At 35.1% G+C, this 144,179-nt stretch overlaps 6 protein-coding genes across 10 annotated transcripts; 4 read left to right on the forward strand and 2 right to left on the reverse strand.

Moving 5' to 3' along the window:
* Window positions 1–14,724: 14,724 nt before the first annotated feature.
* LOC150092185 (PI-PLC X domain-containing protein 3-like) lies at window positions 14,725–61,083 on the reverse strand. Of its 4 annotated transcripts, none has more exons than XM_090415236.1 (3): window positions 61,061–61,083; window positions 21,981–22,078; window positions 14,725–16,215 (listed from the first exon to the last, which is right to left on the reverse strand). In XM_090415236.1, exons 2-3 carry the CDS (start codon window positions 22,072–22,074, stop codon window positions 15,017–15,019), a joined length of 1,293 nt encoding a protein of 430 aa, XP_090271362.1. In that variant the 5' UTR covers window positions 22,075–22,078; window positions 61,061–61,083; the 3' UTR covers window positions 14,725–15,016. The 4 variants fall into 4 exon arrangements, with proteins under 4 accessions (XP_090271362.1, XP_090271363.1, XP_090271361.1 ...); XM_090415237.1 differs by lacking the exon at window positions 61,061–61,083 and adding an exon at window positions 52,323–52,433; XM_090415235.1 differs by lacking the exon at window positions 61,061–61,083 and adding an exon at window positions 39,275–39,527.
* LOC150092186 (invertebrate-type lysozyme-like) lies at window positions 40,575–57,091 on the forward strand. Of its 2 annotated transcripts, none has more exons than XM_090415238.1 (5): window positions 40,575–40,669; window positions 43,469–43,536; window positions 49,538–49,670; window positions 51,396–51,659; window positions 56,945–57,091. In XM_090415238.1, the coding sequence occupies exons 1-4, from the start codon at window positions 40,600–40,602 to the stop codon at window positions 51,614–51,616; spliced, it is 492 nt and encodes a 163-aa protein (XP_090271364.1). In that variant the 5' UTR covers window positions 40,575–40,599; the 3' UTR covers window positions 51,617–51,659; window positions 56,945–57,091. The 2 variants fall into 2 exon arrangements, with proteins under 2 accessions (XP_090271364.1, XP_090271365.1); XM_090415239.1 differs by having other exon boundaries at window positions 51,396–51,641.
* A 6,525-nt stretch (window positions 61,084–67,608) lies between the features above and the next one.
* On the forward strand, window positions 67,609–71,462 carry LOC150092187 (PI-PLC X domain-containing protein 2-like). The gene is made up of 2 exons (XM_090415253.1): window positions 67,609–67,728; window positions 70,255–71,462. Exons 1-2 carry the CDS (start codon window positions 67,620–67,622, stop codon window positions 71,451–71,453), a joined length of 1,308 nt encoding a protein of 435 aa, XP_090271379.1. The 5' UTR covers window positions 67,609–67,619; the 3' UTR covers window positions 71,454–71,462.
* Window positions 71,463–71,626: 164 nt separating this feature from the next.
* LOC150092188 (invertebrate-type lysozyme-like) lies at window positions 71,627–80,261 on the reverse strand. Its single transcript, XM_090415229.1, has 4 exons — window positions 79,891–80,261; window positions 74,350–74,414; window positions 72,754–72,892; window positions 71,627–72,159 (listed from the first exon to the last, which is right to left on the reverse strand). Exons 1-4 carry the CDS (start codon window positions 79,955–79,957, stop codon window positions 71,936–71,938), a joined length of 495 nt encoding a protein of 164 aa, XP_090271355.1. The 5' UTR covers window positions 79,958–80,261; the 3' UTR covers window positions 71,627–71,935.
* A 6,337-nt stretch (window positions 80,262–86,598) lies between these two features.
* LOC150092189 (lysozyme-like) lies at window positions 86,599–92,544 on the forward strand. The gene is made up of 4 exons (XM_090415222.1): window positions 86,599–86,662; window positions 86,861–86,928; window positions 88,519–88,633; window positions 92,310–92,544. The coding sequence occupies exons 1-4, from the start codon at window positions 86,599–86,601 to the stop codon at window positions 92,531–92,533; spliced, it is 471 nt and encodes a 156-aa protein (XP_090271348.1). The 3' UTR covers window positions 92,534–92,544.
* Window positions 92,545–93,413: 869 nt separating this feature from the next.
* Window positions 93,414–99,336, forward strand: LOC150092190 (invertebrate-type lysozyme-like). The gene is made up of 4 exons (XM_090415256.1): window positions 93,414–93,927; window positions 95,089–95,156; window positions 96,570–96,705; window positions 98,991–99,336. Exons 1-4 carry the CDS (start codon window positions 93,861–93,863, stop codon window positions 99,215–99,217), a joined length of 498 nt encoding a protein of 165 aa, XP_090271382.1. The 5' UTR covers window positions 93,414–93,860; the 3' UTR covers window positions 99,218–99,336.
* Window positions 99,337–144,179: the final 44,843 nt, after the last annotated feature.

The raw sequence follows: 144,179 nt of genomic DNA on the forward strand, positions 1-144,179 counted from the left end.
GCGATGAGGGGAATAGCGAAGATGTCAGAATTTGCCGTAAAGCATTTATTTCTTTGCATGGTATATCTGAAGAACGAGTGAAAAGGATTAAAAACTGTTTGGTAAATATTGGTCAGTCACCTAAAGATGGGCGTGGTAAACACCTAAACAGGCCTCACAAAATTTCAGAAGAGACTAAGAACAAAGTTAGCAGTTTTATTAAAAGTCTGAGGGGACGAAAATCCCATTATTCGCTAAAAGAAACCCAAAAATTATATCTTTCAGAGGATTTCAATATTTCAAAAGTTCATTTAATGTACATACAAAATAACTCAGAAAATAAAGTATCTTATGAAACATTCCGAGGAATTTTTGAAAATAACTTTAATATCTCTTTTGACTACCCTAGAAAGGATACATGTAGCAGGTGTGACCTCTTAAAGGGGGGGAATTTCCGTTTTGGAAGAAAAAATTAAATCTTGCGCTGATTTAGATGCTTTGAAAGAAATCACAAATCAGAAAAAGCAAAAAGACACCCAGTATAAGGTACATTTGACAAAAGCAGAACGTTTTTATTCCTTAAAGAGAAACGTTCCCTTAAAAATTCAGCTCTCGAAGCTGTCGCGATGGATTTCCAAAAAAATTTGCCTTGTCCAAATATTACAACTAGCGATGTATACTACAAACATCGACTTAACTTCATAAGCTTTAACATCCATATTCTTTCAAATTCAAGATCTGTATTTTATACTTACGATGAGTCAGTCGCAAAGAAAGGAGCGGATGACGTTTGTTCAATGTTATTCCATTTCGTGTACAACATTTTGCCCTTAGATGTTGAAGAACTTGTAATCTTTTGTGACTCATGTGCTGGTCAAAATAAAAATTTTACTGTTTTCCGAATGCTTCACTTCTTATTATAGAAAGATTTGATGTTGTACAGATGATATTTCCTATTAGAGGGCATTCTTACTTAGAATGTGATAAAAATATGGGGTTGTTAAACCAAAAATCTTACACTGAAACTCCGGACGACTGGAGAGAAGTTTCACGTATCAGTCGAGATAAACCTATACCTTTTGAAGTGATTGAAAGGATTTTGATTTCCAAAATTGGACAGATCATTTATCGCCTTTGTATAAAGCGAAATGCCCTTTTCCCACGAGACTAATTCGTATGCTGCAAATTTTAAAGGACAAAAAATTACAGCGATATTTTACAAGTCAGCTTATTCCGGAGAAACTGCGCTACAGAGCTTATACATTGCCAAGGTACCCATAAAGTTAGCGAAGTATGACGACCTACTCCACCTGCCTCAATTTTTAGAGCGGCCAAATTCAAAAAAAATTTTACGAAGACTTGCTGTATAATGATGCTCCTCAAGGTGGCGATGACGACAATGTTGATGACCATCCAATAGATGATTGAAATAAATGATTATTTTAAAACTACAATATTTTAACTACTTAATTTTTTATTACTTTTTACCATATTTCATTTTTTGTGTATTATTGCTTACTTAATAAAGAAGCACTTACCAACCTTTGTTAGTATAATAATTCCCTTAGTACCTATTATCTTTAAAACAAGGGATGCGATCTGATCATTATTTTTAAATTAAATAATTAATTAAAAAATCAGATATTACCAATCCGATTAATAAAAAATTGTGCATAACAACCATTTTTTTTATAGAGGCACCAACTTAACCGGGGGAAAAACACTTCAGTCCGGCCATTTCGACAAAAAGGCCATTATTTGCCATTTGTTTTTTTTTTAATTTTTAAGTACTATTTAAATTGATTATGCTTAATATACATGAATGTACCCTATCTATTATTTTTTTATTTTGTTATGCTATGTTTACTTGCATTTTGACAACAAGGAAAATTTAATTGCGTTTTCTTCGGAAGTCAATATCGTGGACTGAAGTTGTTTTTCCCCTGCACCCTTCATATATCTGCGATCTGTTTTCAAGAAATATAGATAAAATATTAATTAAAATGACTCTTAATAAAAAAAAAAGTTGGTTTAGTTTAAAATTCGTAGGAATTCCATGAAAATCTTCGATAGCGTATGTTTCGAGATAACATCGACAAGATATCAATTATAATGCAAGTAAGTCAGAAATCGGCTATTTCTGCCTGCTTGTTCATTACTTTTTTTTTAAATATGTAAGCCTACAGAAATTAAAAAAGTGAATGAAATGAAATAATCCAGAAATCCTCCTTACATTCCAACCAGGTTTATTGCAACTGCAATAAGTTGAAAAGAACGTTAGGATAACTGATTATTTTCAAAATTGATGGTGGCTCCATCTTACGTTAGATATTCCAATGCAAGCCTTGAAAACTATTTCTTTCTCGATTTTGCATGCGGATTTCCGATACACTTTATTACACACTGTGCACGTGAAATAAAATACATCCTTTTGAGAAAGATGGCAATAATACATTCTGTTTATGTGACAGTGGACTCAGGGGCACGCCAGTAGTGTCCGGCGCCTGAGTGCAAGACTTTAATTGCGCCCCCCCCAATAAAAAAAAATCACTTTAAAAAAAAAAAACAGTTTTTTTTAAGTATTTCCTAATCTTTGGCGCCTTTACTATCCTGGCGCCTGTGTGCGACGCACATAGGCGATACGATGAGTCCACACATCGTATGTTTCGTCGACATGAACAAAATCCTTCAGGCTAATGTTGCAATCAGTTTAGAGCAAAGGCAAGGTTTGGAGAAAAAATGGCAATGAATTCCCGTTTGGATTATTATACTTCAAAATAAAAAAGCAATATGACTTAGTATAACCCTTAAGATACTTAAGTTTACTCTGACAGTCACCTAAGGAGTTCAAAGAGGTAGTTGAAATGACTCACACATTCCCATTCTGTTTCCAATGTCTAAACACTTCACTATTTGGTTTGTTTATCAGGCTGCCGCGTGAAGAGAGCCTCTAATCAACAGGTTGAGGGTTCGAATCCCATCGTAGCATGAATGCTTCGATGTCTATAATGTGAAAGAAGAATTTCGTCGCCTGGTCTATCACTAACTTGCTTAATGGAGTCTGAAGCGGGTTGAATTTTTTTTTTTTTTTTTTTTTTTGAAGAGTAGGATTAATCCAACCTTTCGCTCACCCACTCACTATAATCAATGCTCTGCCGACTCGAATCCGTGCAACTTGGGGGGGAAATGATGACAAGAAGTGCAGAGCGGGTTTGCATTATGTTGCTCAATGTTGTTATCGCACATATGAAGTGCTTTTTCGAATACAATGCAAACAGTGAAGGTTATAGAAAGAAACGTTAAAGAAGAAGATTGGGTAAACAGCAGTAGAACCCCATTATCGGATCAACATCGGACTGAGCTTTTAGCAAAGAAAATGGATGAATTAATCGCATATCAGCGTACAGGTTGTGGGCGTTGGACGACCACTTTCTACCTTCCATCATGAGAAAGAACATCACGGTGTTAGTTATATGGATTAACTAAGCTGTGGAGCCTCTCTGGCTGATTTCGAAATACTTTCTTTGTGTACCTTGCAGGAGACACTGGAAGTGTTGCGAACTCAGAAAATGACCTGGATTCCTCGGGTCATTTGAATACAGAATATTGATTCAACTTGTGCCCCTTCTAGTCCTACATGTGAGGCCTACTATGAGGCACTGATTTCAGTGCGAAGGTAGAAAAAGTAAACAAAAATAAACAGAAAGTGACCACCTTTGGTGGAGAAGATTGCCTTAAAAGTTGTTTAACGTACAAGATAGAACAATACGTCAACCCTTACCAATATACCAAGTCACACTATTTGCCTGAATTGTCAGAACCCTAAGGAAATAGCGATAATTAAAATATTAACTTCTTAATTGGGCCCACATTTGGCTCGTATGGTAGCATTTATTTTACCAGGCAAACTTTTCACACATTTCTGAGCTGTATCATGGGAAACTACTGTTCCCATCAGGACATACGATTCCTCATAAGTTGTTCAATCGGGTTTAAATTCGAAACTAAATTTACCGTTTTCATTAGAGGCACAGCACCTCCTTTTATATTTCCAGTGTTGTGTATCTTTTGCCAATGTCCACCATCTCATGTGAAATCTTTTAACACATCCCTTCATCTTTACTCTCAAACCAAAGCAGAGCAGTGTACGTTGTGTGATAGATGGCACTGTTTTGCTATTTCAGAATTGCAGCGGTCTCTTCGTTTCAGAGCAATATCAATAAAAAAAACCGGTGTGGGCCTAAATCTGTACCATCCCCATCTTGTTACACTTCCGCCACCATGCTTTATCATTGGGACAAGTGCTTCCTGTGAGCAGGTTTTCCCATTCGATATTATCGGTTCCTATCGTCCAGGATACAGTTTTTGCAGCAAACGCACGCGCATTAAACATAGAGAAAAACTGACAATGTTGATTATTATGCTTCAATTGCACCAGCACAATGACAGCTGGTGTGAACTCATATATTCGAAGTCGTAAAGCGTCTGTTCTACACACTTTTAAGTTCAAAGACGTCTCTTTTGTATAAATATTTTCCTAGAACGCTTCGGTTTTCACGTGTTCTTCCACAACCGTATCCCGATACACTTTTGTACGTAATGAACTTGATAACAGTTTTTGGGCAAGGACTGAAAATATTTCTGACAACGATTTCAATTATTGTTATTGTGTGTGATCAACGCAGAGTCGGAGAAACTAACGTGGTCTAAAAAATGAACTGTTAAAAGGAAAATCTGACACTTGGATTAGAATTCTGTTTCATATAGTTGTCATGACATCGTTACGGTTACTTACGTTTCACTTATTTACTTCAAGTTTTCCACGACCAGCAACAGTGCAGAAAATTATCGAAATATTCACCGAGAAGCTGGTGACCTAAATAAGACGGCAGGAGGGGGGGAGGAAATCGAGCTCTTGCTTCCTAATCCTGAATCTCGAATATTACGACATAACAGGAACTGTAGAGGTGGACAGGAGACGGATTCCCTTGGCGTGGTCTATCTTCGTGAGTCTTTCACCTGCGTGCTCCCATTTTGCCCTTAACTTTCCTCACTACCAGTGATGCAGAACGGCATATTCAAATTGTTTTATTGGGATAAAAAACGTCTAAAAATAAACAATAAAAGCGGGCAGAAAATGCTCATTAACATTAATAATACTTGTAAAAAGTTTTCAGATCCACTTCATCATTGTTGGCCTTACCATACATCATCAGTTATAATCATCTAACAGAACGTCAGTTGATAAACTGTTGAAAAATCCCTCTCCTTCTTAATACGCTGTAGATATCACTTCTCAACTTGGTAACCCAGACAATACGAGGCCCTTGAGTTAGAAAAAAAACTGGGTTCGCAACCAATTAAGCTGTCTGATTGTGTTTTTAATGACAATATTACAACAGTTGACTACTACCAATGCAAATATAAGAGATTCGCATGCGATGGCACCTTTCTACTACTCCCCACTCGCTAAATCTAGAACTATTGTAACTTATGCACTTTTATAAGGAAGTCTTTCTTTTTATCCAAAACCCTGGATCCTACACCTCGACATTCTGGGATCACCAGCGAAACGATTGCCTCCTGTCCAACTGAGTAGCCAAGAGGGTCCGAAATTACAGAAGATAATGAAACGAATAACACTTGCTTAAAAAAAAAAGTGTCATTTGCATGATAGTCCATATTTGTATTACTTCGAAAATAATATTAAAACAAATTTTGTTTGGCCGTGAAACTAACAAAGATCGGCTTACATCAAAAGGGGCTACGTGTTTACCCACACTGGTTAGTAGCACCATATTTACAATTCCGCACTTCCACCCCTGCACGCACACATTGAGTGAGTCCTTGGTTAACTTTCGCCAGCAGAACTCGTAATTCCAAACCGGATGTTTGATACAGCGTGTTTATAAAGAAAAACTACAATAAGAAATATAGAAAATATTCAGTACACTGAATAATGTAAAAAATAAATAGAAAACTAAAGACGTGAGACACTTAATTCATACGAATTCCACACAAAATTTATTGTGATTATGTTTCTTTCCTATTGGTTTGTTTGCCTGTTCATTTGCACAAAAATATTAAATATTAATCTCTTTGTGCAAAATATTAATATATTAAGCGTTTAAATGGATGCGAAGAAAGTCCTACTTACCTCGAAATGCATTGTTCCCAATAGAGGAAAGATATGCTCCTTCAAAGGATTTATAATCGCCTACAATCCTGTCAACTAATAACACTGCTGATAAAATTAAGTATTACATTGCTGATAAAATGCATAAAATTCTTAAAAGAATAAAAATCATTGGGTTGATTCAACTCCACGGTCCATGCTCACCCAGCAACCTCAGAACCAAATGCTACATCTTTCTTGTTACGCTACCCCTACTACTTCTCTTTGAACTTGCATATAAAAATAAAAAAAGTCCTTATAAGGACTGGCTTAAAGGGGCGAAGCAAGAATGCTTTTCATATTCCCCGTTATCTGTAGCGGACAGTGTAGGGATAAGGTGTTATTGAGCTATTATTAAAGCTCTGATCATGGCAGAAGGGTAACAGCAATAGCCGAGCCTCAGTTAGAGCTTCATTAGCTACAGCATTGCTATCCATTACCCTCCAAGGGTATTGGATTGATTTTTCATAAAATGAACTTGCATATCCTTATAAGGACTGGCTTAAAGGGGTGAAGCAAGAATGCTTTTCATCTTCCCCGTTATCTGTGGAGGACAGTGTACGGATAAGGTGTTATTGAGCTATTAAAGCTCTGATCATGGCAGGAGGGTAACAGCAATAGCCGAGCCTCAGTTAGAACTTCATTAGCTACAGCATTGCCATCCATTACCCTCCAAGTATATTGGATTGAATGAATCAATCACCGCATCTCACGGTCGATTGATTCACCCAGCCTCCCCTTGCATATGCATATTTCATTATATATATATATAATAGCAATCAGAAAAAATAATGGGTGTAGCTAATCAACTCACCTTTATTTTTGAATTATCCAAAAAACTGCTATAAAGATTTTGTATTTTATTTTTAATTTAAGATTCTTTAGTGTTTTAAAGAGATCTTACCCCTAACAAGCTCGTCCCTCAGGTGGGGAATGAGGGAAGCCCAAGCTGGCAGCTCTGAATAATGAATAAGGAGTCGTGAACCAAAGGCGCATTTCAGAACCATGGTCAACAGAAGTGCTGTAGACCACTGTAAAGATGCCAGCAAGTAGAAGAAGAAAAAGGCCCCCAGTCCTGCACGGCTCTTTGCAATCTCACCAGGTTGGCGGTGAGAAATCTACAAGAGCAGTGCGTGCTAAGAATCCAGCAGAAGAAGGTAGACCATCACTAGAAATTCGACCCTATTTATTGGTTCTTTCAGCACTCGAACTCTGTCTTCCGACTCCCATATTGATTTCCTGTTTCGAGAACTGCAAAACGTAAAGTTTGATGTCCTTGCTATTTCTGAAACCCGAAGAAGATTTGAATTAACAGCAAAATGGAACAATGCAACCAAATTTTTCCGAGAGCTGCAGATAGCGCTACAAGGGCTGGAGGAGTTGGCTTCATCATAAACGAAAAGTAACTAAAAATATTATTTCTAAAATTAAAAATAGGAAATTCAGTAACAATAAAAATAATAGTAGTCTTGCACCTACTTCAACAGCTGACAAAGAAGAAATAGAAAACTTCTATGAACACCTACGAGATACATTACAGGAAAAAAAAAACTATAGTGTGTGGGGATTTCAATGCAAAGATTGGTACAGGATCTATTGAAGAAAAATACATTGGACCGTGGGAAAAAGGGGAAAGAAATGAACGAGGTGAACTCATGTCAGAATTTGTAGAAGCAGAAAGGCTTTACATTATGAATAGTTTCTTTTAGAAGAGAACTGGAAAAAGATGGACTTGGCAATCCCCAAATGGAGAAAAACAAGAAATGAAATTGATTTCATGCTAACAAATTGAAAAAGAATAATAAAAATGTTGAAGTCGTTGGAAAAACCTACTGCGATATTCATTCAGACCACCGTCCAATAAGAGCCACCCTCAAAATCAAAGAAAAAACGAAGAACGCATTCGAGCACAGTCCAACCATAAAAAACACTCAAAACAGATAAATCCAGAAAAATTTAGAAAATATGTGGAAGAAATTGACTGGAAATTAAAAAATGACATCGACAAAGATTTAACAAACTTCAATGATCATTTATTGAACTGCAAAGAAAGGGCCTCCTATGAACTTCCTCCTAATACCAGGGAACGCCTATCAGCAAGAACGATAGAGCTATTGTAGAAAAGAAGAGACTGAAAGATACAGGAAAAGACCGTTTGGAATATAAAATTATCTGTAAACAACTGAGGCAGAACATCAAAGACGACTACAATATATACAGAATGTCAAAATTGGCAGAAGCAGCTAGGCTCCATAGTAGCCTAAAAAAAGTAGAAAAAGAATTATGTCAAAAAAGGGACCACTACCATCAGCCTTCATAGACGATCAAGGAAACAGACACGCAAACAGAGATGAAATGAAAAAAAAAATAATAATAAAATCGTTTTATGAGACCCTTTACTCATCTAAACAGGTGGTCACAGCGCCAGTACCTGATGAATATTTGGAAATACCATCTATCCTACCTGAAGAAGTAAAAATGGCTATCCACCATATGAAAAATGACCGATCACCGGGAATTGACATATAAAATCCGATGAATTAAAAATGGGTGGCCAAGTACTGTTTAAAGCTCTATCAGAAAGATTTACTCGATATACAGGGTGTTCGGGATAAATTTGACATATTTATAATTAATTATAGTTTTCCGTAAGTTACATGTATTAACACACACTTCTCTTCATTTAAAAGTTTGGACCCTTCTTCATTCATATACAAGATGTCAGAAAGGATGGACAGCTGGAACCCACCTGAATCATGGAAGAGAATAACTTGTATCATGATGATTCGTGCCCGCCATCAAAATAAGGATATTACGACTGCTGCCCAATGCTCCCTGAATACAGTAAAAACAATCAGGCATGAACTAGAGACTTGCAATGGTGACTACGAGGATGTAGCAAGAAGAAAGATCCCTAGCAGACGATCTGATTGCGTTCGTACAGCAGAATTCCTCGCAAATCTGCAGGAACAGGTGTTGAAGAACCCTGGCATTGGAATTCGGGCTTTGTTCGTGGAGTTGCTAACTGTAGTCAAGCCCTGGATAACAAGGGTAGCCAATGGTAGGCCGTATGTATGGCAGCAGGATTCGGCCCCTTGCCACACCTCTGGGAAAAGTCAAAAATGGTTGTCTGAAAATTTCTACGACTTCACCAGTCCAAATGTTTGGCCTCCAAACTCCCCAGACCTTAACCCCATGGATTATTTTGTATGGGGCGCAGTTGAAAAAGACACCAATCGCACTTCCAGTAATACAAAAGCCCAGTTAATGGATAAAATTAAAACAGTTTTTGCGGCCCTTCCCAGGGAGACTGTAGCATCAGCTTGTTCGAGGTTCCGAAGCAGAATTGAAGCTGTGATCGATGCTAATGGTGGTTATTTTGAGTAAATCGTGTTGATAGTATTGTAATTAACTCTGCCTGTAATGTTTTTTTGTCAATTCATTAAATTTAATAGATACAAAGAAGATTTTCTTTTTCCTTACGAAACTGTCAAATTTATCCCGAACACCCTGTATATATATATATACAATTAAGGAAAGCACCTACTGAATGGAAAACATCAAAGATAATAATTCTGCATAAAAAAGGTAATAAGGAAGACATAAGTAATTACAGACCCATCTGTTTGTTATCACACATATAAAATATTCGCCAGAGTCATCCTAAACAGAATACAAACCTCCATCAATGAAAATAACTGCAAAGAACAGGTCGGTTTCAAAAAAGGCTTTACGAGAATAGACCACATTCAAACTGTTATTCAGCTAACAGAAAGAAGCAGAGAATACTAGATTCCACTTTGTCTTCTTTTTATAGATTTTAAAAAGGCATTTGACACTGTTGAACATAATGCAGTATTCCAAGCTTTAATAGAACAAGGAGCAGAAATAGCATACATCCAGCTCATAAAAGACATCTACAAAGAAGGCACAACAGATATCTTTTTTCAATCACCCGATTAAAATTAACTTAAGTAGAGGAATACGTCAGGGCGATGTTTTAGCACCTAATCTCTTCACATCTACTCTGGACAGCATCATTCGAAAAACTGACATGAAAGGTGGAATAAACATTGATGGTGAAATTTTAAATATCCTATTATTCGCCGACGATGTGGTATTAATATCTCACTCCCCGGAACTATTAGAATCAATGCTGAATGACATAAGCCGAAATTGCCAAAAAAAAAAAAAAAATGGATTTGAAATACATCCAGACAAAACAAGATGGATGAAAACGAATATTGTAAAGATTACGCAATCACTCTAGAATCCCACACCAACGAAAAAGTTGAAGATTGCATCTACCTCGGACTGTCCATAAAAATGAATAACGACATATCAAATGAAATAGCAAGGAGAAAAAGAGCGTACAGCTTTCAGTCACCAACCAAAGCATAGATATAGAAATAAGGGCCCACCTTTTCAATAGTCACATCCTACCAGCATTAACTTATGGCAGTGAAACATGGAACACAACTTTAAAAGAAGAACAAAGCTTAATAACAACTCAACGTGCAATAGAAAGAAGAATATACATTATAAATAAAATAGACCAATTAAGACACTGAAATCAGGAAGAAGTTTGGACTCAAAGATGTAATAAAAGCAATCTACAACAGCAAAAGTAGTCGGGAAGGACATTTCGCCAGAATGAGAGACAACAGATGGACAGTCAGAGTAACAAACACAAATCAGAGTAACAAAAGGAAACCTGAAAGACCAGCCTTAAGGTGGGAAGACCCAATGATTAAGAAAGTTGGAAAAAAATGGAGAAGAAAGGCCCAAGACAGGAATAGCTGGACTCTTTACGACCTGCAGTCATGGAGAAATCCTGACTGAAATCACAGGTCCATCAAGGTAGGTAGTATTTTAAAAAAATTCTTTCCTTAATTACTTTAATTACTTGAAAATACTCTCAGTTATTCCTTTCGTTTAGTGTTACAAGGTGATCAGCATTTCTTTTAGAAATTATGGATTCTACAACCTTGTTAGAATAACTCTTTTTATTATCCCGACGTTTCGACCTTCATATCAAGATCATCATCTGGGGCATACATAAATATACAATACAAGCTGCATTACATTTCAAACCGTAAGCTAGAGAAACAATGATTTGATCACATGTTACTCACTGGCATGACCTCTAGTGAAAAAAAAAATAAAAATACAATACAATTAGAATAACAACTAACCAAACAACAGGAGCCACCAATCACCGACAGGTAACAATAATATAGTTAACCTATCCGACTACGCTTTAAACAAAGACGAAATCTCGATACTTAACAAAGGTTTAAATTACGCCATAGCACTCAAATCGATAAACAGACTTGAATTTATTTGTAATATTGAAAGAGGCCTAAGATTCATCCCAAATAACATAGCAGAAAAAATACGTTTAGAAACCTCCAGCATTTTATATCATAACAAAACAATAACAATCAACCTAACTCAACACGAATTAACAGCGATAAAATCACTAAAGTCAAATTCGAACATCTTAATTACCAGAGCAGATAAAGGAAGTGCCACCGTTGTCTTAAACCGAACCACTTATGTGGAAAAATGAATCTGCTGGTCTCGGACAACAACAAATTAGTTAACTATAAGCCAACTAATAGAATCAAAAAGAAAACAGAGAATCTACTTAAGTCAATTACCACATGGCCCGAAGATACGGTCAAAAAAACTATTTCCACACTACGCTCGTTCCCCGAGAATTTACGGGCTACCGAAAATTCACAAAGAAAACACACGGTTAAGGCCTATAGTCGAAGGTATTGATAGCCCGACTTATCACTTAGCCAAAAAATTAGCGGCAACACTCAAGGAGTTGGTAGGTCATTCCCCTCCTATATCAAAAACACACAACACTTCATAAACATCACCAAAGACATTACATTAGAAAAAGATGATTTATTAGTCAGTTTTGACGTCTCTGCCCTCTTTACGAATGTCCCAATCAATGACACAATACAAATGATACAGAACAAATTCCCTCCTGATATCACGGCGCTCTTTCCGCATGTATTACATTCTGATTATTTTGTATGGCAAAACGCTTTCTACTTACAAAAAGAAGGGACAGCAATGGGCTCGCCATTATCCCTCCCCCCCCCTCCGATTGCTAACTTTTATATGGAACATTTTGAACAACTTGCTCTAGGTTCCTCCCCTTTAAAACCCTAAGTTTGGCTCAGATACGTTGACGATGTTTTCGCGATTTGGTCTCATGGCCGCCAGACAGACACTAGACACTTTCCTTAGTCACCTAAACAAGCAACACAAACGTATACAGTTCATAACTGAGATTGAAAAACATAACACACTGCCGTTTCTAGATACACATGTCACACGTCTTCGCTCGGGCAATGTTTCCTTCACTGTTTACCGGAAACCGAGACATACTTGCCAATATATACACACATAAACTCCTACCACCATCCAACACAAAAACTAGGTATCATCAATAACCTAAAAAACAGGGCTCTGAAGATCTGCTCCAGTGAACAGGCACTGAAAAACGAATTTAAAGTGATCAGTAATACTTTTCAAAAAAAAAAAAAAATGGATACAGCCAAAACACTATTAACAAAATTCTCTACAAGACCTCAATAAAAAACAAAGACAAACCAGACTACTGTAAAACTATAACCATTCCCTACATTAAAGGGACATCAGACAAAATAAACAGAGTACTACGAAAATTAAAAAGCTTACTCAACTCATCTAAAGACCCTCTCCCTCCGCTGGCCCACCCTGGAGTATACCGTATTTAGTGCACCTGCAACATACCATACATAGGAGAAACAGGACGCACAATTCCGATCAGACAAAAAGAACATAAACGACACATCAAATATAATAATTATGGTGAAGCTGGCCTTTCTGATCATGCTCTGAACACCTTACATAGAATTGACTGGAAAAGCACTAGTTGTCTACATCACATCAAAACATCGTATGAACGTAAATTTAAGGAAGCTATTGAGATCATTTTCAACCACCCCAATCTAATCAATAATGATGGTCTAAAAATCCCATACATATGGAAGGCATATATTCGTCCCGCGAATCCTTCCTCTCTAAGAACAACTATAAACAGGACTCTAGAAAATCCAGGATCCTAAATCTATAATGACAACTTTAATACTGAAAAATAGGACATGTTGTAATTTTTAAATATTTTTTTTTAATCAAAAATAACAATTGTAATAATAGAAATAGGACATCACTGTTATTGGAAGGAAAACCATCTGTAAGCAAGAATGTTTATTCATGTAATCAAAAATTAAATCAGCTTGATGTAATTCTTTTTTTTTTTTTTTTCACGAGAGGTCATGCCAGTGAGTAACATGTGATCAAATTATTGTTTCTCTAGCTTACGGTTTGAAATGTAACGCAGATTGTATTGTATATTTATGTATGCTCCAGATGATGATCTTGATATGAAGGTCGAAACGTCGGGATAATAAAAAGAGTTATTTTAACACGGTTGTTGAATCCATAATTTCAAAAATGAATACCCTCAGTTATACTGGCGACCAAAATATGTGATAAATATAATCAAGTTAAGAAATAAACCGAGTAATCATTTGTAATCAAATGGGAAAACTTTTTTAAAAATTAAAATGCACAATGAAAATACATAAAATTGTTCTATGGAGATAATTTAAATTTTTTTAAATAGTTTAAATTTTGCACAAAGCAACTCACGCGATATTATGAGGCCATTGATTTATGCCTACTAATGTGTGTAGGCTTGTTTGTCTATTTTGTCAAGGTAAAAAACTAGAATTTTCAGAAGAGAAAACCTTTTTTTGACAATGCTGTATTAGACAGGATGACTCATCTATAGTTGAAAAGCCTTTAATAGGATTCTCCTTATTGAGAAAATATAACGATCGAAGCAAAATAATAATCAGGAAATTTTTATTAGTCAATAACATGATAAAAAATCATTATGCAAAAATAAAGATTAAGTGTTTTATCCTTATAAGGACTGGCTTAAAGGGGCGAAGCAAGAATGCTTTTCATCTTCCCCGTTATTTATAGAGGACAGTGTAAGGATAAGGTGTTATTGAGCTATTAAAGCTCTGATCATGGCAGGAGAGTAACAGCTACAGCATTGCCATCCATTAGCCTCCCAGAGTAATTTCTTCTTCACCCTACCTGCAAGTGTTTTATGAACCTTACATAGGGATTCCATTGTCATAGATCCTTGCTAAATTTTAAAGTATTTAATTTTTTATTTTCTATATTTGATTATAAAATATAGATGGAACTATGATATTCTTAAGTTTTTCTCATTTATATAAAATTAAAATATTTTAATTTTATATTTTGGCATTTTTAAACTCCTACACCAGATTGAAAATTGTCGTTAGTGAATCTTATATATCAGGCAGAGTAAAAAATAATTGTAATTGATTACCATCGGCTAATTGCAAATAGATGTTTAGTTTAATGTTCAAAATCTTCACTAAACGTAACTTATCTGTTTTGTTTAGATAGAAATCTACAGGTATTTATGAAAAAATAATAAATGAGAAGTTCATAAAATATCATGAATTTAAAAATCGCTTTGCTATTTATTCGTAAAAATGTTCCAAACTTTTATTTAGGTATTCATAAAAAACTTGTAAAAAATTAATAATACTATTTTCATGTAAAATATTATTACTATAAAATTTCGCATACTGTCACATTTATGTTAGCTTTCGATGTTACATCAAAAAAGAAATTTCTGACTTTTTTTTTTATCCTGCAAGAGTTATTTGATGTTTACAACAGAGTGATATTTCTAATCAAGTTGTTTACAACAATAACAGTTTATTTACATTACATAAGGTTTAATGTTTAGTTTGATCTTCTGGTGCTAGTTTTTATAGCAATATTAATGATATCGTTTCCAAGGAAATAATCAGTTGCAACAATGTTGACACACTGGGACCATCTGTCTCTAAACCACTGCGTTACATTTAAATTGACATTTTGTGCCATCGTTCGGAGTCCACCATACTTGTTAAATATAACACCAGAAACCTTTGGCGTTAATTGGGCCATAACAGACCACAAATATTTCGCTCTCCGTTGACAAACTCTAGTGGAGAAAAATTCTTCGAGTTCATTCACTTTATCCACATTGGCCCACAGATGTCTTACCCCCCGATTGAGAAGTGAACTCCGACTTCGTTCATCAGAATCATAACCAACATACAGTCGTTTTCCACTTGCCCAAAGTTCATTAAGGGATGCTCTGTCTCCCTGGGACGAAGGTACCATCAAGTCACTTAGTTCTTCTTCTATGATGCTAATTAACTGGCTGTGTCGCTCTCCTGATTTTGATCCACTGAATCCAGTTTCGAAACGATGAAAGTCCAAAATGACAATCTCGTTGGTGGCGTTCAGGAATCGTCTTAGTTGATCAAGAACAACTTTTACTGGCAACTCGGTTCTTAAGTAGCCATGAGTGATCCAGAATCTGTCGTCGTTATTCTGAACCCTTTGATATGCCACTCGGATGTCTAAGAATCTAATTCCGTAGACAAGTTGGTTCCAAACGTCTTCATCCTGAGTCATTTGGTATCGGGTAAATACGTGGTCCTTTACTGGGTCGAAATGTTCGTAACTTCCAGAATTGTGTGTTCCAGGAAGCATCAGATCTGTCAAACTTAATGTTCCTATGGTGTCTCGTAACTCGTGCATCCAGTGAGGTCTTGCTTTTATACAAGAGCTTGAAAGAAGTTGGTTGTCATGGATATAAGCAATCCAGTATCCCAAACAGACATCGGTTAGATTTCCAGTCAAAAACAATGGTCGTGGATATTGAACTGATGTTCTGAAGTATCCATTTGGATGTTCATTCGTTTTAACGAGCACTCGTGGATTGGAGATATCCAAATTTGGATCGTGTGTGAATAATCCCACCCGAGACTTTGGATCTTCATTCATTCCAGCAGGCGCATCAAACCAGTTCAGCTCCAACTGCCTCTCAACCACAGTATTACCCGATCTGGATGCAAGAGAAGATACAGTAAGGAACACATTTGGTCGTCCTAAAATTAAAAGTATTAAATAAATAAATGCATTACTTTCACAGGAAATAATAACAAATAATAATACTAAATTAAGGGGATAAAAATCCCTTATTATTTTATAGCTTGTATGCGAAACTCAGAGATCGAAAACTACGATCTAAGAGTTTCATGCCGAAGAACTATCGGCGAATCCAAGTGTAAGTGAACACCTGGTAGTACAACACCAAGGCAACTCGAAGCAAAGATGGAGCAAGCTCCCTCACTATCCTTGATATTTTCTCATAATGCAAAACACAGCTCCCAGGAGATGTAATACGGCCTTACATTATGAGGAGAGGTCACTACCCAGACGGTTTCACCCTTTTGGACACACCTTTCTGGCATTCGTATAGTGAAGATATGCGCGTTCTTTTCACTTAAACCTTGTTATCTTCCAGGTCTACCTACTCACTGATGGGACCTCAAAAAAGGTTGAAACCGTCTGGGTAGTAGTAACCTCTCCTCATAATGTAAGGCAGTATTACATCTCCTAGGAGCTGTGTTTTGCATTATAAGAAAATATCAAGGATAGTGAGGGAGCTTGCTCCACCTTTGCTTCGAGTTGTCTTGGTGTTGTACGCTTGGATTCGCCGATAGTTCTTCGGCATGAAACTCTTAGAACGTAGTTTTCGATCTCGGTTTCGCATACTGGCTGTAAAATAATAAGGGATTTTTATCTCCTTAATTTAATTAACTTCGCCAGAAAATATAGCCGTTTGGCTTTTTATCTTAAATAATAATACTGTTCACATGAATTTTCATTTCAGGATGAAAAATCATGTCCCAGAATAAAAAAAAAAAAAAGTCTGATTACGAAGACGATTTTGCACCGTTGTAATACTGAAGCACACGAGAATGAGAGAAGGTGGGAGTAAGGTTTTCTCAAAGAGGAAAATTACACCATTATGGTGAACTACGAGTATTTCTCTGCTACAAAATTAATATGTGCTAAAGTGTACGCTAATAATAATTTGTGAGTTCAACAAATCTTCATCATCGGCCTGTAGAGTAAGGTAGGCTGAGAGTCAGCAGATAGTAGGAGAGGAAATAAAGATAGAGTGCATAGTGGTAGGGTAGGTTAAAGAGGCCTCAGTTGACCTGTTTTAGCTGTTTGCCCCCCAGGGGCGTTTCTAAAACGGTCGTTGATTTTTCACTTTACAAAAAAGGAAAAATCCTAAAAAGGAAACATGTAACAAAACAAAAACAAAAAAGTACACAGAAAAGCAAAAACTGAAAGTTAAACTTAGAGGTGGAGGAAGGATCTGGCCCGAGTGATGCAGCTCACAAGGAACTGCACCGCCTCGCTGTAAGCCTTCACCGCTCGGGTTCTCAGGTCCTCCCCCACCTGTGATAGCTGAAACCGGTGAAGCTGTGTACAGAAACCCCACAAGGTGGTTACTGTGTCTTTCTTTTGTTGTGGGCAGTTATTATTCTTTTGGCCACCTCACTTCCCTTGGCCATGTCTAGTTTGCAGAGAGCTATGAAGAACGCCGAAGCTGCCTCCTCGTCTAAATCCTGGGCTACCTCTACTTGCTCAGGGGTGATTTTGCTGATATCATCAACGAAAATGTCACCCCATTTTGCACTGACGATGTCAGATCCATGTTCTCCTGTGAGGAGGAGTTCAGGTTCTCCTATTTTTTTTATCGCTTCTTTGAATTTTTCCGCCATCCCTGGGATACCTCTGATGAGATGGCTGAGAGTCTCCCCTGCTTTCGCGTGAGGGACTTCTGGGTGGGCGGTCTCAGATACTTTTGCTGTTTTGGGCGTTACCAACTCTTCTTCCTGTGGGCTTAATGGCCGTTTGGAGGTGTTGGTGTTCACCTCCATCTTTCCTTCTTCCCTATCTATATCATCTGTATTAGTATCTATATTGGTATTGATGGTTACAATAGCGACTGTTTCTTCTTGTTGGATTTTACTGCTTGTGGAAGTTTTTTTCCCCTTTCGGTTTTTCTTAGAAGTGGAGGTATGGATTTCTGTTATATCAGAAGCAGCCTCGAAAGGAGGAGAAGCTTCCTGTGGTGTGTCATTTCCATTGCTTGGTGGAGTTGCTGGCGTGATTGCACCACCCATCCTCTCAGCAAGGGTTCTGGATGGGCATGTGTCCACTTTGTGGTCAATTACCCCACATTTCAGGCAAGCTGACTCACAGTTTTCTTGGTTGTGGCCTGCTTTGAGGCATTTTTTACATTTCACTCTAGGACAGTCCGCCCCAAGGTGAGTGAAAGCACCACATCTAAAACGTTGTTTTTTTACACCAGGGTAATTTATCATTACTCTGGCGGATCCAATAATAATGAAGTTGGGAACGGGCGTTTTCATCTCGAGGGAGATGTGGACTTCACCCGACTTCCATTTGGGGTTTTTTGCGTCATTTAGGACTTCCACCTTGTGTATAACGCCCCATTCCCCGAATATTTCGTGGATGATCTTTACATCCGTTTCAATATATTCTAAAGGGAATCTGGGGATTCTAAGTAGTTTGGTAATGCTCCCTACCAAAAATGGAACTATTGTTTTTCCATTACATTCGAATCCTGCAAGTAGTTTGTCTCTTGTTTGCTCACTCCTTACTACTACTTGGAAGCGGCCACCACCAAAGGGAGTAAACCCAAAAATCTGCTCAGCGCCGACGCTTTCGATGAGGGCTTTGGCCAAACATCGAGGTCGTAGATCAGCTTCCACTTCGATTCCAAAGGTCCGCGTACGCGGCAAAGCCATGCTGGTGATGCGGGGGCCTAAGCTATTCCCACCACCGAGTGTGTTGTTCTTGCCCCAGTCTGGGGTTTATTCTATCTGCTGCTGTAGTTTATTATCAAGTGCCTCTATGAGACGCTTTGCCGATAATAACTGAGCTAACATATACTATACTATAATTTGCGCTTAGCTAAACAATTTGCTAATCACTTATGGGGAAAGTTCACAAAAAATGAACTACACACTTGATCTAAGCCAAAAGAACTAATAAGACTGGTATAACTCCAACGTTTTGTTGATGATAACTACAGTGTCTCCTTTGTCAGCTTTTGTAATCATGATATCTGGGTTCTTCCTTAAAGATAATAGGGCTCTGTGTAAGTTGGGGGTAATGTTGGGTTGTACTACTATTTTGCTATTTATAATGTTGTTTATTTTTTGGAATATTGTGTCTCTGTTTGGGTCATTTTCAAGTTTCGCTTGGAGTTCAATGATGATGTCTTTTTCGTTAAGTATTTAGGGGATATCGCGAAGTTAAGTCCTTTGTTTAGGATGGTGATTTCGTCAGGTGTGAGGGTGTGATGTGACAGATTTTTGATGGAGAGAAAGAAAGAAACGCTTCCATGCACGGCTCCCCCACCCCATAGTATAACCCATCATCCCTCTCTCCTCTAGAAAATGTGCGCTCAGCCAAGTGGAAATTTGCGAGCTCATGATTTGCGGATATCTTTTAGTGATCGCACATTGAACTGATAATGATAACTTTGGAGGGAAAAAAGGGGGGGGTTAAGTGTAATGCAACTCCCCTTTATTGATATAATAAAAAAAATAACTTGGTAATAAGTAAATTTATGAAAAATGGATATTGCAGTTCGACTATTGTAATGTTAAAAGTGAGAAAATCAAAGTTACCTCCGATCAATAAATGGCATATTATAGATGTTATATATTAAGAGATATTACATATATATATCTTTTATATATATAGAATTCTATTGATGCAATCTGCATATTTTTATGATGCTTTTGAATCATCAGTTTATAATTACGAATAATTTATTTTTAGAGTTAATTGAGAGGTTAATCTTGAGAAAAATGGATAAGAAGCCACACTATACAAAGGAAGAACCATGCTGTTATAGAATAATTAGTAGAAAAGATTTGAGGAAAAAAATAGATAAAATAATCCAAACGAAAAACAGAAAATGTGTTTCATTATAAATAATAAGTATGAATAAATATGAATGGTATTTCTTTTATTTATTTAAGAATAAAACATATATTGTGAATTTTTCAAAAGAATTTGTACTAATTTGATTTTGTTTTTAAGTTTATTTTTGTTTTCTTGTGAAAATTAAAAATATTATTATTTCTACATACTAATATGAAGAAAACTTCTTAGTTGTTAGTTAATCGATATCCGTGTATTCACATCCTATAGTTCCAATCTAGACTCAAGTGACCATCCTTTTTGAATAATGTTTTAGTTCCTTTATATAAACATTTAATTCTTTTAAGAAAACTTTAAATTTCTCTACTGAGAATCTTCTTATCCCAGAACCATGACCTTTGCCCGCAGTTCAGCTATCCGAACAATCTTCTTAGATGCAGTCACAGTCGACGATGCCCCTTGATTGGAAAGCCCTTCGTTCGAATTTAGTCTAGGATGCAAGGAATTTTTTATAGTAAATTTAGAAGTGAAGATGTTAGCCTGTCTTATAGAGGGGGTGACAAGGTTCTTGCTTCTGGAGAATTGGGTTTCTCATAATATCACCTCTCTCTCTCTCTCTCTCTCTCTCTCTCTCTCTCTCTCTCTCTCTCTCTCTCTCTCTCTCTCTGGTAGAACTGTGTGTGTCCGAAGGAAGGACATCTTTCTCTCTTCGGACTTCTCGTTAATGGAGCAAAGCCAAAAGCTTCGGTCTCCTGCCTACCTTTTTTCTTCTGTACATATATAAATTATTCAAATTATATATTGTCAACTGTGTTCCTAAATATATAAATATCAACTAAGTTCCACATTACTGGTTTATGCGCTCTTTGAAACTAATAAATCATTAGCAATAATACTGCGATAGTCACTTTTTTTGTTTGTTGTTAACAATGGAACAAGCGCTGTCATTGGTTGTCACATCGAAATGTAAACTGCATTACTTCTAGAGTCAAAGTTAAGAATATTGATAAATGAAATGTTTTTTTTTATTATATTGAATTCAAATATAATTAAGTATTCAAATATAACTATATAACTATATTTAATTTGATATTATTATTTCCAATTAAATGTTTTCTTTGTCCCAATTGGTTTTATTGGAATATATTTAATACTAAAAATACATTGCAGTTTCTTACACCATAACTTAAATTCTAAACATAGTTTACAAATTAACGCCTTAAAAAATTAAAAAACGCCTTCAAATTAAAAATTGAAGCCTTTGGCTCTTCACATATCTTCACATATCTAATAATTTATTAGAGCACCTCTCGGCAATACTCGTAGAAGGGGTACAAGTTCTGTTCGCTACAAACTTGATATTAACTAAGTCTGGCTACTCACTGATGAGACCTCAATAAAGATCGAAACCGGTCTGGATAGTGACCTTCTCTCATAATGTGAACAAAAATACAGTTCCTAGGAGCTAAGTTCACATTATGGGCAAATATCAAGAATAGTGATCGGAGCTTGCTCCACTTCTACCACGAGTTGCCCCAGCTTGCACTACCCTTTGGGATCAGTGCTGCAGTATCCAGGTATTTGCTTACGCTTGGAATCGCCGAACTTTATATAGTTTCTACTATATATTCGGCATGAAACTCTTTGAGTTTCTTATTCGGCTAAGAAACTATATGGGATGTAATATCCCTTACCTTAAACAAGTTATATGTCGCCGAATTGAAGCCTTTGGCTCTTCACATATCTAATAGTTTACGAATAATTATGAAGATGATATGATCACAACTCAAAATTCATCCGCTGAATTTTTAGTTGTGTTTCCTGTGTATAATATAATGTATAATAACAAAATGGCACCCACGGATAGATTTACCTGTATTTCTTCTCTCTCGTGGAAAAGAGACGGCATATTCACTCGTTAAAAGAAGTAAAGTAGATAACAGTAAACGAGGCGACATGATTGTCATCACGCTGCAAAATGAACAAATGAATAAAAATTAATTACTATCACAAAGAAGTAGCCAGGAATTAAATGATATTTCCTCAGCTACTGTATAACTGACTCATTTCTTTAATGAAAAAACCCAACCAGATTACCTGAATAGCTGAAAATCATCATATTAGTCAACTGATTCAGGAACTTTAAAAATGAAAGTCGCATTCCGGGAGTATCCAATTGTGCACATACTTCAAAAACATTATTTCAGATGTTTATTTACTATTAAAATTTTTTTTTTTTAAATGTATTATAAAAATATCATTTTTACTATCACAATAAATATTCTTGTTTTATAAGAGAATTTAATCGTAAAATTCGTTATTTTCTTTCTATAATAACAATATTAAGTCACAAAAATAATAACATCATATAGAAATATTATATTATGTATTCACTCTCTGCATAATTGAATGACATTATTAACAACTTTCATCCAAATTGAATATTGACTGTAGTATCATATGCCAAAATTAACTTATCATAATATAAAGCCACTAATTTGTTTTAGTTCTAACCAATATTCCCTGCAATTTTTGTCTGCTCATGTTCGCAAGTTTACATTCTCAGACTCGATTCGTGCCCCAGCCTGTGTTCACATTATTGAAAATCACAAACAACACAACTCTTAATCTGACACGCCTAAAACTGGTGACATCTTTGTTAAAAATTTTGTACGATGGGTTCTAAATATTTCTATAAGACAACCTAAATGTTTTCTCCTCCAGCTACTTAAATACTGCATATCCACTGCTTGGAAAGAAGGAATGGACACCATGGTATGAGGAACAAACACCTTCGCCCACCTTAATAAGATGTAGGACCTCCTTTCGCTGGGATTATTGCAGCAATCCTACGGGGCACACTTTCCACAAGCGTACGAGAGCGATCAATGAGAATTGTGGACTATTCTTGTTTGCTTGTAATGAGGTCCTGGACAGTCTTGGGGTAGACATCTCTTGACTCGACGCTCTAGTTTATCCCACAGATGTTCAGTAAGGTTGAGATCAAAGCTCTGTGAAGGCAATCATGTTGGTGGTGACGTTCATGTCATTCATTACAGCAGCAGTCTTATGACACAGTGCATTGTCTTGCTGATAAAGACGATGGGCAGTTCCGTAGAATCGCCACAAAAGGGGAAGTATGGATACCTACCATGGATACCCATGCTGTGTGCCTCGGTTCTGAATGTTTTTGTGCAGATTCGTGTTCCAGTCGATTACCAGAACTCCGCATTCAATGTGTCGACTGAAGAATGGCAGTTTTTACATATTATCCTTCGTAGCTCCAAGTTCACTATACGGTGAGTGTGGATCGTCAATTGCGGGTAGCACTTGCAGTTAACTCCCTGCACTTCCATCTCAGAGTACCAATGATTGTTAATCTTGGATGACCCAATTTGTCAACAATTTACCGAACAGATGGCCTGCAACGTAGCATCGTATCACAACGCCTCTTTCAAACTCTGTTCGGTTCCCTTCTTGCAGCCATTTTCACCCTGGCACTGACTTGGTGAGCGTCGTATTTCTCCAATTTATACGGATTAAAACAAGTTACTCGTCACATTGCACGATGCACCTTGCTAATGGAGGTGTCCGTCTTCTTTCCAAGAAGTGTCCATGTAGTTTATAAACAAGTTATGTCAAGTTCTAGAATAATAAATTCTCTGCCATTTATGCTTCTTTTTTTATGGCTGGTGTGCGCGCGCATCGTCCATAAAGAAAGAGGGCTTTTACGGTAAATACTCGAGTTAGTCAATGGTGCAGGTAAGTAACATTTTATTATTATTACTTTGGAAGACAAAAAAAACTTTAATCCTGCAACTTGGCAAAGTAGCAGATACAAATCCACAACTAATTCGTGGTTTAGAATCCGACAAAAGAAATCGGCCTGCTGCACTGAAAAAATTGAAGAGAAACAGGCTACCCAATATTCTCCATTCCACATTCCTTCGATCAATCCTCACAATCTCATACTTTCTTCTACATCTTGTTTTAATAGTGACCGTGGATAGCTGATTTTTAATGGAATCAAATGCTTTTTCTAAATCAAAACGGAATGATTTATTATATTCAAATTGTCTTTCCTATAATTTGCCTATCAATGGCTGTAACTACATCAAATATTGCCTGTTCCAGTGATTACAAAAATCATGCTGTTGCATATGGTTTTATTATATTTACGAATGTTTTCAAACATATTTCGCCTCTAATCGAACTAATTTTTTCAACCTTTTCAGAGATAAACAGCATTCATCTGATAAATTGATTCCGACTATAACAGACATGCTCGACACTGGAAAAAAAAATGCTAAGCATCCAAGTAAGTGTAAATATACAATAGGTAAGAATTGTGAACTTCTTTAGGTGATGGACTCCTTGACTCTTCATCCCTTTATCTGAGTTCTTGATTGTGATGAGAGGTTTAGTGTGGGTATTTTACCCACTCTTTGTGAGCATTTTGCGTAGTTTCAGCTTTCTTTTGCAATTGCAATGAAGGATTTCGGTCTTATATGTTTGAAGATGGCCTGTTGAATTAGCTAATTTGGATGATTGTCTATGACTGTGAAGAATTTTTCTGCAATACCTCTCATGTGGGTCTTGATATCTGGCAGGTTGGCTTCTCGGTGTGATTGAAGATTTCTGATGAACCAGGGAGCATTTAGTGCCATTCTTAGGCATTTTTCTGGATTCTTTATAGTCTCATGATGTTTCTTTTAGTCGTGTGTCTCCAGACTGGTGAGGTATAGGTTAGTTGAAGTATTATCACTGATTTGTAGAGAAAACTTTTGTTGGTACTCATTTAGCAGGCTATATCCACTACTGAATAGGAACAGCCTCCTAAACATAGCAACAGGGATAGGCAGTCAGTCCATCTTAAAAGATCTCCTGGCCAATTTCATGATATCTACTGAATAGTGGATATAGCTGTGCTATGGTTTGGTTGGCTTTAGTGGAGACACTATCTATGTGTGTTTGAAAGTTTAGTCTTTTATCAAACTGAACTCCTAGATATTTGGCTGATTTGTGCCAATGAATGATTTTTCTGAACATTTGTGTGGTTGTATTCGGTTCTGCTTTTCGTCTGGTACTGCGGAGCTTTTTTTCTGGGTTGATTGAGATGCGCCATTTGCTGCACCAATTCTCTAGTTCGTTGGTTGCTATCTACAGTTTGTTTATGGCCACTTGTAATCGGAGGGACCTGGCTATGATGACTGCCATCGGTATAAAGGGCGGTGATGGATGGGGACAACTTGGGGAGATCTGCCACGTATATGGAGAAGAGTATGGAAGACAGAAGAGAGCCTTGGGAAACTCCAGCCGTGATTTTGCTTTCAGTAGATCTAATTCCATTGATTTTTATCCTAAATTGTCTGTTGTTAGATCATGTATGGTACGTAGTTGACATATGATGGTGTTGTGGTCCGAACCCATGTCGATGATGGCCTGTATTTGATAGCCGTGTGCTATGTTTTTTAGTATTGCTATATCAAGTACGTCTGGACAGCTGGCGGCTCCATAGTATGTGGGCTCTGCGTGTCCTATTACTGTAATGTTTCTTGTAGTAGCATATCAGTTGAGTGTTCTGCCATTGATATATGAATTTCTACTGTTCCAAGTTGGGTGTTTGGCATTAAGATCTCCGGCAGTGATCACTGCTCTACCTGCATTCAGTTTTTCCGGGTCTGATTCTAGGAGTTTTTGTTTTATTATTATTTGGGGAATTGTAGGCTGCAAATATCTTGAAACTGCTTGTGTTTTCCATGAGGATTTCGATTCCCGTTGTTTCAATGTGTGTTCAGTATGGGGCTTATCGAATTCTTTGTGTTTTATTCCTCTTTTGATGAAGATGGCTGTGCTTCCTCCTCTTGCGTAGGATCTGTCCGTGTGCGGTAGGTGATATAGTTGTTGATTTTTGGTTTGTCGCTTGGGCGCAGATGTGGTTTCGTTGGTGAAGATAGTATCAGTTTGGGACTCTGCAGCGAATTCCTGTAGTTCTAAAAATTTGCTTCTATGTTTAACTTTCATAAATATTTTTATAGAATTCTATATTAAAAGTCAACAATAAATAAACAATGCGTGTCTTTAAAACATATCAGTAACTTTGGACAGACCCTGTAATGCTACTGAAGCGATCTTCAGACACTTCAGTTATCGAAATATCTGAAATAATTTAATATAAAATTTAATTTCAAATGTTTATATAAAATAGCATTCCATAATAAGTTTTTTTATTTGTGTATATTTTCCTCGTCGAATTTTTACAGTTGATCAGCATATATTAATTCCCTGCTTCAACGTTTCGTTTCGTACTTGTAAAGTGATAAATTGTGAAAAATAAACATTCTTCGAGATAGCACATATATCAAAGGCTGGGACTTTTAAGATTGAATTCGATTAACAATAAACAACAATAAACAACAAGATATAGACTCGATTAAAAATCAATAGGAGCCGTTCACATATTAAATTTGTGACGAAAGACAAAAGTATTAGAAATATTAATATCATTCTTTTAAATTTTCTTAAATCACAAACTGCGGTTTCTATTTCTATTTAATGTGAATGGGATTATCGAAAGAAATACTTGAGAATAGATTTTAACCTTAGAAGATAATATATTTTACAGATTTTCATTTTTCAAAGTTTTTTACATCAAATCTAATTTAAGTTTATTATAAAACTTAGATTTTATTTATTAAATACAAAAGTGTCGAATATGCAATTCTGCTACAACACCGCATGTGACAAAGTTGCTGTATAAGCAGGGCCGGCGGAAGCGGGCATTCAGACCATACAGTTCATGTGGGTTCCGCCGCCGGGGCACCGTTCATAAGTTCATTTTTAAGAAACAAATTTTTATCATAAAAACAAAAAATTCTTAGAATGATCAATATTAAAATAAACAAGGCTGGATACACCGAATAAAAATTTAAAAAATTGTATATAATCCTTTTTAAAGTTCGTAAAAAATTTAACATTGAGACAGCCATCAGAAACGCGATGGGAAAGTAAAATTAATGCAATCCATCCTCTACGATATCAGTTAGGAGAAATTTACGATGCACTTTTTGAAATTTTAAATAATGAAAATTTTAATAAAGAAACTCAGCATGAAGCATAAACATTATGTGCTAAAATAAAGGACTACAAATTTATTTGCTCTCTTATAACTTGGCATGATTTACTTAACAGAATAAACCCTGTGAGTAAAATGCTTCAAGACAAAAATATGAACATTACACTTGCTTTAGAATCTATCGAAAACTTAAAAATATTCTTACAAGAGTATCGATCAGATACAAATTTTAAAGAAGTTCGAAAAACGGCAAAAGAACTGAGTGAAGAGGTGGATGGAGAGCAAGAATTTAAAACTGGTACGGAAGTTCGACGACGAAAGACACGAGAATTTGCCTACGAGCATCATGACAAAACGCGACAATCGCCAGAAGATAAATTTAGAGTGAATGTGTTTTATACACTTCTTGACGTTGCAATGTGTTCGTTAATAGAACGTTTTGAACAACTAAAAACACATTATGATAATTTCAATTTCTTGTATAGATTACTACAAATTAATAAAGAAGATTTACGAAAAAATTGTGACGATTTAGAGATTATCTTGAAGGACGGCGACAATAAAGACGTAAATGCAATAGAACTATATGACGAGTTATGTGCTTTCGGATATTTTTCGGAAGGATAATTTAAATATTCAAAACCCTTTCGATATTCTTGATTTTATGTCCAATAATTTATCTTTCCCTAACTTTTCAATTGCTTTAAGAATACTATTAACCTTACCTGTTAGTGTAGTGAACGTTCCTTTTCCAAGTTGAAATTGATTAAAGCCTACTCAAAAACAAGTATGTCACAAAAAAAAGCTTGTTAGTTTGGCGTTAATAGCTATTGAAAATGATATATGTGCGGAATTAGACGTTACGACCATTATTTCTAATTTTATGAATATGAAATCAAAAACCATAAAATATGAATAAAAAAATTGCAAGTATATTTATGTAATTTAATTTATTGTCTGTAAAGATGTTATTTTTTGAATACTTATATTAAATGTTCTAATTATTTTTGAATTCTTTTATTATTTTCTCATCTATCTTGAGTTTCGTTTAATTTCCTAAAAGACAGTTCCACTTATAAAAATTATTACAAGTTACTAAGAATTTAGTAACTTGTAAAATGCAAGAATTTTTTAAACTTTAGTTCAAATACATTTTAACTTTTTTTTGTTAGCGATTCGGGTCGGTGAGACGGCTATAATCCCTGTATCATTATATTCAACGATTAAAGTGAAGTGGTTTTATCAAAATTTACTTCAACTTTTGAGAATTTTTTGAATATTCGGGTTTTTAACGATTATCCGGCCTAGTCAACACTCCCGGTTCGTTACATTTAGCGAACCAACGTGTGGCTGTTCTGTCAAAATTTATTTAAGAAATTTCAAATAAGTTAAATTTTTATTATCGTAAAAGAACCACACACGTCCGGATCGTTACGGGGAGCTTAAATAGAAATTGCATGCGGGCAGCAAAGACCCTAGCGCCGGCACTGTGTATAAGCTAGAAAAGAACCACGGAAAAGCAAAGGCAGGTGTATTCTGGCTTTTGAATTAATACCGAGATTTAAATATGCGTTCGCTGCAAGATCTTATCGTACTATCAGAGAAAAGAGAAAATATTGGTTTGGATAGAATTATCTCCAATCTCTCGCGGCACTAAAACTAAAACTGTGCTATACGTGCTGTAGCTTTTTGCCATCATTTTGTGTAGTTATAGACAGAGTAAAGATAATAGGGCTTGTGTAGTATATCTGTTAATTTTTGTCAGTATAATAAATTTTATATTAATTTATTTATATAAAATACAGAAATAATAAAAAGCTTATATATATTTTCCTAAAAATAATGTAAAATAAATAGAAAATAAATAAGAAAAAAAAAGCATACATTTGTAAGGAAAAATAAAACCACTTAAGAATATTATATAAATTACTTTTACGAATGAAAAAATCCATACATGCAACAGCTACATTTACCTGCTTTTGAATCGCCGCAAAAAACCGTGAATAATACCTTAGTCATTATCAATATCCATACATGGTGACAAGCACACCATTGCTTATTCAACATAATGATTCAAGTACACGAGCAACCGAACCTTACATCCGTTAATATAATTTTCGCAATAGAGTAACCTTGCAAAAACACGTTTCTGTATTCGTTTAAATTCAGTGATTGCAAAAAAAAAAAAAAAAAAAAAGCTGCTATTAGTCTTGGGCTACTGCTTCGAAATTGAATTCGTTCTGTTCAAATCTTGTTTTCCACGAATCAATTATTATCACTAAATAGCAACTTGATACGTAAAATGAGATTACGATTGTAATCCGTACACTAGTACAGAATAAAAATATCTTTTATAAATCTCATCTTAGCGGTTTCTATTTCTATTTAATGCAAATAGGATTATCGAAATAAATACTTGAGAATAGATTTTAACCTTAGAAGATAATATATTTTACAGATTTTCATTTCTCGAAGTTTTTTATATCGAATCTAAGTTTATTATAAAACTTAGATTTCAAATAACTATATAATATTAAGATTTAATATTATATATTTATATAAAATAATGTAAAGTATTTTGTTATTTTAAAAAATATATATATTTAGCCTAAAATATTTTAGATAATAAATTAAAAATTATTAATAGATTTAATAAACCTTATAATTTTTTTAATATTTAAAAATAAATAGAATAAAAATGAAGGGTCAATAACCGGAAAAATTCCAATTTAATCGACCGTGAGATGCGGTGATTAATTAATAATATAATAATATAATAATTAATAATATAATATATACCCTTGGAGGGTAATGGATGGCAATGCTGTAGCCAATGAAGTTCTGAGGATCGGCTATTGCTGTTACCCTCCTGCCATGATCAGAGCTTTAATAGCTCAGTAACACCTTATCCCTACATTGTCCTCTACAGATAATGGGGAAGATGAAAAGCATTCTTGCTTCGCCCCTTTAAGCCAGTCCTTATAAGGACTATATAAGGTCAACAACCTTTGAAACAGATTTCAATACTAAACATGCTCTGCTCTGCTTTTCTAGGTTAAAAGAAACAAATATTTTTCAGCTCTTAAAGCTATTGTTTTTTAGTCGAAAAACAAGCCAATGATTAGCAATTACCTGTTAATTCCTTAGCATGGAATCGTCTAAAATTAGCCTTTGCTTCCAGATTTCTTTAAAAACACCTTTAATGTCGATACATTGAAGACTTTAAGTAACACTCACAAAGTAGTCGTACCCGCTTGCCGCAGAAGCCATAAAAGAAAATCGATGCTGTTTTGTCGTTGCCGACTCCCAATGTACTGTACTAACTTCACGCTCCAGCACACAGAAATCCGTGTTTTACAGTTACTAGGAAGAACTCAGTTTCATTTCTAGAAATGGAAAGGTATTTACCATGAAAGGAAGACAAAACACTAAGTGTTTTCCTACATCCTGTAGATGGTCAACTGAGGCCTCACACATCCACAGCTAGCCTGTGATGAATATCGATTTTCCGTTATTTAAGATACCTTCAAGCATTCTCCGACGAGTATATGCGGCAGCCACGTTTCTAGTGAAATATAAAATGAGGGGATTTCGCCCTATAAATGCTCGCATTAAACAGGTTTTTTATTCACGTTTATTCTCTGAAAATCAGTTTATAGATAAGGGGGCGTAGTGTTTCTCGATTAGAATATCGCTACAGAATCCCGGAAGACCTCGAATAACAATATCAAATTTCATCCATGTTCTTTACTTCTTATCGTTTCTTAGCATTTATTGTACGTTCTCTTTTTATTTCTAACGATTATGCACTTACATTATACTTGCTTCATAATAAACAGTACTTTGGATCACATGTAAACAAATCACAAATACAGAGATAGCAGGGTTTTTCCTCCAAATAAGAATGCACCCAATTTAAGCACCAAAATATATAACAAAATCTTTTAGCATGAAAGCATGTATTTATTCTTTTGAAATAAAAAAAATAAGATTCTAATAAAAATTATATAAAATATCTTGTTAAATATTTGGATATTTTTAATAGTATGTCTATTTTGAAAAAATTTTGAAAAAATTTAGTTAAATTTCTCAGTTAATTTCTAAAACCTTGTCATTTTTAGCATATAATAAATAATAAAGGAAAGTGATAAATAAAAGAAAGTGATATAAATAGGAAGTTTATTAACAAAAGGACTGTTACGAAAGCAAGGAAACCAATCAACAGTTGTTTAATTCTGCGTATTGTAATATTATATTATATTATTATTATATACTTATATTTATATTCATTTATTTTTGTTATGTTATTTTTAAATATTTATATTTATTTATTTTTGTTATGTTATTTTTTATTTTTTATATACAGGGTGATTAAAATTAAAGTATCCCTGTTTAAGGGATACTTTAATTTTAATCACCCTGTATATAAAATTTTAATTTTATATACTTTTCGAATTTTAATCACCCTGTATATATACTTTTCGAATGCCACCAGCGATCCAAATGCTGCACGAATACATTGTACGTGACGGTCACCACCAGAGAGCGCTACCACCGAATGTAAATATAGTAATTTTTCTGTGTGTAAGAAGGAGAAAAGCGACACAAGGCTGTACTGTTCAATGTGCTGCTCTTCCCTGTAAGGCCCAAACTGCATCCTTTGCACATCGTGTTCAACGCAGCTGGTAGGAACTGATGTTGCGCACAGGCTGCGTTGTGCTGTCTTTCAGGGCTAGCAAGTTATCTGGATGATCCCGATAAACCGCGTCTTTGAGAAAACACAAGAGCCAGAAGACACAGGGGGTTAGATCAGGCCGATTACTGTGACCCGTAAAATGTTCCCGAAGAATTTCCTGTGCGGATTGACTAATATGTAGAGGGAACCCCATCCTCCATGAAAATGACTGAATCCAAGTGCAGGCGCTGCTGTGGCACAACAAAATTGTTTATCATATCGCGATACCTCTCAGCAGTAACTGAGCACGTCTTCACAGTTCGGTGCAGGTTAAAGTGAGCCTCATCTCTCTAATCTACTGCCACGCAGCGTCCAACTCCTCTTGAGCAGGGAATGTTAAAGCGAATGTCAGCCGACTTTCGAAGTCCTGCGGGCTCAACTCCTGTGTCAGAGTTATCTTGAATGGGTAGAAATGCAGAATCTTCAGTAGAATTTACCAGACAGATGTGTAAGGTACATCCATGTGTCAGGACAAATCTTGTCTCCATTTTGTGCGTGTGTGTGTGTGTGTGTGTGTGTGTGTGTGTGTGTGTGTGTGTGTGTGTGTGTGAGATATGAAAATTCCATGCAATGGCGTTTTCAAGTCCCCTGGTGGCAAATTTTGGAACTAGTTATTTTTCTCAGATATCGCTTTCGCATGACGCATAATTACGCATAGCAATATCTACCAGTAACTTTATCAACTTCAGTGACTTACGAGATCCATAGCATACAATAAATTTGTTTGCCTTTCTCTATGAACAATCCTTATTGTACAGGATTGTATCCCACGGCATTTTATGCTGAACTGGCTGTGTTCTCCACATTTTTAACATCTAATGTGCCGATATGATGTTTATTTTATTTTATTTTTTATTTTAGATTTTGCAATGAAAGCAATGCCATTGTTGTTGCTAGGAACCAAACGACGCTTACCGGGTTCAACAATTATGATGAATCAGCGTATATTTAGCAGAATTTTCCAGTAAATGTCAAAGCAGAACGAGAAGAAAAGTTGGTGTAACAGGCAACGTAATAATTATAATAAAATATTAATAAAATAATTACTAGCTAATCATTCTGTATTCTTTATTCAGACAACCGTTCCTTACTTTTTAAAACAATCAGCTTTTTTTTTTACCATAAACAGAAACTAACTTTACATGCTTTTAATAGCGCATGTACAGTATGACGTAGACATTTATTGCAGCGATACGAATCATAATTTTTTTTCCCCTTTCTTGAATAACCTTGGAACCATTCCTGTTTTAGAAAGATCTTAAAACTACTTCGGGGATTTCCAGTTACACCGCTCATTTAACACACGTTGCATAAAAGAATTTTCAGATAAAAACAGTATTTGCATTCAACGAAGTTGTGTAATATTGAATTTCAGTAATTTAGACACCTTTTAATTTCCAATATATTGAAATTACGTAATACCAAAAAAAAGTATTTATACTAGCCATCCCAGCCAGGGTGACCAGTGTTTTTTCATGGAATCTAATGATTAAAAATGAATCTAATGATTAAAAATACTTCATAGGATTTTTCCTACCCTACTTTGGGACCACTGGCCACGCCGGACCATGTGCGGAGACAATGCCAGAGTGGTTACTACACAATATGCAAACTTTTAAAAAAAATGGAAACGGATGGAGTTCGAGTACTTCAGCTCAGCCCAAACAAGCTGTACTGGAAAATTTTTGACAACTTTGACTGGGAAAAGCCCGATCTGGGCACAAACGAAGAGGTGCTGTTCACCAACATAATAAACAGCTGAGGACAACCATTTCACCGGGACTTAGCCTGGAGAATCGCCTATGGCAGACTCCCGTAGGCGATTCTCCCGTGAAACTGGTAAAATCAGCCTACAGCTCGCGACCGTGCAATCCCGTCTGCGGCGCGGTAGAAACCGTAGGGCACTTCTTCTTTCACTGCCCACCAGTACAGCGTGTTTGGCATAGACTGGCTGAGGTGCTTGCGATCCCAGCGCTCACATTCGCCGAAGTAGCCTTGATACAGTTTCCTCCCCCAGTAACCAAAAACAAGAAACACCTGATTTTCCTAATAAATATGATTAAACATCACATTTGGAAAATCAGGAAAAAAACACCTTCTTAACGAGGAGGATCGCATCTATCTCCGTGTAAGCAACTGTCTCTCAGCCTACCTCCGCCGCTTCCTGGAGCAGGAAACGTACTTACGGGGTGAAGAGCGGTTCCTGAGGAGATGGTGCGACCCACCAACCATCTGCCAGATCATACAGGGGGGAATCCGGTTGTGTCTGCACCTATAACACCTTCAAGTTGTAGGTGTTGACGCTATCTCGATCTTCCTTCCTGATCAGCGTTTAACCCACAAGTATGTCTAGTCCTTTCGCAGTTGAAAGTTTTTCTGTCCCCAGGTTGGGGTTGACCTGAACAAACCCGGACTGGGAAGGCCAACATCGAGGTGGAAGCCCTTTTCAGGGCGGAGTCTTCCGGGCCAGGTCATCTCCCTTCTTTTCCTGGTTATACTGTTCTGGGTTTGCTCGGCAAACTCATTCCTCTATAGAATTGTCTTCCACATAGTCTTTAGATATATTTACACTTGTTAAATTTGCTTAGTCTCTCCTTTTTTTTCCTTTTCAGGATTTTTCCTTTTCAAAAGTGAAAAATCAACGACCGTTTTAGAAGCACCCCTGGGGGCGTCAACAGCTAAAACAGGTCAGCTGTAACCTATTTCATCTACTCTACTACTATGCACTCTATCTTTATTTCCTCTCCTACTATCTGCTGAATCTCAGCTTATCTTACTCCACAGGCCAATGATGAGATACGTTGAACTCACAAAAAAAAAAAAAAAAAAAAAAAAAAAAAAATATATATATATATATACAGGGTGTTCGGGATAAATTTGACAGTTTCGTAAGGAAAAAGAAAATCTTCTTTGTATCTATTAAATTTAATGAATTGACAAAAAAACATTACAGGCAGAGTTAATGACAATACTATCAACAAGATTTACTCAAAATAACCACCATTAGCATCGATCACAGCTTCAATTCTGCTTCGGAACCTCGAACAAGCTGATGCTACAGTCTCCCTGGGAAGGGCCGCAAAAACTGTTTTAATTTTATCCATTAACTGGGCTTTTGTATTACTGGAAGTGCGATTGGTGTCTTTTTCAACTGCGCCCCGTACAAAATAATCCATGGGGTTAAGGTCTGGGGAGTTTGGAGGCCAAACATTTGGACTGGTGAAGTCGTAGAAATTTTCAGACAACCATTTTTGACTTTTCCCAGAGGTGTGGCAAGGGGCCGAATCCTGCTGCCATACATACGGCCTACCATTGGCTACCCTTGTTATCCAGGGCTTGACTACAGTTAGCAACTCCACGAACAAAGCCCGAATTCCAATGCCAGGGTTCTTCAACACCTGTTCCTGCAGATTTGCGAGGAATTCTGCTGTACGAACGCAATCAGATCGTCTGCTAGGGATCTTTCTTCTTGCTACATCCTCGTAGTCACCATTGCAAGTCTCTAGTTCATGCCTGATTGTTTTTACTGTATTCAGGGAGCATTGGGCAGCAGTCGTAATATCCTTATTTTGATGGCGGGCACGAATCATCATGATACAAGTTATTCTCTTCCATGATTCAGGTGGGTTCCAGCTATCCATCCTTTCTGACATCTTGTATATGAATGAAGAAGGGTCCAAACTTTTAAATGAAGAGAAGTGTGTGTTAATACATGTAACTTACGGAAAAATATAATTAATTATAAATATGTCAAATTTATCCCGAACACCCTGTATATATATATATATATAAATAATAAGTATATATATATATATGTTTTATTTATACAGATATATTTTATTTATATATATACTTTATATATATATCTATATATTTTTTTTTTATTTATTTATAAATTTTTATTTAGTGTTCCAGTACGTTCTTCCGAATAACATAACAACATGAGAGTTAGACATATGAGTTTAATATTTTTCTCTTCTCCTCATGTCACATGCAGTGACACAAGCATGATTTCTCTTTATTTCCTCCGCTCTCTCACTGTTCGCTAACCTCTTCGCTCCCGATCCCATACTCACGCAATCCGACTGGCATTAGCCAATGAAAATATATTCTTCACTATTCAAACACTTCTCGCGCGTTATAAGATTACCAGAATGAAAAAAAGTGGAAAAATTAAATATTTTAATATTCGTAATCACTTTTTATTGATGTACAGCGTAATCTGGACCCCATTGAAAAGATAAATCCAGCCGCCAATGGTCAGTTTTTTGACATTGAGAAAATGTATATCTACGGGCGTGATGAAGAGCTTGATAGTGAATGGCAACTAATGAAGACTGTAGAAGCATTGAAAAAAAAAAGTTTTTTTAACAAACAAACAAACGTTTACTAACTCCAATTAAACAAGTCGGTTATTTAAAAAATTGAAAAAATCAAATATTAGCGCTTATATTGTTGTCGTGCAAAATCTCTTCACCTCACAGTTATCTAGAATTTTCTTAGGACACACAAATACGGTATACTTACTCCTCCCGCCTTCCTAAACTGTCTTCTTGGGAAGGAGGGGGAGTTGGGTTTATTTTATTCAGACGTTGAATCTGTCCTACTTTGTCATGACTTTGCCCAATCCATAATTATGTTTCTATTACGACTAAAGCCTTATTATCTCGTATGTTTCATTCAAAGTCTTTGCGCTTTAAGTAACATAGCCTGGATATATTCAAAGGACATCTTAAGATCTTAAAAGAAATCTGTAATTCCTTATTTAAATAGCAGTGGCGTTCTAGGTATCCTAAATATAAACTAGAGATTGTCTCAAGAATGAGTAATATTTCATTACAATATATAAAATGAAATAAAATTTAGTGCCTTTTAATTTGGTTTGAAGTCTTGGTTGCTTCGGACTTAAATCCAAAACAACCAACTAAGCCTTTTAAATCCCTAAGAAGAAGAGGCTCGTAGTACAGTATGTGAGTAAGAGTAAGTCTGCTATTAAGAAAATCAGGCATCGTCGTGTTTCCCTCGCGATTTCAGAGGCTAAGTCTCGATGCTGAAATTTCACAACGTAGAATAATTCGCGAAAAAAAAAAAAAATGAACGCCTTTCATTTATCTGATTTGACTTCGCAGGATTTTAACCTACGGAGTGACGCGATTCATATCTTCGTATACAGGGCTCGACAAATTATGAAAAACTTACTCTCCACGCATAAAATGTACTCGTCCAAGATTTCGCATATTTTAAAATGATATGTTCCAGTAAGTCAACAGAATTTCCATAAAGTGTTTAGGGATGCTGCATCTCTGTTTTCTTAAAATAAAAACAATTTTGTCCGGAAAGTTATTTTTTATTAAATAAAAAATTATATTTATATATATTCATCATCATCATCATCATGCGTTTCAAAGATTTAGGCCTAGCATGGCCTGTTCCGGCCTTAGAAGTCATCGTTGAATCGTTTAAGAGGACGTCCTGGTTTTCTTTTTCCTAATGGCTTGTACTTTAAGGCTTGTTTTGGTAATCTTTCTGTTTTCCTTCTTTGAACGTGTTCCATCCATTTATGTTTATATTTTTTAATTTTTTCTATTACTGGTTCTTGGTTTAATTCTTTCATAATTTCTTCGTTTCTTTTGTGATCAAATATGGTATACTTTGCACTTTTTCTCATAAACTTCATTATCTGCTGTTGTTAATCTTCGTTTATCTTTTTGTTTTATTGTACAGATTTCACTTCCATACATTAGCACTGGTATTTTATACTTTTAGTCTGGTTTGTTTTTGAACTAGGTTTGGTTTAAATATAGAGTTAATTACACCTGTTATTTTTAAATATTTTTTGTAATTTTTACGTTTATATCTTTTTCCTTTTCATATGTGATCATACATCCTAGGTAGTTGAATGAATTCACCTGTTCTAAGATCTTGTTATCTATTACTATCTTAGTTCTTGCTGGATCTTGTCCTTTAAAGGCCATAGTTTTTGATTTTCCTGTTGATATTATCATCCCATAATCTTTGGATATCTCATTTAGATCTAAAATAGCTTTCTGTAAGTTATCTTCAGAATTTGTAATTATTATTTGATCGTCGGCAAAGAGGAGAGTTATCGAGTTCACTGTAAGAGAAAGTTTAATTCCTTGATGTAAATTTTTATTCCATTTTATTATTATTTCATTTAAGTAGATATTAAAAAGAGTTGCTGGGAGGGGACATCCCTGTCAGACCCTTTGGTTTATCGCTCTCGTATATGATAGCTCGTGATTTAATCTTATTTTTATTTGATTATTTTCATGTATACTTGTGATAGCTTTTAGGATATTATTTGGTATTTGTCTTTCTTTTAATATGTTAAATAATATGTTTCTTGTAACTTTGTCAAATGCTTTTTCAAAGTTAATAAATGCAATATGTGTTTCTAAATTGCATTCTCTTCTTTTCTCTTTTATTAATTTTAGGCAGAAGGCTGGGTCTATACACGATCGTCCTTTTCTAAATCCATTCTGTACTTCTAAAATAAAGTTTTCGAAATATTTCATTAGTTTGCTATTTAAGATTCTGCTCTATATTTTGTAACAGGAATTTAGTATACTGATACCTCTATAGTTTTTAGGGTCATCTCTATTACCTTTCTTAAAGATAGGAATCACAATTGCTTTTTTCCATTCTATTGGGGGGATACCAGTTGAGTAAATTTTGTTTAAAAATAATGAGTCTTTTTTTGAATCTTGTTCCTGCGTATTTATATAGTTCTGAACCTAATTTATATATATTATATTATGTATATAATATAATGTATTAACAAACGCCAGCCTGTTTGTTAGTTGCAGAATAAATATTTTATCCGTTGCCAAAACAGGATATCTATTGAGTAAATATGTTTTATTATTATTGCTATTGTAAAATTATTTATTCATTGTTTATATATTATAAATTATTTAATTATTATAAAATTGTAATCTAAATTTATATTATTTCAATAATGAGAATAATTCTATTTACTCTTCTATTAAGATAAAATTGATCATAATAATAAAACACCACTATTTACCGAGAACCAACAAATATTTAAAATAATTTGGAAAGAATTAAAGCAGATTTCGAAATATTTTGTGGTCGGTATCGGTATAGCCTTCCGGCCTCAGTAAATCTACTTCACTGAACATTTTTGAGAAACATATTGCGAGGACAACTGATTACCTCAAAATCCAAAATCAGTCCAGATTAACCTAACCGTGACTATTTATTTGATAATAATGAAACGTAAGAGGCTGTTCAACTCATTAATGATCTCCATTCTCTCACTCCCTCCCAAAATACAATGCATTTTGATTAATCTCAAGGCAAAATATTTACTTACTGAAACAAGCTTCAAGTCCTTGGACGAATTTTCCACTTCTTTAATAACCGATAGTGAAGATCTACTCACTCCCCATATTTTATCTCATTATCAAGGATTTTATTATCAGCAGCTTGTTAATCAGAGGGATAGAAGCTCTGATAACATAAAAAAATAGAAAATAAGCCAAAATAATACGTTCAGAACAAAAAATAATTTTAATTTTTCGTTTATACTACCAATAATGCACCAGTGGAAGGAAGCCTTAAGCACGAATTGCTCGCTTTAGATTACTGAGAGTCACAGGGATATTACTTCCCAAGAACTGATCAGAGAGAGATTACTCCCCCCCCCCCCCCGAATCATAACGTGAACACAGATTCAGCAACCTTGACAGTATCTTTCATCTGAAGTTTCAAGTTCAAATGTTTATAATAACGTCAAAAAATTATCTGATAACAAATCCATCTGTTAGTGATAATGTAAAATTATCATTAGTGAAGGAAGGAAATAGGGCAGAAAAACCAAACAGAGAACAACAAAAAAAAAAAAATAATAAATAGTAAGATGTAATCAGAAAGGAATAAACAGAATTTTTTTATATATATATTTTACTACACATGATAATTGCGTTTAATTTATTCACTTTTAGGCGAAACATTATCTTTGATTTTTTTGTAAAAAAAAAAAAAAGGTCTTTTTCGAAAATGATGATTTGTTATACTACAATCTCAAGGAATTTAATTTTTTTTTTTTTTTTGTATTTAAAATATTCTGTTTCAGTGCTGCCATCTATCGCCAATACTCATTTATATTGCAGTTTATTATTATTATTCATTTATTTTGTTGGATATTTTGTGGTTTGGTAAATTTTAGCAAATTTAGCAGTGTTATTTCTTTTTTTTTATAGTTTTTAATTTCGATAACAAAAATATGATATTCTACTTAAACTGGGGAATATTTATAAGAACTTTCAACTGCATCCGTTAGCCATTTTCACCACATCTGTAGAAAATTCTGATTACAAACAGCAATGTCAATTGCATACTGCGAAAATAAATGAATTTCATTAGATATTTTAAAAATGTTGTTGTACATTTTAAACCATTTACAGTTATAAGTGAACGACAGATTTACAAACGCTTATGGTAGTTGAAGGAAGAGCTCTTTTTGAGAGTGCTTCTTGCCAGTAAATATGGTAAGTAAATGATGCTTCAGTGTCATATACACCGGAAAACCAATTCCTGTTAATATTGCACATAGGAAGTCCTGCTTCCGAATGAAAAAAGGAGGAACAGGTGGAATTCATTGATCACAGGCTGCCATAATAAGTGAAATAGTTAAAAATGAAGTATTTGTCCCAATTTCTACTTTGGTTTGCTTATTTGCGTTATCTTTCTGGAGTTTTTAGCGCAGGTAAGTACCTAGAACTACTGTATGCCCACTTTCCCTATTATTTTTTAATATTATTAACCTCACAAAGGAGAAGTAACAAAACCTATAAAACAACCTTGTTTTATCCGCGCGTGATATCAGTAAAATACTGCATTACTCAGAATCAACTATAGAGGCATGCCCCGGTCATACGACACGTTAGGACCACCGTCGTATAGCGAATCACCGGCTTTTTTCTTTTCTCTTTTACTTATAGACGCATGTAATGGTTTATAACGTTTCTAAGCAGCTATAGTGATCAATATACTATTCTTTTACATTCTTCTTTTTATCGGAAGCAACAGTTGATTCACTGCAGCGTGAAGTCGCTAAAAGCGCAGTAGAAGCGAATGCAGCGTCGTATGAGCGGATCGTCATAAAACGAAGCGTCGTAATGAGGGGGTATTACTGTAGATAAACATCAACCATGCCAATTAATAACGTAGGTGTCTTCTTCATGTTACTATTACTGTGGATACAATGAATTTATATCTTTTACAATTTTTAAGTCCTTCTTCACCATGTCTTAATGTAGCATTTTAATTCATCCTGTATATTATTCAGCTATTTTGATGTTTAGTACTGATTTATATTTTATTTTTCCTCGTAAAAAAAAAAAAAAAAAAAAAAAAAAAAAAAAAAAAAAAAAAAAAAAGCTAACGTCTTTTATTCCCGTATAACAGTGGCGAATTCTCCATGCTTGCGATGCTACTTAAGATTGTTATGCATGCATTTATAAAAATGCATGCATTTATTAACAAATAAATATTACAGAAAGCATCTTAAGCTTGCGGCGGCAATAATTGAGCTTTGCGTTGTGTATCGAAGGCCGATGCTTGCTCGTCTAGTCAAAGCTACCTTGGCTTGCGCGATTGTAGGAGCTTTCAGGTCCTCGCAGCAGCAGCAGCACAGTGATTTCATGCGCGCGCATAGCCATTTCACGTTGTCTCGCTCTGTTGCTTAAACACAGGCCATATGCAGTCAAAATGCTGGCTGAAGCTCTAGCCAGTGAACTTCAGCCAGCCTTTACAAGTGTGCGTGCTGCTTGGGAAAATTAAGTTACAACCAACTTTTTATGACGATGTTATTGACCAGTTCGTAAAGAAGAACCGCAGGGTAGAATTTGTACTCAAGTAGCTAAAGTGAAAAAGATAGAATATCATTTGTAAAATAAATGTTGTATTTGTATGATTAAAATGTACATAAATTTCTAAATATATAGTTTTAAATGGTCGGTAATTCCGCTAATCAGACTTCAGTCACACCTCTCACTCCCTGAATGATCACAAGATCAAGCGTGAATTTCAAGACCAGCATTCTCCCCTGCCGTACAGGGAATAGGCGAAGCCGTTTTAGCTCTATCTAACATTTGGAGACTGAGTGGGCAGTTCAATCTCCACTGGTAGCCAATCAGAGATAGCTGGCCCAAGGCTATCTATCGCTAATTAATCGGTACGCAGTGAAGAAGGCGGCTAACAAGTGCCGCCATCTCGTGATCCCTAACCCTAACACAATATTTTTAATGTCTGAAAACAGTATGGGTTCTTGAGTTTACGAGATGAAAAAACCGAGTTTCTGAGAGAAAAAAATCCGCTTGTCTGCGCCATAGATCGATTAATTCAGGAAGCGGTCGAAAAAATCTTAGCAAATGTTCCTCTAGTCGGTGACTAGATTTGAACCACAAGTCTTTCTTCGTGCGATCAAGCGACGTAAAGTGCAAACGCCACTTCTACTGAGCAATATTTATTAATCGAAAGCATCTATATATATTCAGAATAAATATATATACAATATGTACATAGCATGCAAAGGAAACGTTTTACATTGATATTTCATTTTCATGTACAACACTATAACATGCTCAGAGGATATTTCCACCTAAAATCCTTTACAATACTTTAAGCAGCCATTTGTCTTTATACAGCATAAGTTACATATTGATTTGATACAATACTATTATCTTATCTTATCTTAAGAAATAAGTTGCTACCTATACATACGATGTTTGCTTCCCTATACAATTTTTACATTGGTCTTTAATTTTCCGCCATTGGTGTTTTGTTATTTTGTTTCTGTTTATGGTATCGGTGATTGTTTCTTTTAATATGTTGTTTATTTTCCTGAGTATGTTTGGTCCTGTTTCCCTTCCGTAGATTTTGTCGCATCTGTATGTTCAAATCGAGTACATTGTTGTTATGATGATGATTGCTTTAGTTGTGTTAATGTTACCTTCGTTTAACACCAGTATAATGTGTGTTCTGTTAAGGATTCTTTGTATTTTATGAATGTTTGAACCGTGTTCCATATTTGGGAGGTGTGAGGGCAGTACATCATTAAGTGGTAAAGTGTTTCTGGTTGGGGGCAAAAATGACATCTGGCGGTGCCTTGAAGTGGGATCCCTTTCGCTGTGCATCACATTTTGGTGGGCAAACAAGCGTGGTACACAGGCTTATGGTAAAAACTATTGTTTTCATTTTTTAAAATTATTTTTAATGGTAATTTATTTATTTTTAGTTATTATATTCGCTAACCTAATGATTCTAGAGAACTTTCTCTCAATATTGTATCGACTGCATAGATAAGCAGTTGACATTCATGCATACAATAGTAGGTCGTAATAGACCATATTTTATTATATTAGTATATAATAATATTTATTCGAATTATTTACGTATAAAGTTTCACTTATAATGTGGAACTTACTGTATATTGAAAGGGGGAAAAATTGCCAGCAGGGATCTGTAACATTTCAGTTTGCTGCATAATCCACTTCTTTTATAGATCCGACAATTAGTCCAAGATTACAAATGCCAGAAGTGACTAGAGAATGTTTACACTGCATCTGTCTGGTAAGTCTCTTTGACTATTTGTATTTTGTAATATAAAACAATTAGCGTCATATTTACTTGTAGACAACATAAGAGGGTGAGCCTAGCGAAAATACTTTTTTCAAAAGGCACACGATTTGAAAATTTTTTATATTTATAATAATTAGAAATAATTATTAAATATATATTAAGTGGTGAGAGTAATTTTTTTTGAAAGAACTTATATAAATAACATATAGTCTAAACGAAATAAAGAACATCATAGTTTGTATAGTCTAAAATTTATATTCGATTTATGTAATACGATTTGCCCATCCCGTGTGGTGGCCGGGATAAGAATAGCTCCACTGCAGCCGATGCATGTCGTACGAGGCGACTAAAATGGGTACCCAGGGAGGATAATGGATGGCAATGCTGTAGCCAATGAAGTTCTAACTGAGGCTCGGCTATTGCTCTTACTCTCCTGTCATGATCATAGCTCAATAACACCCTGTCCTTACATTGTACTCTACAGATAATGGGGAATATGAAAAGCATTCTTGCTCCACCCATCTAGCAAAATTAAATAAATAAATAAATAACGATTGGCCCACAGGGATTAGCTGCGGGAAGATAAGTTGGCTTCCTTCTCACCTGCTGATCACTCTATTTGGGGACTCTTGAGGAACCTCAGAAACAAAGATAAATCTCTTACACCTCTACAATCGGACCTGGGTCTTGTGCACACGGATGCAGAGAAGGCAGAAACCATTGCAAAAAAATTTAGAAGGGCAGTGTCGATTATGAAAGTCCTGCTTATCAAAACTTAAATTTTAACCACTTGTATAAAATTCATCTTCATGTCAGACACGTACTAAAACTTCCTGATGCCTGTACTAATCAGATCGTTCCTACTTCACCAGCAGAAATCTACGAGATCATTAAGAACGTTAACAACAAAAAAGTTACTGGTCCAGATGGCATCACTAATAAAGTTATTAAACTGCTACCTCGCAGAGCCATTGTGCACCTTATCAACATAATCAACGCGATCATTAGATTCCAATATTTCCCTTCCTCGTGGAAAACTGCTTATATAACCTCCATTCATAAACCAGGCAAAGACCCACATCTATCACAAAATTATCATCCCATTAGCCTGATTTCAAACCTGGGAAAGATTGCTGAAAAGGTCATCCTCACCAGGCCCCGATCCACAGTAAATAAGTTGAATATCCTCCCAAATGACCAATTTGGATTCCGTCAACATCACAGCACCACTCAACAGATCCAGAGACTAACTGAATACATTACCACAGGCTACAATTGGCATCAACTTACTGAAGCTGTCTTTCTGGACATAGCAAAGGCCTTCGATAAGGTGTGGCATTATGGTCGGCTCCACAAGCTCATCGCCTTTCACATCCCGCTACAGATGTACAGTTGATCCAATCATACCTCAGCAACAGATTTATGCAGGTCAAGATAAATGGAACTATATCTACCAAGCGCTGCATTCTGGCTGGAGTTCCGCAAGGATCTTTACTGGCCCCAATTCTGTTCTCGATATTTATGGTAGATATTCCATACAACCCAATGTCATCTATCTTGGCCCTCTACGCTGATGACACAGCGATACTAACCAGATCTCTTCGCCCACACTTAGTCACCATAAAATTCAAATAAAACCTATAAATATTAAAAAAATGGTTCTCCAATTGGAGATTACAAGTAAACCCCTTGATGAGGATAGTCGTGCTCTTCTCTAGAACAGTACAGGGGACATCTTCCTGTTTAACACCAAAATTCCTTGGAAAACAGAAGTCGGATACCTTGGTGTACTGCTGGACAAAAGACTTGCCCAGCTCTATCCCCTAATTAACAGAAACAGTAAATTACACTAACTTTCAACCACCACATCAAGGACTCGTGTGCAAAGGCATCAAAAGCCATCGCCCAGCTCCATCCCCTAATTAACAGAAACAGTAAATTACACACCAGAATCAAACTGCTCCTCCACAAACTGATGATTTTCCCTATAATCACATATGCTTCCCCAGCATGGAGCCATACCGCCGATACTAATATCCTCAAACTGCAGCGAGTGCAAGACAAGTGCCTACGTATGATTCTGAACTCCCAATGGTTTGTCAGAGATGTTCAACTTCATCGGGACATCGACATCCCTTATATCTACTCTTTCATTCAGTCTCTTGCAGCAAAGTATTTCCAAAAAAGTCTATACATCCCAATCTACTGGTGCAACAAGCTGCTGACTATGATGAAACGAATCTGTACAAACACAAAAGACCTAAAGCCATCATAATCTCAAGAAATGATCAATAATCCCCTTGCCCTCTCAGTGCGAGCATACTTCTCATAAGCGTTTTCCTTCACTGTATCCATTTCAGACAGCGGGAAATATGAAAAGCATCTTGCTTCACCCTTGGAGTCATTAAAGTTGAAATTGAACAATTATCATGGGAGATTTTTAGTAATATTCCAGAGGGTAACAGATGGCAATGCTGTAGCCAATGAAGTTTTAACTGAAGCTCGGTTATTGCCCCGCCATGACCAGAACTTATAGCTCAATAACATCCTATCGATACATTTTCTTCTACAGATAACGGGAACATAAAAAGTATCCTTGCTTCACCCATCAAGCCAAAAAAAAAAAAGTATCATAAATAGTGACTGCACTATTAGTAATTGCAATTCTAAAAATAATTGATTACTAATCTGAGTGACGAATATAATTTATATTAGAATAGTGAACTCTGCCAGTCGCATTGATTTTCCCAAATTTTCTCTTTATTGAAAGAAATTTGGGAAAATTTTTGATCGGGTTGGTAAATCAGTGAATTTATGTACTTTAAGGCAGAATAAGATTATTTTATTATCTATTTATTTTTTTTATAGTTGGAGGAGAGGCTTATCTAATTTGGCTTTGTTGAATATGTTGTGTTTGTGTAAACATGTGTATAAAGAAATTAAAAAGTAAGAGAAAAGGTGAGCTTTTGAGCTCAGACCGACTGCATCTGATTAAGATGATGATGCCACCTCTTTTGGCATCATTACAATAAAGGGCATAAATTTTAAATTTTGCTTTTATCAGCAGGACGTGTTTCAAGAATGAGGATGACTTCAACATGGTAATGTGCTGCAAATTTTTGCAATTCTAATAATTTGCTTCCCAAACTTCACATTCCGAACGATCTGCAATGAATTGGGTTTTTTCTTGGAGCTAGCCATCGAAGAGTATAGATATGATCGTTTGAGTACATCTACAGTTGGGAGATTAGTCATGTTAAATTCAATTAGCATTTCTCTCAATGTGGTTGCCATTAAAGCGGCACTGTCGGGATTACGTTCTTGAGAATCGGGTCGTACCATTTTTGTCGATGCTATACTGTCGCATATGACATGATTCCCTCGTTGAATCTCAGAATTTCTGAGGTTTTGGGCTTGAGTGTCATTGCATCTCGGATGATAGGTCTTTTGTGGAGTATGTCGCGTAATCTTCGTTTTAATAGAATTGGGTACATCCTCTGTGGTTAAGCGGAATGTAGACTGCAGCAGTTTGCGCACTTGACTTGTTCTGTGCATATTCAATTGACCTCTTGGAATCCTTCATAGCCTATTTCCTGCTTGCGATGTCTCGGAAATGGATTGGGATGTGAATGAGGGGGTTTAGATATCTTGATCCAAAGTCAGGGGCCTGAAATGGTTACACGAAACGTAACCGATCTGGCCATTTCGCCTCAAGCACTTAACCCAGCTTTCGAATCAGGACGAGAGCTTTATCAAAGGTTTAGTTTTCCTCAACAATTAAAGTCACCCATTAGGAAAGAATGAAAGTACTGTCTGCCGCACGAATAAAATTGCATACCATCAACTGAAATATATTCAGATAGACAAATCCAAAACTAGATCAGAATTAATCCCTTCCCCGACAAAAAAAACTGTCGATAACGATGAATTAACCATCACTAATTGAAACAGACAATCCAATCTACTCAAATCCTTATAAGGACTGGTTTAAAGGAGAGAAGCAAGAATGCTTTTCATCTTCCCCGTTATCTGTATCTGTAGAGGACAGTGTAGGGATAAGGTGTTATTGAGCTATTAAAGCTCTGATCACGACAGGAGGGTAACAGCAATAGTGATCCTCAGTTAGAACTTCATTGGCTACAGCATTGCCATCCATTACCCTCCAAGGGCATTAATCATTAATCACCACATCTCACGGTCGATTTTCAGTTCACAATCAATTGATATCTATATATTTTTTAAGAAATGGAAAGGTGTGTAAGCAGTATACAATTATACTAGAAATATGTTACACTATATTATTATTTTAAATAATTATACTATGTTAAATTATTTATTAAATAATTATAGTATATTATTTTTATAAATGTCTTAATATAATTTATTTTTCTCAGATTCAAACTACTGAACTCGTTACTAGCTTAATATAGAGCAATCTCATCTTGCTACTACAGTTGGTAAGAGGAACTTCGGTAGGTCGGTATCCGGAGAGTTCATCGAAAATGCAATTCATCGAATGAACAGTTCATCGAACGACAATTCGTCGCAAATGCAATTCATAGAAAAAAAACAATTCACCGAAAAGTTTACATTTTTTCGAAAATGTTATGAGAAAATTGATCCATTTAAAACAAACCCTGAACCGTGAATAAGGAGATTACAATGCTACTTTCATAGGGAAAAATTATAGAACAATATGGTTCTTATAGTCTTTCTTGTCCGATAACTGTTTCATGTCTGTTCATGGGACTGATTTGCCTGTTTCCGGAAGAAAAGCCCAGCCGTATATATATATTATATTATGCCTGCTAACTTACCTTTAGCAGAATAGGAATGATAAAAATTATGCGCGTCGTAAATGGGATCCAACTACCCAGGTCTTTCTAACTAAACGGCTTCGTTTTTACCGACTGAACTACGCGGGCTTCATTATTATTACTGTTGCTAGTAGTAATATGCGATTTCAATACAGCAATTATTATGGGATGAATTATACTCAGATTCGCTATTTGAAACTTTTACAAGAAAATGTCGAACCGTTCCAGTTTTCAGTTCAGCTATATTCGGGGCGACAAAGAAATAATGTGTCCAAATTCTGTACTGTATCACAAAACACTCTGACTTTGTAGAAGTTGTTGGTACAAGAAGCTGTCTGCATGGTTCAGTTTTTGTTCTAAATGGATTACTTTTACCATAACATTATTATCGAAAATTTAAAATTTTCGGTGAATTGTTTTTCAATGAAATTGCCTTTTCAACGAATTGTCTTTCGATGAATTTTCCTGTAACCAGCCGAACCTCAGTTAAAACTTCATTGGCTACAGCATTGCCATTTGTTATCCTGGAAGTTCTCACCTCCACACACCAGACATCAGTTTATACATAAGAGATGGTTTAATCTGATATTAAATATTTAATGGTGTTCTATTAAAAAAAGTTTTTAGCTAATTTTTTTCAAAATATTTCATTAATATTAAAATATTTTAGCAATTGATTTATTAAAATTCATCGTTTTTTATATTTTAATATTTATTTTTAAATACAGTTTTAATGATTTTGAATTATTTATAATTTTTTACCTATTTGAAATCAACATGATATTAAAACAGAAAAAATCATATAAAATATAAAACTCAAATATTTCAAAGAATTTATTCTATGGTAGAAATGAAAATCGGTAATGCTATTAAAACAAATTCATATAAACAGTGTTTCCAGCTAGTGTTGGTCTGTAGTTTAGCAAATATCAGATTCTTTAATTCAAACCCTCAACAAATTCGGTAAGAACGACGCTTTCTTTCAAAGTTCATGATTATGAAGTGGGGTTAGATTTGTTCATATTAGTTATCGAAAAAGTGTTAAATTAAATGTTAAAATATTAAATGCTATTAAGGCATTTTTTTATTTTTAAAGAAATGTTAATTAAAACTATGAAAATTCTGATAATAGCAGTTCATAAAATTATTTTCTTAATTTAAACCCACTTTTTTAGGGTTTTTTTTCTTCGTGCGTTGAAAGTCATATCTGTAGTCTAATCGATGGGACTAAATACTGCGGTCCGTTTTATATATCAGAAGCTTACTGGAAGGAAGCAGGAAGTCCTGGAGAGGAGCTCGGCCTAAAAGGTACAGCATAGCTTGTTGTATAATTGTTTCTGTTCCATTATTAGTAGTGAAAAAAGGTTGGGTCATCTATCGGCTTTGTCTTTATGTTAATCATCTTTAGCGGATAATGGGGATATATATCCATATCTTCAAACCATAAGGATTTAACAAGATAAACACCAAATTATAATGGACATTGCTTGAAAGATAAAAATTTATTATTAGAAATAAGCTGTCGGTTTCATTTTCTCTTTGGCGATGTAGTAGAGATAAATTGGCAGTTAAAACGTGGTATTCATTCAGTTGTTGGTTACTCGTACAACAACCTTTTGTCATGGTTCTGAATGAGAATGTTGTTCCATCTACGCGCTCTCGTATCTCAGCTCGGTGTTTCTCACTATGGTAATAGCACATCTGCAGGGGGAGTTAGGCCTAACAAGTGCTCACTTGAACATCAAACGTCTTAGTAAACTAAAGATTACAGACCTTATTTTATCTCATTTCTTAAATGTTTGTGTTGTTTTGGATTCAATGACCTATCACGGCCAAGTAACTTGGCTAGACGGTTAATGCTTCCTACACTGTTTGTTATTTATGTCAATTACTTGTGTCATCTAGTCGCCTTTAAGGGTTGCACAAGATCCCGTACAAGAAATATAACGAAGACTCTGAATAAATATTAACTTTTTTTGTTGTTATTGTTTTGTGATTTTCGTTAATCATTCTGAGAGAAATTCGTGGCGCAGTGGACAAAAACGTAGCCCTCAAGCTACATATCCTGGTTGCTTCAAGATACGCGCGTCGAAAAAAAAAAAAAAATAAGAAGATAATAGCTGTTTTTATTATAAAATTTAAATAATTCAATTACTTTTTTAAAAATATGTTTTTAAAATATTAATACTACTTTTATAAAATTTTCTAAATGTTATAAAAATCATGAACTGTATGTAAAAAAAGGCTGCTTAATCTACGTCGAGGTTACTTTGTTGCAGGGGCGAATTCTCCATGCTTGCTGCGCAAGCTCATTAATTGAGAAAGAAGTAATATTTATTTGTTAATAAATGCATGCATTTATAAGCATTCCATTTAGGCTTTTATTTTTGTAGACAGAAGACGTCTTAAGCTTACGCTGCAATAATTGAGCTTTGCGTTGTGTATCGAAGGCCGATGCTTGCTCGTCTAGTCAAAGTCACCATGGCTTGCTCGGTTGTAGGAGCTTCCAGGTCCTCGCAGCAGCGCTGTGATTTCATGCGGCGCATAGCCATTTCACGTCGTCTCACTCTGTTGCTTAAACACAGGCCATACGCAGTCAACGTAGCTCTAGCCAGCCTTTACAAGTGCGCGTGTTGCTTGGGAAAATTAAGTTACAACCAACTTTTTATGACGATGTTATTGACCAGTTCATAAAGAAGAACCGTAGGGTAGAATTTGTATGTATTCAAGTAGCTAAATTGAAAAAGATAGAATATCATTTGTAAAATAAATGTTGTATTTGTATGATTAAATGTACAAAAATTTCCAAATATATAGTTTTAAATGGTCAGTAATTCATTATTCCCCTAATCAGACTTCAATCACACTTCTCACTCCCTGAATGATAACAAGAGCTAGCGTGAATTTCAAGACCAGCATTCGCCCCTGCTTTGTTGTCTAAAAACCAGTACAATTCGTCCATTCTGATCTAACTGTTCAAATCAATCCAATGTCGCATTCCTAATATTATTCATTTGTTATTCTCGGTAATAGGTTACGAGGAATGTGCTGTCCGAAGAGACTGTTCCGAACTAAGCTTAAAAGGATACATGAAGAGATTTGCTATCGATTGTGATAGAGATGGTGTTATCACGTGCGACGATTTCATCCTCACTCATATGATGGGACGTGGAACCGCTTGTCTGAACTTGGAAGCTATACACTCACCACAAGTGTGGGAGAGGTACAAAAGCTGTTTTCCAATATGGGAATAAGTCACAAAACGGAAGAACCACGATGGTAAATGATCTTAAATAGGTAGTTATTTAATTTATTGTAACAGACAAATTAAAAATGTGAAAACCCGACCTTTCTCTGAATAAAACTGGATTTCCAGAATCCTCGTTAACACCATAATGTTAAAAATATTTTAACAGAAATCCTTAATACAAAATCCGCTAACTTACGTCCTTTTAGCAGGTGTGAAATGGTTGCTATCACTTCAGTCATTCTGCCAAAAAAATAAAATAAAATAATAATCAGTCACTACACTATAAGCATTAAACCCCCCATCCACACACTGTTTTCGGTCTTAGGTGCTTATTTAGGATAACCGGTTAATATTACGATCGCTTAAGGGGTAAAAATAAAGGGAAAGAAAACTAAAATAAATAAATGAAGATTTCAAATTCATTGAAGAAATGTAAAACGCAATTGTTCACACGGGCATTTTGTACAGACTTCGGCTATTAACCATCCCAATATATTCGTTTATAAAAATTGTTCAGATCGCAGTAATTTTAAGTTCACATTTTGCAAGATAAAATGTAGAAAATAGAGTTACACGTAAAAGCGAAACATCTAACCATCCTGAACCCAGATTAACAAGTCGACGAGACTGTTAACTGCGTTAAGATTCGAAGATTACTTAATTCTGTTACGGAGAAACATTTGACTGAAAATAATAAAAGAATGACTTACCTTCATCTTTATAGTTTGACGATAACAAGTAGTAATAATATTATCCTAATAGATTCCATAAGAAGCTTACCCCTTCCTCGAAGACGTGTTTAAAAAGAATTACTGATTAAAAAGTATCTATTATATAAATTTCACAAGTAAGGATGTGTTTTACCAACTTTAAACTCTCCATAAACGAGAAATAAGTTTTCCACACACATTCTATACCATTTTGTATACAATAACGTATTACAGCTATCATATGCGTGCATCGCGTGAACGGATTAGTAGAAACAAAGTCATGCACTTTCTTTAGCCAAGAAATATAATAGAAGCACATGCGAGAGGATAGCTCCGTATTCGTTACATGTTGATGTAAGATATAAGCTAAGGAAGGCAGGCATGAAAAGGAAATCGTGCGTTGTTATAACAGCTAGAAATTTGGGAGGCAGCAAAACTTCAGAGGGAATCGAAATCAAAAACTACCATATTGCGAAAACCCACAATATGGTAATTTTGCTTTTGACCCTTCCCCACCCGCTTCGGGACACGCACGCAGTACAACAAAAATAATAACATGATATAATAATTATATGTATTTATTTATTAAACCTACATAATGTATTATTATTATTGTTGTTAATTATATTCACAAGATTACTTATTCTGCATTTTATTCATATTTCATTACTTATTCTACATAACTTAAATTCATTAATTAAAATTATATCAATATGTTACATACAGTAGATGTGGCGTGTAATTTTCACCATTGACAATTAGCGGAGAAATTGCATCTTCGCAGAACGCAGAACGATATTGGCTTGATGGGTGAAGCATAAATGCTTTTTATATTCCCCTTTGTCTGAAAAGGAAAGTTCTTTGAGTGGAGAAATTATTGAGCTTTAAGCTCGCCCTGAAAGGGCAGTGAGATTAGCTGTGTTCAGCTGAGCATAGAATTGACTTGGGTCTTTTGTATTTGCAGAAGTCTGCTTCATTATAGTCTGAAGCTTGCTTGATCAGTGGGTTCGGATGATTAATTGTCTTGATGAAGAACTTTTCAGCTAGGTCGTGAAGGAGGGATACGATGTAGGGAATGTTGACTTCTCTGTGAATCTAGGAGTTTCTGATAAACCATGGAGGCATACAAACTCATTCTCAGACATTTGTTCTGTATGTATTCTCTGCAGCTTTTAAATATTTGTGTTCAAGGGATGACTCCATGCAGGAGATGCGTAAGTGATGACTTGGCGTGTTACCATCCTGTATATGAGTAGTTTGTTCTGAGTGTCCCAGTTTACTTTTTCTGTTGATCATGGGGTAGAGCTGTGCAATTACTTGGGTTGTCTTTGAACTTATGTGTTTTATATGACTGGTGAATTGTAGTTTTTTATCGAGCATTACGACGAGATATTTGACTGTATTCTGCCATGGGATCTTGACTCCTAGTAAATGTATAACTTCCTTGATCTGGGGGCTTCTTTCTAGTATGGCTAAACTCTTCTGTGGGTTTGCTTGGATCCTCCAGTCCATCAACTATTTCTCTAGTGTGTGAATACTGCTTTAGAGTCTTTTGATGGCTAGTTTGGGGCTGAGAGATCTTGCTAATAATGCAGTATCATCTGCATATAACGCAGTGATTGTTGAGCTGGAGTTTTGAGGGATATCAGCTATATAGATAGAAAACAGCATGGGGGCCAGGAGTGAGCCCTGCGGCACTCACACCAGGACCTTGCGTCTGGTTGATACAGTTTCATTTATTCTGACTTGCATAAATCTGTCTTTGAGGTATGAGTGAATTATTTTAACTAAAATAGTAGGCGTATTGAACGTGATGAGCTTGTAGAGAAGACCCTGATTTCACACCTTATCAAAAGCCTTCGCAGCATCTATAAAGACCGCAGCTGTGTGGAGGTTCCGGTTGAAGCTTTCGGAGATGAATTCGATCAGCCTGGATCTGTTGAACGGTGGTGTGGTCACTCATTAGTCGAGTACATCTGAGCTGTGATGGGTGGGCTCTGTGGGTCCGGCTACAACAACAGAATTTTGTATTGAGCAATGGCTTAGAGTTCGACCTTTGTCGTTGATTGTGGAGCTATTCCAGTCTATATGTTTGGCATTAAAGTCACCAGCCATGATGATGGAGTCTGTAAAGCCGAGAATGATGTCCAAGTCAGATACCAGTAATGGAATGCTGGGTGGATTATATACAGCATAGATTTTGATACTGCCAGCATTGTTGGTATGAACTTCAATGCCTGTTATCTCTAGGTTCTTGGTTTATGGATTGGTCAGAACATTGTGGCTTAGATAGTTTTTAATGTATATGGCTGTTCTTCCTCCACTGATGGTGAGTCTATCTGTTTTGTACATATTATAGTTCCGTAACTTGGGGTTATTAGCTGGCCTGAGATGTGTTTCATTTACTAATATTATGCCAGGATTGTGTCTCTGAGTGAACTCTTGCAGTTCTATACTTTTGTTAGTCAGTCCATTGGCGTTTCATGCAGTGATCATGAGAGAGTTGGGATAGAATTTTCTTTTATTCATTATTGAGGGCTGTCTGAATTGAGTGGATACCTTGTAGGAATCTTTTCGTGGAGGATGGTGAAGGATTTGCCATGCTGAATTCTTGTAACATGGTAGCTAGTGAGGCAATTAATACTGATGTTAGATTTGAGCTTATTTGATTATGGGATGGAGCTGCCTTTGTTCCTGCTGCCTCTGCATAAGTTTTGGGTATTTGTATCCTTTCCTGAGTTGCAAGCTAGAGATAATTTGGACCAGTGTGCGATCTGCACGGCTGTCTTGAGCATCTCTGAAATGTGTTGGAAGGGTAGTTTTTGCTGACCCTCGGTTCTTTGGGTGTGTAATGCATCCTTTGTAGTTGGCAGGGTGAGGTTCTCCACAGTTGGCACATTTAGCCGGTGTGGATCTTGGCTTGGTACACATGACGGTCTGGATTTTAAACACCTTTTTTTTTGGGGGGGGGGGGGTTTGGATTTCGAACGCCGCTTTTTTGGATTTCAAACACCTGTAATTTGCCTTGCAAAGTTTTTCGGCATGGCAAAACCTTTGCCACCTATGGCACTGCCCAACTGATGACTTTTTCCTTAATAGCTCAGTAGAAATTCTGAGGCCACAGATCGCAGTCAGTTCATTGTCAATTTCTACGAACACCAGTGGCATTGGCCGTTTGTCTGACCTGAGCATCCTGCTCACTTTTACTGGTGTTAGGCCCCGACTCATAAGGTCAGTAGTGATTTCTTCATAGGTGACACCTTCGGTTACCCCGCGAAGTACTACTTTGAGATTCTTTTCACTGGGTAAAGCAAAAGTGTGATAAGGATTTGTTATCCATTAGTCTTGTCAACTGTCTGTAGTCAGTGACTGAGGCTGGCTGGATTTTGACTCCTTCATCTTGATTTTTAGCCCAGGAATATGAGATTTTATGTTCCCTAAGGGCTGATGTGACAGTGGTCCATTTGTCCTTGTCCCTTAGTATAACAGGTGGAATCTTTTCGGTGTTCCTCGGGACATCTGGTGTTAGTGAATCTTCATCCATCTGATCCTCTGTAGTTCTTTTGTTAGAATGTTCTCCCTGTGAGTTGTTTTGACAGGGGGATTTTGGTGACAGAGCAGCAATGAGTTCTTCTTGTGATATCTCATTCCCCTCCTCCTCTCCATCCTGATCATTAGAGTGAATATATTGTTTTATGAAACCCGGCCAGTCAGATTCAAGCTTGCCTATTATGAGTTTCAGTACATCTAGGGACTGCTCCTTATTAAGGATCTGGATCTGCTCTTTGATGTTTTCCATATCAAAGTGGCGATTTCCTGCCAGCAGAAATTGGTTGACAGCAGTGTAAATAATCCCACCGGGCTTGAAGCCTGCCAGCAAATGTCTTGTAGGCTGAGTTGGTCTACTAGCAAAATTAGTCTTGTTACGACTTACTAATTGGGGAAAAGGAGTATCAGTATCTCACTTGGTCACAGTTTAGAAACCTACCTCGCTATAAAACCACCACCGGTCCTCATTGCGGGTGGGGCCTGCCGGCCATTTGACCTCTTGCATATTTCGTGAAGAGGAGGAGACAGTAGGAATCAAACTGTGTCAGCGCCAGTGCAATGTGAGATTACTAAGAAACCTTGTATGCAATATGCAATGTAATCAGGCTCAGTCTAAAATAATACGTCCGTTCACATCAAATGCCAAAAGCCTCTTCAATTGCATCTCCTTTAATCCTTAAAAGGACTGGCTTAAAGGGGCGAAACAAGAATGTTTTTCATATTCCCCGTTATCTGTAGAGGACAGTGTAAGGATAAGGTGTTATTGAGCTATAAAAAGCTCTGATCATGGCAGGAGGGTAACAGCAATAGCCGAGCCTCAGTTAGAACTTCGTTGGCTACAGCATTGCCATCCATTACCCTCCAAGAGTATTAATCACTGCATCTCACGGTCGATTGTTCTTAGTTGGGATCTCATACCTCTTCAATTTACTAATACATAACATATTAGAGGCATTTTGGGGGGAACTTTTGGTTGGAGTTTAGCATTAAATGTTTGATTTAATTATTGTAATGAAAGTTTGATTATTATTTAAAATTGATTTCTAATTAATAAAATCGTTTTTATCTTATAGATCATGCAGAAAAGGGATGGGGAGGCAGCCAGGTAGAAGAAGTCTTCTGGGACTTGTTTTTTGTATGATTTTTAAATAATAATAATAATACAAGGAAATAATGTTTAAGGCAGCTGTATGAGAAGCAACCAACTTTAAATAAACTTATAATAGAAATAAGCCCTTTATTTTAAAAATCTGTATAAATTAATTATTAATTCATAAATCGCAACATAATTTCTATAATTTTTGGAAGTAAACATAGAAAACATAGAAGTGTTTAAAAATAATTCTGATCCAGCTATAAATAGAACATATATATTTTCTATAAAAGAAGTTTTCAATGTAACTTTTTATTATTGGGTAATTAATACTCTAGAAGGGTAATGGATGGCAATGCTGTAGCCAATGAAGTTCTAACTGAGGTTCGGCTATTGCTGTTACCCTCCTGCCATGATCAGAGCTTTAATAGCTCAATAACACCTTATCCCTACACTGTCCTCTACAGATAACGGGGAATATGAAAAGCATTCTTGCTTCGCCCCTTTAAGCCAGTCCTTATAAGGACTATAAGGACTTTTCATTATTGGGTAATTAATACTCTAGAAGGGTAATGGATGGCAATGCTGTAGCCAATGAAGTTCTAACTGAGGCAATTGTTGTTACCTTCTTTTCATGATCAGAGCTTTAATAGCTCAATAACACCTTATCCCTACACTGTCCTCTACAGATAACGGGAAGATGAAAAGCATTCTCGCTTTTCCCCTTTAAGCCAGTCCTTATAAGGACAGGACTTTTCATTATTAATGTAATAAAATTCCACTATTATATTATGTAATATAATATTATATAATAAAATTGAATCGGAATTCTATAACTTCTGAGAGTAATCTAATTTCTCAATAAATTAAGCAATTTAATTTGTCTATTTACTCTTTTTTATTATTTATTTAGCTTCCCTTGTACATATCTATTATTCGCAATTGATAATTGTATAATTTTAGTCAGTTACTGCAAAGAAAGAATATCTGACTGGCTAACTGACACAAGAATATAAATAAGAAAGAAATGATCTTGTGTTAGCGTTCATATTCAACTCTTCTACGAATCTTAAATGAATATTTTTTCGAGGTTAATAAAGAGCAGATCCATGTTATAAGTGTCGCACAGTTTAGTTCGCATAACACTTCTGATAACGTATGAGTACGGTATGCACCAGCAACGAATAATCGGATTCCAGTTATAAAAATATCTAATAAAGAAAGCAATACTTAGGTATATTATTAATGACAAGAACTTTGACGCGGACAAGTGTTTTTTTCTTCATCCCCATCCCTAGAAACCTAGGCTTTTAACTTTGCAGTTTTAGTTCAAGCATCAATTAGCGTTAAGGTTTAAGATCGCGAAACAGTGTGGTAATTATCTGCAGTACTACTCTCGTCCCAATGCCTTGAAAATCAAATAAATCAACAAATAATGATATTATTTATTGAATTGTAAACTGTAATTGTAAAGTTGTAAATAGTGCTATTACGTTTTGCAATTTGCATTTTATTTATTGGTTAATTTGAAAAGAAAAAAAAAAGAATTCTGATTGTTTTTATTTTAATATTCATTAATGTAATATAATAATCATGATAATACAGGGCAGGTTTATTTCATTCCTTTAATTGTAATTCGTATCTAAAGACATAATGCAGTGTATGCCATAGGCTACAATAAAGCGTGTGAGATGAAAATAAAATGGAGGGGGGGGGGAAACAAACGAAAGGATAGGCGAAACTGTGCATAAAGCAAATGCATAAATGAAATAAAGCCACGAAGGATGTAATTAATTTTATGTTTCCCAAATAAATACTAGGAGATATAAAATGAACTAATAAAAAAATATAATTATAATATTCTCTTCTCCTGAAATTTTCTAGAAAAAAAAAATGATCCGCATGCAGATGCATTTAAAAACAGTAAATAGGAGGAGTATCTTCAAGTGCTTCAGATTAATAACTCTGCTATTAGAATAAGCTATTTTAGAATTCGCACCTCTAGTTATGAAATAATCCAAGAGCCGTCTTCTGCACTATTATCACTACGATTGTCACATACTAAGGTGGAATGGGTTCAGTGGCGGCCCGCACTGCGACACTGCAGCACCCACAAGGAAAAAATGAAAAAATTAAATTTTGTTTGTGTTTATAAATAATAACAATGCTTACAACATTATATAAATGCAATACAACATGTTAAAGTTAAGCTTATGTTTTGACAGTGATTGAATCGTTAATAATTGGAATTGTTCCATTAACGCTTTAGATTACGACACAAATGCACTGCGATCTAACGCTGATATTCGTTTGCATTTGTCATTGCACGTTATGTCATTCCCAACTGTAATAACTGCTCACGCGGCAGTGTATTTTTAGTATGCTTACGCGCCTTATTTCTGTGAGATATGAAACGTTTATTATTGGTGCGTGTGCGTGGTGAACTATTTTTTGTATATCTTATTTTATTTTGTTAAAATAACATATAATTATTTATTTATTATAGTTACAAGGCCGAATTATGACGAGTGTCACTGTTGAAAATATGAAAATAATAATATTTTTTCAATTATCGTTACACGAAACAAATGCACTGCGATCTTCGTTTGCTGCCGTTGAACGTTACGTCATTAGATACACTGCCGCTTGGGCAGTGCCTGCGCTCGTTATTTCTGAGAGATATGAAACGTTTATTATTGGTGGTGAACTTTTTTTTTGTACATCTTATTTTATTTTGTTAAAATAACATATAATTATTTATTTATTATAGATACAAGGCTGAATTATGACGAGTGTCACTGTTGAAAATATCAAAAGAATTATATTTTTTCAAGTATCGTTACACGAAACAAATGCACTGTGATCTAACGCCGATATTCGTTTGCAGTTGCCATTGCTATTGATACGAAACTTTTATTATTGGTGTTTGTTCCTGGTGAGGATAAAATATTTTTAATATGTAAATTTATTTATTAATAAATTCGTTACTGATTAAGGGAAAAAACTTTTTTTTTTCTTTTTTTTTTTTTGTATGTGCAGCACCCCCACTTAAAATTTTCACCGGCTGCCACTGAATGGGTTGTATTTCATAAATGGATATAACGAGCAAAAGTATGTGAGTGAATGACTGACTGTGTTAGATGAACTAGCGAAATACTTGATGTAAATGTATGACAATAGAGTAGCAGGTCATTCTAAATGGTGGTCAGCGAGATGATCATTTTAAGGTAGTACAGTCCAACTTTTTTCTTTTTTTTTAAACAGACAAACAAACTTTCTTTTTGTAATAGCAATCGGTTAATAACAATTCAACATAAACATGAATTATCCAAAATGACTGTGATAAATTGCTACTTTAGCATATATTAATTTTGTAGCAGAGAAATATGACATTCCTAGACAGTGGGCCATTTATTTTTGTTGAATCGCTTCACCTCTATATGCAGTTGCTGTCGGCAAACTAAACTATCTTAATAGGACTTTGACTTAACAGGGCATGAGGACTTTTTTTTTATGTATGGTTGTCATTTCATACGTTTTAATGTGTACATAGTTAAATACAATGACATTGTTGGAAAAATAATTTAAAATAAGATGATTTTTAAATTATGTGTATTAAATTTTTATCTGACTAAAAAAGAATGCCATGACCATTTTTTCGTGACGTCACACTGACAAAACAAAATGAATAAAAAAGAAAAAAATCTTCATTAAAGAATCGAAATCACAGAAGCACGGCATTTATTGATAGTGTGTATGTGTGTGTGTGTGTGTGTTTATTTCAAATTAGAGGCATCAATATGGTCTGCCAAGTTTCGCCTCAACTTAGAAGCTAAGCATCTTTTTTTTAAAAAGAAAACTCTAGATGGCATAAATCCTACCAAGCAATTTTTCAACTCAAGTTTCTTTGTTTCTCAATCCTCATCTGCTCTCCATTCATCTTGAATTTAATGTTTAATAATTCATTTAATAGTTTAGATAAAACCACGAGAAAGGAAGTCAATTCACAATTTTTAATATCATTCTTGCATCTCTTTGAACTGACTGGATTAGTTTTATGAATAGTGAGAATTCATTCATCAATGTACAGAATTACCTTTATATCCAGGACCATGCCAGTCAGATGCAGGACACTTGTTAACTATCCCTCGATCTTCCGGTTTCGCTATGTCATCAATGAAAAGTGGACGACAACATATAGATAAAAACTATGAAATTACGTTTGAAGATAAGTGATCGTCAAAGTGGGTTATCTCATTTTTCAAGTACTCGTAGGTGTCAATTTCGTTCAAAGCAGGTTAAAAATAAATAAATAAATAAATAAAGGCATAGTTCATACTATCACACCAAACGCCACAAGTCATCACCTAATAATGAAGTCACCAAAAGTGACTACTGATAGCAATATAGGTGTTTCATAGCAACCTTGATAGTGAAAATATTGGTCCATTTTAACAGATTAAATGAAGATTCAAACAAAAGTGACAAATTCTTTTGACATTTCCAAGCCTAAACCATATTTATAAAAGAATATATTCAAAATTAATATCATCAAGATGTTACTGTGTCAATAATATACAGAAGGGAGGTGGAGAGAAACATTTTCTCTGAGGAACGATTTTTTATAATTTTTTTCTGAATATTTTAACCAATATTCATTACTTCTTTCCCCCCCCCTAAAGCCAAAAGACAAATCGGTTTGCTCTAGAACAGCGATTTTCAACCGGTGTGCCACGAGAGGTCTTCATATGTACCGCGAGATTTATGAAAACAAATTAATTGAAAGAAATAATGTTAATTTGCGCATTTATTTATTAGTGTCTGGGCTTCCCTCTTCTTGTGTTTGTAATCAATCAAAATTATGCCTGTTTTTTGCCAGATCATCAAAAAAATTAAATATATTTTTAGTCTACCGCAGAATTTTAATAATTAGTCTAGGTGTGCCGTATTATGGAAAAGGCTGAAAATCACTACTCTAAAAATAGAAATATTATGGAAAAGGTTGAAAATTACTGCTCTAGAAATATAGAAATATTCTTTCAAGGACAAAACCTCAGTGAAAATAACAGGTGACAATACCATTATCTTTTCTCCAGAGAAAATACGATTACACTTTTCATCCTGTTAATACTGCTATTACCTGCAAACACACGAAACATCCTTTTTATACAGTTACTATATAGATAAAGTGGTCTGGTAGGTGAGTAGTATCTGTATTTCGTAGTAACAAGGTTTAAATATATTGTAGAAACATCGCAAACTGAGGATATTATAGATACATTCGTATTTTATAGGAAAGTTTAAAAATAAACTTAAAGTTTCGAAATTTATCAGGGAGCTTATGAGAACATAAGCTCAGTGGTAAATAAGCTGTTCGCATAAATTTCATGATATTCAAAACTTTTTAAGTTTCTTTTTATAGTTAGCTATAAAATGTAAATGTACCCATAACATCCTCCTTATAACATCGTGGTGACGTCAAATTTATCCTTTCTCTCTCTACATAATTAAAGCAAAATATATTTCTCTTCCATACACATCGTAATGAAGTTACGATAGTGACTACTGCTATTTATTTCAAGTTTCATGGTAATTTAGCATCCATAAACTCATAAATGTTGTAATAGTCATCCGAAACTTTTTCGTAGACCTTATTTTTGAATTATACTTTGACATTATTAATAACCATTATGTAATCTCAGCTATACTGTAAAACACAAATATTACTTGTAGCATTACGTCTACGCGTTTTTTTTTCTTTTTTAAATCTTCCCCACTGTTTTCTCCAATGCACTTACCTGTTGACATTTATAACAGCTGTATCTTTCGAGAAAAATGAGAAGCATTTGCTACTTCCTCTTTTCAAAATCCACTACTGCCTTTGTAGGAAAATTCAATGCGTTCTGATCTGTGCTTCAGCCTTGGGAACGCAGAATGTACGTTTATTTCACCACTTATATAAGTATAAGGCAGCAAAATCCTAAAGATGTTACAGTCTTTACTACTGATTCGCATATCAAAAGTGGTGAGTCATTTAATCGACTGCATGTTAATGTATTGAGGGCTCCCAATCGACATTATTATTAATACAATTAAACATACTTTTAAATATTTCTACTTTATATATTTTAAAATTACGTTTATATTTATATTTTCAAAATTTCCATTTTTAAATATTAATATTAATAGTTTAACATTTTAAAAATATTTTAAAATGTTAAACAAGTAAATGTTACTTGTTTGACATTTACAAGTAAATGATACTTTATTATGTATGTTTAATAAAGTTTCGTTTGGTTAAGCGAGATATCGAAATGTCCACCAGAGGCGCTGTTTTCAATCATTTTAAGATATCTTTCATAATTGTTTACAATTAAAAAAAATGGACTGGTAAGCATTTCATAAAAGTTCGATGATACGATTGCATCTAATTCCCTTCTTAATTTAAGAAGAGATAAAGATAATTAACAATATTAGGGAGAAGCGATAGAGATGTATTAGCAATGACAAAAGACAAATACTTTTTACTTTAACTTCTGTTTTATTAATTAATATAATCCGATTTGTGTTGATAACATTTATTTAGAAATTTTAATTTATATATTATTAAGAAAATGACTAGGCTTTTTTTAAAAAAATAATGAAATAGCGCCTTCTTTAGAATCGAAAATTAACACAATATTCAGAATTACTTCATTGACACTGTTCATGAAAAATCCATTGTAAATACGGACCTCGTTCTAGCGTGGAGGAAAAGCGAACGGCTATCGCCTCTCATCAGAACAAAATCATATTGGGAATTTTCACTTAAATAATGTAAAATACCAGATAACAATAACATGTTTAGTCGAAAGTGCTCTTCTAATTGAGCAGCTTTTCGATGGCCACTATGATAACCAGTGACCATCTTCAAGTTCCACTGTGGACATGGATGACTGTGACATTCATTAGCTCGGAGATGCAGACGTGAGACTAGTGTGGTGCTTATTGGAAGCCTAGCGCGGCTTTGAAAACTTCCATATTTGGTCCCTAGAGAAGGGATTTCTGGAGTACAGTATTTATCATAGTACACTTATGTTCATGTATGATAAGTTCTCTCATATGTGAGATTCATATTTAAAAAAAAATCAGATGTGTGTCTTTGGTTAGAGTTATTGCCAAAGCAATCGTGTGTGTCCTCTGGCCAGTTTGCCTCTTTCAAAGGAAGAAAAACTCGTTTCCAGGATGAAAAATTCTTCAATTTCCATATAAGATAGGCTAATCCAGCCTTCACTTTAAAGCTCATAAGGTATTTTTTGTGTTCTATACGGAATTCGAACCCACGTCTTTCGTACTATAGGGTAAATATCGCGACAGAGTTTAGGCTCACGCTAATTCAAGAATGCATGAGTAGAATTAATTGCAGACGATATGGTCACTTAAACAAAATTGGAGATGAAGGGATTTCAGGATGGAGGGGGCGTGGATATATTTGCAGCTAGTAATGCCTTGTGGAAGATCGAAATTAAGATCTGAACATATGAAGACTTCAAAATAACAGATTAATTTTGATGAACGCAATTTATAGGAAGCTAATAATGTAAATTTAATTATGCAGTACTATCGTAGCCAACTTATACGGTCCCGCAAAAGGCAAATCGGACAGAACACACTCAGTTTACAGACTCGATGCACTTTCTTCATAATCTTAGTTGTTTTGAATATTAATATTAAATAATGATAAACAAATTAAATAATAATAATATAAATAAAAATAAACAAACTAAACATTTTTAAAGTTATAGCAGGAATTTATGATTATATATATATATATATATATATATATATATATATATATATATATATATATATATATATATATATAAAACATGCTAAAGTGGAACCTTTAATCACACTCGCGACCCAATCAAATTCGAGAAATTAAAGTGTTTATTTTCGCGGGTCACTCGGTTTTAATATTTACATTTGCTCATCCTGAACTTCCAGATTAATATTTGCTAGCCTTTTTTCATAATGGATGGATTGATTTTTCATTCATCTGTTATCCAAAAATGAAAACTTCCTTAGGAATATTCCTGATGAAGATATTTATTCCCACTTTATAGGGTATCGTCACAATGGATCTGCGGGATTTAAGTATACTTGAGATGCGGAAATAAAAATTATGCCCTTCTAAAAACATGTTAAAAAAAAACCTTGCAGTTGGTTTATTTACAATGTACATGTAACTTCGCCCAAAAATTCTTATTTTTCATTGAATATTTAAACAGTTCACTTATACTACCTCTTTATATAATTGAAAAATCGCTTAATGCAAAAGCATTCTCAAATGCATGAAAATTACTGTAAGAGAAATTGAGTTAAACTTGAATAAGAGACGCAATCACTTTTATTTCCTCTCAAGTTATACAACAATTTTTATAGTTTTGGATGCAGGACAACCAAAGTCACCGATATTTACGAAACTGCTTGATCAACAATTGGAATTAAATGAATTTCAGTGTACAATTGATAGATTACGATAAAATTGTAAGAGCGAAACATTAAAATTTTAAAATAGCTAAATAAATTAACAAAAAGTTAAATATTTTTCATGAATTCAATATTAAATACATATATATTTTTTTAATTAGAGAGAAATCCCATTTTAATTTTGAACATCTTCAATTTACTTATATCTAAATATAAGATATATATCGAACAACTCTCATGTGTATGTTAGAGGATGGTTGAACAATTCACCGTGAGATGCGATGATTGATTCATTCAATCCAATACCCTTGGAGGGTAATGGATGGCAATGCTGTAGCCAATGAAGTTCTAACTGAGGCTCGGCTATTGCTGTTACCCTCCTGCCATGATCAGAGCTTTAATAGCTCAATAACACCTTATCCCTACACTGTCCTCTACAGATAACGGGGAATATGAAAAGCATTCTTGATTCGCCCCTTTAAGCCAGTCCTTATAAGGACTAAAATGTGTATGTTAGAGTACCTAACATGATTATATGAGAGATACTTTGGGTATTCATCATAGAGGTAATTATATTCTCAGAATAATTTCTGAGAATATTATCTTAGTAATTATTAAAAATTATCGCATGCAACAAGCAAGAGAGATTTCAGCCTATGAATTAAATTAACATAAGCTTTGCATTTTCGAAAAATCGTGAAAGACATGAAAAAATAAGTTCCTGAGCCTTGATTATGATTCTTAAGATGTGACAGCCTGTTCGAGCATAAAGCTAGCAATCAATGTAAATACAGTTGACCCTTCAAGAACGCGGGTTTGAACAGCGCGGGCCACTTATATATTGGAAACATTTTTGGAGATTTGCGAAAATTTGAAAAAACTCGCGGACGAACCGCGTAGCTTAGAAATATCGAAAAATTTAAGAAAAAGTTAGGTATGTTATGACTGCATAAAATATATGTAGATACTAGTCTATTTTATTATTTACTACCATGGAATAAGCACAAATCTATTATAAAAAATGTTAAAAGTTTATCAAAACTTAAGCACACAACCACTTACAAACCGTACAAGACCATTTGCAGTCGAGAGAAATGTAAACAAACGTAAAGATGCAGTATTAATCATAACTGCATAAAAACTGTTATTAATTATTTAGCATAAAATAAAAAAAATATATATAACGATTCATTCATTAGTGTATAGGCTAGACTACCGCAAAGCAATCGTATCGATTGCAATAAAGCAATAAGACTGCTTTATTGCAATGTTTGCTTCATTGTTATCAATGCATGAATCGTTATACCTGTAAATAAATATGAATAATTTATTTTTCGCATTATCATTTTCTTTTTGATGTCTAGTGTTAGTAATACGTATTACATCTACAGTGTTTTGTATCATATAAGACAATATTGATGTAGGTACTGACAGACATACGATTCATCTTGTAAACAGAAGACGTAAACTTAAGGTATTAGTAGATACAGTACAGTACTACAAATGCATTTTCACTTCCCTATGATTTTCTGTAATAGCATTTTCTTTTCTCTGGCTTACTTTATTGTAAGAATATAGTATGTAATGCACACGTACAATACAAGATATGTGTTAATCGACTGTTTATCTATTAGGTAAGGCTTTCGGTCAACGGTGGGCTATTAGTAGTTAAGTTTTTGGGGAGTCAAAAGTTATACACGGAAGGTCGACGACCCTAACTCCCGCGTTGTTCAAAGGTCAACTGTATTTACAAATGTTGCATAAGGGCTAAAACAAATGGCAAAAATTCAGCATGCAGTTAGAAATAAACTGCTGAATCACTAAGAATACAAGACGGCATCCAACTGTTCGAGTGTCTCAATATCATGACTCTTTAATACTATGAAGCTAATAATCATAGCTTACAGCAAAATAAAAACAACCACTCGATGCTGAAGATTTATTTATTCCCATCTACCGGATTCTTGAAGCCACAACGCATAATACACACGTACTAGATATAATGCAATTACGGTAATAGGAAATAGTAAGGTAGTAGAAAATGTTTTATTTATTTTAAATTAAAATGTAATGTTAATATTTCGAATTTTTAAATGTGTGTGTGTGTGTGTGTGTGTATATATATATATATATATATTTTTTTTTTTTTTTTTCTGTATGTTTTCAAGTTCATTTTCGCAGCCATGGCAATAGTTGGAGGAATACTTTTGTTAATCTATATTTTAACTGCCACCCATTTTGCCGATGGAAATGACGAGCTTATATGGACGATAAAGAATTCGCAATCCAAGAGTAAGTATGAGAAAGATAATTAGAATTAATTTTTGTATCAATGAAGTAACTAGTGTATCAAAATACTGAAAGTAAATCCATCCAATAAAGCAAATTTGCAGTCAGTATTTGCAAGTTCAAAGTAACATTTAATACCTTGCTTTGATAGGTAAAAGCCTCTGCTTGTTTAACGGCAAAGATGGTGGGTTCGAATCCCGTGCAACGTGATGTTTGTAAAAGTGTGCTTTGAGTGAACTTACATAGCTTCTTTGTTTATAAGGACTATCTTAAAAAAAGAAAGAAAATTAATAGAGACATGCAAGTTAACATGGCGGAGCAATAGACTTGTTATATTATAAATCAAATCTAATCCTGCTTGAAGATCTAGGTATATGGGATAAACAGCCATCCAAATGTGTATTGCTGTTTATCCCATATGCCGTGTATTTTTTAAAACTTGAATTTATTGTAACGTCATATATGACGCAAAAAATAATATATAAAAAAAAATTGCTTATACAGAACTTGATAAAAACCTTTATCACTATTTCAGTAACAACCAAGGTGACCAAAAAGAAATTGTTCCCATTCTAACAAGATAACAGAAATGAGACCACAAACCGTTATCATTTGACAGTTTCCTTATTGAAATAAAATTGCTAACTCTGTGAATTTATCATCATTGATAATATCTATCGTCTGTATTTTCCCCAACATCTTCTTAAGGCTTGTTCACTTGTACTTCTTTCAATCAACGATTATTTATAATATTATATTGCACTTAATCATTGGGTAATAAATACCAGTAACTAAACGAGTTAAAACAATGAATAGTGGAAAATGCATCATAAAGTGCAATATTGCGCATTTTGGTTTAAACATCACAATCAAAGACTTAGTCATGCGCAGTTATAAAGGATAACTGCATAACTGGGCACATACCAGTTTACATATTTGTAGTTACACAATTTCACAGAAGTATTACCCATTTCTACTCCTGCTCGGAAAAATTTAATAAAAAATTAATATCACAATCACTTAAGCGACCTTACACAACGAAATTATGATTAACAATACAAATAATGAGTATCGGATCATTTTCAGGAGAAAAAAAAATATCATTTACAGACGAAAAATACTGCTGGTGGTAGTAATAGGCGGTAGATGGCGTTTGTGTTGAGAGTAGTAGTTGGAAGATGAAGTAGGAAAGATGGTGAGTTATATAGCGGGATAGAGTGCCGCCTGCGATGAGTCTTGACTCCTTGAGAGTGTCACATAATAATAATAATAACGCATGGATCAGTATCTAGCGACGTCTTTTGCTTAATTACCAGCTTGCCCAAAGACAAGCTGGTAATTATGTCCTATTTACAGACAACTCTTGACCATCGAAAACTTTCAAACATCTAGGTAAGACTATCTGTTAACAAGACAACAAAATAAAATATTTCGTTCCCCATCTTTGGGGAACGAAAGTCATTCATTCCTACATAATTTCAAGGGGGGGGGGGGTAGAATCTAAAACAAAAATAAGGAGACGCCGTATCTTTCTTCTTCCCTTCCCCCAAATTCTACGCATGTATCATATTTGTAAACGATCTCGATGGTTAAATATCATTCAGCTAAATTACTTCTAATTATATAAATCTTTTGTGTGTATGTGGTTACGGAATTCTCATATCCTAATACTGCATTCAAATTCTAAAAGGTATTTCATGTGTAATTTATGCATGCTCAGAGCCTTAACCTATAAATGTCTAAAAATTGTTGCGTTATATATACGAGAGACGTCCAAAAATTAAGTTCGTTTTTAAATATTTTCACCGCAGCGCTGCGATCGCAATGGTGCGCATGCGTGCTGAGTTTGTTGATTCGTTAGCAAGGCGTTGGTGCCATTTTCAGACATTCTCGCAGTGCGTACGTTTCTTGGTGTGTGTTTATAATCTCTAAGAAAATCGAATCGCCCGGCGCATGTGAAATTAGGTCAGTTATCCCTTTCCTGAATGCGAGGAACGTTAAAGCATCTGAAATTCATCGGCAAATTATTGAAGTTTATGGAGAAAACATGCAATAAGTGATGCGTAACACAACTTCTCGCCGTCTTCGGCCGGGAACAATTCCATCATCCCCCATATAGTTCTGACCTCGCGCGAAGCGAGGTCAGAACTATATGGGGGATGATGGAATTTTCACCTGTTCAAACATTTGAAATCTTTCCTTGGTGGCCGGTGGTTTCAAGACAACGACGAGGTCAAAGAAGCAGTCAATACGTGGTTTGTGTCACAGGTGGCAACCTTCTACGAAAGGTATATAACTCTTGGTGCCCTGTTATGTAAGTGCCTGAACAATGGCGGAAATTATGTACAAAAGTAGGGAAAGATGTCTACTTTAATTTCCAATAAAGTTTTTTTTGTAAGTATATTTTTGTTTCTCTGACAGCCCATCGGAACTTACTTTATGGACGTCCCTCGTAGTATATTTAACAGATAAGAATTTAAATCTAGTTTTAGCTGTATTGAAGTAATACCTGAAAATTCTTTTTCACAGGTAGCATCAGAGTATTTCTTACTGTTTCTTCTTCGTTCTCTCCGAACGAAACTAAAATTCCCAGACAGCTGGAGTTAAACTGGTATGATGTCCCTCCTCAATTAGAAAAAGATGAAAGGACTTGGGTTGGATTATTCACTCACGATCCGAAAGAGGGCGTTCATGATCCCTTAGTACGTGTTACGCCAAAAGATGGTCATGAAGGATACTACAGAACAAGTGTCATCTATCCTATGCAAGTGTTTCAAGCGAATCAACTCTCCGAAGAGTGTCTCGGTTATTGGATCGCCTACGTCTATAACACGGACGTTTTAGCAACTTCGTGCATAAGAGCCAGACCTCACTGGATGAACCGCACTCGTTCCATCATTGGACCGAAAACGCTGTCCGAGCTGATGCTACCTGGAACACATGACGCTGGTAGTTACATGTACCATGACGTCAAAAAGAGTGCAATTATCACACGTTACCAGATGGCTCAAGAAGAGGACATATTTACTCAACTGGTGTATGGGATTCGGTATTTGGACATCAGAGTAGCATACCAGAACGTGTCGAGAAATCCGGAAAAGCTGTGGGTAACTCACGGAATCTTAAGGACAGATGTGACAATACGAGATATGATAGATCAAGTAAAGAGATTTCTGGAAGCAACAAATGAAATTGTTATATTGGATTTTCACGGATTTGAAACAGGATTTAAAGAAAATCCTACTGAACAACACAGAGAACTAATAAACCTTTTGGAGTCTCAGTTGAAAAAATACATGATGTCCAATTACTTTGGGACTTCGGCCACTCTGGATGCATTATGGAACAGCGGGAAACGTCTGTATGTTGGATACAATTCACCATTTATGCGTCTCAGTCCCCTTCTCAACCCAGGGATAAGACATCTCTGGGGAAATGTTGACCAGCTAAGGAATCTAAAACTGTATTTTGAGAGAAACATCTGTGTACCTCGATACGGCTTTCATCTTTGGTCTGCTATGGCAGAACTAACACCGAAATTTCTAAAAATAGTGACCAATGCTTACGGAGGACTCCGAAAGATGGCGCAAGATGTCAACCGATACATTACCCGCTGGTTTCGACATAGGTGGTGGAATTGTACAAATATTGTTTCCGTAGATTATTTCTTAGGAACCGATATAGTTGATGTGTGTATCAACAGCAATATTAGGCGATTTTCTAAATAATAAACTTTATTTTTGCCTTCTCGTGTGATGTATGCTTTTTGTTGATAACTCAGTAAACTAACAAACCAGTACAACTTATACACAAAGAACTTTAAAGCTCACACCAATTCATAATTGACAATTCACATTAAATATACTGTAAATGCAATGAAAGAATGTTATCACCAGGCAGTTTAATGGATATTCTTCTTTACGCTGAAATAAACTAGTACAGTATTTGCAAACATTATTTATATAAAAATTCGACATAACTGGGCTTCAACTAATGATGCATGTTAGTTGGTTAAAAACGTTTAAGTCAACTGATCTGAATTATTTCAAAATAAAAATTCTGCTGGTACACTAATATAAACTTTTAATCAGAAGAGTTATACAGTACACGCTAAGGTGTTAAAAAAAAAAGGCAATGACTTTCATTAAGTTCCATTTACTGGCACGTGGTTATTTCATTACAATTTTCTGAGGCGCCTTCAACTCTGCCTTTACCTGGGTTCCATTACTGGGGCACATTTAATATATTCTTTCCAAAAGTTGGACTTCATCGTCTCTTGATTATTATGGCAACTTATCCGTCCTAAAGTATGGACGAGAACAACATCATGGCATGTAATAAGCCCATCGAGATCGCAATCTTGACCAAATCTTCTTATGTAATTTTGAATGGTAAGTTCGGAACAGTCCCTGCGTGTGGTGCAATTCTCGAAATCTAAAATAAAATGTCAATTAATTAATACACAACTAAAAATATAAAATGCTAGGGTCTTCGTTTAATGAATATATGCTAAAGTTCCTTGCCGCTGTTAATTATAAAAATTACAGACAAAAATACAATAAATTTCATTATTCGCAAATGTTTATTTAGGCAATACACCAAAATTAATTACACATAAAATCATATAAGAAAACATTATCACATTGCTTTAAATTTTAATTAACTGCCAACTAATGTTGCATTGAACATGTTATGCTGGGCTTATTTTGGATAAGAGTACTAAAAGTCTGAAATAAAAATTTTTATTTCTGGGAGAGGAGCGAGGAACACACTATCATAAAAACTGCACAATTTTACGAGCAGATTTTCATTTCAGCAAAAACAGTAATGATGTTGAACTTACGTAGCATCTCCTATTTGTAATTAGATTATTTAGAAAATTTAGGCAGAAAAATATTCGAAAATGTGTTTTGCACAACGAAGGGAAACAATAATTTCGAGTGTGGGGGGGGGAAGTCACATACAGTGTGTGTGTGTGTGTGACATTATATACTAAAACTAGAGCATATAGAAGTACATCTTAGCTACCTTCAGGGAGCCCCAATTCCTTTCCGGGTTTTCCTGCATCCTCCCAGTAGGCCTCTGATATGTAGAAAGGTCCACAATAGCGACCTTCATCAGCACCTGTTGCGCAAGGCTGGCTTGTAGGTTCGCATGTGCCATAGGTCTAGGAAAAAATAAAATGAAAAAAGAATTAAAAAAGATGACAGTACCTTTTTTTGTTGGTAACTGCCACGTCAAGTCATTTTATTTGTTTAAATGTGGCTCGCACATTTTATTAATGCTTTTATTTTTGCAAACGTTGACGGACAATTGCACCGGTAACGTTAAAGGGGAGAATGACACCCTCCCTTTTTGGCGGTAGACGTTCAATATTCATTGACTAAACTTTTATTACTCATTAGCTCCACTGCCAGGCAGCACTATGCAGAAAACCAAGGCTACAGTAAGTGGCAGGTGAGAACCTGCCACCATTCACAACTATAGCAGTACTAAACACCACGTATACGAACCGTGAAGTCGTAGCCAACTACCATTCTACATCTCAGCTGTACTAAGCGATAGGCAAGAACTAACTCTCGTTCCAAACCGCGGGTTTACTTAGAAATAAGCAAGAGCCCAAAGTGGCAGGCAAAAAAAATCACAGCCGTCGAGACCACTGCTGTACTTTCAACACGGTTGGTAATCAAGAATCCCCACCGTTGAAATCCTCAGCTCCATACAGTGATAAAGACAGGAAAAGTTACAGAATTATCATCGGTGGGAGCTGCACCAGTAGAAATACTGAAAGCTAATTCAATACCGATTTCATATATTTTCTATATACAAGCAGAAGTGGTTTATTATGTTATTATAATACACTGAATACGAACATTGTAGAAAGTTTATTTTTTCCACTTGATTAAGAAAAAGTAAATTATACTAGATAAGAAATTATATTCTTATTTTATTCTTTACCCAGGTATAAACAAACAAAGTTTAGATGCGAAGTATCTTCGCGGGTCTGACTCTCACTGATGAGAGTTCAATAAAGGTCGAAACTGGCATTGGTAGTGAGTCTTCCCATAATGAATAGTAATATACACGTTCGAAAGGAAGTGTACTGTACGCCCACAGATGCGAGACCCTTCGACACTTCTGCGCAAGTCAAAAGAAGAAGAATCCATTCCGATAATAGGGTAATCAATCCGTCTTGTGGGATGAGTTGTTTATTATCACACGTCGGAAAATTAACTTTTCTTTTATGAACATTGTAGTTTTTAAAGTGATAACTTTTTCTTTGGGGGACCAGCCCCCCCCCCTCCCAAAGAAAAAGGGAAAAAAAATTTTCCAAAAATTTTTTCTAATTAAAATTTTTTTTTTTTTTTAAATTTATGTTGTGTCGTGTCTTTTATTTCTATACTACTTATGAATTAGCGATCATTGCAGAAGCTCAGTCAAGGTCGAATGCGATGAGTAGTGTGCATCTCCCACAAGTTTAATCCTGAGTGCGCAAATGCTCTGGATCACTTTGGTATGATCAAGAGAATGCAAAGATTTTCTTGTGTGAGATGACGGAAAGAAAATAATTCTAATTCTAATAAAACATGCAATTTAAGAACAAAGTATTTATTGTAACCATACCTCACACATGCAATCCAAACAACCCTTAGAAACTGTGGGAGCTTTACTGATATCCTCCGAAGAATCTGAATAAAATATATAAACACGTGTTAGTTATTAGAAACAAGTTAATGAACGAAGCGGAAGGCATTTAGATTAACAGTGTCTTCATCTGTTTTGCAAGACACAAATTTCTCCTCGATAAATATCATTAACTTCGGATTCCCCTTGATGAACTTCCCTCCTGTCCTATTAATTTGATACTGAAAACTTACAAACTGTAAAACAGTACAGGAGAGAATTCAAAAATAATCGTAGCCTGGAGAGGAATATCAAGATAATAGTTAATTGACAAGATATACAAAATTCATGAATATATAAAAGAATAACTGAAGCAACCGTTCTAAGAATAATAAAGTTTTTTTTTTTTTTTTTTTTTTTTTTTTTTTTTTCACGAGGTTTTCGAAACGCAAACATTTCCTGTAATGTACTGGGTTATAGAAGTCTTTTTTCCTCATGTAACTTCTCTTCTTTTCAATAATATTCAACTTAATCAGATGTTTACATACAGTTGACAGAACATTGTTTATTCAGATTTACGGGCAGAGATGCGCAAAGAATCCAGTAGTGACGTGCCCAGTATTTTTTTCTCCTTATTGTTATTTCAATCATGTCATACATAATTATCTGTTCTACATTTCGTCGCTTTATCTTAAAATCCGATCAGTTGAGTTGTACTTGCAATATATAATTCTTTATTCGTATTTTAATTTTCTTCTTTAGGTACTTCACTAAGACAACCGAATTCGTCGAAAACCAATTTCAATTCCGTTTCTGGTGGTGGTGTTTTGATATTCCATACCCGTGGGTTTTTTAAATCGGAATATTGAGTTATTTAAATAAATAAAGTATATAATAGTAGTTTCAATTGATTAAACGGTTTTTATTTAATAATAGTATAAAATATCCAAAAAATTATTTTAACGGAATATTTTATAGTGATAATCTGCACAACATATAAACATTAAATTATCTGAGAGCGAGAGTTTGTTGCCAATACTTCCAGAAAATTTTTATAATTATTAATATCGTTACCAAGACACCACGGTGTTGCTTGATCATCATGGGAAGTTAAACGCTAACTAGCCCTATCATATCTCGTTTTAAAAGTCATCTACCGCTGGGGAATTCCCCCCCCCCCAACACACACACACTCCCATAGGAAGGGCATCCTCTTTGCCCACTGCATTCTTATTACAAAACATCCTCCTCGCTGCCCTAATATTTGCTGTTACACTGTGAAATATCTCCTGCACCTCTAGCTGTTCCGCTCGTCACTCTATGCGGCAAAACTTGTTCATACAATTCTCTGAGTCTATCTTAATAGTCAAACATTCCAAAATTATGATATGAAAACAAAAAGGGCATGAGACCATTTATTTCACTTTCTTTATTTACAATATTTATGGAATTTTTTACTATATAATTAAAAATAAAATGTTAGCGTAGATTATGTTTCAGCTTAATAATATTCAAGGGATAAGTCATTTTCACAATGAAAGTATCAATTTATAAAATTACATCGCACATCAAGGAAATCAAAATTCACACCTATTTCGGATGGATGAATTTATTTTGATAATCATCATCATCGGCTGTCAGTCGTGCGACTGTTAGATCAGCAGCCATTTCCTCCATTCCACTCTTTCATTGGTTTTCTTCTTAATCTCCTGGTAACTCCTCAGACCCGTGCTTTCTTTGACTTGGTCAACAAAACTTTTCCTTAGTCTGTCCCTTCTTATTTCCCCCATCTATTTTGCCTTCAGTTATTCTCTTTACAAGTCCATCATGCCGGAGTATATGTTCATACCACCTATCTCTTCTAATTTTAATTGATCTAATTACACTTCTTGTTTCGCTTATATCTCTCAGGACTTGTTCGTTTGATTTTTTTTTTTTTTTTTGTCTATTTTATTTTATTCATGCGACGCAAGTACCACATTTCAAAAGCTTCCAATCTTCTTACGTCTGCTCAGCCTAAAATCCAGGTTTCACATCCCCACAGTGCGATACTCCATATTAATGTCTTGAAAGGGGTTTTGTCTGTAACAAGGATTTTAGTCTTGATTATCTGCGTTGATTTTATTTTATATTTTTGAGATTATTAATTAATAATTCTAGCATTGTTCTTAATATTTTTCTGTATTCTGCTACAAGAGCTATGTCATTTGCAAATCTCAAACACGACTTGTTCACCATTTATCTTATGCCGCTATTTATTTTATCTTTAGTTTCCTGAATGGCATTTTCAATATATAAATTAAATAAAAGTGGTGAAAGCATGCATCCTTGTCTTACTCTACTCCTTATATTATTATTTTCTCCTTATCATTGATTTTTATATGTTTGATAAATTAGTTTTCTATCCCTCAAGTCTATACCCATATTAGTTAGGCAATTTAGGAGTATTTGTTGGTTTACATTATCAAACGCTTTCTCTAAATCAAGGAAGCAAATGTAAGCATTTTTACTAAGGTCTATTCTTCTCTCTATTATTGTTCTTAAACAGAGTATTGCCGCTCTTGTTCCTTTATTCTTTCTAAATCCAAATCGGTCTTCATCCAACAGACAATCTATTTTTTAATAAATTCTATTTTGAATGATTTTTAGAAGAATTTTGCTGATATAGGGGATTAAAGCTAGCTATTGTTTTCAATTGGCTGCATTTATTAGCATTATTCTTTTTTTTTTTTTTTTTTGGTACTGGTATTATAGTTGATTTCATAAACTCCTTAGGTATTTCTCCTCTATTATAGATTTGGACTATTAATTGATAGAGTAAGGTTTTTGTCTCGTCACCTAGATTTTGTAGCAGTTCTATAGGAATATTGTCTACACCTGGACTTTTTCCCTTACTCATTTCTGATAGTGCTTTATCAAAATTTTCTCGCATTATTGGAGGTCCTAGATTATCTTAATTTTGATTTTCAATGTTAATATCGATATGTAGTTCGTCGCCATTATAAAGATTTTCAAGATAATTCTTCCATTCCATTAATATATCCTCAGATTCTATGAGTAATTTTCCATTTTCGTCTTTGATGGCATTGCTTTTGCTATTCTTATTAAATTTGAAAGTAAATTTGTTAAATCCTTATAGGCTCTCTCTATGTTTTTTTTTATCTATTTTTTTTTAATAATTCATCTATGTTATTACATTGTTCTTCCATATATTCTTTCTTCGCTTGCCAACATTTTCTTATAATTTGATTTTTAAGATATTTGTATTTGGCCACATCCTCTTTAACAGAATTTTTATATTTTCTTCTTTCATCCATAAGGCCAATTATTTCACCTATCTAATGTTTTCTTTTTCTGTATTTTTCAATAATTGATTTCATGCATTTGTAATAGACTCTCGAATCATATTCCATTGGTTTTCAATATTACTCTATTTATGTTTTCTGGAATTTTGTGGTCAGTTGCCTCTTAGTATTTTCTCTTTACTTCTTCACTCTTTAATTTTTCAAGGTTTCATCTTATTGGTTTGTCTCTTTTGATTTCTTTCCTATGTTTCAGTTCTGTTTTCATTAAGACAAGGTTACGGTCACTGCTGATGTCAGCACCTGTATAACTTTTGCAATTTTTTATTTGGTTTCTGTATATTTTCTTGACCAATATATAACCTATTTAAATTCCCAGGCATATCTTCTTCTTTTTCGAACTTGAAATAATGTATTTGCTATAACTAGCTGGCTTTGTGTACAAAATTCTATTAATTGCTTTCCTCTTTCATTCCTACGTCCAAGACCAAATCTTCCTGAAACATTATCATAGCTCGCTTCTCCCACTATACCATTCCAATCTCCCATTATTATTGTATTGCCTGTCTTTAAAACTGTTCTCCAGATTTCTTCCATTTGTTCACAAATTTCTTGTATTTCTTCATCGCTATGTTGTGATGTTGGCATGTAGACCATTATACTATTGAGGTTTACTGGTTCATTTTGAATACTTATAACCACGATTCTGTCACTGTAGTTAATTATTGTAGTGATTACATTTCCATCTTTTTTCTGAAGCATCATTGCAACGTCTGATTCTTCCTTCTTTTGTCCTGAATATATTCGAAATTCTCCACTTCAGAAATCACTCTGTCCCTCCCATCTAGTCTCACTAATGTCCAGAATGTCTATTTTAAGTCTTTCCATTTCTATTTTTACATTTTCTATTTTACCTGATTTCAGTAGGGTTCTTACATTCCACATTCCAATATTCAGCTTATTGCTTGTCTTTATTTTTGAATAAGTACCAGGATTTCGTTGGTTGTCGACCTGAGAAGCCTGTTACTTTTCCTGCCGGGCATGACTCCTTCAGTGACGGCTCCATCGCCGATCTTGACTTCATTTTTAACTTCCATTGCTACTTTTACTTGGAAATATAATGTGGTAGTTTCCACTTGCCTTCTACATCGCAGTATGTTACAAGAGATCGATACTAGTAACACTGTATTACTAGTACAGTGTTACTGTATTACTTGTGTAGCATTTCGTGGTCACTTTACATTCATATAAATAAAAACGTTCATTTAACTTTAACTGAAGCAACCCTTTTTTTTTTCCCCATCACTTTCTACTTATTCTGCTGCGAGCCTTCATAGCTCAGTCAAGCTGAGTTCGAATCACGTTTAGAATGCGAAGAACCTTCATAAGAGATTTTCAATTGAAGGTCAGGTAGCCCGTCTTGTGGACGGTAGCGCAGCTAGGTGTTCAGTATCCTTGACAAACACGTAGCTACGCGCGTCGATAATTGGTAAAATATCCTGCCATTGGCGAGCTTGTCAACTGTCCTAATGCCATTGGGTCCGACGTACCGTTCGTGACTAACTAATACCGGAAGCGTTGTGGTTGAACTCGGGCTTTTCAACCTGTAAAAAGGGGAACGTAATCAGAAGAATACAAAACCCTAGGTTAGAGATATGCACTCTTCACTGCTGTAGTTGCTTCGGCTGTAATTCAAAACAATGAATAATCCACTGAACTAAAACTTCAGGTTGCCTAGATATCAACCGACTCACTTGTACTTTCGAAATGTATCAACGGATAGGCGATGAATAACTTTTATATCAAAAATTAAATTTGAAAAAAAAAATCCCACTAACTATTTAGTCATCTTATAACACACACAAGAAGTCTACAATGTAAACGAAGGAAACACTATAACTGCGTATACCTATTTATTTCAGGTTGCTGTGTCGATGCTGATAACACCAGAATTAGACGATACTATCGAATCGAAGTTATACCATATTCTAGAATGCAGACAGAAATATATATCTAGAATATGTAATAGAGAGGGAATAGTAGAAATCCAGTCTTGGATTACTCCGTCTGGGACTAACCGATCGTTCCATTTAGCAGCGGATATTACTTATTACATAATAGTTAAATGGACTTTTAAAAATTATGTCTTTTTACATATAAAAACATAAAATCATCACTTGGATACTAATAATAAAATCATACCGAAAATCACAAGATTATACAGATCATTTAATCATACCTTGTCCGAAAGTAAAGCCAAGAAAGCAGAAAACGAGGAAAAAATGCAAAGGTTGAAGCAACGCCATGATATTCAGTAACACACAGAATTTCCTCCTGAACGAAGAGACCACACAACACAAATGGTTTTGGGAACCGGCAAACCTGTTCCTTCCTTCCGGTGCAAGAAAGTGGAAATGTGACCTTTCGGAGAATTGTCATGTCCACGGTAATTTGCGACTTTTAATGGTGGGGTGGGGTAAAAGGGATGTTTACTCTAGCGAGGTTATACGAACGCCCGCTGGGCTGTAAGCTGACAACTGAAATACCGGAGACTAAATACTCCTACAATATATAAGCAATACCACTCTTTTTTTGATTTAACAAGACTGAAAGTACGATAGAAATAAATCATTAAAAAACCGCATGACTAATGATTCATACACATCAATTAACGTTTTAATCCATCAATACCTTGAATAATTGAGAAATTGTTGTATATGTTAATAATTTTAATTTGTAACTTTTTTAAATATTTTAACTAAACTTTAATCTATTTAAATTATTTTAAGGCTTTAAATTTTTCAGCAAAATATCGGTAAAAAAACTTAAAACTCAGCTACTTCAAGAATCAGAATGTATTTTATTTTTATAATTTTATTATATTTTTTATAACTTTATTATTTCTTCTGTAAATTTTTCATAATCCCATATTTAAAATAAAAATACAATAATATAATAAACCCTTAAAATAATATTGAGACTGATGCTGTGGCAATAGTAACCGTTTCAGCAATACGCATTTCACGGGTTATCTTAATAATAACATATGCAGTAGCGTAGGTTTTTTTCCAAGTGGTTTCTCCAGTAAAAGGAGTCGTCCTATTAACTTAAGGCAAAAACGTGTAATTCTTAAGCTTTATAATATAACACACTTTTAACTTCATTGTATCCAAGGAATACGTCACCGCACATAACATGACACAGATGTGCTAAAGCTAACAAGGAATATTTTGATGTCTACGGCGTTGGAGTTTAAAAGACTTCTACGATATAAATACAATGAGCATGCCAGTTACAGCAGTGCTGCTGGGACATTTACAGTAGTGTTGGTAAGGACAGACAAAAAGAAGAAAGTAATTATTGGAGATCTAGGCAAGCAACGGTGAGATCGTTCTATTAATCATTCAGTGTTCTAATAATTATAATATATAATTTTATAATATCGTAATTTTCGAGGAGTAATAAAGTGGAGCCGTTAATGTATTTTTCCACCTGTCACAAAAGAAACACACACACACACACACAAACACAATTTACCGATCTCATTGGCATAACTTGCTTTGGAGTTATGCCCTTAGCCTTGGTAGTGTAAATTAAAAGGAAACTGCTAAACGTATAGCAATCAGTGATCATAATTATAGAATTTCATTATTAAAAGATAATAATACTGTTGGATTTTAATTATGTAGAAAATAGAATAAATGTTATTTGATTCAGAATCCAACATGATTTTCCGTCACAAGAACTATATTTGTAAATATTATTTGATGTAAATAACATATATTATAAATTAATATCATATAACTACCTTAATTATGTCAAATATTTAAGTGCTTAATCAAAGAAATGTTTTATTGGTAAATAGATTCTGTATTAAATATTATTAAGCTGTTTTGTTTATTGTTTTGTCAATATTGTAAGAACTTATATTTGTAATTTAACTACGCATTTATTGGAATGCAAATATTCTATTTATTCTTTTCATGAAAGTTAACGTTATGTAATAACTGAATGTAGTTATATAACCTAATGTAACATTCGCGAGAATGTTTACGTCTATCGGTTGTCATAGAGACGCGTGGAAATAACGAGCGCGTGTGAGGGGAGCGTTTGTAGAGGAGAAGAAAAAATAGATACGTAAGAGTAAGTAGGGAGTCGGAACGGAACTTTGGAACTATAAGGTAGCAAGGAAGTAAACTAAAGAAGTAGAAGTAATTAAAAGATTCCAAAGGATAGGAGTTGAGTAGATATTTTTTTTATAAGTGAATCTTATAGTTGGCCGAAAGCAAAATCAGCCGTAGTAATAAAAGAAAATTATTGCCGTAATCGGATAATTAGAGAACTGGACATTCAACGAAGAATTCTGAATAAATCCAGTCAGTCTACAATTACGACTTATTTCTGTACTACCATGAAAGGGAATTGTACGGAGTTAAACTAGTTGATGAATGATAAATAAGAATAATTAATGTACCTTATAGTTGTTATCTGGATTTTTGAAGCGCGATTAGTAATGTTTTAGTTATTTAGTGTTTCGCAAGTGTGATAAATACAATTTGAAAGTGTGCTCACAAAATATTGGAAGTACTGAAGATTATTTCTGGTAAGGACAGTCATATCAGTTTATTTCAGTGTATGAAGATTTAAGTATTAGTTCCGTTGCGCTGTTTCTAACATTAACTGTAGCATACCATCGAGGCTGAGAGTTGAAAATATAGACATTGAAATGATATCTGCCGTGGTTAGTGCCTGTTATGAGTCAATCGTAGAGTGTAGTTGAGAGATACAAGGAAACTGATTAATTAAGAATTTCTATTGTAATAAGTTGGGTATAGGAACTTTGTAATTCTGAAACTGTGAATTTGTATGTGAAAGTTTGGAAGATTGGATTAATATGAATGACTTGACTTGATATGCTAACTTGACTGGTTTGTCATATTTTGAAGTGGAATTTATGTAATTGTTATATAACCATATATTAAATGTTTTGTTTGTTAATTTAAATATTGTGTTTGCCTGAATTTCTTTTTACTGCACCGTTCACAAAAATTCGGATCTAGCGGGAATCCCAGAAAGAAAATAGAACCATCGGCCTGAATAAATGAAAAGACTGCTAACTAATTTTGAATTAATCCTACTAATTCATATAGACTTATCTAAGGATAGAGTGGCGCAGTATAATAGAAATTTCTCTACCCTTAGATCAGTGATTAATTTGCAATTAGTTTTCCTTATTTGATGAAAGTGACTTTTAGCAAGATGGCGGATTCGAACGTCAAGAGAACACGTCACGACAATACTATTATATGCATTATTATATTAAAGGATATCGATATGTAAAGAAAAACACAGACTTTACATCTCCCTAAACGTCAGAATGAAAGAAGAGTATTTTTTTTTTTCTTTGAGCAAGATTCTCAAATTGTGTAACTTTGAGTTTACTTTCAACATTGTACTAATATGCTATTAAGTTTACATAAAACGTTTATGAATACGATCAACATTAAAAAATAATAATAATATATAAAAATGAAATAACAGTATAAAATTTTTTATTTTGCATATATTAAATTTATATATTAAAGACTAATTAAATATTAGCAGTGGCGTAGCTAGAGCCTCTGCCGCCCCTCTCAATACACATCAAAAATACTACAAAAAGTCAAAATGACGTACAGGGAATAAATTAAAACACTATGTTTATTTTTGAAGTAAAACTTTAATATCAACATTCTAAAATGTTGTTTTTCTTGCTTTTCTGTTAGCAAAATCGTCGAAGTCTATTTCATAGTAATGTAGGTAATTCTTAATCAATTGCATTTAGAAAAACTTCTCTCACAACTAGCAACTTACAGTAATTATGAGGAAAATTCGCAGTAGTATTACAATATTCGGAACTGAGTTCTCGAGACTGTATTTTAGAATTAACTGCAAAAGTTCAAAGTGCCACCATCCCGCCCCCCAAGCTACGCCATTGAATATTAGCGTTGCTATTGCATACATAGCAGTAAAACGCATTTATTACTAAAAAAAAAAAAGGTTATCCGTAATCATGGAAAAGGTGCTTCTGCTTAGAGCGGCCTCTTTCGTGAACTGAGGAGAATTTTTTTATCTATTTACATTATGTATTTTTATTCATTACCTTTTTTTAATTAAAGTAAAGTAATTTAAAATTCAATGAAGGCATAAGAACTTAATCCAATAATAATATTACTCTTTTATAATCAAACTGTTTTTTTTTTTTTTTACCTACACAGTTTAAGGCGGTGATAAAATTTATTAAATGCAAGCTATCCATATTCATATTATCCACATGAATTTCTTATTTTATTTATTTTTTATATATATTTTCGGAAAATTCGCGTGATAATAATTACACTTCTTTACTCCTCCACATCAACTAATGTTTATGTCCGTTATTATGTGTTCATCACCTTAACTTTCAGGGAACATGCGCAGTTGGCCATCTGAGTATTAAAGAGTTAACTTAATTGCACTCCCTCTTTGTAATCGATACTTAAATAAGTTATTCCGTTCGATACAAGCTGGCCCAAAAGAAATGAAATTATCATTTGAGGAAAGGTAAAAAAGGTATTTTTAAGACGTAAAACCGCAAATACTTGCATTGAAATACCAAAGCAACTAATGATGCTGTCTTACAAATCAGTACAATTGCACAAGTTTACACTAGTAGGCGTTTCGTTCATGCATGCAATCTGTTTGCGGGATCGTGTTTAAAGGGGGTGGGCAACAACTTTCGAAATGTTGCAACTTCCTTTCGACATTCAACCGTTGCTTCACCACCGTAAAGCAAAAATGTGTAACCCAGGTGTGGTCAACACAAAATCCTATCAACTCAGAAATTGTGGACAAATCTAAGGAATGCTAATCCCATTTTCTACACGGGATTTAGTGAACGTGGAAGTGATGTCAGCCTTTCACATTTCGCTCTCTTTTTGGTTCTGTGCCCGTTTTAGCAACACCATGAACGTCAATGAGCCAACGATAAAAAAACAAATGCACGAGGGGATATTGGGGGGGGGGGGGTAGAGGGCATTGTGTGGATTTTAAAATTTGAGTATTTATGCTTTATTTATAATAGTTCCATGTTTGGTCTCTAGAGTCCAGTTTCCTGATTATCTAACCTCGACTCGGCACTTAATGCATGACAGGCTTACAACCTTTCGTGGGTAGGTTTCAAATATATACATATTATTTTCCTGGTCACAAAGCCTCTCCAGCTGAACAAGGAAATCGGGACTTCGGAGCACTTAGGGTTATTTTCTTTTTCAAAAAAAGACAAGCCACATTTATTCAAGAAATTACAGCTTGTTTCAGAGCATACCTTTACAAACAGCAACTTTTATCAACTGTGCTACTCGGACAAAAAAAACTTGCTAATTTTGAGACACTTATAAGATACAGAACATGTTATTAGTCAAGGAGTGAAGCTCGCTCTTTTTCTATACCAATCCAGTCAAAATATTATGCCTGCCCCTGTTGTTTCGCAATCAGGCATTCCACCGTTCACGTGGCACTCATGATACTGAAAGCGGGGTGAGCATTGCTCATTTGATTCGACATGGTCAAGGGTTCTGACGAACTTCAAAAAAGATATTATGTAAGGTATAGGTTGAAGGATGGCATTTTCCAAGCAACTGCCAATATTGGAGGTTGTTTAGTACTGTAGTTAACATGATGCAAGAATGACAGGACGATGGGCAGAACGACAGTCGCTGGTAGATGCTCACGGCGAACGCATTTTGTCCCATTTCGTGCAAACTCAAAGATGAAAAAACTCTGGAACAACTGACCGTGGAATTTAACTAGGGGACGAATGGTGGTGATGGTTGTTCCAATAACACAATCCAAAATACTCTCTAAGTACCCATGCATGTCTAATCATTGACGACTACACCTACAATTTGCATCATCACTGGACTTAGAAGACTGGGAAAGTTCGCCTCTTTGGATGAATCTGTTTTCAGCTATGCGTGTGGTCAGTGGTGGAGGGTAACGCGAAAACCTGGAGAGAGGAATCTCCCCCATGTCATAGTCCAGTAGAAATAGACAGATGAGGATCATTATGATGAAGAGAATGTTTTCCTGGTAATCTCTTAGAGTCCTGATCCCCGTAGATCGTGCTATCTATCCTACAAAGTACCTATCCATTGTGGCTGATCAGGTACACACCACCCTTCATGGTGAATGTCTTCTTCCAGAAGGACAGTGTTTAGTGCCACATTGCCGGTATCGTTCGAGAGCGGGGCGCCGAACATGATAACTTCTAAACGTTACCATGGTCACCGGATGTGAATTATCATAGTTGGGATTACGTGGATAGAAAAATCTGCCGTTTCAATCCCCCCCAGCCACTCGCACACCTATGAAAGCAATCCTGACGACTACAATATACCTCCTGAAAAGTTCGGGCTTTTAGAGTACATGCCATGCCAGGTAGTGGCAGTTCTATCAGTAAAGGGGGGGGGGGACTACGGACTATTTTGACTGAACTGTGTATATCTATTAAGCTTCGGTTTCATGCATGCAATTTCTTTAATTTACAACGTACTAGTAAAATTTATTGTTACTGCAACTGAAACCTCGAAGAAGCTGATTATAGAATCAGCTTGGTTTGATCTGTTTAAGTAAAATTTAATTTTAGTGATGATTAGCCACATTCGCATCCCCCCGCCCCACACACACACATGCCTCTTCTATGAGAGAACTCCTGCTTCTCGTTTGGCGTTTTTGCTATTTTTAATTGCCTTGTTTTTATGTATTTCTGGTTATTTTATTTCAGTCCACTAACATCAATATATTTTTAACTTATATAGAAAAAAAAAAAAAAACAAGTGTCATCCCTAAAGTGTCGTGTCTAGAAGAAGATTGTGCTACATCTTTGCCACGCAGTCATAACAAATCCATAAAAACAATAGACAGAGAAATGAAAATCTGGATTGTTTTGTATTTCTTAGTCACGATTAATGTGAACTTCAAAAGTTGCTCAGGTGACTGAAATTTAAATGGTTAAATGCAAGACATGTCTAATATGTCTTTCTAGTTGTTATTTTAAATTTAATAATCATTGTCCGTACAGTAATAAGATAACTGTTATCGGGATTTCTACCCGAAGTAATTCATTAATATTTTAAATCAGTCTTTAAATTTTTCAGAAGAATGTTCTACTAAACTAATTCTTTTTGCAGCAACCTTTGTGAGGACTTCCACAGAGGTCCCAGTTGTTTCCCAAGCTTGCTTGAACTGCATATGTCAAGTAAGAATAAAATCCCTTTTATTTCAAAAATTATAAAATATTATATAACCTGTAAAAGTACTGAGTTAAATAACTACCTACTTAAAAATATAATTCTGTAATTTTTAGAACTTAATTGATGCTCATCGCCAAAAGTTAGTAAATGAATACAGTAGACAGCAATCGCCTCTTTACATTCGTATGCCACTTCAATGATCTGCACACGATAAAACATCTACTCTAAGAATTGTTTCTGAAATGATATTAAAGCACACTATCTAAAACTTAAAAATCAACTACATAATAAAATAAACCATTAAACTTTTTATATTCTCCAAAGGAAAGAAGGCGGCACTAGAACTTTTTTTTTGGGGGGGAAAGGTATAAAATAATCATCTATCACTGAGGTCAGCGTTCATTGCACTTTTGAGGCATGCTGCAGAAGAAACAAATAAGGCCCACAGATACTCAGGCAATTTTGTGTTCCTAATTCTAACTAGTATTTATTGTATACATTTCTGCGAGTTCTGCAGTCTATTCTGCCATTTCTCTTAGTCACCTAATAAGCAGGAGAAACTAAAAGACACATTGCAGACAACTGGCGCCATTTTGTGCTCCTAATTCCAAGTAGTATTTATTTTATGCATTTCTGTGAGCACTGTCGTATATTCTTTTTTTTTTTTTTTTGTATTAGTCGCGTAATAAACAGTAAAATACCAGACGCATTTATTTTAGGTGACTGAATGATCACCTTGAATGTCTTATACTCATTCCTTATTTCTGATTTTTCATAGTGATATTAATAACCTTTTAATGTTAAGAAACAAAAAAGGTTATTAACATCATTATTTATGTTTCTGTGGTGAGGATTAAATTAAATTATTTATGAAGGATATACTGTAGGGTTTTTAGACTACACTAAAAATCCTCCCGCTGATCGTGAAGTTTTTCCGATTGATCAGGGTACTGATCCACCGGATAAACTTCAGCTTATTCATCTGACAAAATAAGTCGATAAACAGAAAGAATTAAAAACATCAAGCATTTTGTCAGGTGGCGTCTGCGGTTTCCAAGTGTGGTGGATGAGATGGTCGCTTTATGGCTCTCATCCTATTTTGATCTGCTGTGGTGAAGTAGCTCATTGCCTTTTGTTAACAAATGGAAAGAACGAATTTCTTTCTTATGTCACGCTTCTTCGGGAGAGTGATGATCTGCTACACCCCATTAAAAAATAAAATAAACAAATAAAAGCAAACGTACCAAAAAAGGAGGAAGAACAAATTAGCTCCCGAAACTTTCTTGATATGTTTACATTTATTGCTGCCATTATTATAATTAATTTTAAGCATTTTACCTTACTAACTTGTTTGACGAAAGTTTGAGTGTTCACACTCAAATACATATGATTACCTACTGTAATTATTCTTACAGTCCTGATTGATTCTCAGCTAATTACGATCATTTAGAACTGACTTTTAGATGTTCTTCTAAAAATATATCATTTAACTTGCTTTGAAAGTTTGATGTCTGAAAATTTACGCGTAGGTATGTGTGTGCTAATCATGTATAAACTTATAAATAATTAATTTGTCTTTTTTTTTTTTTTTTCAGACTTACGGCAAATGTGCCGACAGTGTTCCATGTGTTGAAAACTACGGGAAAACATACTGTGGGCCTTTTAAGATATCCAAAGCATACTGGGTGGATGCTGGTTCTCCTGGATATGGTAAAGAAGCTTATGCTGTTATAATTGATTAATTAATTGCAGGGGCGAATGCTGGTCTTGAAATTCACGCTTGCTCTTGTTATCATTCAGGGAGTGAGAGGGGTGAATGAAGTCTGATTAGCGGAATAATGAATTACCGACCATTTAAAACTATATATTTAGAAATTTATGTACATTTAATCATACAAATAGAATATCATTTGTAAAATAATTGTTGTATCTCTTTCATAGCTACTTGAATACAAATTCTACCCTGCGGTTCTTCTTTATGAACTGGTCAGTAACATCGTCATAAAAAGTTGGTGTAACTTAATTTTCCCAAGCAACAACCACACTTGTAAAGGCTGATTGAAGCTCACTGGCTACAGCTACTTTGGCTGCGTATGGCCTGTGTTTAAGCAACAGGGTCAAATGACGTGGAGAGAGCGGAAATGGCTATGCGCGCGCATGAAATCACAGTGCTGAAGCGAGGACCTGGATGCTCCCACAACCGCGCAAGCCAAGGTAGCTTGAGTAGCGTCGGCCTTCGATACACAACGCAAAGCTCAATTATTGCAGCGTATGCTTAAGACGTCTTCTGTCTACAAAAATAAAAGCCTAAATGGAATGCTTATAAATGCATGAATTTATTAACAAATAAATATTACTTCTTTCTCAATTAATGAGCTTGCGCAGCAAACATAGCAAGCATGGAGAATTCGCCACTGATTAATTGCAACAGAACACTATTCCGGCCATTTGTTGGCATCCGTTGAAATAAATAGTTTGTAAATGTTTCATTCGGAAATAGGTAATGACAGTTAAATTCTGAGAACCAAAATAAAACACTGTCAAACGGCCTTTCTATATGAATATGAATAAATCAATATAAAAACAGTATAAAAACGTAAGTAAAGTAAGACGAACTCAGGAAATATCACTGAGCACTTTACGCAATTACTTATCACACATCAAAGTAAATGTTCTTCCGACTGCACTACGGAGGAGCAGAATGAAGTAATGTAAATCCCACCTATCTCTAAAATTAACTGCATGCAGCTACTGAAGTCTGACACTCTGGTTTCGTAGAATTTTTAATTAAATGTAAATTAAAAATTTTAATTCATTCAGCTAGAAATAATGAACTCTGTACTACTCAAAATTCTGAAGATACTTTGTAAAAACTCGATGTAGCTTAAAAATACCAAAGCGCTTTACATCGATTTTTTTACATAGGTCAAGTCCCATGAGAACTGTAAATAACCTTGTTTGTTTCTATGTATATTTTGCAAAATATTAATGTAGTTAACCCCGTGGGAAGTGAAAATATTTACTGTTTTAACGTCAAAAACAAAGGCAATGCTTTCCCAGGGGAACTTTGTATATGTATATAGTTATGTGTAAGAGCGCAGGAAAAGTTATTTACTAGTTTGGTATATAAGAGTTGCTCAAGCTCTGCGTTAACACCTTTAAAGATAGTATCTAAGAGTGCGGCTAGGTTTAGAGAAGTTTCAGCGGCTCGAAAGGAGAAGCAAAGTATCAAAAAAGGTCCGTTAGTTTTAGAGACAAGTTTCCGCGCCCGGCAAAATACGATCAAAAGATTGCACGGAGGAGAACAAAGAGCGGGTCAAACTTAAAAGAAGATGAAAGAGTCATGCCGAATTCTTCGGGGTTTACTACCCTTAGTGCAATGTACCAAGATCGCAAAATAAAAGGGGACTGAGCTGAGCATAAGGGGCTTCCAGACATCGAGAGAGAGAGTCATCGGAAGCCGGAACTAGAGGCAGTTGGAACCAGAGCGGAAGCGAGCTGAGACTATATGCGGAGTCCGAATCAGAGCAGTGGCAGCAAAGAACGAGAATAGGCAAGGCCCCAGTTACAAAGGGAGAGCCGAGATCCAAGTGCTTAAGAGCAAAGGTGAAGAGCCAGAGCCAGTCGGCGGCGATTAGTGGCAGAAGTGAAGGCAATTAGAAGCAGAAGTTCCCGAAGTAGGATCCAGAGGAGAATTTGTCCATATGCTGAAACCTATGTGCTATTCGAGTACTGCAAATTGCAGTCCAAAAGCCTGCTAATATCCCAAGTGATGCCACTGAAGCAAGATACTCCTGAAGGAAGCCTAAGACTCGAGATGAAAGAAAAGCCATAAAGACTTTAGTAAAAGACTCGCGACTGAATGTGCGATACAGAGCCCTGTAAGTCACATCCTTCTGTGTATTTTCTCTTATAATCTAGGAGATATATTGCATATGGACTGTTAAGAATTAAATTATAAGTAATTAGAAGTGTCCATAAGAGAGTCAATTGGCATGTTAGTTGATAATACAAGATTTTGTAAAAACAACTTAACAGAGAGTTAACTAACCTCTTTGCAAGTAAACTTCTAGTTTACTAGAAGTTTTGTAAGCAGAGAGTAAATAAGTTTTTGAGTTAAAAGTTTATTTAGTATTGAAGTGAAAAGGGTCTAATTTTATGCTGAAGATTTTTAGATGGGTAGAGAAAGCAATCTCCCCGTCGTTTGATTCCTGTATATTTCATATTAATGTAAATAAATGTTTTAATTAGTTGTTAAAAGAGTGCTGTCTGATCCTTTATTTTACAACTGCACTGTTTCTAAAAAATTCGGCCTTGGAAACGACTAAGGCAGCGCAGTTTAGTTATTTACGAAACGCGACTGTTTATGTAAACTTTGTTGAGGGTAGTTTCACTCGTAAGAGAGAGAGAGAGAGAGAGATCTACCGGAAGTTTTATTGAATCTTATGCCGAATATTTGATATACTGATGGCGCATTCTTACAAATAAAATTTCAGTGTTCATTGGCATACGGTTAGTAAATACGGAAGGTGGAAAAACATAGTACGCAGTAGAGTAAGTGAGAAAGGTTAAGAGAGAAAAAGCGCATTAGAGTAAAGCTACAAAGATTTAGGAATAGAATAAAGATAGAGTATAGATAAAGATATTACATTTAAGAAAATAAACATACATTAACAACTTGTCTAAAGCTGATTGAAAAATATTTGTAACACAAAAGTTTTTAATAGGAAAGATGAAAGTTACAAAATGGAATTCTCGCCCAACACGTTAAAGATATGAATTTCAATAATAAATTCATATGGAATTAAGATGTTATTTTTTATATATTTTTTAATAATTTTAATAAACTAGTCAGGAAACATGTTTTGCAAAGTACTTGATGACAAGTATTACCAAACTAAAACAAATTTGCATAAATTAATAAAATGTGCAAGCGCTTATTAGATTTATTTCCCATTCGCATGTCCGTTAACTCTACTCTAGCTGGATGGATTTTAATAAAATTTGATGTTTTTATTTATTTATTTATTTATTTTACAATCATTACCGAAATTTATGAAATCGTCTCAGAAATCATGCCTAATAAGCTAAAACGAGATCGATTCAATTGCTGTGTTAATGAGTGAACAAGAACTGCCCTTGCGAAACGCCCATATTGGAAGACTGGTTTCCGATAATTTCCATACTTGTTGAAAATACATAGATAAGTAGCTTTCGTGCTGTCTTTCTAGTCTCTTTTAGCTCATTAATTAATCTAAGATTGCATTCATTATTTATAATTAATGCGATTTTAGAACTATCCTCCAACTGTTTAGATTCCCAAATATCTGTAGCTCTTCTGTAAGTGTCAGTGGATTAACCCACTTAAACTTTTTTCTTTTTTCAGGTTTTCAGAAATGTTGCATGTATAAGAAATGTTCCGAACAGGCGATCAGAAAATACACTTCTAGGTATCAACAAGACTGTGATGGAGATGGCGTCATCACTTGCAATGACTATTTTCTCATTCATTGGTTTGGAGGCTATGGTGGATGCAAAAACAGGAAATTCATGCAGTCTGATATTTGGAAGAAATATTGCAAATGCGCCCCATTGATCGATCCACGGTGAAGCTATGTTTGTCAGGGAAATCTTCGCTGAAGCTTTATTTTTTTTTTCTAGTGGTTTTTGTCTTGTAATTTTTTTTTTTTTTTGTTGTTAATAATAAATATAATATCAGTGAACTAAATTCAGTGTTTATTGTATACATTATATACTATAAACGCTGCACTATAAAGTATATCTCTTTGTAAAATAAATTCCCGTATCTTCTAACATCATTATTCTTAGGTATATTACTCAATCCTTCTCGAAAAAAAAAAAAAAAAAACAGAAACCAGAACAAACAGACGTTAAGATTCTTAAAATCAGTAAGACTCGAAGAAACTATGAACAAAAAATGGCCAAAATAAATTATTGTAATGGCGTATACAAGCCAAATGTGAACAAGGTGTAGGTGCGTTCACTAAAACAGAATAAAATATGTATATCTTTTGGGATACATTCTCTTATGCTCCGTTATTACTGTCCTTTACTGCTTATGAGATTATATACAACAGTTTCAATCCCAGCACAATAATGATTTTTACATGAATAAGAGTAAATATTAATAAATTCAATGTGTCAAGTATTCAGTTATCACTTCAGTTTGTTCCTATTATCATAAAGGATCCAAAGATGGGGGGGGGGGGGCATGGTAACGGATTGCGAGATACCAAGAAAATAAATGCAAGTTTACTGAAAGTTAGAGCAAATTGGAAATTCTTATCATAATGGACTCTATATTTTAAGTATTTTGGTCACGTGATATGGGACGGTTTAGAGCGCACATGAAGCCTAGGACGCACAGAGAGGTAGTGGCGGAAGATATTTTATTGATTACCTTCGTTAAGGCACCAGAATCCCTTCTTCACTTATCTGGGAGTATATGTTTGTTAAATACGAACAAAGTACAGCTAACGAAGACAGTCTATTGCTCTGTTTATTGTACACGACACAAGTTTCCAAGAATAAATTCAAAAACATTTTGTATGAGTGACATCGCAGAGCAATCACGCTCTACAGTGACCTTTGATTGTTGCAACATGGACACCGATATGAAACCCGCTACCTTCGGTTCATAAGTATAATGTTGCTCGATTCATTAGTTGTGACAAACAGTCGGATATTTTAGTGTATTGTGCCTCACCCGGAACAGTAAGAAGGTCACTCAACTTTGACGGAGTTGCTGAACAAGTGCTTCTTGTCAACTGGACAGAAGGGTCAAGTTTAGTAGTTAAGAAAATTGCATTCCTGCCGGAAGGGAAAAAGGAAGGAACAAGCTTACATTTCCGGTATATTTTAACGGTGCAGTCCGGTGATACGAAATAATCAGTGGCTCACTCGCAGTGGTATAGAAATGTCGGTATTTCTGCTGTGGATTTTCGCCATTCTGGTTGGAATTCTGAATATTCAGCTATGTTCTGGTAAGATTTACGTATATTTTATTTTAACGTCTCTCGCATCCAAGCACGCAACGCACACACATTGCATCGTTTCGCACTATAATGAAAATCAACCTTCTTAAGCTATTTTGTATTTCATTATGTTATGGCCTCATAATTCAAGAAAAACAATCAGAAAATAATAAAAATGCATATTATACTCATTAAATTTCATGGAGTGTTATAATAGAAAAAGCCTGGAGTATTCGTAAATATTTTAGAATTATTCTGCTTATTGCAGGAAGAAGTCGTTAAGATAAGTCAGATGAATAGATAAATTCGAGTAAAGTAGCTGAGTAATGTAAAACTGGGCAATAAACCCCTTTTGTCTGGTAGGTGCTTTGTTTTGATGAAGAATCAGAAAACTCCTAACTGCAAACCACGCACTTCTAAGAGACTATAAAATTATCAGTTTTCGATGCGAAAGATAATGTTCTATTCCTAATTACCATCTTTAGCATCGAAAACTGGTAATTTTATAGTCTCTGTCATTTTACGACAAGTCTAAGGCATGTTATGTAGAATTAACACTCGGAATGTCTGAAAAAACTCATTGCTGTCACTCAAGCCAATATAAAACCATATGTAAAGAAGAAAGGGCATACTGAATACATTTGTGACATCTTGTGATGAATTATTGGCAACATGAGGGTCCTTGATTTGATGAATTGGAGCATTAATATTTCATTCTTAACCTGACTGCTCCCAATTTTTTCATTTTTCAGCATAAGTCATCTTGAAGCTTTGCATTCTGACAAAAATCTCAAGAACAAAGTGAAGTCTTTGCAAAATAAATAACCTTAGAAATTATAAGAACAAGACCGAAAAAAAAAATCACAATTATTTACCAGGCATCTACAGCAAAATAACTTTTCTGATGTAATTTTATGGAGTGGAATTACATAAACACTCTGTTGTCGTGAACTGGTTAAATCCTTGACTAACCGGGGTTATTAAATATAAACGTGTTCAACTAGAATACTCAAAGTGCTTGATTGTAATTTCGACAAAGTTGCGAAAATTATTTGCGTTAAAATTATTCATTCAGCACTTACCAGGTAATATTCGTAAGACAAGCGATACCCGTTTCTTAATTTGATGTCTAATGAATCATTAATTCATTCGTTCTTTTTTCTTCTGCAGGACAGGCTGTACAAAATGCGAAAGAAGTTCCTACCGCTTCTCAAGACTGTTTAGACTGCATGTGTGAGGTAAGATCTCATTACAGTTTATAAATCCTTGTTTTGTTATTTTAAAAATAAATCAATGTATGAAATTAAAAAGAAATAAAACTAGAAAAAAAAACAGCATTTGGTTTGTATCGGTTTGAATTTTAGTAACGACTAAGATCTCCATGAAATTCCCATCGCAGAAGAATAATATAAGCTTCTACGTTGTAAACTAGAGGACTTACAAATTCTGTAGTTTAAAATACAGACCTTGACTAAATACAAATGAATTTATCCCCACAAACAGTTCAATCACATGAAATCTGTTCGCAGTTAGCTTGCAGATCGTTAAAGAGTTAAAAATTTTATATTAAATTTTTATCTCGGGTAGATATAATTAAAACCTGATTCGTGAATTAAAAAAGAAGCGTCATCTGCTTGTGGTTAGTTTGATTACATTCAAGACAACTAAGAAGTGACGTGCGAATGGGCTATACTTTTGTAATCTTATTTTGTAATACTTTTCGTAATCATTCAATACATTTTTATTTTAACGTCGATGATGTACTTGGTGAAACCTGGTTCGAATTGTGACAAAGATGAAAAGCGAAGATTTCCTTGACTTTTCAAGTGAGTCTGAGTTATCCGATCTTAGGCTGATAGCATCACAGCGATTTTTACAGCATTCTTTTAACTGGGAATTGTTAATAAGAATTGTTAGTTTCCTTCAATAATGTTATTAGGAAGGGAGAAGATTCTCATATAGTTTTGAACAATTTAAAGCTCAATTCGAAGCCGATTTCTTCCCCTGTGAATCGCTTACAGTCACTTTTAATCCCTTGTTACTCGGTGTTTACAACTGTCCCAAATGCGAAGATCATATCTCCATAATTTCTATTCTCCTCTAGCTTTCGTGGAATATTGTTGTTCATATCCAAATTATTTGCGGAGATCGCATATCACTAAGAAGTGCTGAACTACTTGTTCTCCATTCCATTTTAAATTTTCATTCTTTATAAAGAAGTTAGTTTCTGAATAAAATGTGCCATGACTATTCATCTTTTTTCTTTTTTGAGGGGGAGAACAAACGTTCATTCTACCAAAAGAAATGTTTAAACGGAAGTCATCGTGGTCTTAATATATTTCTAACAACGGATGTAAATGTTCCTCATAATTAAATAAATATTTAAAATGACTTTTATAAACTTGCCATGCAAAAAGTGCGTTATAAGAAGAAAGTATTGTATTGAATAAGCGATCATGTCCATGAACATCACAAATAGGTAATAACGACTAAAATATCTTCTTTCATCCACATTTAATAGAAAAGGAAAGGGAATCTCTGTATAAGTTTCTCGGGGAAAATTTACTCTTTTATCAAGCGGAAATAATTATTTATTTATATATTTATTTGTAGTCCAAATACCAATACCATTCTCTGGTTTCTATTTTAAGGCATATGGAAACTGTGTAGAAACATTACCTTGCACAAGAGGAGGGGATGGAAAACAATACTGTGGTCCATTTTATATATCCAAGCCTTACTGGGAAGATGCGGGTCGTCCAGGGAAGGAGTTGGGAATCCGAAAAGGTAAGAGTGTACTACACGTTCCTTCAGTGAAGCAAATAAAACTCAGAATTATTTGCAAAACCTTGAATTAATGAAATTCTAATGTTTTGCTTTTGTTCTTCAAAAAATCGTGGCAAATATTTTAATGACGGGACTATGAATATGAACAATGGTTAGTTTACATTTTTACACTCAAAATGCCACTGCAATTCGTTCTTTTCTTCGTTGATGAGTGGCACTGTTTTTGATAATCGTAAGAATACTGCAGAATCAAATATTATACCTGAATTTATTTCATTATCACAATTGGGGCTTGATTTCCTATAAGCACAGTTTCTGATTTATTTAATAAATAAACAAATAAATCAATCCACTGGTGCTTTAGTTATCCAAAGGGAGTAGGTGAGGCCGTTTAGGCCTAACTATATATATATATATATATATATATATATATATATATAGAATACGGTAGCCCATAAGTTACGAAAAGGTTTAAACATGTAATAACTTTAATAATTTAATATTTAATAAATATCAAGAATAGTGAGGGATCTTGCTCCACCTTTGCTTCGAGTTGCCTTGGTGTTGTACTACCAAGTGGTCACTTACGCTTGGTTTCGCCAATAGTTTTTCGGCATGAAACTCATAGATCGTAGTTCTCGATCTTGAGTTTCGCTTACTGGCTATAAAACAACAAGGGATTTTATCCCCTTAATTTCTATTAAGGTTACCAGAAAACTAGCCGTTTGACTTTTCATCTTAGTTATAAAATTTAATAACTTTATTAATTTTTCAAAAATTTAAATAAATTAAATTATTAATTTCCCGAATGTTCCTTAGAATACCTGGAAAAAAAAAATAATAATAAAAAAAGTTACATTTTAAATTTCTTTCCTTTCGTGATTTATGGGCCAACCTGTATACAAACACAGTAAAATGAGGTTCGTAAAAACCTCATTTTACGAACTTAATTCGTTCCAGAAGGCTGTTCATATAACGAAAAGTTCGTTATGCGAAATTATTTTACCATAGTAATTAATGTAAAATAAATTAATCCGTTCTACATGAAAAATTTTTACACATTATCATAATTAAAATAAAATAAATATATAACATGAATCTTACCTTTACTGGAGCTGTATGGAGGAGGAGGAGGAGGAGGAGGATGGAAGAAATTATTGTTTTGAAGGTGAGTCACCCTCCATAAAAATGTCGGTAACTGCCCCTCAGGTGTCACAGCTCTTTTCTGTGGGTGGATTAGATGGTGATTCTTTAGCTTTCTTTAGCTAGAGTTGTGTGGGTTTGTCTTGTTCTTAAAATTTTTTTTCAAATGTGCAACGGTATTATCATTAAATATGTTAACACTGTTATTAACCAGATTCATCAGGGTGCCACTTTTCTACACTATGGATCCCTATTCTCTTTTTAAAACGCTCAACCCACCCCTACTAGCTTTAAAATCGTCACTAGATCCCGGGGTTGAACGCTTAAGGTCACTATGTAGTTGCTTAGCTTTTTTTGCAAATTATTGCTTCAGAAATCCTGTCACTTGCCATTTGTTTATCGTTAATCAACACTAACAAAGGTTTCTCCATTTCCTCAACAGCCTGAGATCTTTTTGGATTCAAAGCTTTCACTCCTTTCGCCACATCAGGCTTTTCAATCGCATCTCTATTTTTAATAATAGTACAGATTGTCGATTTTTTCATGTTATAATCTTTAGAAAGTTCAGAAATACGAGTTCCATTTTCCCCATTTAGCTTAAGCTCTTTCTTGAGTTCAGTAGTTGGTCCGGATGCTCTCTTTTTCTGTTTATTTTTATCACTGCACTTTCTAAGAGCCATATTAATGCGCAGTACGATTTGTTCGTATAAGGTGTGTGTGTACACACAAATCCTCCTGCATAGGTTTAATTATTATGGCGATAACATCTGCCCAGATACAAACACTCTTTCTTTTGAGATGGTTTTCACACATTTTCTTATTCATAAATGTTATAGATTTCATACATTCCCATCATTTGTTATGCAATCTAATTCGATCCTAATGTCTTTTCTTTCTTTTATTTAATTTGGATCAGAATAATATTAGATCGGTGCCACAGAAAAGGTGCCGTTAAGTAAAATTATGATGTGCTGTATTTTTTATAACACGCTGTTGACCGAGAGAGGGCGCTCAACAAGAGCAGGAGTAACAGATTATTTGTAACATTAAGAATACAGTTCAGATCAAATTTCTATTTAATCTTTGTTGTACTGAGAATTTTGGTGGCTTTTTTGTAAGCGTTTTATTTTGTTTCTTTTTAGGTTTTCGGTCATGCGCAGTTCTTAGGAATTGCTCTGAGCTAACTATCAGAAAATACACAACTCGGTTTCACTATGATTGCGACGAAGATGGAGAAACGACGTGCAATGATATCGTACTCATCCACATGCTAGGGGGTGGAAGCAGTTGTCGGAACAGAAAGGAATTCATGAAGTCCGAATTCTGGAAGAAATACATTCAGTGCGCTCCTCTCATACAGCCACGCTGACAGAAGACGATGCTCACGCAGTATTTGTCCACTTGATTGTTTCCTTCGTACTGATAAGGATGGCCGATAATAAAGATAATCAACTCCGAATAATAAATGCAATTTCTTATTGGTGGAAATGAGAATCAGTCTGAATGTCACTACAAACAACACAACCAAAATCAGAGATCATGAAGTATACATGCTGATAATTCTTTTTTGCCTTTTGTTTTTCAACAGAAACTAAGGTACATCGCTTTTTTTTCCTTTGGAAATTTTCAAGAAATAAATTTGCCTTAGAATACAAGTAAATAATAAGCAAAACATGGATGCTTCATGATGTTAATTATTTCAAAACAAATTGAACTAACTACAATGCCTTTAAAATGACGCCATTTCTCTTAAAAATCATTTTTAAACGTATACTTACTTTTCATGTGAATTGTGATTGTCATCTACGAAAAAGATATACCTTTAGAAGAAATTTCATAAATATTTGATCAGTTCTGCATAATTTTTATGTAAACACACTGCTTGAACAGTGAATCTTTTTTTTTTTAACTTTATTATTTACAGCAATTTTTGACATTTATTTATACTTAATCAACTATGAGAAGCCTAAAAATATTGAACCTTCTCAGGGTAGTCTCAGACAAGAAGAAGCGAATTAATAGTCACTGGGGTGACACCTCTTCGGAGCCAAGATCTATAAAATTTCCAAAAACTACAAGACGAGACAACGAGGAGACGAATTAATCAAGCAACGACTGTTTGCATTGCGGGCTCAGTGCATATGTGTTTCATAATCACGATATGAAAAACTTGAACGAAAAAAAAAAAAAAAAAAACAGGTTATCCATCTAAATATTTGGGATGTTTTTAAAATGATGTAAATTACAAATCCGATTCGTGTCACAAGTAGCATATTACAGTATTATAAATATGTATCTTTCACACATTACATATTTAATAAAAGTATTTATCGAAAATAACAGAGTATAATGAAAGTGTTTCCATGGAAACGTGTGCCTGAGCCAGGCAGGTACTCAAAGTTTGGAATTATCCTGTATACTTCTATATCGCTGTTCCCTCAAAAGTGAGGGAAAGTAGTGAGCACACAGAGTATCTATTTATTCACGTTAAATATCACTGATCAGCCACTTCGGCAGAAGATTCCAATTCCACTGGAAACATAGAAAGCCTGAAATAGCCTAAAAAGTTCCAAGTTTGGTTTTACAGCAGGGCTTTCGGATTATCTTTAAACCACACGATTGTCGATGTGTTATGAAATCTATCATTGGTGGGACTAACAAAAAAATAAATAAATAAAATTTTAAAAATAAAAAACCCTCGTATGTATTTCTATATTATTTATCACTTTTAGTCAAATTTTGAATTTGACTAAAAGTCATTCATTTCTTGCGATTCAACAAAAACAGAAAGAATTGCAAGTTATAAATCAATACCTAATCTAAATCTATTGCATGTATAATAAAAATGTGTTTTTAACTAATTGTAGACTGTAGTTTTGGAACGTTATTTTGCATAAATAATTATTCAAACTATTTAATGAAACTCGCTTCGTGACGCAAATAAACTCTCTGAATTAAATATTAATCCCAAATGAGAAGGGGAAGAATAATATAATTACTTCGAAACTCAACTACCTTAAGCATTTTGGATATATTTTATATATACTTTTTTGCCTCTAATGCCATATCTGAACCTAAAGATATACATAAATAATTATTCAAACGATTTAATGAAACTCGCTTCGTGACGCAAATAAACTCTCTGAATTAAATATTAATCCCAAATGAGAAGAATTATATAATTACTTCGAAACTCAACTACCTTAAGCATTTTGGATATATTTTATATATACTTTTTTGCCTCTAATGCCATATCTGAACCTAAAGATATATACATCTTGGAAAACTAATTTCATAGATCATGGAAGGCGAAACTCGATGAATCTGAAATTCCAAGCATTTTTAATACTTTGCGAAAGCAAAGTATTGTCATCATGAAGACAACTTAATGCGTAACATTATCGTAAAAGTCTATTCACTAAAAACAGAAACGATTTTAGAAGCGTGTCGCCATGACACGTTGACAGTGGGAATGATTTTGTTGAATGTTATATGCTTGCCGGGATGTGCAAATAAAATTTGATGAATAGATAAAATATGTCAATAAAACACCTCTCCATAACAACCCTTATTAATTTTTTTTCACTATAGCAGAAATATGGAACACTTTGTATCACTTTAAAGTTACAAGAATACATGCAGTTTGGAGTGAGCGTGCTGTCACTTCTGCAGCATCGCGCTTAATCCTACACCAAGTTCGGTGTGTTTTCATTAAAAATCGAATTGCAGCTGCAGCAACTAGCACTGTTCTAACACGTATAAAGTAAATAATTTAACGTTTTTATTCAAGTTCTTGATTTACACGTATGAACTGTCAAGTTCTGTTAACAGCTAATATGTGAAATTAATTGTTTCTAATCTCTTTTTCTGTACAACTTTTGCTAATATCTCTGACGATGTAAGTCGGAAAACTTACGAAACTTGTAGGGTTATATTTTATTAAACCGTTCGACAAATCTACAGAACTGCTAAATCACAGAAACTTACGTATACATCAATAAATCCTATAACCTACAATAATATGGATGCATAAAACTTAGAATTATAGATAATTTTGATGGCCCGATGTGACGCCACCATCCTGTTTACCGGAAGCCATAGACGAAGTCTAGTTTTCGGTCCTTCGAATTACAGCCTAAACTAAAATCCCGAGGTCAGTGTTTTGAGGGATGAAAAAGCACGTGTTTCCGGGAAAGAAAACATAGCGGTTCTCTATCCCAGATCTTTCCAACCAAACAGAATTGTTGTTACCGACTGAACTACGGAGGCTCTACACCTTGTCATGTGATGCATTCCAGTAAATAGGCACTTTGCATATTACGGTGTATGAAGAGGATTTAACCCCTTAACATACAAAGAGGTCTGTGACACGTCTTTTGTTTATTGCACCAAAACTGATTTTGAATTTTGGTTTCACATATAAATACAACCGAATATAGACGCTAGACAATCTTGTGCCTATTTCCTTTCAGCCGAGAAAAGTTGCCAACGGCGTGTATCAGCTATTTCGTTTGCGTTTGCACAAATTCATCATTATTTTTCAAATAATGATGAATTTGATCCAGCAAATCACCCTCGCCCAAAAAATTGACAGAAAAACGACCGCTTTCTGATTTTTAATTGGTACGTTAAGGGGTTAAGTTTGAGGGAAAATAATGCTAATTTTAAGCAGAAAATAAAATATCAAACAACGACTTCCTTTCCGAATAATGGTAATCTCATTCTGAGCATTGTTTTATCGTTAGACCTCCCCATTCGGCCATTCCATTTCTATTAAAGATCCTTCCCCTGCTAACCATATTGTCAAAATGGAGTTACCTAACTCTTATTTATACGCTTGTTTACTGAAGGGCTGCAGCCAAGTATAAATATATAAGTTTGTGGATCCCCCACTATGTTACAACTACTAAGCTCATCAATTTGTTCGGTTCATTGCCGGTCTCAAGTCTTTGTTGATTATGATGTTTTTGTCTAGATGAGCCTTTTGATCTAATGACAATGATCAAGGAAAGTGGATGGGAGTCTACATCCTGATGGAAACCCCCTTTTCTGTTACTAAGTTACCCATTTTGAAATATGACCTAGCCCACCACACTTTCAAAAGACAGGTGGAAATACACCAGAGAAAACTAAGAATATCAATTAAACCAGTGGTTTCCAAACTTATTTGGCTTACCACACTCTTTTCCAAGCTAATTTATTCAGCACCCCCCTGGAAACTGCTTTCTAAGACCTGACCAGCTGTACCTGATACATATAAAAGAAAATCGTATCAGCAGTTCGCGAGTTTTGGGTTATCTATTTGTTTAAGAAAACAAATAGATAGATACAGAAACAAATTTGCGTTTTATTATGCATCTGGTAGAGAATTTTGAAATTTGGAGATAAAACATCTTGTGAAATTTTAAAACTATTTATTGAATTCAATAAAAGAAACATAAATTGCACGTAAACATAGGACAAGCCGGAGTTGAAAATTTAATAACACTATTAAAATTAAGAAAACAAACATAAATTGCACACGTAAAAATCTCAAACAAATGAGTAAATAACGATCAGTAATATTAAAAACAATTCTAATGAGGAGCATGAGCCTGGTATGCTGCTACCAATTCATTGATATTTGGCTCTATATTTGTCAGCAGCATTCTTAAATCACCGCGATCAGCTAAAGATTTGTGACCGCACTGAACCCATGTTCAACAAAATATGATGATGGAAATGCGACTGAAAACTTTACTAATCCAGGATAAAGAATGGGCATCTGCTTTGGCAACCAGAACTGTTGGTACCAGTTTTTGAATTTTAATTTGTTCCTCATTTGTTGTTACTTCTATCAGTTCTTCTTGCAATTGTAAACATTCTTGTGTTTGTACTTGAAAACCGGTTCAAAACTCTAATCGGGTACTTTTATTTCATGAATATCCTTAAATCATTGGTTGAAACAATGGAGAGCCTCCAAGTGCTGACAATAGCTGAGCACGTCTTCATCATATTTTTACTCTATTGATAGATTTGGAAACTAACTGAATTCTTCTTGTCTTAAGTTTCGTTTGTACAGGACAAGTTTTGACACAAACGCAAATATAACAGCTTTTGTTTTTATTAAATTTGTTAAACAAGTCAGTCAAATAAGCTATGTCACTTTTGAAATTAATCAAGTTGGCTCGTAAAGAATCATCTTTGTTTTCTAAAAACTGTAGTACTGAGTCAAAGAGTTTAACAAATCGATTCAAACAGGCACTCTTTGATAGCCAACGAACTTCTGTATGGAGCAACAAGCGATTCATCGTTTTCTATACAAAGTTGTCCAAAACAATCTGTTATTCAATGAATGACTTGATTTTGTGGACTGCTGTAATTACATAATGTAATGACCTATGTAGGCGATCACTCAGGTATTTGGCAACTAAATGTTGACGATGAATCACAGTGTACAGTGAATATATTTGGCACCGCCTCTTTGAAATATGTAATAAAACCACGATAGCGCCCTGCCATACCTGGAGCGCCATCGGTAGAAACTGACAAGCGCTAGCAATTCCTTGATTAATGCGTTCTTCAAAACGGATTTATTAATCGAAAACGCACTAATCAATATAATAACCTATAATAATGTTATAACCTAATAACCTAAACGTATAATTCGTTTCTCAAATTTCTTTTTTGACCCTTAATTTTTTTTATTTATTTTTATAAACGAATTAGGGTATGTCTCAGGGCATAGTTAAAGGAAAACCACGAAGCTGAAAGACAAAACATATTCAGAATATAAATTTATTATTCTACTTAACAAAGAATTCAGCTAACGTAGTTTGCCGGGAATTCTGTTTCTTTTTTTGATACAACTGACGGTATGACCTTATTGCCTCTTCTACTCTTCTGCAAATTTTACTGTTTCTCTCTTCATTAGGGTCAGCCTCTAAGCATTGCTGCTTAAAAACTTCGATTGTATGAAAAATATTTTCAAATCTCTTTTGGCTGAATGTCAGTGGTTAAATTGTCTTCATATTCTTCAGGATCTTCAAACTGTGCATCTACATTTAGCAGATCGGAATCAATTCCTCAGAATGAGATTTAATTAACACTTGGACGTTATCATTGTCCATCATCAAACTGACTTAACGCGCGATGTTGGCAATTTCCTCAACATTATCCATTTCATTTGAAAAACCTCTAAAATCATTTGCACAATGTGGAATAATATGCTTCCATTACGGCTCGCATGCGAGCAGTAATTTCATTCGACTTTGCGACTCTATAACCAGGCTGAGATTTCTCTGATTTGGCCTTGGAAGGCATTCGCTTCCAAAAAAGGCCGGTTTCATCGACTTTAAATATTTGTTGGTCACAATAGTCCCTTCTTCCACAATTTTCTTCAAAATCTTTGGATAATTTGCGGCCATCTCTTTATCTGCACTTGCAGCTTCGCCTGTGATTCGAACGTTATGTAGGCTATTTCTCTTTTTTTTTTTTGAAACTCTCAAAAACCACCCAGCACTAGCGTGGGATTCTTTTCCATCATTGATAGCAATTTCTTTCAAGGTTGCAAAGAGACTTAACGCTTTTGATTTTATAAGGTCAGGGCGTAGTGGGATACGTTTTTGGTTACAATCTTCGATCCATGTAGAAAGAAGGCTATCTAATTCAATCATTATAATACTTGGATTTCGAGTGGTCTGCGCACATGAACCTGAAGCAGCCTTACCTTTCTGTTTGTAACCAGCAGTTTTGCTTAAAATTGCTCTTATAGTTGATTAACCCATTTTGTTAATCAACTACAAGTTTTTCTTCAAATGAGAACTTTTCGAATCTTTTTCACACTTCCACTTTTTTGCACTAATTCTTTTACTCATGATTAAAGGTTGGAAAAATACTTTAAAATAAAAAAGTTAGGAAAATAATTGCAAAGGAGGCACGAGATATTGATCATCAAAATGCGATGTAACTAGCAGATGGCATACATTTTAGCAGTAAATTTGGAACATAATATACATGGAAATAGTGTACTGTATGCCGTTAAACATAACTTTGTAAAATGTTTTAAATCGGTAATTAAATTGTTTCATCCTGGTGAGTGGTTTTAAAATAGTTAGCCATAAAAATATATAGATAGAAAAAATTTTAAAATCTGTAGTATTTATTTTTAAGATGTATATAGGCGCACTAATAGAATTTTAGAGGTACATTAATTGGATTTGGGTATAGAAAAAAAAAAAAGGACACTACTTGAAAACGGACTAATCGAAGAAGCATTAATCGAGAGATTTCTTTTTATTTAAAAATCTCTTCCAATGCATGAAATATCGATTCTCCTATAGTGTCAGTTAGCAAATTTTTTCTTCTTTTATGTATCGTACATATGCTGAAAGTAAGGCTTAATTTTCTGGTCAAGTAGACCCATCAAGTTGTATAGAGAGCTGGGTTGTTTTTAAATACTCACATAATGAGCCTTCAACATTCTGAGCCATTTCATCAATTCTTCGTTGCACTGTACTATTGCTCAAAGGAATTTTCTTGATAATATCAGAGACTGGGGTGTGCAGTACAGTGCGCATGATCTCACTAACAGCTGGTAGGATTAGTTCTTCACCAACAATATGAGGTTTTCTCGATTTAGCAATCAGTAAGGAAACGTTTTAAGAGATGCGCAACCCATCATCATCTACACCTGAAAACATACCTCTCAATGTTATAATAATAAAAATAATAAGCTAACACCTTTTATTCCCTTATAGGGAGTAGACGAGGCCTTTAAACCCTACCTAGCTTTTGGAGACTGAGTGGTCAGATCTGTCTAATATCGTCCTTTATTATTATTGTCAAAATTAAGCCCTCTACATTTCGTAATTTTGTATTATACTCAAGCACCTGCTGAGAGTTCATTTATGAATATAACTTTTCGACATGGGACTGCTGTGATATTGAACAGAGGGGGCATGTCCTCTTAGTTTTCTGCCTGGTCTCATAAGAACCAACAATAGTTCCACCAGGACATTCTTTAACATCCTCAATGAATTCAGAGAAAGTAGCGACCTTGAAGCAGTGGTGTAGCTAGAGCTTTTGCCGCCAGGGGCAGTCCCTGAGTTTGTCGCTGTCTCTCAATACGCATCAAAATTACTACAAAAAGTCAAAACGACGTATAGCGAAATAAATTAAAACAATATGTTTGTTTATTTTTGAAGTAAAACTTTAATTCCAACATTCTAAAATGTTATTTTTCTTGCTTTTCTGTTAGCAAAATCGTATGGCATTGGCGAAGTCTATTTCATAGTAATGTAGGTAATTTGTAATCAATTTTAATTTAGAAAAACTCCTTTCACAACTAGCAACACTTACAGCAATTGTGAGGAAAATTCACAGTAGTATTACAATATTTGGAAATGAGTTCTCGAGACTGTATTTTAAAATTAACTACAAAAGTTCAAAGTGTCACCCGGGGAGGACCGCCCCCTCTAGCTACGCCTCTGCCTTGAACCCAACCCTGACAAAACCAAGCTACGTCGGACAGTGGGATACCTCCAACTTATCACTGAGCTTAACCCCAAGGAGAGATCCTATAAATATCCTACGAGTGTCATTCCTGGAAGCTCCAATATTGAGAGCAGAAAACTTGACTAGCAAGAGAAAAGACTAAATACATGTGAATGGAGCATCTGTCTTCTTTCCTTTTTCAGCGAGAGCCACTCTTATCAACAGCGTAGTCGTCCCTGCTACTATACGTTCAAGCTTACAGATATCACAAGTCGATCTGTGCAAACCCTTACTTCAGTTCTTTTGGAATCATCTCGAGCAAGAGATCGAACTTCAATTTTTTCCCTCGCTCACAAGTTGGATTTAATTTCCCATTGCCTAGATATTCGCTAACACTGTTAGAATCATTAAGAAAATTTTTATCTCCATTCATCTGAGCGACCATCTAGTCAAGCACTTCCTAGGATATTCTCTATCCTACTTCGGTATAAGTAATTACAAAGGAGCACGAGCAAACGTTACTGGCGAATACTCTCAGGATACATGGCACCTTATTACACAGTACAGCAGAGCTTTCCAAACTGTGTGTCGCGACACGTTAGTGTGTCGCGCAAACATAAAGCGTTAAACAGAATAATCGCTGAAAATTTCCGCAGCGGAATCCATTTTGCAAAGTACAGGTACGACTTTTAGTTAGCGCCGTTAAAGAAGATATTTGGTCAACCGCTCGGAACCCCTCCCTGAGTCTATACCGACTTGCATGCAACCATCACCATCAGTTTCGTTGGGGTTTTCTATAGTTCATTCAAGTATGAGTGTAGTGGCGTAGCTAGGAGGATGTGGAAGGGAGGGAGGGAATTTTCACGTGAGACACAATTTTATTTTTCGACGATTCTTCTATTTATATTAACTTAGTAATTTTATTACTTAATTATTAGTTTTCAACAACTATACTTACAACTAAAATAAATAAACATAGTGTTTTAATTTCTTTCCCTACGTCGTTTTGACTTTTTTGTAATATTTTTGGTGTGTATTGAGAGGGGCGGCAAACTCAGGGACCACCCTGTGCAGCAAAAGGTCTAGCTACGCCACTGTATGAGTGACAGTAAATGTAAACAGAAGCTAAATTGTGCAGAGCTGCACTAAGGAGTCCCCAAAATACTTTACTTTAAATAGAATGTAATTGCAAGATGTTTTACGTTCTAGAATTTAAATTTCACTTTCAAAATTATATATACAAACTATCTTTTAATTATTTTTAACCTTTAAGAATATTTCATATCAATATATTTCGATAAATAATGGAGAATAAATGCAGCCGAATTCATCCCTGTGGTTTTATCACGTAGTAGTCGCTCGGTTTGATTATCGTTCGCCCAATAAAAATAAAGCGCCCCACTTATTCATACAAATGTTATTATTGATGTTTATTCTAACTATCGGATGAACAGGAAGCGATTTTAAATAAACATTCTAAAAGTTATACAAAATATAATCGTAAAAGCATATACTTAAACTACATCTGATCTGGCCACGTGGCCCATGAGAGGCACATTAGACTGAGTTACTGTGCCGCGAAATTATGTTTGTCTAAAAAGTGCGTCACCAACATGAAAAGTTTGGAAAGCATTGCAGTACAGGGTGGCCATAAAATGACTTTCCCTCTTTTGAGGTATCTGTAGCTAGCTAAAACCAATAAACGGAATGAGACCAAATTTTATATTGAGACTTTTCAAGGCACGGGGAGATGATTTCCGCGAAAAAAAAAAGTACCAAAAGTCACCGACAGGGGAAAGTTTGGCGCTGGCGGAGCCGAAAGCAAGCGGATAATTACATTAAAGGCAGATAAAATAGAATAATAACATTCCGCGTCACTCATTCCAGCGCTGGATATGTGGCACGCTACAATGATAATAAGAATAATAATTAAACTAAAACAACAACTTGCGAGAGACACAGAAATCAATATAGTGATTGAACTCACAGGAAATGTTTTATTCATCAGAATCAGGGTCCCCTGGACCACATACACCACTTTCAATGTGCTGACCTTTCTTGTGTACAACAAGCATGCTGAGGCAAGGTAGGCCGCATATTGAGCACAATTCGTCAGTCATTCGAATAACTGCCTGAACGTTCCCAGTCCCTTTTAAAGTGGAATTAGTGGAGCTGCTGTCACGTATGTACAGTAAAATTTGCATAATCCTTTTTACCTGCGTTTACTGCAAATATTTGACTGCTTTCGGCTCCGCCAGCGCCAAAATTTTCCCTATCGGCGACTTTTGGTACTAAATCTTTTTTTTGCGGAATTCATCTCCCCCCCCCCCCATGCCTTCGAAAGACTCAATATAAAATGTGGTCTCATTCCGTGCATTAGTTTTGGCTACCGATACCTACAAAGAGGGAAAGTTAATTTATGGCAACCCTGTACTTTGGAAATAGTATATCTCTAAAATGTAAACAGTTGGACGTAGAAATATTCCAATTTCATGGCCACTTAACACCGAATATGAATATGGACATAGAAATATTTTCACGTAGGCTCTGAAAACTTGCCTTCCAGGCAAGACTTGTTCTGGAGGGTAGCACACGGGAATTTTTTAGTGAAGTCAATAACAAACAGTGAATTCCAACTTGCTCCAAATGTAGACAGCCTGAAAGAGTTAAATACTTCTTTTACTATTGTCTTTTAAAAAAGATGTATCTAGTTTCTCATTTGTGGGGCTCTTTCACGTTGAAAGTGGAGGAAGTCGTATTCGTGCAGTTCACTCTACCAATCAGTAGCAAAACTAAAATCGTCTTCTTCTTCATAATTCCAAAATTGAAGTATCATTTATGGAGGATCCGGAAATGGGATGCACAAAAACTCAACAAAAGGTATACTACAAAGGTAATCGGAACCTTCTACAGCTCTATCTTGAAATTTCTTAATTTAGGACAGTCTATTGTGAGGAATCTCGGTTCATAAAGTATTAGTGCACCACCAATACTATGCGGAGTGACACACAACAGAATTCGAATTTGACGCTTCCATTTGTTCATCTTGTAACTTCTCAACCAACAAGTAATTCAATGAATAACATAACGTTCCTAGAGTGGGAGAGATCATATGAAATCCAGGTAGAGAAGTCAAACTGGTCTCGAGGGGGGGGTTCCTCCCCACCCTTCCCTCATTTAAGAACACAACTGCATGGGAATTCTGATATCAAAAGGTTGGAATGAACCTATGATTGTACTGTCACTGAGGTGTCGGTTATAGACCTATGATTTTCTTTTTTTATGTTTCATCCATTTGACTTAAAAATGATGACGGATGTCTCATATCCTCAATTTTATATGCCAAATTTAAATAACTATCATTGCATACAAAGAAATTTTAATATTATATCATTATCTATAACAAGATTACGTAACCTCATATGTACATTTAGTAAAACAGTGAAATCACCTAAACTGAAATAAAAACAATAATATATGCCCCTAAGTACTTTTTTTGAGTGGCATATAATCCAATAAGAAAGGCTTTCTCCAACTTTTATTATCTTTAAGATGAGTGTTTATTATAGTTGTCCTGTACTTGAGTACAGCAGACTGGTGATGTATCTGTGTATAAAACACCAAATCACATCGTGCTGATTAAAATATCCGTCATCATTATTACTCCCTCCACCTCCAAAGGGGGGGGGGGCAAACATTCTACTAACAGCTTTATTAAGTCACTCACTGGAAATAATTGATAAATAATGTGGCATAAGTAATATACTAAAGTGAGGAATATATTATGGATTCATCCATATTTCATATTCGAACATAGAAAGAAACTTAAGTTTCGAAATTATGGGAATGTAATCTTCGGAATGGGAATTGTCTGGGTTTGCACTGCTTAAAAAATACGGACTCTGTCAAGGAGCTCGTATATTCGTCTTTTATTAGTGCTAGAGACATGGAAATACTTATTTTGCATGGGAAGTACTGCATACTATATAACTGAGCACTATTTGGAATTAGGTTTCTAAATGGCAACTGAAGTTGCCCTGCTAGATCCCAGTTCACGAATCCGAGAAGTGAAGGGATATTCAGTTATTGGACACTAAAATGCTTATTATTATTTTTTTTAGAATATTTTGCGCTTGCCTTCAGCTGTTCTACTAAATAAAAATAAACAAAGTTAAGAAAAATTACTTTCACCCGTATATCTAGTCAGTCATCATCAGAGCTCGACAAATACACTCCCAAGCAATCCCGAGTAGATTTTGCCATCTAGCGAGTAGCTGTTGACTGAATAATACAGAATATTTTTTAATAAAAAAATAACTTTCTAAAGATTTGTTTTTTAATTAAAAAAACACAGAAGAATATACGCAATATAAAGAACTATTCTATCAACAACAAAAAATTTATGTAAGAAATTCAAATTTCCAGAAAACTTGTTTTTTTACTGTTCTTCCTATTCTTATTTACTGACGTCTGGGAATGGTTCTCACGCTGGAACTGTTCTCCAAAGAACTACAGCACTATTAATCTCTTCATGGAACTCATATTGATTTCCATTGGGACTTATCATAAAAAAAAAAATGGGGAGGGGGAGCAATTTTTTATTTTTATTTTTTTATGGCGAGCAGGATTCTGCAAAATTTATCAATCCCTGGACTCATCGTCATATGCTGAAATAGCAAAAGCACATCAACATGCAGTAGTTTATAAATCGCACGTAGTTCATAACGTTTACATAGTTATAAGGAAAAAAAAACATTTAAAATTAATTTTAAACTTGCTAGTAAAGTTCAAGTGAGCTGTGGACACAAAAAAGTTCAGACACATTCATCTACTGAATGAATAAATGAAGTAAACCACTGCCACGAGTGTCTGCACTGTTAAAATATTGACAACAGTTTAATAAAATCGCAGTAAGTATTCATGGTTTATTAAACAGCACACTTATTTTCTAAACTGTAAAAATTATTCTTTCTTTTGACCAGTAAAAAATTCGAAATTATAAAATGAACGAAATAATTAAAAACTGACGTCATTATCAACTCAACTGGAGTTTGATCATTACCATTCCATTGTTGCATCATCAGTATTATCGAAAGAATGCGTGAATTTCGAATATCTCAATCACTCTTTACTGCGATTTTAAGCACTACTGAGTTCTCATTAAGCGCTCTCTGATATTATAAGTTTAAAAGCCATTCAAAGGATTCCTACTTGATATTACTGCTTTATTTCTCTTGAATACGACTGCCGGCTGCTGAAGATGTTTCTCTTCAAGTGGTGTTGTGGTAAGTTACTTTACAGCTTTTTTATTTAGATCATTGAACTTTCATTACATTTGATTACAATTAAGGTTCAAGTAGGCTTAATTAATTAGTCGAATGGTTAGGTGCATGTATTTGTATACTATAAAGAACTGGATTTATTTTTGTTGCTATAGGATATTTCTCGGGATACTTTTTATCTTATGTTTTTTTTTTAAAAATACCATTTAGTCATATGATTGAATTAAGGTTAGTGATTTTACGTTTATTATAAATTTATAAGTATTTGATAATTTTTATCGATAATATATGATACTACATTTTATTCATGAAATTATACGACTACGATGAAAACTAAAATACCTCACATCTTTCATAATTTAGCGCATTAACTACGACACTGCGCAGAACGCAGCTTCTAATCAGAACACCAAATTTCATTTAAATTAACAGCATCAATCTGTGTAGCTCAGTGGATGTGGCGTTTGCACACCACCGCGCTAGGTCGCACGAAGGAAGTCTTGGTTTCGAGTCTAGTCGGCGACTAGAGGAAATTTTTCTAAGCCTTTTTTCGACCGGTTCCCGAGTTAGTCGATCTCTGGCACGGGCAAGCAGGTTTTTCCTCCTGGAAACTCGGGTTTTTCGTCCTGTAAACTCAAGAAAATCGACCGTAGAACCCACATTATTTCAGACATTAAATATATTGTGTTAGGGTTAGAGACCACGAGATGGCGGCACATTTGAGCCGTCTCTCTTCACTGCGTACCGCTTAATTAGTGATAGCCTTGGGCCATCTGTCTCTGATTGGGTACCAGTGGAGATTGAACTGCCCACTCAGTCTCCAAAAGTTAGATAGGGCTAAATGGCCTCGCCTACTCGCGTATATACGGGAATAAAAAGGCGTTAGCTGATTTTATATCAATCTTGAGCTCTACCTTCAACTCTGTCTTAAAAGTAATATCTATTTGAGAGAGTGACTACATTTCTGCATATCATTATCATAATCTTTCTGGAGTATTCCGGCAAAGGGTTATATCATATATTAAGATAGTTCAACAAAATTGATATTCCGCGAATGGATAACTGTCTAAAACTTTCTTCCAAACTGACTTATTATGTTTCTGATTATTTGAGCAGCACTTACATTTCAATTTTCTGAGTGCATATATCTCGTTCTTCAATGATTTTTTCCTCCTTGCCAGTTTGCTTCAAACTGTTAGCCTTTCATTTCTGATTCTTTTAAAGAGACCATCCCGTCTTATAATTTTTAAGTTAAAGGTTATCTTTTCTTCTTTTAATTGAATATATAATTGATGTCAGAAATTGCACTGTTTAGGACTGATTTTATGTGATCTGTATCAGAGGCGTAGCTAGAGGGGGGGGGGGACAGCACTTTGAACATTTTTGAACTTTTGCAGTTAATTCTAAAATACAGTCTCGAGAACTCAGTTTCAACTATTGTAATACCACAACGAATTTTCCGGCAATTGCTGTAAGTGTTGCTAGTTGTGAGAGAAGTTTTTCTAAATAAAATTGATTAAGAATTACCTACATTACTATGAAACAGACTTCGGCAATGTCATCGACGATTTTGCTAACAGAAAAGCAAGAAAAATAACATTTTAGAATGTTGAAATTAAAGTTTTACTTCAAAATAAAGAGTGTTTTAATTTATTTCCCTATGCGTCGTTTTCACTTTTTGTAGTATTTTTGGTGTGTATTGAGAAGGGCGGCAAACTCAGGGACTGTCCCGGGCAGAAAAAGCTCTAGCTACACCACTGATCTGTATCTATATTCACGAATACTTGCCACTATATTGGGGTTCAGCAATGCATCGCCTTGTACTACAGATTAAGAATAGCAAATATTTCTTCGGATATAGTCTAAAATAGAAAAGATATGCAAATCCTCTCTCTATATATATACGATTATTTAAACATTTAAATAAAGTTGATTTACTAAGTCTTTTTTTACTTCTGGCAAAGTAAAAAAAAAAACTGACATACGAATGAAATACACTTTTGAAATAAAACACTAAAATATTTTGGCAGGACATGTTTATGTGGTAATTATCAAATATATTTGATCGTTTTTATACTTCGTTACAACGAATACAAGTAGATGGTAACACGATCATCGTTTTTTTTTTTTTTTTTTTTCTGGATGTGATGTTGAACGTTATGTACTCGTAGTTTTAACTCCCTCCCACCCTTCAAATTAACTTCACTGCAAAAAGTCAATGTGGTTTATTTATTTTCATATTATTAACGGAAATTTATCCGTGGTTATAATTAATAATAAGATAGGGAGAGAATAAGAGGCCATCCCTAGAAACTGTTGAAGGACAGTGGTGAGTGATTGGAATGCAATTTTTTGATTCAATGAACTGAAATAATAATTAAAATAACTATTGTCAACATCATTATTTATTTTTACAATAAATTTTAAATGATATGGTAAATCTAGCATTCTTTTCCTAAGCATTTTATTATTATTATTATTTATTGTATTTTTTTTTGTAAAATTCATACACAGTTGTATACATTGTCTGGTTCGCTGGTCCATGGCGGCTGAGGATATTTGAACATAAATTTATGATACATATGATGGCTTACTTTGTGTAATGGTTTACTTTTGTATTTTATATATTCTGTTCTCTAATATGTTTTAATTTTAATTAAACCTGCTCTATACCCATATGAGAGATAAATATTGTGTGGTTCAGTTAATGTTCTATCAGTGTTCGTGGTTTTAAGGTGGTTATATTGTACTCTGCAATATGATTATCACAACTCCCAAGGCAAAAATGATTCGATTTTATTTTCTTGTATAATAACATGGTTTTCTCTATCATCCTTAGTAGCAGCTGTGCAATACAAAATGAATAATATTATGAATCAAAATAAGAGTTTGTGATATCCAGAAATGAAACTGCAGTCTCTGAAAATCTGTATTTCGGATGTAAGTGTCCCACCCACAGGTATTGTATGTCAACCTGAAAGGATCTTAAAGGTGAGCAGTTTGTTCATTCATTCATTACTATGAAAAAAGCATTAATATATAAAACCATCTAAGTTATTTTTAAATTTTAAATTTAACATAAAATATCAGGTTGAAATTAATAATTAGATTTTAATGGAAAATTGTAAATTGATGTGAGAAATAAATTGCACATGACGAGCTGGTAATTAAATTGGAATGGATGGAGCTGAACAGTAGATTAGTTCGCTGAATTGGAGGTTGGCTGTCTGATAGGTATCAGCGAGTTGTCTATGGAGAAGAGATATCCCAGAAGAGGAAAGTTACTAGTGGTGAACCCTAAGGGTATGTTTTGGAGACACTGCTGTTTAATTTCTATGTAAATGATATTGGGGAGGTCTGGATGGTGATATGCAGTTGTTTGAAAATGATGCATAGTTGGGGGAGAGCTATCAGGAGTAGAGCAGATGATGTGGCTTTACAAGAGGACTTGATTATGCTGGATGAATGGATAAAGGAACGGGATCTCAATTCTTTGTTGTGAAGTGTAAGGTTTTGAAATTTGGGAAGCAGAGATGGGATGTAGCATACACAATTGGTGGAAATATCTTGGAAAAGGTAGAGGAGATGAGAGATCTGGGAGTGATTGTGAACAAGGACCTAAAATTTTGGTGACATGTTGCTAAAATTGTGAGGGCAGCACAGCAGATAATGGAAATGATGCAGAGGGTGCTGACTTATAGAAGTAAGGATGTTATGGTTCCGTGGTATAAGGCTTTGATCAGACCACATATGGATTACTGTGCACAGATTTGTTCACTTGGTTTTCAAAAAATTGAAGATGTATTGGAAAAGGTTCAGAGATGATTGAGTAAGGTGGTTTCTGGTCTCTGGAATGTTGATTATGATGACAGATTGGGAAAATGCAATTTGCAGAAGTGGGTAGATAGAAGAGGGAGAGGATGTGACAGAGACATATAAGCCATTAGGAAGTTATTACCAGATTAATGTTGGGGAGGTTTTGCATAAAATGGATGAAGATAGGGAAAGAACAAGAGGTCATCCCTTGAAACTGTAGGATAGTGTCAGCAAGGGGGTAAGGAGCAGAGTTTTTGCATGGACAGTGGTGAGTGCAATGCCTGAGACTGTGGTGAGCACGGAGACAGTGAACATATTTAAGGTACAGTATGATAAACTGCATCTCTAACAGTAGGGCCTCCCACGATAAGTCTTTTCACTCCATGAAGGTTTTATAATAATAATAATAATAAATATATTTTCAAAATGGACCCCTTTACTGCTTTCTGTCAGGAGTGGAATGAGAATGTCCTAAAACTTCGAGACCATAGCCAAGCCAATTTAAAATATCCACTTGTTTTCCAATGTATTTCTTATTATACATAAATTTTGCTATTCATTTAATTACTTAATTGCATGCATACTTTAAAAAATCCACTTTTCCGATTAACATATATGGAGATATATATATATAAATCATAAAACTGAATATATATTTTTTTCTGTGGGAACTTTCCCTATATATATATATATATATATATATATATATATACATATTTCAAACTGTACAGTATGCTACATATTCAAAACCAATTTTCCAAACATGAACTGTCACCTCTCCCCCCAATGGCCTGTGGTCTTACATTTTCTTCAGCTTATTTGCTACCATTTCACCTGTGCTATTAACATGTCACTTAAATCAACAAATAAAGCTATTGTACTGATAGGCTCAGCAAAGGGGTATGTAAAATGCACTAAGAAGAATAATTTCACCTTACAGGTAGAAGAAAGAAGAAGGAGGAGCATCAAGGAGGGATGTCATCCTGGAGGACCGTTTTCGATCGGCAAGTGGAGCCATCATCATCTTCAACACCAAATCCGCAGGAGCCCTCAGACGAAGAAGAGGACAGCAGTTCCGAGGTGATGCCGTTTCCAGGACAGGGGCTTCGTTCCTGGCCAGCGATGGAGGACCTGCTTGTGGATGATGATGTGGCTGCATCTTTGATGTCAACATTAGAGGACGAGGATGACAACTCCAATGCTTCAGGTGGACACAGAGTCGCCTTCAATGATGATGTGACTGTCCAGGAATACCAGTATGTGTAATTAGACTTATGTACAGAATTTCTAGTTATTTTAGAAAGTACAAATATTTTTAGAAAGTATACTATTTGCTAAGTGAATAATTTGTGTATTTCAGATTACATAAATTTTATTATTATTTTCCTAATATTCTCCAAGCACTCATAAATCATATAAGCTGGACAAGGTGTGCGTGTTAGCTTAAATCCAAGGACTCCTAAAAATAATAATAAAACTAACAAGATATTTTTTATGAGTATTCGACAAATGAAAGATTAATAACTTATTGCATAGTAAATATACTGTGGTTAGGCAGGATTTAACAAAAACAATAAATGGGAATGTTTCTTCAGAGAACCAACCAATCATGATACTGTTTGAAGCCATTTCAGGCTCCTAAAATAAGCTGCCTGTAGTTTCTCACTGGCAGACCAAAACTATCTTCACATGCCAGCAAACGTTGGTTGATTGGCAGAGCCTCTGCTACTAATGGCTCGGCAAAAAGTTAAGCAAGTTTGAGCGCGGTTAGTAGTTGGAAGGGGTAAACTGTTCGATGCTGTTGGCACACTCTCACGATTGATGAGTCTTTGGACTCCCTGGAGGTGTCACAAAATAATAATAATAAACACAGCTGGTAAGGTGGAAATCAGAAATGTCATATTAACCTAGCTGGCTGTCCATGCAGCCAACTAGGTTAATATGATTAACTGCTAAGTAGTTGTGAGGAATGTAGGTTTATTATGAAATTACTTGTAATTAAGTTTTGTTTTCCACATGATTATTACATATTATTGCTGATGCTCATGTAAAATAGTTTTAGCTGCCATGCATTAGGTTAAGATTAATGTTAATAGTTGGAAATTAAAAGTATTTCTACATTTTTTTATTTTATTTTATTGTATCAGATGATGCAATACTAAAATGGCTCTTCTTCTGTTACAGTCTTTACTTCCTAATTGTTGACAGGAGGGAAACAAAATTTACTGATATTTCAAATTAGTATGTTCAGAGCATTTACTTTCCTTTGTAGAGCTGCAACATGCAATAGTGATGATATTTTAGACTACCAGATGACAGCTGACACATTCAGTTATTCTTAGACCTCTCTAGATTAACATTATACCTTGAACAAGAAATTTTTTTTTTTTTTTTTGATTTTCTCCAGTCTATCCAGATATATAATATGTATGCAGTGAATAGCCAATTATGAATCTGATAAAAAATAATAATATGATGTATTATCACATATAATGCATAAAAAAGAAATTTTTTTTCATCTTTGTATCAGATATATCTTTTAATATCTTTATATGAGCTGGAGATCCTTTTATTGCCAAAAAGTTTTTTCTTAATACACTACGTAAAACACTATATTTATTACTTAGCTGGATACTATTTATTATTATCATTATTATTATTTTAATGTGTGGTTCCCACCAAAAGATTATTATAACTCTATAGTGCATTTTGTAAAATGGGTGGGCTAAGGCTTTTGCTCTTTTTTTTTTTCATTTTTGTCAATTTTAAATATATTTTTGTAATTTTTTTATTTATTTTTACATAGTCCAGAAACCCTGCTCTAGAGACCAAACATGGAACTTTTTCAAGTCACTTCAGGCCTCCAATAAGTTGGGGGGGGGGGGGTTCCTCACACCAGGCGATGAAATTCCTCTCTCACCTAAACACAATCGTAAACGTTGACGAACAAGGCGGGATTCAAACTCATGACCTGTTGATTGGAGAACAGGTAGGCTAACCACTCAGCCAACCAGGCCGATATGTAGTTGTAAAGCTAACATCAGTAGTATGCAGAATTTATTTTTTCTATTTGATTTAATTGTTAAACAAGCTTTGACAAGGACGATAAGGTTTCTCATAAATTCCGATACTTCTGTGATACATTCAACTGGAGGCTTGCATTTTTCACTTAAAAGTCTACACATGACAAGCCACAACCCAGGTGATCACTTTCAGCAAATGGAGGAAGGTGTGAAAACCCCTCTCACAATTACATCCTTTGATGAAATGATCAGATCCAGAACTCTCGATCCTTGCATGCCCTCCTTATATTAATGTTACATATATTAGAGTGATTCCTCCCTCTTTCCGCCAGTATAGCAGTTTCTCATCAACAGGGTAAACATGAGTTGGTGTTTTAGTAAGTAAAAAACATTCTCTTCTGGTCAAAAATATTCACTTTTGCCACAATCTTCATTAAACTTGGTTTTTAAGTATGAATGCTGATGATTTCCACTATTTAAAGGGCAAATTCATTACAATAAATGACACTAAGACCATTTTGTGTGAAACCACTACCCTGCCTACTGGAGGCCTAAAGTGACTTGAAAAACATAGCATGTTTGGTCACTAGAGTACAGGGGTGTGCCAGTAGTGTCTGGCACCTGTGTGCAAAACTTTAGTTGGTGCCGCTATACCCAGCAGTGTCAGGCACCTGTGTGCAAAACTTTAGTTGGTGCCTCTATCCCCCCCCCCTCCAATAAAAAAATAACTTAAAAAAAAACGTTTTTTTTAAAGTATTTCCTCCTCATTGACGTCTTTACTATCCTGGTGCCTGTGTGCATCGCACACATTGCACATATGGCCGGAGCACCCCTGCTAGAGTAGGGTTTCCAGATTAACTAAAATTATAGTTTACCCACAGTATTAAAATGTATATATGACAGTATATATATGTATATATATCTACTATCATTCATGAATGATAGTATCATTCATGAATGGGATTCATATAATATATAATAAAAAAAGTACATAATATGATTTCATTACTTATTTCTTTCTTTTTATTCACACAGCCTTGCCTATTATGAGAAGTACCACAAGAAATTGTGCTGGGAGAGAATTCAAGCACAGAAAGACAGGTATGAGGAGGTAGAATATTTATCTGATACTGATACAGATACTGATGATGACACAGATGATGATGAATGAGACCTATAAAAACTTGCATAAAATTTGAGACCTATAAAAACTTACATAAAATTTGAAACCTATAAAAACTGAGTAAAATTTGATTGTGTATATATATAAATATTTAGAAAGCATATAACTAAATTTCTTCTATGATAGATAATACCCAAAGGCAGTTAAATATAAAATATAAGGTTCATAATTAAACTTAGTTGTCTACATACAATAAAAGGTGTATAGAAATATATAAAGAAATGCATTTAAAAATAACCTAATAGAAAATCAGACTAAAACAATCAAATGCAGTGTTTCTCAAATATTTCTGGCTACAGATTACTTGGATAAATAGTGGGCCACTTGCTCCCACATCCTTACCCTTTACCGATAGGTCATATTTTACCACCAGAGATAAGCCTTCGTATGTCACTTCTAAGTGCAAAATTGTGGAGTGCTGGAATAACATACATAACCTGAATATTTTTAAGAAATTCAGTCAGAGGGAAATTAGGATAGAAATAGGATATACTGTGACTTGAGATGCTTGTAAAGTATTTTAATTGTTTATTCAAGTTCAAACATTCGAGGAATTATGTCTGTATAAAATATATTAAGTATAGTAATGTGAATACTGGCACTTCTTTCTTTTAGCATCATTATTTCAGTAAAATTTTAAGCTGGAGTTATGGTTTCACATCTGGTTCCTTGTTGTGGTTTCTGTTTGCTTGGATTCTTTGTTTTCAGACAAAGAAGTGTTGAATAGCCAACTTCATAGTTATAAGTTGGGGAGAATGACAGCAAGTACTTCGCTATATTTGCAAGTCCAGGATATTCCAACTGTACATGGAGCTAAAATCTGTCAAAGTTGTCTTCCTGAACAAGCTCTTTAGTGACATATCTGAATCAAGTTCTACAAGGTTTTTCTTCTCTTTTGATAAGAAGTTACCCTCAGCATTTTTTTTATTTTTTTTATTTACTCCATCTGTGTAAAGTGATTTGTGATCCATTCAAAACATATCTCTAGTTCTGGAAAATGTTTTTAAATTGCTTGTATAGACTTCAACAGGTACTGCTTGAAGTTTTCGATAATCAGGTTGGAAATATTTTTCTCCATGTAAACATATGAAATCAGAGCTGTGAAACTCAAAATCTTGATTGCTGAAGCCTTTCTACCATAGTTTTATTTTTGTGCAAATCGCTCTTACTTTTATATATATATATATATATATATATATATATATATTTTGTTTTTCTCCCTTCAGTTTTTGTTTCATTGTCTTGTTGATCATTGTTCATTACCCACCATCAAGAATTTCTTGTCCTCATTTTTCCAAACTGCATAGTCATGCACATTAATCACTTTTTTTTTTCTTGACTGGTTGCTGTTTCTCAGGTCACAGTTTTTCACATAATTTATAAAAATGTTTTCAAAAACTTCACCAAATATTCTCTTCAAAATAATTAAATACCGGTTTTAATTCGCTGTTCCATATTACTTCTACAAAATATATTTTTAACTGAATGACCTTATATGCTAGCTAATAGGACTGATAGGCAAAAATAAACTGACATTTATTAAGTTATTATAGGGATTGTAGACAAAGAAACTCTTATTTTTCTCAAATATCAGATACAACCATTCCAGACATAGCAAGGCAAACCATGCATTTTTCAGCATATGGCAAAAATTTATTAAAAATGTCTGTGAAAAGAATTAATTAACATATTATGCATATTTTAATTAATGGGATTCTTAATACATTGTATTCTGAACTGTATCTCAAAATTCACAAACTAAGGTAAAAAAAAAAATTATTTACTAATCAAATTTTCTTGCAACCCACCAGGTAAACCAGGAGGCTTAATTGTGGGCCATGAACCACACTTTGAGAAAGGCTGATCTAGTGCATAGTTAAGTTACAGAAATCATTGAATAGGTTAATTATTTTCAGTGTTCTCTGCAAGCTCTACAGTACCCATTCTTCTCCTTACTCACAATTACTGAGTCTTCTAAATTGTACTTTTTGTTGCAACAAAATACAGTATACTCAACTTCTATTATGTGTGTCTCTGCCTCATGGAAAATCAGTAGCATATCTTACTGATTTATCAGACATTATTTATCAGACTCTTACTGGAAGAATCACAGGGCTGCTGGTTAAAACAAACATGAGCTACCTATTTCACTTTGATGGCTGACTTTAAACTCAGACTATGAAGTTGAGGACTTAGATATTGAAACTTTTAATGCCTTCCTTAACCAAATAATGAGAAGTTAACATGTGATGCCACATCAATGAACCTGATTGAAAAACTAATCACGTACTGGAAACATCTCTTCATTGCTGCAATAATGAGGAGGACACTGACCTGCAGAGATAAAATGGTTATCATTCCATTGTATAAGACTCTGATCAGACCACACTTAGACTATTGTTCTCAGATCTGGTCCCCAGGATTTGAAGGGGATAAATTAACTGTGTAAAGCATACAAAGGCAGATAACAAAGATGGTGTCAGGACTGTAGAGTTTGTGGATAGAAGAAGGAGAGGTGATATTATTGAGACTTTTAAACTGCTGAGAGGTGGTTACAGGGTTGACAATGGGGAGTTCTTTCACTTGGTTGAACAGCGGGAAGGAGTCATGAAAAGGGGCCATCCCTGGAAGTTACGAACGGAAACTGTGAGAAAGAGGGTGAGGAGTGGTTTCTTTGCATGGAGGGTGGTTGAACCATGAAATGCATTGCCTGATGGAGTGGTGAGAGCGAGAATGGTCAACGCGTTTAAGAAGTGGTATGATAGACTTTGTGTTTCCTAGGAGGGACCTCCCTCGATAAGTCTTGATAGACGTGTTTCTCAGAAAGTACCTCCTGCGATGAGTCTTTTGACTCCATGGAGGCCTGAATAATAATAATCTATTATGTGCCCACCTTCTTGTCTTTTGATATTTGCTTCCATAAAGATAAAAATTAGATTCTCTCCTGTTATCTTTCACCATTCCAAGATTTTAGTAAACAATGTTCTTTCTTAAAATAATGAACAATGCATTTCTTTATATATGAAGTGGAGGGAAAAGAAGTGTAAGTAATATTTTATTTTCATGTAATTATAGCTGCTAATCCTTCAGTATAACTACAACACAGCTTGATAACATTTACCCATTTTATTCATTATTATTATTTCATCAAGACCATGGACAGTGTCACTTCTTGCTTTGTATTTTTAGTTCTAGTTTATGTAACCTAATCTCATTTGCACACCTATCATGATCAATCAAATCTCATTATGAAGTATGCTCATGAAAAGCATGCTGATAATACCATTTCCACAGCATGTGCATCATTTGAAATTGTAGACCTTGGCAGTTCACAGTACTGTTGTTATTTCTTTTTCCTCACCCCTTCTATATGCCCACATCCAAAACTGCATGCAGACAGCTAAGTTTAATTATTGAATCTTATATTTTATATATAAATATTAACAATATATATAAAGAAAAGTATGTATACTATTCATGAATACTGGATTCTAATTTGCTCACAGTTATTCTGAAAAATAAAATATGAGTATATTGGATTTTAAAATTTAGGTATGAAAGGAATATGCATACATATAAGTAAGCTAATTATCAGATTTACATCTGAGAAGAGAAGTAATAGTAAAACAGAGAGGGTGTAATTTGAAGTAAACCACAGTACACAATATTACGATAAAAATATATAAATTAAACTCGAGATAGCACAATTTTATTGTTTTGAACATCTTGGGTTGTAATTCTAGAGGAACACTGGATGAGAAAGAGTGTTTCAAAGAATAGGGACAGAATACATAAAAGAAGAGGATAAGATTCACAGGGTTTGAATCTTAACTGTGTAAGTGCATGCTAATCAGATTAATTTGCTATGTTTGGTCTCTAGAATTATCTAACCTGGATTATCTGTTCTTCAACCACGTTACTAATGTGTTACAGCTTTGCACCCTTTTTTTTTTTGTGGTAAAATCATCATTAAAAAAAATAGAATACAATACAATGAGTCTGTAAGAGTGAATTATCTAGTTAACGAAAACTGTTCATGGTCAGAGAAGAGAGAGAATTTTTAGGGAGGTTTTTGTCAAGTGACTTCATACTTGGAAATAGTACGTCTTCTAAGTTTCAGATATGGGATATGTATAAGATAAGAAAGTGTAGACGTGAGCAGACAGTTTCTTGGATGCTGAGGAAAATATTATATATTTTTGTAAGAAAAGTAGGATAAATGTGGGAATAACAATCTGATATTGGCTAAGAATTTGGATATTGTGAAAGTTAAGAAAAAATGAAGTAAGAATTTTTTTTGTTGTTGTTGTTTTGTTTTGCATGATGTTAGTTCCTGTCCTAGTGGAGGGTTTTGCAGAGATAATAAATGTAGGTTGTGAATGATCTTAAAGCTCTGAATGGTTGGACATGGCATGGTTTGCCAGATGAGGAGAAGGATTAGAATATTGTGGTCAGTTACCGTGAAAAGGATCTGAGGTTAGTGCAAGAAGGTCATTCATACTTAGAAGGAAGACAAACAAATAGATCACCTGAGTAACTGTGCATTGGTAGAAAGTCCAAAGATATAAAACCATATACAGTGAATGAAAGGGAAGAGGAAACTGAAAGTAGCAGTTTAATAAGGCCTATTTAATGAAATATACTGATTTAGAATTTTCAAACTGAAAAGGATTTGCACATAGCAACAGAAGAAGAAGGGAAGGTGATCTGAAATAAGGAAGTGCACATTTCTTCATTATCCCAAAATTTAGGAATCCAATTCACAATGCAATGAATGAAATTTACTTTCAATCTTAGGTTCAAAAAGAAATTTTTTCATCATATTCTCTGAATATTATGTTTTCAATTTAAAGTTTTGCGATTTTTTTTTATTCTGTAGCAGCAACCCTTTTACCACACTGCTTTTTTGGAGATAAATAAAACTTCCCTTCTGTATTATTTCCAACATGTTGAAGCACTCACCATCGGAGATCCCACTCTTACATGAACAACTCATCATACCTTAACTAAAATGCATTCACTACACTCTCAGGTGATTCATTCCAATCACCCACTACTCTTCATACAAAAAAAAAATCTATTCCTCACTCCTCCCTTATACAGCTTCCAGAGATGGGTTCTTGTTCTCCTTGTCGCCAGATATTATATGAAAAATATTGGCCACATTAATCTGGTAACTATCCTTTACTAACCTACATATCACTATTATGTCCCTCCTCCTTCCTTCTATCCACTAGGCTCTGTAATTTGCATTCTCTCAATCTGTTCTCATATTCCACATTCCAGGAAACTGACTTACTCAATTGTCTCATAACCCTGTACAACAATTTTTTTTGAAAAGCAGGTGACTAAATTTGTGCACAGTAATCCACATGCAGCCTAATCAAAGACTTGTACAATGGAATCACCTTACTTCTACATGTGTGTTCTCTTCATCATTCCCATAATGTGCTGTATTGTTCTCACAATTTTAGTAAAATATCCATGAAATTTCAAGTCCCTATCCACCACCACCCACAGATCTTTCATCTCCTCCTCCTTCTCTAAAATATCCCCACAAAAAGAAATTTTTTCATCATATTCTCTGAATATTATGTTTTATTTAAAGTTTTGTGATTTTTTTTTATTCTGCAGCAGCAACCCTTTCAGCACACTGCTTTTTTGGAGATAAATAAAACTACCCTTCTATATTATTTCCAATGTGTCAAAGCACTCACCATCTATGCTATGCATTCCATCTTTGCTTCCCAAATTTTTTAACTTTACACTTTGCTGCATTAAACTGATATCCCACACATTCACCCATTCAAACAGTCTATATAGGTCCTCTTGCAAAGCTACATCTGCTCTATTTCTCATAACTCTCCCCAACTTTGCATTATCTGCAAACTACATATATCACCATTTAAGATCTATCCAATGTGATTTGCATATAAATTAAACAACAATGGCCTCAAAACAGACCCCTGGGGCATACCATTAGTGACTTTCCTGGAATATCACTCTCATATACACAATCTACTGATACCTATCAGATAGCCAATTTCCAATCCAACACACTAATCTACTATCCAACCCCATCTGTTCCAATTAAATTGCCACATGACAAACTAGTTGTTAATCAAAAGCATTTGCAAAATCTAAATATACTACTGTGTATGCATCCCTTGTCCAATGTATTCTTCACCTTGTTATAATAAGTAACCAGATTGCTCAAACATGATCTTCTTTTAATAAACCGAAGTTATCCATTAAAATGAAGAATGCTGCTGTTGTCAACCCATTTCTGAATCCTTATCCTTACCAGCTTCTCCAACACCTTGACCACAACTCCAGGCAAGTTGATGGCCTATAATTTGAAGCCTTAATCTTATCATTTCCTTTATGAAGTGGAACAATTTTGCCATCTTTCTACTCGTTTGAAACTCTGGCTAATCTAAGCCTTATGTTAAAAATGTAAGTTCAAGCTGTTGTTAACTCCCTGGAACATTCCATCAAGATATGTGGTGATATACCATCAAGTCCCATGGCCCTGCTGATGTCAAGTTTACTCAATTCCTTATATACCTCCTGATGACTCACCATCGTTGGTTCCTCCACCATTCCCACTGCTCTCAAATTCTGCATTATGTTACAATCACACAGTCTCATTTTTACAAGCTCATTAAACACTTCTACTATTTCCTTCTCAGTGTTTATCATTCTTCCATTATGACCAACATCATCCTCTCATACCCATTCTTCCCTCTACTGGCCACATATTGAAAAAACTCCCTAGGATTTCTTTCAGCCTCATTAGCTAATTGCTGCTCATACTGCACTTTTGCTACTCTTAAATGAGTCACCTTCCTTGCTTGCTCTTTGTACTCCTCATGCAACTGATTATCTCCACTCATCTTGTGGCCGCCTCCATTTCACACCTACCTTATTTAACTCCTGACCTTTGGAATACACTCAATCATTGTCTCTGCCAGATACTTCCTTAGTAGAGACCAAGCAACACTGATTTCCTTTCCATGCAATTCTTCATTCTATGATAATGCTGCCAAATGCCTCCTGAGTTTGTCAGGAGGCATTTGACAGCAGTTATATGACATTATATGAGAAACTACTTATAGTTTCTCATATAACCCTTGATTGAAATGATTGAAGCATATACATTGGTGAGGAGTCGTTACCAGATTAATGTGGAGATTTTTCACAAAGTAGAGGGTGACAAGGGTAGAACAACATCCCTGGAAGCTGTATAAGGAGGGTATAAGCAAGGGAGGGAGGAGAAGATTCTTTCCATGGAGAGCAGTTGGTGAGTGGAATGCATCTTGAAAGTTGCGGTGAATTCAAAAACTGTGATTGGGTTTAAGGCACGGATCAATGAGATTTTTGAAAATGTGGACCTTCCACGATGAGTCTTAACTCCATTGGCATCTTACGTTAATAACAATATTAAATTATATCAAACCTATCTGAGTGTAATGAGGAATCACGTGATAGTAAGCATGCTGTCAGAGTTTTATCTGATTGAAATAAATCTATCCTATTCAAATTGATCAATGTCATGAGTTTTTCAGTAAAGACACTCTTTTTTTTGAACAATCTGTTGCTAAGATTAAATAACTAGATATAATTATATCTAATTATTTAATAATTGGAATTATGGTTTTGATCTAAACTGCCATAATTGGAATTATGGCAGTTTGGATTTATGCCAGGAAGAGGAACAACGGATGCGATATTTGCGCTAAGGTGATTGATAGAGAAATATAGAGAGATGCAAATGAAGCTGCACATGGTGTTTATAGACCTGAAAAAGGCATACGACAGAGTGGCCAGGCAGGAGGTATGGAGGTGTATGAGAAAGAAGGGGGTGTCGGAGAAGTACGTGAGGTGGGTGAAGGAGACGTATGAGGGAACAGAACCTCAGGTCAGGTCTTGTGTTGGCATGACAGAAGGGTTCCCCATTGTCGTAGGGCTACACCAAGGGTCAGTTCTGAGCCCCTATCTCTTTAACCTGGTCATGGATGTACTAGTGGAGGATGTCAAGAAAGAGGCACCATGGTGCATGCTGTTTGCCGACGACATTGTTCTATGCGAATCATATTGAGATGAGCTTGAAAATACCCTGGAAGAGTGGAGAAAGGTATTGGAGGAGAGAGGCATGAAAATTAACCAGGAGAAGACTGAATATATGTCAACGGGGAGTGACAAGGATATGATCATACGACTTCAGGGTGAAAGGCTAATTTCAGGGAAGAAATTCAAGTACCGTGGGTCAGTCGTCGAGAGGAAAGGTGACCTGGATGAGGAAATACAGCACCGAATAACATGTGGCTGATGAACTGGAGGAAGATGAGCGGGGTCCTGTGCGACAAGAGAGTGAGTTGTAAGAGGAAAGGAAAGCTGTATAAGATGGTGGTGAGGCCGGTGATGTTTCATGGTGCAGAGACGTGGCCTATAACAAAGGCACAAGAGAGGAAGATGGAGGTAGTGGAGATGCGGATGGTGAGATGGATGAGTGGTGTGACAAAGAAGGACAGGATAAGGAATGACTACATCAGAGGGACGGTTAAGGTGGGACCAATTAGCAAGAAGATACAAGAAAGTAGACCGAGGTGGTTCGGACATGTAGAGAGGAAGGGTGAGGAGTATGTTGGTATACGAGTGGAGTATATGGAGTTGGAGGGAAGGAGGAAAAGAGGCAGGCCCAAGCTCAGGTGGAGGGATAAGGTGACAGAGGATCTTAGGGAGAAAGGATGGAGTCCGAAGGACGCCCTGAACCGGAGAACTTGGAAGAGGAAGGTTAAAGATCGGTGCGCCAACCCCGTTTAACATGGGATAAGGCATAGTGAAAGAAGAAGATTTAATAATTGGAATTCAAAAACTTTAAGTGTGAGTTAGAAATTATTTCACAGTAAAATTCCGATTCTACTTATCAATTATCTATTTGCTTTTGCAGGGAGTTGTACTGTTGTCAGAGAATGTAGTTTAAGCAGATCGACATTGATGTATGTTGATCTGCCTATGTATCTTCCTGAATAATCAACTCCATCTTTGTACATGGTTATAAATGGTTGTCACAAATTTAATGGTCCTTAAATTTAGTTAATTATAATGATAAACCTTAGCTCACTCATGATACTAATGATGTACTTTCATGGGTGGGATCCACATAAAACAATAATAAAATAACACTTAAAATTTAACTGAAGGGTTCTGATAATATTTCTTACTATTGTATGCATATTTCTTACCTCATATATATATACACACACTCACTCAAAATTCACATCTCTCTCTTTCTCGCGCACGCACACACACAGTAAATGTTGGATTCATTTGAAATGAAAATCATTTTTGGTCTCATTTATCATCATTTTGATTATATTACTATCAATTTTTAATATCAGAGATTCCAAACTACAAAAACTGACATCCTCCCTTCTCTGAGAGGAAATTTAATGCTAGAAGGAACAAAGTTTTCGAATTGCTGTTGTTTAAGCTTTTCCTTAGTTCAGATTTAATTAAAGTAAAACTGCACTTATTCAAGAAAGTTTTTTGTGTTCCACATAGTGTATTAACATACAGTTAACTGCAGAGTGCCCTCTCGCAATGAGTCCTTGAACTCCTTGGAGGTGTCACATTGTAATAGTAGTAATAAAGTATTAATAATGATTAGGTGTTTCCTGTTCACAGAAAATTTAAAATATTATAGTCTCATCTTTTATAAATAATTTTAATAATTATTAAAAAAAAAAAAAAAAAGAGAAGAAGGAGGAGGAGGATACCAGTTGAAAAAGTTTGGAAACCTCTGGTAAATGCTTACAGATTTGTTGAACAGTGAATAGACTGTTCAGTATATAATCAGATCTTTAATATTTCTATTAGAACACAACATGTTTAATTTTATGCATCATGAAGCATAATTTTTATATAACATAACACACTCCTAAATGAAATCACAACCTAATGCTTATTAAGAAGGTAGTTATCTTTAGGAATAAATATCATATGATCCAGTATATCTTCTGAGAAACTAAGTATTACAAGCCTTCATTCTTATTGGTCCTTTCTGTTAAACTACTGCTGTCTTGCAAGGCCTTTCAATCACAGCAAGTAAAGCAAAATTATAAACAAAAGTAGCCTTCCCAGAAACACTCTAATTCCTGGTCTCAGCTAATTAGATACCTTGTATAGTACAGCCTCGTCACAGCATGGCCTTGATAATGCTTCATTATTATATACCCAATACACAGATCTTCTGTAATACATTTTGACAGAGAACTGGCAGAAAGGCTGTTACTTAACTAGTCAGTAACCTTCCTGATGCATTAGTAATAAGTTCAGTCCTATATACTAACAGTGAGTGAGTGAGTAGATCCACTTTATTGTTGTATTCTTTCCTTATGGAAAAAGTACTTTGTCTCCATAGCATGTTTGGTATGTCCAGTAAAAATACCCTTTGCACAACATGAAGGAAGAAATACAGAGAGACGAATGCCAGATTATTCCCTCATCCTCTCCTCACTTGCTCTCAAGACCAAACACTTTTGGTCACTTCAAGCAATGCTTCACTAAGCAATTGCTGTCTATCACCTAATTTTTTTACATTTTAACCTAAGATCAGCCTAGTAGACGGACTAAATAGCATGAGGATATCCAAATAATTCAGCATTATTATTATTTTCCTAACCTCCAGAGAATCACAAAACTCATTGTGGGAGGTCAACACTAGTCAATACAAATAATATTTTTCATTTCACCTCATTACATGTCCATACTATCTTAATGCACTTCTTGTATTTTGTTTGTAATTGTAGTCACCTTTGCTGTACCTCTGTATTCATTCCTCACCTAATCTTTCTTTCTTCATAGGCAGTGTCTCCATTCTATATAACACTGTAGGTCTCACTACTGTTCTGTATATTTTTCCTTTCACTGGAACGTTTCTATCACACAAAATTCCTGACATTTCTTTCCAATTCTTCCATCCTACCTGAATTCTGTTGACTTCCCTTTCCACTTCACCTTTACTATCCACTACTGAATCCAGATATTTGAATATATCTACTTTCTCAATAACCTCTCCATTCAGCACACTTCCTCAGTTTCGACTTTTTATCACATAACAAATATTTAGTTTTTCTTCTGATAAATCTCAGTCCTCCTTCTTCTAACTCTGTTAAATCTTATCCAATTTTGTTCCACTTCATCTTTTATTTCTGAGTACAGTACAATATTGTCTGCATATATCATACTCCAAGGTGCTCTCTCTTTGACTTGCTCTGTCAAAGTTTCTATTACTACATTAAAGAATGAGTGCCGATCTTTAATGTAAATCAATTGTTACTTCAAAACTATCTGTTATTCCCAAACAGCTCCTAACTGTTGCTTGCGCATGGCCTTCATTATACCATATGAAAAATCTACCCAATTAATCTCCAGTAATAAACCTTTCAACAGCTTAAATGTCTTAATCGTATTCCCTCTTCCCTTTGTTTTCGATTTACCAAACCTTGTAGTCTGCATGCCTCAGTCTATCAGTCCTCATATAATTTTTAACCATCTCTGTATCTCACCAAGGTTACTTAGCTCCCTTCAAATCCTATGGACCAGATCTAAGCACAGGAATCTAGTGTTCTTATCAATGCTTTATACAATGAGACGACCATCCTTTATCTCTAGTGGTCAATGCCCTACTTGATGTAGCAGCAATTCTCTGAGATGTCTTCACAACTTTTGCAATATGCCCTCTGAACTTCAATTTTTTTTTTACAATCCTTACAAGATCCTTGCTTCCTCCACTTCTTCCAGTATAACTCCACCAAGTGAGTAGGAAGTATCCAGTCTGTATAGATCTCAAATTTCAAAACCTTACATTTAGTTGCATTAAACTGAAATTCTCATTCAGTTACCCACCTTTCCAGCTTATTTTTTAAACCCTCTCAAAGAGCTAAAACATCAGAACTATCGCTTATAACCCTCCCAAGTTTCACATAATCTGTCAGCATCTCAATATCTCAATCCAGTCATGTGACAACATTACTGACAAGGACTGAACAGTAATGATCCCAGTACTGAATCCTATGGAACACCACTTGTAACCTTCTTACTCCCCCCATATACAACTCTTTGATATCTATCAGAAAGCCAGTCACCAATCCACTACCTGATATCCAAATGCATATGTTGCAAACTGAAATCAACTGGTTATGTGGCACCCTGTCAAATGTCTTAAAAAATCCAAAACCATGGCAATATATGCCTTACCCTCATCTACTGCTCTTTTGACTGACTCTGTTGTAAAAGGTTACTAAATAAAGAGAGCCCTTGAACAAATCCATGCTGACCTACATAAATAATAATATTGTCCTCATCTTTCCAATTTTGTATACAAGTTCTTATGAATTTCTTCACAATCTTAACAACTACAAAAGAAATACAAACAGGCCTATAGTTTGATATACCTCCATTATGTAATGACACTATCCATGGAACTCTCAACTTCCACTATCCAGGAACCTGTCTAACTGCAAGACTCATTAAACAGCAAAGTTGATGGCATGGTGGTCAATTCTCAAGCCATTATCCCAAATGAGGCAATCCCTGCTATGCTCCACCCATTCAATTCTAGTTTCCCTGCAATAACACACTGAAAACAACAGGCTTTCCAAATGCCTGTGTTCTCCTACATTCAAATGTAATTCATCTCATTCATCACAGCTCTCTTCTATCAGGAATATGTGGATGTACTCCACACATCCACATATTCCTGATCTCTCTTCCTACACCTTCTTGCTATTATCTTATTCATTATCACTGCTCTTCTCCTCCGCTCTGTATTATCATACTGGGGCAACATGCTCACTAACTTTCCTCAGATAAGTTTCTGCTGCACTTTCCCCCAACATCAACCTCAAATCTTGTACAACATGATTAATATCACCTCTCAGGTCAGTGATAACAACCATTACTATCATCTTCTCTACATTTTCACCTCTCTTCACTACCATTGTCATACTCTATTGTTCCACCAAGTAAGCACTCCTCTGGTACTTTACTCTACACACCAGGAATCACTGAATCTCCTTACATGACACTCTTAACAGATTCATTCATTATGTTGGAGGTTTAATGGATTTTTTACAACACTCAAAAAGAATTAAATTAGAATTTAATACTCCTATATTTCGTCCTAGTCACTAGGACATCTACGGGGATTACAAAAACAATTAATGTAACATGCACACAAAAACTTACAATACTAAGCCCAACCACGTGGGTGACACTAAAGTCCTATCTAGGTGGAGCGCCCTCTAAGGGCGGTAGTAGGTGGCCTGGAATGTAAGGTGGGACCTCTGGTGATGAGTGTTTCCCAAATCTTCGGAAGCTTAATGCAACCGTATTTGTTAAGATTTGGTTGGTTTCTGAGAGCTGCTCCTGCTTCTAAGAAAAGTCTCTCTTTCTTGAATTTGCTGTGCTGGAGCATGGTGGTTTTCTTCCATGATACTCTGTGGGTGGTGTCCAAAACATGGTCAACCAAGCCTGAATGTCCATAGTTGTGTTTAACGATGTACGACTTGTGTTCCTCAAGGCGGATGGATGCTGATCTGCCTGTCTGTCCAAAGTACGCAAGCTTACAGGAACAGGGTACTTTGTAAACTCCAGGCAGAGAGAGAGGAGGGAGCTGATCTTTCGTAGAACGGATAAGGGTAGCAAGTTTGCGGTAGGGCTTATATGCTGTGTGTAGGTTATACTTTTTTAGTATCTTGGCTATTTTTTCCGAAGTGCCTCGGATGTAGGGTATGGTGATGGCATTTTTAAATTCTTGTTGACGAGAGGGACGGGGAATGGGGGAGGAATTGATTATTTTTTTGATACTGTGTTCGCTGTAGCCATTGGAGAGGAAAGTTCTGTGTATGTGGTTAAGCTCAGTAGTGAGGGAGGTTCCAATGGAACAAAGATTGTGGGCTCTCTTGGTAAGGGTTTTAATGATGCCATATTGTTGTGAGGGGTGGTGGTGGGAGAGTTTGTGAATGTATCTGCCTGTGTGTGTGGGTTTTCTGTATACAGTGAAGGCAAGTGTATCATTGGGCAGGCACGTGAGTCTAGGAAGGGTAAACAGTTGTTCTTTTCCTTTTCCATAGTAAACTGGATTCTTGGATGTAGGCTACTGAGATGACCGAGGAAGGAGTCTAACGTGTCTGGGCCATGAGGCCAAATGGAGAACACATCATCTACATATCTTAGCCAGATAGAAGGTTTGAGTGGGGCTGAGTCTATGGCTCGTTTTTTGAAATCTTCCATATAGAAATTGGCAAGGGGGGTGAGAGGGGGAACCCATGGCGGTTCCTTCTATCTGCTTGTAGATTTTGTTATTCCAAGAGAAATACCCAGAGTTGATGGCAAAGGAAAAGAGATCTAAGATGTCAGAGGGGAAAACCTTTTCTAAGAGAGATAAAGTGTCAGTTAAGGGAATATTGGTAAACAAAGAGGAGATATCAAAGCTTACCAATATGTCTGTATTGTTCAAGGTTAAATTTTCTGTGAGGGCTTTAAAGTGGGTTGAGTTTTTTATATAGGAAGCTGAATTTCCGGTGAAATTCCTCTTACTTCTTCCAATCTCTCCTTTCTCTCTCTCTCACTTTTCCTCCTATCTCTCTTTCTCCTTTGCTTCCACTCTCTCAACTTTCTGTAATTTGCTCTCTTCTCCTGTTTCTGCGATTCACTTGGCTTCCTATCTCCCTTACTCTCCCACCAACTCTTGTTCTTCTTGCACTACTAGCCAACCTCTCCAGTCTCCAAATATCTTCATTCACCCTCCTCAACTCGGTCTTCATGACTTCCATCTCTTTTCTCAGCAGTTCCATTTTTCTCTCCACACATCCTGCTTTCAATTGACATTCACACACACAAATCATCTCCCTCTGCCAAACTTCCCAAGGTCAAATCCACATATACATCTTTCACATTCTCTTCATCCTCCAACACACTATTGGTATCCACAAAATGACATTCATCTGTTTCTGAAGCACCATCTCTGTTGTTGTTGCCGCTAAATCCTGAGATCAATATATTTGTCATTGAGTGCTTACCACTGCCTACATATCAAACAAGCAAGCTATGATATCATCAACTATGCTATGAATAGCACAGTCTTTAAATGGTGGTGATTGTGGTGGTGTGGGCAACACTGTGTTAGAATTTGTGACTGTCATATTGAATACAATCAATGCAATGAGATATAATACAGAAGCAATAATATCCTAACAAAAGATCACACTAATCATACAAAAAACTCATACAATTTCAATGGGAGAAACTTAAAAACCAGTATTGGTAATGAAATAAACACAATAAAATCCTTCCTTACTATTAATAATTTTTTAACAGATCAAGTCAATTACCTCATGATAAGTGATGACTTGTGTCTTCTCAGAGCAGAGGAACTGGAAGGGAATGGCACTAATAGTTTTGACAGTATATGGTGTGAGGTGGGGATGTGTTGGACAGGATATTTAGTGAGATGCTGCTATAGGCCAACAAATATAGGGATTGAAGAGCAGGAAACATTTAGGCATTTGAGTTTTGCAAGTGCAAAACAAGTGATCATAATGGGAAATTTTAACTAAAGCAGTAGAAGCTGGAAACAGCATGTTGTGTTACATAAAAGAATAGAATTTCTGGAATTCTTGAATGACAAATGTCCCAGGCAACACATAGTAGAGGAACACAAGGCTCAAGAGTTTTGGATTTGATCCTACAATCAGAGGACCTGATTGTAAATGAATTGTCATCCAAAGTTGGAAAGTTACCATGTAGTCTTCACTCGGGAGATGCATAGACATGCAGAAGTATCGAAAAAGAAGTCATGTGGAATTATAAGGCTGATGATTGTAATAATCTCAAAAATCAGATTGGACCAGAACTGGTCCAAGCTGATTTATTGCCAGCAATAAGTTCTAATACCTGTAGTGAAAAAGAGAACATGATTTAGTGTAAACTTGATGGATAATGATATCAAACAGGATCTGCAGATGAAAAAAAAAAAGTAATGGAAAAGAGTACAAGAGGGGGAGTGAAGAGCAGTTGCATTAGGAATATAACTCAGGCAAGAAAAGTGACTTGAATGGTAAGGAAGACAAAACCTGAATTTGAGAAGAGATTAGCACTAGGACCTATGAAAAATTCAAAGAAATTCCTTTGTTATATGGCATGTAGGAGGAGAAATGATTGTGGAAGAATGACGTTGTTAGAAAAATGGGAGTAGAGTGACTATAGTGGAGTTGTTTAATGGTCACTTCATTTCATCCCTGAAAAGAAGGTTTATTATTCAAGAGATGAGGAGCATTCAAGGTTTGAAAGTGCAAGAGAAGATTGTGTTACAGATACTAAGTACTCTGGATGTCAATAACACGTAGCGAAATCCTATCCACTTGATAGGATTTTGTCATGTGTTTTAAGAGAATGTGTTAAGGAACTGAAAGTTCCATTGACTTGGCTTTTCAATGAGAGTCAGGCTAAAAGAAAGGTACCCAAGGAGTGGAAGCAGGGTAAAGATAGTTGCCATTGCATGAGGATGGTGGTAGAATGAAAGTGTCAAATATAGATCAGTTTGTATTTCTTCTGTAGCTGTAAGATTTAAAAATTAGTGAGAGATCATCATACAGCACTGGGTAGTGAGGGTAATGTTATCTGTGAGGGTCAGCATGGATTTGTTAAGGGATGCTGTTGTTTTAGTAATCTAACTACCTTTTATAATAAAGTAAGAAGAGCAGTTGATGAAGGAAAGGCATATACTGACATTTTTTTAATTTTTATTTTGCAAAACATTTGATAGGGTTACATAATAAACTGATATTTAAGTTACAACACATGGGTTTAGATATCAGATTAGTGAATTTGATTGAGGACTGGCTGCCAGTTTAATTCAGTGCTCTCACTTGGTTATAAATTAAATTAAAGATGCCAAGAAATTATATTCTTGGTTAATCCCTTATCCAAGTGTGAGCAAACAAAATTTTTAAGTAAAGTATCTTCATGACTATGCTACTTACACAGAAGCTAGTGACTTCACATTTCAATTCATTACTTTTTATAACAGTGTGTTTGCATGATTATTGGCTTTGTGGTTTCGTTACTGACTTTTTTTTAATTGAAATTTTGAATCTTGCCTTGAACACACCACATTGGCAGTATGCACGAAATCAAACACCGTTAGCAATGTAGACTTCTTGAAAATGGTGTGATGCCGTGAGTGCAATATGTATCCTTGGTGAAATGTGAAAGATGTGTTTGTGGAGAGATTGAACAGGAGATGAGAGAAGGCATGGATTTGTAGAAAGTGATATTTTGTTAGACTATGAGTTAGCATAAATGAAAGAAACAGAACAAAAGCTAGTGAGATTGATGGAGTGAAAGAATGCAAGAATGAAGAAATGAAAGTTAAGTGATATGGAAGCACAAGGAAATATGAACAAGGAAACAGAAATAAGTTGCAGCAGAACAAGAGGTAGTGAGACTACAGAAGCAACAGAGAGTGAAATTGATGGAATGTGAGATTGTAGAAAAAGTTATTCAAAATGAAACATAAAATTAGGAATATGTGGAGTAATATTACACATTTAATGCAAACAAATGAAAGATTGCAAAACAATAGAATGAAAGAAAAAAAGAGGTGACGAATGATTCGAGAATGGCAGTGCTTTTCTCATTCCATTGTTAGAGGACTGGTTAATGAGAGAGGGAGTCCATAAGGTCTGCTATCCAGGATGAAGACTGAGCAAGATAATTCATGCTTTGGATATGAGGAGGAAATGAGCAAGAGAATTAGTGGTGGTTAGGCAACAAATGATTTAAGTGGACATAAGGAGAATGTAATAAGGATATCAGGAGGTTACTGAGGAGAGTAAAATATAACAGTATAGTGGGAAAAGTTATCAGTGTGATGCCGAGGTATGACAATGATGAGTTCAGACGGAGAGCCGGAATCATGAATGGAATGCTGGTACACTTTGAGGGAAGAATGGAATTATACAGACATGATAGATTGCATTTGATTGGCTTTGGAGTGAGTAAACTGGAGCTGTTTATGGAGTGTGTGATGCAAGCAAGAGATCATTAGTAATAGATGAAGAGAGAATGGGAATTAAAGACGAACAGGGAAACGGAGAGGGGGGAGCCCAGGTGCATAGGGAGAGTGTGTATGATGGGAATAGTAGTGAATGTATGTATGGGAACAATCAGCATAGAAATAGAATAGATTTGGATATGAGTGGGCTAATTGAGACTGAGCAGACATATGTGGTGGTAAGCAGTGATAAAGGTGAGTGGGCAAGGGCAGTGGTGGTTAGGAAATTACAACCAACAAATGGCTTGGGTAGGATTGGTTATAGACCAAATAGCAAATAACTGCCTTTATTTAGAAATGCCAAGAGTATCATAAATAAGGGAGATGAAATTGTCTCATTGATTGAGTTTAGTCATCCAAAAATTAGTGGATTAAGTGAAACATGGTTGAACAAAGGAAGTATATAGTGTTTTTCAAGAGGATAGAAAGGGCAGTAAAGGGGTGGGGGTAAGAGTGTTTACCAGGGCAATTATGTCCACATACAATAAGACATAAAAGAGGAAAACAGTGGCAACAGTTTTGAGGCAGTGTGGTGCGAAGTGGAGGTTGATAGGAAGAGATATTAAGCTGGATGTTGTTATAAGCCAAGGAATGTGGAGGGTGTGAAGAAATCTATAAGCAATTTGGTTAGTGAACAAGGGAAGTGTGATTATTATAAGAAATTTTAATTATAGCAGTATAAACTGAAATGAAGAGATATCATTTGGGAATAAGGAAAATGAATTTCTCAAGTTCTTGAAAGACAACTATCTTAGACAGTAAGTCAAGCGAGGATCGAGAGTTTTAGATCTGATCATTTCAACAGAGGATGTAATTGTGAGTAAGCTTTTGCACTTCTCTTAAGATGGTGATAGTGATCATGAAGAGATCATTTGGGTAGTGGCTAGTTATATGAAGACTTCTGTGAGGAAACGATATATGTGGAAATACAAGGCTGGTGATTATGACAAGCTTAGGAGACAATTTGCATCTATAGTATGTAATGAGCAGTAAGGAAATAAATGATGATTGGGAAATGTAAAAAAAAAAGCATCAATGTGTGAATGTATTGCAAAGATCAAAAGGCTGATAAAGTAGATGTAAAATGGATGAAATGGGATTAAGCATGAAATCAAAAATAAAAAGGCACTTTGGTGCAAGATGAATAATGGTAATCAGTTATGTGAAGAGTACAAAGAACAAGCCAGGAGAATGATTCAGTAAGGACAACAGAAGCGCAGTATGAGCAGAAATTAGGAAATCAGGCAAAGAAAAACCTAGAGTTTTTTTTTTTTAGACATGTGACAAGTAGAAGGAAGAATGATTATGGTAACATGATGTTAATGGATGAAAGCATGAGATGGTAACTGGTGCAGAGGACATCATCCAGGTATTCAATAAGTAGTTCATCAGGTGTTTCATTCTAAGTGTGACATCAGACGCTCAAGTGTAGAGAATGAAATGAGAAAAGACTTGATGGTGAGTGAGCAAGAGATATATGAGGAGTTCAGTAAGGAAGATGTTAATAAGGCAATAGGATTTGATGACATAATTGATGACATTTTAATAATAAGGTGTGATATTTTTTCATTACTATATATGGAAAATATATGACTTCTGCAGATTACTACAACTCTGGTATCTCTTCTGGGTCTGGCTCCCACTCATGACATTTATCAATGCTTGTTGTTGGGTTTTCTTACTTCCTGGGGAGTACAGAGGCTCTACTCAATGTTTTAAAGGCATGTTCCATAGAGTAAGCATCAGCCTTGGCCTACCTGTTTAACAAAAGTCTTGCAACAGCACAAGTCCCGAAGAAGTGGAAGGAAGGAAGTCAAAATTGTTGCACTTTGCAAAGGTGGTGATGAGGCTAAAGCAAATTACAAGCCGATCTATATACCTGGAGTTGTAGTTAAGGTGTTGGTCAGAGATAAGATACAAAAGTGGGTTGATAAAAGTGGCATTCTTTGCTTGTCAGCATGGATTTGTTAAAGGGAGGTCAGGTTTTACCAACTTAGTTATGTACTATAACAAGATGATGAATTAATTGGACAAGGGAGATGCATATACAGTAGTATACTTAGATTTTACAAAGGCTTTTGACAGATTGCCACACCACAAGTTGGTCACTAAACTGAAGCAGATGGCACTGGATGATATACTAGTGAATTGGATAGGTGAATGCCTATCAAATAGGTATCAATGAGTTGTGTATGGGGAAGGGCACCATCTTGAAAGAGAAAAGTCACTAGTGGCATGCCACAGGAGTCACTTTTGGGATGATTCTTATTTAATTTGTATATTAAAGATACTGGGATAGGCTTAACTGGTGATATACAATTGTTTGCTGAGGAATTAAGCAGATATCGTGGCCCTACAGGAGGTCTTGAATATATTGTATGAGTGGGCAACAGTACAGAACTGTCAATTTAATGTTGCAAAGTGTAATTCTGAAATTTGGTAGGTAACAATGGGATGCAAAATATACACTTGAGGAGAAATTTTGAAGGAAATTGAGGAGATAAGAGACCCAGGAGTATTAATGGAACTGTATTCCAGGAAATTAACAAAACCAGAGATTTGGGAAGTTTAGAGGACACATACCAAAAGTCGATAAGCTAAAGTAGCTGATCGAATTACTTGATTACTGAAGAATATTTTGACAAGCAGAGACAAACAGGTTATTGATCCTCTTTATGAAGCTTTGATAAGACCCCATCTTGGCTACTGCATGCAGATCTAGTCACCTGGGTATCTTGCGATGAGGAACAGGTCAAGAGTATCCAGAGGCAAGTGACCAAGATAGTATCAGATCTATGGAATGAACCTTATAAGAACAGGTTGAAGATTTGAGGGTTACAGGAATTGGTTGATATGCTGAAAAGGGGTGATATGATTGAAACAAACAAATTACTGAAGAGATTTTACAAGATTAATATAGAGGAAAATTTTGAGTACAAATCTGATGGTGGGAGAACTAGGGGTCATCCTTGGAAACTGAGCAAGAATGCAGTTAGTAAGTGTGTTAGAACTAGATGCTTTGCTTAGAGAATGGTGAATGAGTGGAATAAGTTGCCAGAGTCAGTTGTGGGTACCCTGACTATGAATAAGGTTAAAGCAAAGTATGATAGATATTGTGCAAATGTTGGATAGTGATTGTCATGATGTTCAGGGCCTTCCTCAATGAGTCTAACGACTCTACTGAGGAGCCAATAATAATAATGATTCCCTCTCATCTCATTTTTACATTTCTTCTGTATGTAGTCCAAGGCGCTGTGCTTTTACCTCCTCTTTTCCACCTTATACATCAGTGATCACACTAACATCTAATCCTATTCATTGCTTTTCTGATTACAGTATATTTCACTTTACTTCAGCATTCATGAAACCCTGTAGTTATTCCCATCTTCTAACCATTCTCAATTAGGATGATGATAATTTAGAACATTTAAATGCTACTAAAACACAATCCTGCCTTTTTTCCATTAAGAAAGACTCTACCTCACTTTCGATAATATTCTGTTCACCAGCCACGATCTGTTTCTCTCTTCTTAAACTGACTTTTGCAATGAGCCTATCCTAGCATAAACACATCACATCCACAGCCTCTTCAGCTTCCAAAGAAAGCTTAATATTCTTTTTTTTTTCTTCTACTCATCTCCTTAGACTTTATAAATCTACCATCCATCCAACCTTAAAATATTGCTCTGAAATCTGGAGTAGTGTGCCAGAAACCTCAATCAGAACATTACCAAGGATGCTACTCCTTGTTCGTATATGATTCACCAAATAAACTTTCCATCCTTTTCCTTCTTTCCATTGGAATAGTCTTTTCCTCAGACCACTTTCCCCACTGCATTCAACTTCCAACTCTTTAAGAAACACATTATTAGATTTCTTTCTTTTTTCTAATCACTTTCTCCCTCTGTCTATGTCATATTATAGAGTTTAAGACTTCTTCTCTTTGTGGGATTGATATTAAAAAAAAAAAAATGTTATCTGTTCAAATTTTTGGTACGAAACAGGATAAGAGAACTGTGTTTTGTTCAAGTATATTATCTTCTCTGCATTGGTGAATAGCATGCCAATTTGTATTTAAGAGTAGATTTTTGAAATTATGATTGTTTGTGCATAGGAAGGTTTGCTAAATTGTAAGAAATATTCTACTCTAATAAAAAAGAATATCCATAAAATTGCCGTCACCAGCAATATTTGTGGTGAAGAAAGAAAAGGACACTTGTGTATAGAATAAAGAAGAGCATATTGAGGTACTTTTACGTTAGTAATATCTGAAGAAAGAAAGTGATGTGCAATGATAATTACCAAGTACCAGATCCTTTCAATAATGCTCAGAAAATGACACAGAGTAATTAATGAAACTGTATCTTGCTTCCCCCCCCCCCCACCTAGCAGAGACCTAAAATTCCTACTTGAATCAAAATTTTAAGTGGAAAATGAGTTATGAAAGTCTTCATTCATGTATGAATTATTTTGCTTGTTTTGATTGAAAAAAGCGTTCTGATCAGAAGAAAGGACTACAGACAGACTATAAAAGGGATTTAGAGTTTGTCTGTCTATAGAAATTGCAGAGTATTAATAGTTTGATACACCTTGTGTCAGAAAAGAAAGACACATAAGAGTTACATAATAAAATTAGTCTTAGAGATCAGGTTATCAGCAGAGCTGAAATGGAGGGTGCCTGTCATAACCAGCAATCATTTTGATGCCATAATTAGATAGATTTCTGATATCTGTCACAAAAAGTGCACTGTTTTTTGAATGGTAGGAGATGAGCTGTCAAGATTATTATGACAAGAATTGAAGGAAATGCATGATATTCTGCATTATTTGTTGAAATTACCTGTCATAAGTGTTGCAAAACTGATTTAGATACCAGGTGGAAATTTTGAGGAGAATGAGAGATAAATTAATCATTCTAGAAAGAATTATTCGGGTAGCTTAATTTGAACAAGTGTTCTTGTAAGTCTTTGTAACCTTTTCATTTTGATGAAAAGGTTACAAAGCCTCTAGCAGTGGGAATGGCATACTGTAAAAGAGGAAGCCTACACCAAATTATAGTCAGAATTACAAGGCTGACAACCACAGTATACTTTGCAACTGATTGGAAGGAACAATTCAAAATGTTGAATTAGAAAGAGGAAGCTAGTCCAGAATTATGGACATTCAGATCACCAGAGAAGATAACCTCACTGTTCAGGTAGTTTGAATAGAAAAAAGCCAAGATTCAAGGATAAAAATAAGCTAAAGAGCTTGAAGAACAGTAAAGAAAGCGACAGAATGAGGCTAGGGAATTTTGAGTTCCAAAAGATCAAATAAGGGAATTTAAGGCTTTGAGCTTGCATATTTGGTATCTGAAATACAAATGTTCAAATCCACCTTTACGGTAAAATGAATCTTACAGTATATAGTTCAGACAGCTTGAAGGACAG

This window comes from Typopeltis vanoorti, unplaced genomic scaffold (genome assembly GCF_054136105.1).
Source record: "Typopeltis vanoorti isolate ZY-2024b unplaced genomic scaffold, IOZ_Tvanoo_1.0 HiC_scaffold_24, whole genome shotgun sequence".
In the NCBI taxonomy this organism is placed as follows: domain Eukaryota; kingdom Metazoa; phylum Arthropoda; class Arachnida; order Uropygi; family Thelyphonidae; genus Typopeltis; species Typopeltis vanoorti.

What these genes read in the sequence shown, in the direction of transcription:
- LOC150092185 (XM_090415236.1), bottom strand. Translation starts at nt 22,074, where the DNA reads ATGACAATCATGTCGCCTCGTTTACTGTTATCTACTTTACTTCTTTTA. An exon ending in ACGAGAGAGAAGAAATACAG is followed by an intron (nt 16,216 to 21,980) that starts GTAAATCTATCC and finishes TTTTAATTTTAG; the next exon opens with GACGACCAAATGTGTTCCTT.
- LOC150092186 (XM_090415238.1), top strand. Translation starts at nt 40,600, where the DNA reads ATGAAGTATTTGTCCCAATTTCTACTTTGGTTTGCTTATTTGCGTTAT. An exon ending in TTCTGGAGTTTTTAGCGCAG is followed by an intron (nt 40,670 to 43,468) that starts GTAAGTACCTAG and finishes CTTCTTTTATAG; the next exon opens with ATCCGACAATTAGTCCAAGA. An exon ending in GTTTACACTGCATCTGTCTG is followed by an intron (nt 43,537 to 49,537) that starts GTAAGTCTCTTT and finishes CCACTTTTTTAG; the next exon opens with GGTTTTTTTTCTTCGTGCGT.
- LOC150092187 (XM_090415253.1), top strand. Translation starts at nt 67,620, where the DNA reads ATGGCAATAGTTGGAGGAATACTTTTGTTAATCTATATTTTAACTGCC. An exon ending in AAAGAATTCGCAATCCAAGA is followed by an intron (nt 67,729 to 70,254) that starts GTAAGTATGAGA and finishes TCTTTTTCACAG; the next exon opens with GTAGCATCAGAGTATTTCTT.
- LOC150092188 (XM_090415229.1), bottom strand. Translation starts at nt 79,957, where the DNA reads ATGGCGTTGCTTCAACCTTTGCATTTTTTCCTCGTTTTCTGCTTTCTT. An exon ending in TGGCTTTACTTTCGGACAAG is followed by an intron (nt 74,415 to 79,890) that starts GTATGATTAAAT and finishes TATTTTATTCAG; the next exon opens with ATTCTTCGGAGGATATCAGT. An exon ending in GTTTGGATTGCATGTGTGAG is followed by an intron (nt 72,893 to 74,349) that starts GTATGGTTACAA and finishes ATTTTTTCCTAG; the next exon opens with ACCTATGGCACATGCGAACC.
- LOC150092189 (XM_090415222.1), top strand. Translation starts at nt 86,599, where the DNA reads ATGAAAATCTGGATTGTTTTGTATTTCTTAGTCACGATTAATGTGAAC. An exon ending in GCTTGAACTGCATATGTCAA is followed by an intron (nt 86,929 to 88,518) that starts GTAAGAATAAAA and finishes TTTTTTTTTCAG; the next exon opens with ACTTACGGCAAATGTGCCGA. An exon ending in TGCTGGTTCTCCTGGATATG is followed by an intron (nt 88,634 to 92,309) that starts GTAAAGAAGCTT and finishes TTCTTTTTTCAG; the next exon opens with GTTTTCAGAAATGTTGCATG.
- LOC150092190 (XM_090415256.1), top strand. Translation starts at nt 93,861, where the DNA reads ATGTCGGTATTTCTGCTGTGGATTTTCGCCATTCTGGTTGGAATTCTG. An exon ending in GAATATTCAGCTATGTTCTG is followed by an intron (nt 93,928 to 95,088) that starts GTAAGATTTACG and finishes TTTCTTCTGCAG; the next exon opens with GACAGGCTGTACAAAATGCG. An exon ending in GTTTAGACTGCATGTGTGAG is followed by an intron (nt 95,157 to 96,569) that starts GTAAGATCTCAT and finishes TTCTATTTTAAG; the next exon opens with GCATATGGAAACTGTGTAGA.